Below are 121243 nucleotides of genomic sequence, written 5' to 3'. Positions count from 1 at the left end.
TTTTGACTTGTGTTTAAAAAAGTTAATAAACAATTTCTTATTCTATAACAATTCTTGACTTTAATATTATCAAACACTGAGATTCATTCGAATGTGCCAAGTAGTTACTGGCAAAGGGTATTGAAGAATGGTCTTTCGAATTTCATATTCCTTCCCCTTTGGTCCTCAATGGATGGATTTAAAGACCTAGTAAAGTAAAGATTTTTACTCATCGTACTGCCCAATAACTCATTTGCCAAAATTCAAGAACCCCCTGCTTGACAAACCCAGAAGAATTGCTTGAGACCATTAATACTGCTGCATCAGAAGTTTCAAAGGGGACAACAGTAAGGCCATTGAGTTTTTTAAGTCTAAAAATTTAGGTGCTTAATACTTGGCTTGTGACGAAATTTGTAGTTGGGGAGAGGGGGTGGATGAAGAACTTCAGGACATTACCAGAATTTGTGTAGAGCAGGAACACCTTTTACACTTAGGCCTTGCATATTTCAGTTAAGGTTTGAAGTCATGCACTAAAGATGGTCGCAGTCGTAGACCAGACTAGTCATCCAATTTCTAGCATTTCTGAATGCATCTGCGATATTTTCCGTGTGGAAGAAGACGTAGGAAAATTCATTTGGTTATCTTTTCTATTGTCAGCCATTGGACCAAAGGTCCAGTGGTCATCCCAAGCCTAAGAAGTGCGAGAGGTCAGGGTTCGAACCTTGCCTCCCACAAAATTTGTCACAATATGTGACGGTTTTCATTGACCAGTTTTGATGGAGTTTCTACTCACATCGAGTCCCCTCCCCTTCCCCTCTAGAATATATATATATATATATATCTTTTCTATTGCCAAATCCAGAATACAAATTGTACCAGCAGCATGGCCAAGAACGTATCCTGCAACTAAAAGTGTGAACGACTTGAAAAATTTTTAGTCATTAAATACTCTTCCGCACAGCGATGGCGACCGGGAGGTTTTTATCAGTTTTTTTTTTTTTTTTTGACATTTCATGGATCGACGGAAATTAAAACACTGTCAATAAAAGTCGTGTATTTTTTGTCTTCTTTTAGTAGGTTGCAACTAATGAAAGTCATTTTTCAATCTCTACTCCACAAAAGCACTTAATGCGGTGGCCAACCGTTCAATAGGCTTTAGTTATGAGATTTTTATGAAGGATTAATCTTTCTTACACTAACATTATTATATACATTGTCAGCGGCGTTAGATGAATAACAATTACGTAAATTTTGATTTTAAAATTTAATTTTTACACACATTTCATGAATCAAACGGTGATAATATATATATTATCAGTATATATAAGATTTATTCTTTTATTAGTGCAACTTTCAAGTTCTCTCCCTTTTCCTTTCTATTTTAGTATAAAATTTAAAGTCTCCTTTAAACGAAAATAAAAATAGAGAGTCATTAACGACCATAGACAGATGGATTGAAGTATGGAAGCAGGCAATTTTCAAAAGAGAGACCAGAGTTTCAATAATATGATAGGACTCTGTCCTGACTGGCCTGCCGCAAGGGGCACGGCAACAAAAAGAAGGCAGAAATAAAGATGGGTGCAATTGGATGACTAGAAACTAGAAAATGGGGGTAGTCATCTAGCTTGTCCCCACCCATCCGAACTGTTTGTGGGCCTGTCATTTTGTTATCATGGGCTGAAGGCTCGCCCACCACGTTGGGCTGTATTTGCCAACATCTTAGGGAAATTTACGCTGTGCCCACTACTTTCAAGGACTTTGACGGTCTTGTTAGGAGGAAGAATTATTGTTGGGCTTTTAATGCAACCCAAGCGTAAGGTCTCCACTGGTGAGACTGGAATTGTACGGTACAAAATTTGAATAACGCACGGATGTCTTAAGTCCGCTGTTTGGGGTTGCGGTGTTTTTGATAAAAAAATATATATATATATACTTTTAAGTGGTAAAAAGTACTTTTACAATGTTTGGTGAACATCATCTCACACAATTAGGAGTTGAGTTGAACTTTTTGTGTTAAAAACACTTTTAACAAAAACTCAAATTTGATGCTTTTATAGTGGCTTTTGTGATTTTAAAAAATAAAATATCAAATTTAATCATGTTAGCCTGTATTATGAGCCAAATAAAGAAATAAACACTTTTAAAAATTTTTGAATTGCATATTATTCAATACAATAAAAACTTATTGAATTATGTCTCTAAACTATACAGTTAAAAGCACTTAAACATTTAATAAGTATTTTTATTAAAAAGTTTATTAAAAAAATACTTTTCAATAAACTACTGCAACGCCAAATGGACCCTAACTATGGTCCAAATCGGCTATTTATTTTCTATAAAACTCGTTTACGCACCAAATTATGAGCACAAGGACCAGCGTTGTTTATTGAGATATTTATTATTGTGATTACTTTGTTATAACGGCGTTGATACTTGAAACCAATTTGAATTTGTGCTCGAAGGAGCAACGGCCCAAAATGTCAACTAACACTTGCATCTCCATTTATCGTCACCCCCAATGTTATCTTTCCAGCTAACTTTTGTCCATTTTTTCGAGTCACAATTCTGGTCCCATATGTATATAAATTTGAATGACTTTCCCACATCCGGTAGTCCTTTCACTCCATTGTTCTCAATGACCTCTAACTATGTAAAGTATTCAACTTAATGATGTTAACAAATCTTTCTTAGTGATGGCAAACCTTAAGCTGTAGGGCAATGCGTACTTTAATTTCCAAAAATGACTTCTGACACTCCATGAATTTGGGTCAAAAATTAAACCATACCATTTACACACAATCAAGAGAATTCTGCAGACCTTATGGCCAAATAATAATAAAAGGAAACTTTGTGAACAGCTTCTAAATTATATCCAAACTCTCAAATAATTGTCTTTTGCGCAGTTTTTGCCCCCTCGATTATAAATTGTCACAAATAAACTCTTTAAACAAAGTTTACTTTAAGGATCTTTTTGCCAATTTTGCCCGTTAGAGGTGAAGGAATCTGAGGTCAAAATGACTAAACAAAAAAATGTCAATTCACAAAAATAGCCTAAAAGGTCTCGTTGACTGATTATTTCATCATATTAAGACTAGAAAAGGGGGAAGACGAAGAAACATTAAACTCCATATGTTATTAGTTGACTTAATATAGTTGGTTTTTAAGCAAATTGTGTGTTGGTTTTTCTGTTTGGTCAATTTTGCACCCTAATTCCGTCACATTTAATGCTCAAAATTGATGGAAGTCCTTGAAGACTTAAACTAAGTAGTTTTTTTTATTCAAGGGCTTATTTGCGATAATTTATGATTGAGAGAGGCCAAAACCGTGCAAAGCAAATAGTTTAGGAGCCTATAAGAAAGTTTCCCCTAATACAAATAAAAAGCAGCCGGAGAGAAAAGCAGTAGAAATATATCACTTTTTTTTTTTTTTTTCACGGGACAGGTAATGCGGCTGTAGCAAAATCTAGAGTGCTCAAAGAAAAGGCAAAGGTGTGCGTGCCTGAGTTCAGTGTCGGGTGGCTGTCATAAAATAAAATACAACTGTTCGTTAGTCATTCCCATCCATCCAATACCACTTTCCTTCCTCTTTATTATCTCCTTCACTCTACAGAGTCCAGACTGATTGATTGATTAGGTAAAGCTGAGCTGGGTTGGGTTTGGGAAGGGGCTGTATTGTACACGTACGAGTATCTAGGGATTCTCATTTCCCTCAACAAAACAAAACCCGCATCCAAACAAACCCTCAAAATTCCCAATCCGCATCTCCTCCCAGTCCCAGCTTCCAAAATGGTCTGATTCTCCGTCTCCATTCCTCTTCTCACCCAATCCCCTCCTTCCACCTGTCACTCCCCCGATCTGGTAAGTCCACCTTCCGTCTCTCTCCTTTCTTTACCGTCCAGATCAACTGTCCTACTTCTGCAACTCTTCGAGTAATTTGCGCTCCACTCACTATCCGAGATTTACTGCTTTAGTCTTCTTACTCGAGCTGATTTGTGCTGGTAATCTCGTCGTTTTCCGTTGATTGTGAATCTTGCTTCTTTTTCATTCTTTTTAATTTAAAATTTCTAGTGGGTTTGACTGATCTGAGTTTTTTTCTTCTTTGTTTTTTTTTGGGTCTGTTGTTAACGCGTTTTCCGGGATTTTTCAACATGTTTTCGCGTGGGTATGCGAAATGGTAGTAATTCTTTTATGTGTTCAGTGAGGTCGATTAGTAATTAGCTTCAGTAATGTAGCCAAACAGTTTACTAATTTATGTGCTTATCCACAACATAATAGGTGCTCAAATTTTAGGTAGTTGACCTCTGCCGGAACAGAATCCTCAGTATGTATTCTGTCAGAAATTAACCCACATGTTGCTTGTCCGTCTTATTTTTTGTACCGTCCTCATACAGATATGTCTCTATTTTCATTACCTTTAGTTTTTTTTTCTGTGTTTTGTTTTTTTTTGGGGGGGGGGGGGATATTGTGCGAGTTTTTGAATCACAGGATATGCCTGACTTTTTTTTTTTTTGAGGGTTAAAGTTTTTGAAAGAAATTATTTGTTTTTTTTTTCTTTCTTTAATGAAAATGAGAGGCATAACTTCTTCTTTTTAGTTAGAACCAGAGGCTTACTGCTATATAACTTCACTTTATTTTATGCCCTGATGGTTGAAGCAATTTGTTGATTTTGACCTTCTGAGCCTCCCTTCCCCCACCACAATGACACTCAATTACTACCTGTTTTTCTTGTTACGTGTTAACCATACATGGGGCGTCTTTTCAACAGTGTATGATTTAACATTACAATTTTCAAGGGTTCGGGTGTGAAATCTTGGAAACAGATTTGTTGGTAATCCGTTCATGAGATTTTCATTTTTCAATGAAACAACCAATAGATGGTGTTTTATTCACTCAGGAATTGCTTACAATGATTGGTTGCTTTGCTGAAGATGAAAATTCTGCAGTAACTGGACTTAAAGTTAGCAGTTTTGATTGATATATAACAGATCTGCTAACAACAGGACTGATAGGGTTGTTGTCCTAAGGCTTTAATCCATCATCGAGACAAAGAGAAGTCATTGCTTGTGGTTTCGGGAGACATGTTTGTGATTGTTTACATTTGCTATCTGTGAGAATTGTATTGATTGTTTATCTTCAAGTGGAGGCACTCAGAGTAATAAAGAGTATGGTTTTGTGGAGCAATATTCTTGTCTATACACCATTTCGTACTGATTTTTTGTTCTTGAATCTTCTTGAACTGATAATTTTTAAGCTGCTTTACTATATATTCTTGAAACCTCATTCTGCATAACATGGACATCACATAAAGTACATATGATATTTGGTTGTTGCTACCTGATTTTGCAACCTTAATTAACTCATTATTTTTGGGTGCTTTAAATGTCTTTTATCTGATGGTAAGCTCTATTACTGTAATTTTTTGATGTGAATATCCCTTAATGAATGCTATTATGTTTGTGGTGAACAGCCTTATCTACCATGGAAGATGCTGGTTCAGTTGCTACACTCATGGATTCTACAAGCTCCAAAATACAGCAATTGCAAAAAGCATTTGCTGAGCTTGAGAGTCATCGTGCAATTACCCTCAACTGGAAATGGAAACAACTTGAAGAGCATTTTCATGGGCTTGAGAAGTCTTTGAAGAGGCGTTTCACTGAGTTGGAAGACCAAGAAAGGGAGTTTGAAACAAAAATAGTTGAGTCTAAAGCGATGTTGGAGAGGCGTCAAGCTACTGTTGTGGCCAATGAGCAGGCTTCATTGGCGAGACTCCAGCAGAAGAGAGATGCTGCTGTCTGTGCGATTACTTCTGCTCTGGAGAAGCACAGGAAGTTATCTTCTGATGAACCTGCTTTTGATAATAGCAAGGACCATGGTGGGGCACCAGATAAGGAGGATAAACCTCCTGATGCTATGGCTGCTGAGAGCAACATAAGAGAGTTGACGGCACCTTCTGAAATTGAGAATGCAGCGGTGAAGTTGTATCCAGAGCTTGTCAAGTTGTGTCAGGAGATGGATTCAGAAGGCCTGCACAAATTTATATCAGACAACCGTAAAAACCTTGCTGTTATGAGGGAGGAAATTCCAAATGCACTAAAGGCTGCAAATGATCCAGCCTCGCTGGTTCTGGACTCACTCAATGGTTTCTACAGCATGGAAATGCCTAGCTCAGATGCCAAAAAGGACTCAAACCTCCTAGGCCTTCGTCGAAGCTGTATCATGCTGATGGAATGCCTTAGCACTTCTTTCACAAATTTGGATCAGGAACTCATCTCAGGTATGATCTCATCTGATGTCAAGGAACGGGCAAAAGTTATTGCTGAAGAGTGGAAGCCGAAGTTAGATGAACTTGATGTTGATGCCGGCAGTGGGAACTCCTTAGAGGCTCATGCATTCTTGCAACTTCTAGCTACTTTTGGTATCAATTCTGATTTTGACCAGGAGAGCTTATCCAAGCTAATACCTATGGTTTCTCGTCGTCGCCAGACAGCTGATCTGTGTCGTTCCCTTGGATTGTCTGACAAAATGCCAGGTTGGCTTCTTGTGAACGCTAATTGATAGTTATAAGATTTTTCTGAGTTATGGTTAGCAATTTGATTTGCTTCCAAATGAATATTATTTTGTAGTTCAGTTTATTCTGTTTTCTTTCAGGTGTCATTGATGTTTTGGTGAAAAATGGGAGACAAATTGATGCTGTTAATCTGGCTTTTGCATTTGACCTGACAGAGCAGTTTTCACCTGTTATATTACTGAAATCCTACCTGAGCGACGCAGCAAAATTGTCTTCACCTGGTAAACTGGGAAACACATCACCTTCTGCACAGGTTTGTTTATATCCCTAATCCTCAACACCTACAAGGACTATTGCTTCTGACGTGTATTTCTGTGGCTTGCAAAAGCATTTACTCTGACATATATTCATGTTTGGGTCTTTCCCAGGATGGTGATATTCAAATCAATGAACTTTCTTGTGGTGCATAAATCATCTAAAACTTATTGATCATAGCTTTGTATAAGTATTGGCGTCATTTATTTTGTACTTTCATATGGTCTAGTTTGAAGTTGCTAGTATTTTTTCATGACACTATCTGAACCTATCGTGCGTAAGGCTCAAACTTCCACAAAGATCTTTTTCTGATGAGGGAGTGGAAGTATTCACTTGGATAATGCATTGTCAATTGTTTCAGTGCGATGTCAATGAAAAGGAGCTTTCTGCTCTTAAGGCTGTGATTAAGTGCGTCGAGGAGCACAAGCTTTACGGTCTGGATGGTCTCCAAAAAAGGGTCGTGCAGCTGGAGAAGGCAAAGGCAGATAAGAAAAGAGCCACAGAAGTTGCAAAACCTCAATCCAAAAGGCCTCGTGCTAATGGTGCTGGATATGGGCCACGAGTTGCTAATGTTGCCGCTGACAAGAGCTTCTATGCTAGGATGACTGATAGGTACCCACAGTACATCTATGACAGACCATACTGTTATTCCGGACCAACTGACAACCACGTCGCCCCAGTTCTGGGTACTGCTGCTTACAGCCTCCCTCATAGTCATGGCAACTTCTTTGGAGCTGGATACCAGTACCAGGTGGCTCCGTACCTGCACTAATCAGTAGGAAAGATGAAAACGTTGATCATGATCCTTTTAACTGTTAGTGTTAACCCTTTCTGTCTGTTGTACTGCACCACGTGAGCAAGTTTAATATTGGAAAAAAAAAAAAAAAAAAACTCAACCGGGTTAATTTTAATCTGTTGTAAAATCTGATACTTTAATCCTCTAATATATGCACTACTATTTTCTTATTTGTGTATATATATGCATTAATTAGTCTATTGCTTTTCAATTTTGGTATATTTCTTTCCACCTTGTTGTTCCGGTTTGATGCTTACACAAGGTCTACAGAAGTTGGCGGTTGTTTCCCTTTTCTTAGGGCAGCTCCAATGGGGGTGTAATGGGGAGCCATTACACCGCTCCATGACACGTCATGGAGATTACACGCATCACATGTATGATGCGTGTAATCTATTGAATGTGGGCCCTATGACGACGGTAAAATTCCAGCACAAAGCACATTTAACATTTCCAACGGTTATATCCAACGGCACTATTTTTAGAATTCTATATAAACACACAACACTTTTTGCTAAAACATATTCCAATATTCCACTCTATTATTTCTTTTATTCTCTCACACACTTCTACTCTCTCACTCATTTAATTCATTTTTTGTGATTATGGATGAAAATTGGAGTAGTTTTACAAATATGTTAAATGCTCCAAATATAGAAAATTCATCATCCTCACAAAATCAAAACCCCCAAAATATTATGTTATGGAGTTCAACTAATTACATTCCGAATTATTAATTAAGTATGGATTATTATGATATCTTCGCATTTGAAGTATCAAATATTTGTTTAATTTCCTACATAATTATTTTTTAAAAAATAACAATATATTATTTTTGAAACATAGAAAAAGATATATTATTCAAACTTAAAAATTAATAATATCATTTTTAGAAAATAAAAAAATTCAAAATGTACAAAATTTAACGAAAGTTAGTACTTTATTTTTTAAAAATAACAAAATTAGTTTTAAAAATTACTTTATTTATTTATGGGATATGAGTTATGCATTATTAAAATAAATATTTGATTAATTGTGGACCCATGCTATTACACCTTGTAGAGTGTAATCCATTGTGAGTGAAAGTGTAATAAAAGAGGAGAAAGTGGAATGCTGACGTGGCATGTGGATTACACTCCACAAAGTGTAATAGCATTGTGGACGCTCTTAGGTTGGTTGAATCCTTAGATGATGACCTTGTCTTGTCCTTCTGGTGTTGTTTTACTCCGCTTTCGAACTGATGATATCAAGGACTAGTTGGAAGCTGTCATATGCTACGACGAGCCTTCGACTATTGATTGCAATTTTTGGCTTCTAAATTGCAGAACTATCACAGATCTTGAAACTGTTTCACGAAGAATCGGCTTAGGTTGAATAGAAACCTCGGAAGGGGTACTTGATACTCTCTCGATGACCATTAACTTTATAGTAGTTTCTGGGAAGCTCCGGTTACTCCATAAAATAGGAGGTGTAGACTGTGTAGTTTTACGGTCTTGCTGAATCCTTGTGTTTTTCCCATTCAATAATTCAAGATCCTATTGACCATACCTTGGGCTTGGAATCCAAAATTATAAAAAAGAAGGACTTTGTCCAACTCCAGTGATTAATTGTCATCACTAATCTAGTACTACTGATAAACACCTACTTTATTATTATTATTATTATTATTATTATTATTATTTTTGGGCCTCAATTGGGATTTTCCAAATTCGCGGGTACTCTGCTTACCAGCAACCCCCCCGCCCGGCCCCGCCCCGCCCCGCCCCGCCAAAAACCCAAAATAAATGAATGAAGTTCTGTTCATTCAAATGGTTCATTTTGAATTTCTTCTTTCCCTCCCAAATTTGACCCGAGTAATCAACCAATCATTTGCTGGACTAAAAAAATGAGAATAGCAGAGATCTCCTCGCCGGAGCTCAGACGTAGCCACGATCAAGAGTCCGGACCTCACTCTCACACACTTTCACAAATCGAGTCATCAATTAAACAACTCGAACTCCATTCTCCTTCCACCATCTTACCGGAAGCTCTCTCCTCCGACCTCCGTTATGCCCTGACTCAGCTGACACAGCTCGCGCCCTTCCCCAACTCAGTTTGTCTCAGCATCTGGAAACTCAGCTACCGACTCTGGAATGCCTGCGTCGATCTCTCCAACGCCTTCGCCGCCAGCGGCATCAAATCCTCCGAAGAGCACGCTAAGCTCCGTCAAGTCTCCGCTGACCTCCTCTTCCTCGCCTCTGACGTCGTCGGTATTCCTTCCCCGGCATTCAAGTGCGCCTCCTTCTTCTACAAGACCGGTCGCGTTTGGCACGATCTCAACAAATTCGACCTCGCGAGTAGTTGCTTCGAAAAAGCTACGGATCTCGTATCCAAAGTTGAAATTAGTTCAATTTCAGATAACGATGAGCACAAGCTTGTGTTAAATCTAAATCTAGCTAGATCCCGGACTGCTTGGGAAGTTTCTGATAGGAATTTGTCGATTATGTTACTTAGTCGGTCAAAAAATGCACTGTTTGGAATTTCAGAGAACTACAAAGCATTAGCATCTCAGTATTTGATGTTCGGAAAAGTTATTTTGTCGAAAAATGAAGTTTCTGGAGTGAATGAAGCGTTAAAATTGATGAATGAAGCACTGGAGTTGTGTGAAAAGGGGTTGAGGATTGCGAAGACAACAGAGGAGACTTTAGCACTGAAGGATTTGAGAGCAAAAGCGCTGCGCTTCATAGCCGCTGCTCATTTGCAGAGGGATGAATTTGATAATGTTCTCAAGTGCGTGAGAGTTTTGAGGGATGGTGGCGGGGACCAGCACCCAAGTTTGAGCGTGTTGGCCATGAAGGCGTGGTTGGGATTAGCAAGATATGGGGAAGCAGAGAAGGAGCTGAAAGGCATGGTAATAAATAAGGGGATTCCAGAGGGGGTTTGGGTCTCTGCAGTTGAATCATTCTTTCAGGCAGCTGGCACGGCTGGTGCCGATACCGCAAAAAGCGTGTTTTTGGGGCTATTAGGAAGGTGCCACGTCAGTGCTGGATCAGCTTTTAGAGTGGTAAACAGGGTGGTTGGAGATAGTGGAGGCGGCAGTGGGGAAGGTTCAAGAGTGAGGGCAAAAGTGGTGGTGGAACTGGTGTCTGATGAGAGGGTTGTGGCGCTTTTCGCTGGAGAAGAGGCATCTAAAGAGAGGACTGCGATGCATGCTCTTCTTTGGAACCGGTAAAAATCCATACATTTTTCCAGCTCAATGTTTCCACATTGTAAAGTATGCAAGTTAAGTAGATGTCTAAAGTTTGATACTACTATATGATTGAAATAGCATTTTGATATAACTGCTCTCGTATTGAAGGAACATGCAAGTCCTGCCCTGAGAATTTTTTCCAGTTTTTTTTTTTTTTAATCGAGGCCACTGTGTGCTTACTGAATTGGTGAGGTTTTAAAGACAAATTGATCCTCCCTCCCCACAGCCAGCTTCCTGTTTTTGTTGCTTATCATAAGCTTCATTCATTCATCAATACTCCAATTCTGAAGAACACTCATATTACATGGCACTGCCCAAAGATGGTATGAGTTTTTGTTGTTGCACTTGCACCCATGGCACTTGATGACAGAAGGCAAAGCTTCATTGAACAACTGAACAATTTTGAGATAGTGACAACTTGTGGATTTCACTCTGTCAATTAGATTTTTTAACCTTTTTTTCTTTCTCTTTGCTGAAATTGCTTTGCAGTGCTGCAGAACATTTTCGATCCAAAGATTTTCAGATCAGTGCTGAGCTGTTTGAAAAGTCTATGCTCTATGTCCCTTATGACTTAGAGAATAGAATGCTCAGAGCAAAGGGCTTTAGAGTTCTCTGTCTCTGTCACTTAGGCCTTTCACAACTAGATCAAGCTGAAGAGTACATTACTGAAGCAGAAAAGGTCTATACATATTTGGATATGATTCACCAAATGCTTTGTGTTGTGCAGCTCATTATCCTAACGTCTATCTAATTTTGCAGCTTCAACCTGATATAGCTAGTGCCTTCCTTAAGGTGTGAGATCTCTTCCCTAAAAGAGCAGAAGATTTGGTTAATCTTCTTGTGATGTTAATATTTTCTTACAGCATCCATATGCTTCTCATTTTGCAGTTTAAAATTTACCTGCAAAGGAAGGATCACTGTAATGCAATAGCTCAGGTGCAAGTGATGTCAAGCTGTCTTGACTTCAGTCCTGATTTCCTCTCACTTTCGGCACATGAAGCTGTTGCCTGCCAATCTCTTCCTGTTGCAGTTGCTTCTTTGTCCCATCTCCTAAACTTCTACTCCTTAGGAAAGCCAATGCCAGCCATGGAAGTTGCAGTTTTTCGGACCTTAGTAACAATTCTTACAAAAGAGACTGGCCATGCATCTGATATTCTACAATACATTAAACGTGCTCTTGATAGGGTATCTGAGATTGGAGCTGACTGCTTTTTTGGAAAAGGTGAGGTTGGAAAACGGGAAAAGAATTGGTTTGCAGTGAATGCGTGGAATTTTGGGGTGCAAATGGGGAAAGAAAAAAGTTATGGACTATCAGCACAGTTTTTCAGATTGGCGTCAGAGTTCTATAGCATCAAATTTGATGCAGACATAGAGGATTACAACTTAATGGTCTGTAAATCATTGATATTGTGTGTTTCTGCAATTATTGCTGATGAAAAGCAGACAAATAGCACGCTGCTAGAAACTGAAGTTAAAGCAGCCATTGAACTGTCAGATAGAGCTGGAAAGGTAACCAAACACATAATCAATCATTGTTCATGGCTTCAAATTTACCAGTAAAACTTTAACTTCTGATCAGAGATCATTGTGTTTGCTGTCAAATTAAGTTAAAGTTGGCTCTGGAGGAGCATGGTTGTGAAAAGTTGTATTCACCAGTACCAAATGTTTGATTGTAACGAAGTGTTTATTTGTTAATTGCAGATTTTATTATCAAGCTCTGCAATCTCTTTGCAAGATGAACATAAAGAAACCAGCATAGAGTCTGACTTCATTTTTATGCACGCTTGGAGTGCCTACGATCTATATTCAAGGCTAAGTGACATGGGACAAAAGCAGATGCTTTTGATAAGAAGCTTTGCTAGTTCTAAATCTTGCAATCCTTTGCATCTTCTTCAGATCGGTCTTGATGCCTCACAGGGACCACGATCCAACCCTGAAGTAGCTGGTTTTGCCCTGAATTCTTGCCTTTCTGCTCTCCTTGCTTCCCCTTCTCCTGATTACCAATATGTGGCTTTAATTCTGAGGAAATTAATTTCTGTAAGCACTATTTTTAAGGGTGATACAGATGATGCAGTAATTAGCATATACAAACAAGCAGACCGAATCATGGTGGGTTTGAAGGAAGGGGAGTATCCCACTGAAGAGGCAAAATGGCTTTCCATGACAGCATGGAACCGAGCAGCACTTCCTCTGAGGTTGGGACAGACTGAAGTGGCAGAGAAGTGGATGAATATTGGGTTGGAATTGGCGAAGAAGGTTCCAGGTATGCAAACTTATAGGTCCTGCATGGAAGATTTTGTTTCTGGCTATGAGAAGAGATTCCGTGAACTCGGAAATGGTGAAAACAGGCCAATAATGGTGTCGTGACGTTAGATTTTCTGTGTGGACCGTTGATTAATAGTAACCAATTTAGCCTTTTACTTGTTTACTCGGGTTCCAGCATAGAATAGCTTGCATATAATTCAAATTTTTGTTTATCTCCCTTGCATATTGTTCAGAAATGTACCAGCAATGTCTTCAAGGTTCTTGTTTCTCTATCATAGGATGTGGGCTTGTTTGCTAGTATTTCCATTTGTAGCTGGCATATTTCCCCAGCAAAGCCTTAATTGGTTAGTGAACAACTGGATATATCACTCAACTTTCCATCACCGCATTCTAGTGCATCTGTTGGCAACAGTTTGATTTGATTTAACTTCTACACATCGTTGTCATTATACCATATAATCTCTATAATAATGTTATAAAATTAGGTGGAATTTTTTCCTTTTCTATGATAAGAAGAAAAGATAATTATCAGGAAAAATGCAAACGCCCGTATAATATACTATTGATCATAGAAATTCGAATAATAACATATTTTCTATTCTGTAACACAGTGGCTGCATATAACCAAGATCAAGACTGGGAAAGCGTATCATACCAAGCTGTTTATGTTAATTGTTTAACATTATGAAGACAAGCAACACTCAAAAGATAGCATCAGTAATACAAAAAAAAAAAAAAAATTCCTATTTGGTACTTGTGTTCATAAATTCCATGTTGCACACATACTTCCAAACAGCACTACATGATCATCGAAGTGTCTAGCTTGGCAATTAGGATTCCTTTTCCGATAACTGCCTTCGATCATTCTCTTATCTTGAGAAAACAATTGGTTGCTACTCCGTGACAGTAATAAAATTGAAAAAAATCCAGCAGTAGGCTTCCCTCCATGGATCAAACTAAACTCTGCACTCTCTTCAGAAATTTATGGAATGCGACAAGTTGAAGCAACAGTTCAGAAAAACTACCCAAGCAATGACGAAGTTTCAGCGTTTAAGTCAGTGAGGCTTTGCATCATATTTCTGGCTTTGATGGTGTTGGGGATGATGGTGGTTTCAAATCTGGATACTGGATGCATGTAAACTGTTAGTCACTTACGTGAGAGAAAATGACTAATGCAACAAAACCATGCATGTATAAATAGAAATGACTAATCTGTTGTATCAAAACAACTCAAGTTAAACTCTTAACCTAACAAATCAAAGCTAATTGTATGGCAGAGCCATCATCAAATGGAATCCAAAAGTTAACCAGAAAAGACAAACAAGCTCAAAGAACCTAGCTTTTGGATCAATCTTGAATTCCGTATAAGATGCCTTGACCAAAACGTTACATGCCATTCCACAGAAAGAAGGAAACATATGGGCAGAGTAGGGATGGCTAAAGGAACAAAAAGAAGGTATAAAGACTAACGAGAAAAAGGAAACCAAAAGAGCATGTCTAATATAGACAAAGAAGGGAAGGATGGGGATGAAAAGGATTAAAGAAGGGATGGGCCTTCAACTCATTGTTTGGTTGAAAGGACTAAGAAGGAACTGCAAAGGAGGATAACATTCCTAATCCTTCCATCACAGGATTTTGGAAGCGTTGGAGCTGTCTGACCCACACACCATCAAAGAAATTAATAATTACAAAGGAAAAACATTTGAAATGTTTAAAAACCTCCTTTCTCACCCATAAACAAACCAGGAGACAGAGTAATTCATTCCCAGGTACAAGGATCTGAACAGATTTTAGCTCAAAATTCTAGTTTTCTTGACAATTAATACCAGTTCCTCAAGCCGCAACCCTTTCCTGGCCAGCACAAGAAACAAACCCCAGAAAATAGAATGGCACAAACTGAACAAGTATATGCACTCATACCTGGATTTGCATACCAGCAACGGCATCACAGATAACCAAATAACAGAAGTAGAGGTTGCACACGTTTTCGTGTGCACATACAGAGAGAGAGAGAGAGAGAGAGAGAGAGAGAGTTCGTACATTTGGGTATGGCGATGATGATCTAGGGCCACATTTTGTCCCAGAGGTCAGTTCAGAAGAACTGATTACAGATCCATCGCTGATCTTTTCAGGTTCGTTGGCAAGCAGACCCGTAACAGATGATGAGCTACCTTCAGTTTGGCTGTTTACTCCACCATTACCACTAGGTTGCTGTGAAACTTTGGCCTTCTTCTTGGGGTAGATGTGCACAGATGGAGGGAGCAGAGTTTCTTGTATCTCCTGCAGGAAACTCAACATGTAAACTAGCTATAGAATAATGTTAAACTACTTTTAAGGGCACATCCAATGTGTGTGCAGTTTAGAAATAATTATTAATTTTTATGAATATATTAATCTTGTTTTTACAAAATTAAATTTTATATAAATTCTTCATAAAAATATTGCAATTTTTATTAGCATTTTTTTCTTTAGTGCAGTTATAGTTAATTTGGTAGTTACAATATTTAAGGGAGTATGGGAGATTATATTAGCAAATGTGATTGGGTGGTTATGGTAAAAATTAATATTTTTAAGGGCAAAACTGGAAGTTCAAAAAATGACACAAAATGTTTTCCCCAATTGCCACCTCTCTTCCTTGTATAGATACTTAAATGCAGTTTTCCAAATTCAGAAGCAACATTCAATTTCTAGACCAAAAAGCTGCATATCATGCAGGCTTCCATCTAAGTATTCAGGTAATGCAAGACCAGCCTGAAATCCTTATCCCAACATATAACAAGTAGACTCTAAAAACTACCAATTGAAGTACCATTTCATCACTTCCAACTTTTTCTTCTGTCACTACCACATATACGAGGAATATAACAGGCATTTTTCTCATGTGCTAAATAAGTACATAACAGAATAGTAAGGAACAACCGTTATTGGAATAGTATGCATAATATGGTGGAGCAAAATCACACTTGATCTCATTCAGCATATGTCAAAGTAAGTAGATAATAGTACCTGCCATCCTTTGTTGCCTCTAATTCCACCTCTAATTGCATAAGCTTCCTTAAGTCCATTTTTGGCTAATAACTCAGCCACTTTCATGGAGTTACCATCAAAACTACCTTCCACACAAAAGAGAGTAAAACAGATACTGGTCAAATGCTTTAGCACAACTCTGTATATATTATTATCTGCTAAGTGGCAAGAATAAAACCCATTTACCTAGACTGCAATATTAATTATTCTCGAGGATAATGGAATGTATGAGCAAGGGAAAGGTTGAGCAGGCAATATATATCAGGGTTTGGACTGTCTGGAGTTTCAAATAGAAGCAAAAGAGAAACACGAAGCGGACGTAAGCTATTCTATAACTTGGATAGTGGGTTAACAAATTGAGCAGCACAAAAACAAGGAGAATACAATAAAGAAAGAGGAAAAATGCTTTGTCAAGGGCAATTTTTACCGCTAACCTTTTCTTATCCATTACGAATGCTTTAACTACCTTTGACTAGAAGAACATAACTAGTCGGGATAATTCTCTCCTTTAGTAACACAACTAACTTCAGAAACCCAAGATATGTGCAGAATATGACATTAGTTATTTTTTGTGTCTGCAATTTAGTCGATTTTCATATGATCAAACAATGATATCTCTTAACAGCCTGTAGAGGCATCTTTTTCATCTTTATTCTTCATTGGATTGGGAAAGGGTAAAACGAAGAAGATGGGGCATCTGCTTACATAAATATTCATCATAGAGTATCTCGCTTTTTGTTCTTGGTTGCAAGAAACAGAAAGAACCAAGCTAAGCAAAACAAGATCTTACATATCTCTTCCACTATAGTAGGAGGTTTTAGCCAAACATGCTAAAATCATGACTCGATCAGTTTGTTTGTAAAAAGAAAACTCAACAATTTAGTATTGTCGTAATTGCCGTCTTGAATAAAGCAGCACTGATTCACTACAATACCTCAACACGTCTATGATATTTACGACAAAGATTTCAGATAACACAAGAAGAGCTCCACAGTAAAAGTTGCCAAAACTTACTTGTCCAGAACACAAACAGTGGTTTTATCTGGCTCCTTAAATTTTTCCAAAACTTGCCTCAAAAAACCTTCTTCATCTCCTTCGGAAAAAGCCACCTGCAGCACACTCTTATTTAAAATCTTCAAATTAGGTGAATTCAGGAAATCCAAACTCTTCTCATCCCTGATATCCAACAGCTGATAATTGGGGTCATCCCGGAGTTTCCTGAAAGCATCAATGGCAGAGATAAACTTATACTTCCGAAAGTATTCTTGGCCCAATGGGACTACAACAAGCCAAATAAAGACAACCCCAGCAACAAAGAATGGATTTTTATTGAAGAAATCATCCACTGAAACCACAACAGCTTCCAAGTTAATTTTGTTAGAGACTTCTTGAGTTGTTGGTACAGCAGCTTCAGAAGCAAAACAAGAAAGAGGGAAAAAGAATCCCATTGATAGAAAGGAAACATGGGATTTGAGAAGCATGGCATCCAAATGAAACCTTAACATATCCCCATTACAAAGAGTGGTTAAAGTTTTGGTTAGCTGACTATTCGGAAATTCAGTCTGGGGTGCTTGACGAGGTGCTTTAGTGGGAGGGGAAACAGTTTGCATAAAATGGCGGGACTGAGAAGTTGAACTGGGGATTCGAAGAATGGGTTTGGAAGTAAAAGTTTGGATATTGGGGTAGTTTAATGAAGGTGGAGAAGTTGAGAGTCCTACGGATAAAGTCTCCATTTTGTCAAAAAGCAGCCGAGAGAGGAGGGAGGAAAGACGGTAAGACGATAGAAGGAAGGAGAGAGAGGTACGATGGCGCCTTCTACCTATTTACGCAAAAGCACTTTCATTTTCGAGGACTTCAGAAGCAAATACTAAGAAAATCGATAACGGCGTCGTTTGGAAGGAGCATACTCTCCCAATATAAAAGCCAATTTGGAAGAACCTTCTCGGCAGATTTCTAGCACTTGTCTGATGACGACTTTATCAAATCAGGGAAAAATCGATATATCTTGTTGGGATGGAACTATTTCGCAGCATGAATTCCACACAGCCGCGAGTGCTTTTGCTGAGCGATGGAACAAATTCAACGCTGCCCTTCCCCAGTGTTCATGGGTTGCTCGTCCAAAATCACCTTACCTATCTTCCACCTCTAAGGTCTCACACCAATTCCTGAGCTTTTCTTGTTTTCTTTTTCTTTTTCATTTTTATTTGTGTCCATTACCATGCAAATAATTGTGTATTCTATCCTGAATTCTTGTTTAGGACGAGGGTTACTTATCAGTAGAAAATGTCATTATGTTCCCAACGCCTGCTGCGGTATACTTCGCTTTATTTGCACTTGAGTAAATTTTGATGCTTTTCACAGACTTGTTAAAAGCATTTACTTAATCGTAACAGCACCGGCATTATGTATACTTTCGTTGTTCTTATATTATTCCTCTGGTAGGAGTCTTGTGGCGGAGGAGATGACAAAGAGGGAGAAGAGGAACTTAGTTGCTCCCGCTTCCAAGAGGATGACTTCATTGATGGTGCCACCATGGTATGCACATAGACCTTGTTGGTAAAACTGATTGTTTCTCTGTCTTTTTTTTTTTAATATTTTGGGCTCTGATCTTTTTAGAAAAAAAATGTCTTTGGGTTTAAGTTTTGCTCATAATTCATAATTTCAGAGTGCATTGTTGCTCATAGATAGCATGTTTGTGTTGGATCTTCTATTCCCTTTTTGTTGATTTTTCCAGCTGTAAGCTGTAATGAGGGTGTAAAAGAAGGATGTTCATTGACCTGTTTACAGAGTTTGCTCCACTCAATGCACTATGTAGTCCTTTTAACTCGTTCACTTAATTCTCATTTTAAAAGTAAATATTAGCACTATTTCCAGCTGAATATTGTTATCTCCTCTTGGAGATGATATTTTACAATACTACTTTCCTCATTAACATTCCTCATTAACATTATGCGGTTTTTACATTAGTTATTTTGTGGTATCTTTGGCATTCCGTAACAAATGGTCCAAAAACTTCAGTTACACTCTATAAACTAGGAAGATCTTGTTGTTTGTTCAGTGATTTCAATTTTCGTAGTCATGACTATTCCGTAATTATCAAACATGATGTGGCAAAGGGTTATTTACAATAAATTGCTAGATTTATTCAAATTAAAAATTTTTTGATGCTTTAATTAGGCTTCCATAAGTATAGAAGAAGATTTCAACTTTAGAGTCAATATTTAAGAAGTCGACTTCTCCTTTTGCTTTCGCATTACTTTTCTTCTTCTTCTTTTGCAGCTCACACTAATATGCTCAAACACATCAGACAACATCTGACACAATCTTCCCAAAGCATATGAAGATTCAAGTATGCATCTTGACAGCTGCTTTAACCTTATAAACAATGACAATTGAACCACAACATGCTTTCACTATCTAACACTCGAAAACTTTTCCACCTATAAACATTCTTTTCATCCTTATTCTTGATTTGGATCAGGTGGTATATGGCAATGGCACCTAAAGTATGTTTCTTGTAAATTCAACATATGATCCTAACCTTGTATTCTTCACAACCATCAAATCCAATGAAAGGTCCAAGTTTTCCAAGCTGTTCTAAACAAAATAGAGTGTCAATAATCACTCAGTTATTGGGATTAGTTATCTTGGATTTGTGGTGCACCACATGGATGCAATGTGTGTTTGATTGTGTCTATGAGAGCATTGTGTGAATTGCAAAAGAAGCAGAAGAAATGTAAATAGCGAAGGGGATAAAGGAGAATAGATTTCTTGGAAATCGACATTCGTGGTCAAACTTCAAAGTCAATAAGTCAAATTTTATATTTATGGAAATAGAATAAAATTATCAATTTTTCTTTAATTTGAACTCAAATGGCATTACTGGTGTAAATAACCCATGCAGTAAACGTGCTTCTTTTTTTCATATAGCTTGAGGAATTGGTTTAAGTGTTTCTCAGCTTCATTGAAGGAACAGTGAGGACTGCCACTTCTACAAAAGATGTATCATTTGTGCTGTTCGCATTCATTTACTTTATTGTTTTGTGCGCTAAATTTTTCATTTCAACGTGCTTCTTTTTTACATATAGCTTGAGGTTTAAGTGTTTCTCAGCTTCATTGAAGGAGCAGCGAGGACTGCCACTTCTACAAAAGATGTATCATTTGTGCTGTTTGCATTCATTTACTTTATTGTTTTGTGCACTAAAATTTTCATTTCAACTCCGTCAGTTGCAAAATCATGATGACGCAAGCCATCACTATGACTTCCATGTTGTCTACAATGCTTCATATAGAGTTCCAGTGCTATACTTCCGTGCCTACTGCAGTGGTTAGTTCATTCTTACAAATTTTGAGCTACAAACAAGTTCAGAAACTTTTGAGTTTTTAGGATCTTAAGGATTGTCTTTGGGCATGTAGATGGACGAACACTGGTCTTAGATGATGTTGAGAAGAGCATTCCTGCTATCTCTGCCAAACTCCTAATGCTATCTAAATGGACATTTATTACTCAGGAGGTGATCAATCTTCTTTCTCCAATTCTTGAAGTATGAATAGTTTTATGGGAGACATGTTTTCAAGAATTATGTGTTTTATGCTTTCTAGTTTCATGTACATTCTTGGTATGAGTAGCTTCTCTCCAAACAAAGGTGAATTGATCGGAAAGAGATTCTTAAACAAACTTCATTCTTTTGAAGACTATTCTTATATCTTCTTTGAGGTAGCTGATAATATAAGACTGAGTGCAGGATCACCCTTACTTGAATTGTCCATGGTATACATTACATCCTTGTGGGACCAGCGAGTGGATGAAGATGCTCTTTAGCTATGAACCTGCGGTGGATGATGGTGGAGTTGCAGTTGCAAAGTATCTGGTCTCATGGTTCTCCGTAGCTGGCCAAGTCTTTGGTCTTAAAATACCCTTTGAAATGCTAAGTTCCATTGGTAATTAAACGTTATATGACTAATTATCCTGTATAGCTAATCGTACAGTTTGATCTTCTTAACCAGACTACATTCCCTTTTGTTGCATTTGTTCCTTTCCAACACAAAGGAAATGCCCCAAAATGGATTTCCGCTGATTCAAGTTGTTCCAAAAATGACATGAATGCAGTGGTAGTTACATAGACATCGTCATACAATGATTACACTTCCCATCCTTGGCTTAAATATTGAATCATAGTTTGATGTTGTCCAGCAAAAAATTACCCAATAATAGGAGCATTCAATCTTTTGCCAAGAAAAAGGTAATAAATCGATTTCCAGGGAGACAGGCCAACTGTACTGATATCGCAAAACAATGGGATTTGTCTGCGCGAATGAAGCTGCTTTAAGTGCTCCAAAAGCAGACTCGAATTTGATAATTCTAACAGATATGCTGAACTGCTAGCCCCACAATGAACCATGCATAATATACATCAGAACCAAATACAAGGCCAAAGCACGGGAAAAAATCAACCTATGGGACCTCATGTAATTGCCTATTCCCAGACTTGTTAAGCAAGATGAGGTTGTATTGCGAATGGCAGACCCATACGAAAAATGCAGTCATGCAAGTCAATAAGGCTGAGCCCATTAGACGCTGAGTCCTCGCGTTGCTTCTCTGCTCGAAAGGATCAGAATTTCACCGCGGTTCGACAAAAACAAGCTAAAAATTCTACATTACCTTCCGCACCCTTTAAGGGAGACTCGATCCAACCCTTGCAACTGAAGCCGTAATCTTCCACACCCTTTATGATTTTGTCAAGCACCTGTACAAGATACGACGCAGCAACTCAGAACCAGGGCGATCAACTACTGTATTTGCTCAACAATGAGAACTTGCAAATATGAAGAAATGAAAAAGACTTCAGCCATTATTCAAAAGAAGCTAATAGACAAGTTCACAAAATGGTAGAAGAAATAAAAATAAAGGAAAATTTCAGCTCCAATTTGATTGATTGCATAATTTTATCCCTCAGTTAACACATACCTCTTGATGCACTGCTGGATCTCTCACAATGCCACCACTTCCAACCTGAAGGACAGTTGAATCTCCAAAATCAGAAACAAATACCAAACAAGATAGCCTAGCAAAACATTTGCACAAAGATGGCCGAAACTCAAATAGGGTAGGAATGATGATGCTGGATTTTACATAAATAGAGCTACCAGTAATATATAGGTAAGGGATCAAGAAATAGCAAGGCTGTAAAGTTCCTGGAAAGGGATCACGCTGCCACTGATATGATCACATGAAGCTCAAATGTCTTCCATTTTCATCCAGATTTAAGATAAGAGAGGAAAAATGAACAGGACAACTCCTACCATGCAGAACCACTTCATCAAAGCTCTAGTATATATCATAGACCCCATTCATCAAATTGTGATCTATTTTTTCAATAGACACAAAATTCAATCAACTGATTCAAAAAATAATAATAATAAATAAATACAGAGACATGTATCACACAACATCAAGTAGAAACAAAATCAAGATTCGCATACTTGGGATCTACGAGCTTCAAATTGAGGTTTAATTAGAGTAACTAGAGTAGCTTCTTCCTTCATCACATTGACCACAGCAGGCATCACCTGGAGAAAGGAAACAAAATTATGAATTGAATATGTATCAAACCTGGGAAATCTATACCCAATACACAGTCAAACATCATGATTTAAGTCATGCAGCAATAGAACAAGCTTACCAAGAGTATGGATATAAACGAGAGGTCCAAAGTCACTAAATCAACCTTTTGTGGGAGTTCCGAAAGATATCTTAAATTTGTCCGCTCTATCACAGACACCCGCTCATCCTGGCGGATTTTCTCTGCTACCTAATACAAAAACAACCAACTTCAACCAATCAAACAATCAGCAAAGACACACACCAAAAAAAAAAAAAAAGCTATCGCGGCGTAAAACTAGGAGTCACTAGCTTATGGATAAACCTCAAAAAAGGAGAAATATAGAGGTATTTTGCACAATTTTGCATCACAGTTTACCATTCATTAATGATATTGCTTTGTAATCTTTCTATTCTACTATTCTTTCACAGAACAACAAGCCTTCATCTTGAATGGATTATTGTGATTAAGTGAAAATTGAAACTATCATATACCCACAAATCTCCTCGATTCACCCATCAATGCACAAGTCACTTTATAGTGGACTTCAGGTTTACGTCAGAGCATAACAACATGATGCAAGGAAATTTTATGTATTAGCAATCTATTCAGTAATTTCGTATATATTTTATGCATAAGACCTAGAATAGCAAAAAGTCTGATTTTTAGAAAGAAAACCTGTCCATATCCAACATCTACTCCATAAACATAAGAAGCACCATACTGAAGTAAGCAATCTGTAAACCCTCCAGTAGACAATCCGGAATCAAGAGCTACTTTCCCGCTGACATCAACACCAAGTTGTTCAATGGCAGCCTCTAACTTGTGTCCAGCTCTGAATATCATGGTAAGAAAAGGTAAAATAAGTAATATGGCATTTGAAAAGTTACCACATACTATAGAAGCAAAAAGATGCCTTGTTTGGGAGTAATCACCTACATACATATTTAGGAATTTCTGCCTTGATCACTACAACAGCTTTATCAGGGATGGGAGTTCCAGCTTTATATACAACTTTTCCATCAACAAATACTTTGCCTGTAAATGGCAATAAATCAAGTGTGAGGAATAGTCAGTTTACAAGATCAAAATCTAGGTGTAAAAACGATTGCAAAATTTTGAAAAAAGTCAAATTGAACAAAAGAATATTCATTGAAACCTAAGGAGAACGGAAACAAAATATCACGAGAAGAAAATGCAATTTCATAATTTACAGTAAAGCATAGAAAAGGCAGCTGAAGGAAGCAACAAACCTTGTAGGATCCATGACTGTATGAATGTCCGACTGTATTGTTGAAATCTTTCAAGACATATTTCATCCAATCTCTTTTTCCTGAAAATGGAGAAATGAAGCTATAAAGAAAAGTGTATGAAAAAGATTTTAAGACTCATACATGCATGTTTAGCAAAAATAACTTGGTTTTTCGTTTAGATAATAGTAAACAAAACCCAACACATAAAAAAGGTATTAAGCATGAGCCTTGAGATCATTCAATTTCAGGGAATCAAGGGCATCTGTGAAGCCAAATGTCTAAGGGTGGTCCTGTCTGTTTATTACAATAATTTGTTAAGAGCTACTAGCGGCAGAAAAATCGGGGGGAGGTTTTAAGTATTTAAATTGGAAGACAACCGTATATAGAGAAGTACAAACTAGTTCTTCTTTGATCAACAAGACTTTTCAAGTTAAAACATGATATTGGCAGGATTTTCATAAACAAAGATGATAGGGCGAGAGAGCGAGAGGATACTTTTTCTGTGGTTGAATCTTTCCCGACTTCACAGCAGCAAAGCCTCTGACGCGACAATGCATGTGGGCATTGGACCATTTTACTGATCCAAACAATTAGAGAAGCGCTCAGAACTAAGAGAACAAACTAACTGAAACATGAATTACAGACAACTAAAGCTATCCTCCAGAAGTCCTAGCCCCAATTATAATGTCAAAATGACACGCTATAACGAAACACTAAAATCAAGCCAAGCAGTGCCAAACGGCAGTTGGGATTCCAGAGGAAGGTGTTAACTGCGGTCCGAAACAACTAATAACAGAACACTTCCCTATACTAGTTAAGCATTGCAGAAAAGTTTGAATTTTTAAAACAATTATTGGTAAAAGACGAAATAAGTTGAAGCCGGCTTATCGCTATTGCAGAAAAATCAATAGATATTAGAGCATAGAACATAAATCAGAAATAGCATTATTGAAAAAGACGAAGTGGGGTAGCGCATGAGTGATTGAAAGGGGTTGGGAGGAAAGCATAAAACAAGAAAGTACCGGAGAAATGTGGAAGAGGGCAGAGTAGTTTCGACGAAAAGAAAAGGCTCCTACTTCTTAAACTAATCAAAGAACCAGAATTGAGCGATATGGGCAGCTTCAGAAATTTTTTTTGTGTAAACGGCAGCTTCAGAATATTGTGTGCCATCTTCCTTAGTACTTAGCTGCTTTTGCGGACAACATCACAAAGGTTTTTGCATTTCTTGAGGAGGCGCAGGGGCAGTTGTGGGCCTGCTTGCGGGCGGAGGGAACTTGGAGGAAAAAGGGAAAGGAATAGGGAAGACAAATTCCTCGGATAGGGTCTAGCGGGGCAGCTTAAGACAATTGGCTGCCCTCGCGTTCGGCTGGCGAGTCTTGTTGCTTAGCAACACTGATGTTGCTGGGCTTGGCACGATTTCGGTTCAAACTCAGCTACTAGGAACTACTATATAGTCTATATGGAGAAATTGGCTAAGAGTCGTGAGATTGAAACGATTTCAAGGGAAACAAATGTGCGGCTACACTAGTTTCTTGCTTTCTAATTTGTCTTCTATTTCTTCACCTCTACATTTTTACAGGTACAGTAACTCTGTAATAAAACATATACATCAATTTGCTATGGCATTCTCGAATTAATTGATTATCATTTTTATTGTATGATTTTCACTTATTAGACTGTATAATAAAAAAAGATAGTTGGAGTGTCACAATATTAAAAAAAAAAAAGAGTAAAATGCAACTAACATTTCTCAATTTCAAAATATATCATTTTACTTGAAACTCGAGGAGGCTAACAGTGTAAATAACCATTTTATTAATCCCTTCAATATGACATTACCTAACTATTAGTGAAAAAAAAAAAGATTAAAGATATATCCTGTGAACTAGAGATGGCAAGTAGTTTTTGACAAAGTCCTAGGATGAAACGGTGAAATTAAGCATTCCTTTTTAACTGAGAAAGTTAATAGGGGATGTCAGCATACCACATCTTGGAAAAAAATCATATAAAATTAGTTTACGTCAAGCACCTTTCATTCGCTAATTGTTGATTTTTAGAAGAAATAGATATCAAAATGTACCTTCTTTTTTTTATTGTTAAAAGGTTTTTTAGCCTATTAAGTACGAAGTGCTCAATTGTTAGGTTTCTTTTTTTTTCCTCCCCCCTTTCCATTTTTTCTAAAGATTTTTTTTGGTCTTAAAAAGGGACAAAGGACAAACAAATTATAGGAAAAAAAGAAAGAAAATGAAAAAGAATTGAAAGCTAAGTGAATCAGTGAATGAACACAGCCCACATGCAACCAAGTCAGCTGTTCAATAGTTGAGAATGTGGATAAGGGATAAGGTTCCAAACCCCATTTGTCCAATGAAAATCATCCATGTAAAGCTATTCATCACTTGGAACCACGCATTTGTGAGCAAAAGATATTCAATTCCCAGTCAGAAATTACGAAACCCCTTTTGCTCTGCTCGCTGCTCAGTTATATTCTTGTTCTGGATATAGGGAATCTAAGAAAAGTTCCAAATGGCAACTGCTGCATCCACCACCATGGCCAGCCAGCTGCAGAGCAGCCTTGCTTCATCCCTGACAACTAGGTTGGCTACCCCAAAGGGCATCTCTGCAGCTCCATTCAGAGCCTTACCCTCAATGAGGAAGTCTTGCTTCACCATCAAAGCTATCCAATCGGAGAAGGTAAAGAATCTTCATTTTGTGCTTGGTTTCTTAATTTTAGCCGGCAAACAAATCAATGCGTTAAAATGTTCAGAGAGTATTGTTCGGAGCCCATCAGCAGAAAGTTCATCTTTTGCTCGTTTTTGTTTTTGTTCAATCGTTACTTTATCTATATAGTATCCTTCATTATTCTTAGATAATCTAAGAAAAAGATCCAGCTGGATCTAGGAGAATCGATGGAAACTGAACCACCACCTTTTTACTCGTTAAGATTGCCAAATGGAAAAAATAAGCATAGTAGTAGCATGTCACGTTCTTTATTTTTTATGGTACCAATGATATTGAATTAAAAGCTAATTGTCTAATTACACTTTGCCATTTTGGGCTTTTGCTAATGCCATTAAAAATTCCCATAATCTTTGATTAAAGGATTTTGATTTGACGGTGTCATGTTGAACCTCGTCCAAATATTGCATTGCAGCCAACTTATCAAGTAATTCAGCCCCTGAATGGCGATCCATTCATCGGAAGCCTTGAGACCCCGGTGACATCAAGCCCCATAATCGCTTGGTTCCTCTCCAACCTCCCTGGTTACAGGACAGCGGTGAGCCCTCTTCTCAGGGGAATCGAGGTCGGCCTAGCCCATGGGTACCTCTTGGTTGGCCCGTTCGTGATTACAGGCCCGCTGAGGGACACCGACATCAAAGGTCCAGCTGGTTCACTTGCAGCTGCTGGGCTTGTTATCATCCTCAGCATTTGCTTGACAATGTATGGCATTGCATCCTTCAACGAGGGTGAGCCCTCAACTGCCCCGGGACTGACCTTGACCGGCAGGAAGAAGGAGCCTGACCAGTTGCAGACTGCTGAGGGATGGGCTAAGTTCAGTGGAGGGTTCTTCTTTGGTGGGATCTCTGGTGTCATCTGGGCTTACTTCCTTCTCTATGTCCTTGACCTTCCTTACTATATTAAGTAATTTTTTGATGTTGTAACTATTTTGATTCCTCGATGGAAAATGAAAGTTGTATATTTGTATTAAGGGATTAATCATTTGTACAATTGACATTGATGATGCCTGATGAATTTTGCCGTTCTTGATCTTTTACATCGAGTATAATCTACATGCCAAGATCAACAAGAAAATACACTTTGAGGATTCATAGTTGAAGATCAACCATGGATCGAGATATACTCTTAATATCATATGTTGCTCATAAAGGTATTTATTTACCTTTTGGAAGAAAGTGACATGTCCTTACTAAATTAATCAACTTATGTTGAGTCCTTTGTTGGTATTATTGTTTTACAATGCTATGGAAGTAAATTTATGTATAGTTTGTAGTATGAACTTTCACAAAATTAAGTAGAGTTACGCAAAAGATTTTTTTTTTTTTTTAAATATTTAAGAGATACTCTAAAGCTTACACGGACGGGCAAAACTTACTAGCGGACAACAACAGTTAGGGGAAATATCAACGCATATCATTTTTATATTTGATATGTTCTGATCCGTGATGATAATCGGAACTGAATCCATCCAAATTTCTTCTAAAAAAATATTTATATTTGGCAAACAAGGAAATGTTCATTGTTTTTTCCTTAGACAGAAACGATGTGAGTCATAAACCTTTTATTGTACCATGGAACTCTTTTATGATAAATTTGAATTGATTCTGGCCTTGCATAAGCTAAAGCATCAAAAGGGCAAATGATTGTAATTCAATTTGACAAACTGACTCGATCAACGAATAAACCAAATAATGCTACCCCTCCTGTTGTTTTACAATTACGTTAGGTCTTTCGCCAGTACTATGATGTTGCTGTTTCTAAACAATTGAGAACCAGAAATCTCCTATCTATTAACCAAAAAAAAAAAAGAAGAAGAAGAAGAAGAACCTTCACCATATCCAGTCTTTTTTTTTTTTTTGCTCTTAAAAATAATGGTTTGTATAATTTATTCTAGTCTAATCTAAGGAAAGGAAAGGGGAAACCACAACTAGTGGCCGGTGGGAGACAAGAACTAAACCCTTGACGTTCAACTTCGGCCGAAACTTTAAAGGTGTCTTGATGATCAAAGTCCAAGAGGTTGGTTGGGCTGTTGGCTTCACCATATCCAGTCATACTACCGATTTTTGGCACAGCTTGTAGCAGGCAAAAACTTTGCCCGAAAGATATAACTGACACAGCCGCCAATATTAACTCTGAACTCTGAAGCACTCGCTTCCTATCATTAATCAAATCCCCTACTCTTTAGTAATTTCTTTGCTTGGACTTCTGGAATTTCCCTGCATCTTTTCATGGCTCTGCAGCTCTGCTCTTCTTCTTCTTCTCTGCTTTCTCTCTGCAGCCTGCAACTGCTCCGCCTTTCTCCCATTGCATCCCCTTCAGACCAGTTTCTCAAACCAACAATAATGCCCCAAGGTATCCTCAAGAAGAAGAAGCAGAAGCATTCCCTACTTTTTTGCCGGTCAAGCAATGATGAGAGCAACGAGGTACAGCCGTACAGTACAGCATTTGTCCCGTGCTTCATTTGGCATTTTATTATGCATGGTTCAAGAGTTCCTATTTATTCATTTAGTTTGTTTGTCAATGCTCGTTCAGGATTATTACTTGGATGCTCCTGTTTCAGTAGGAGATGGCTTTTCTTTTAGTGGAGGTAAAATCTAAAATTGACTCTGGATGCATCCCCTCTTTCGTGAATATTAATCAAAAAGCTATAATGAACTAAACTAATGGTTCTAGTAGGAATTGGCTATTGTTTTCTTCTGCATAGGAAAATATTCAGATGAGCCAAGTCCAGCTGATGAATGGTTCGAGCAAGGAAAGATTGTATGCTCTCTTTTAAAGTCAGCATGTTTCTAATCTCTTCTTCCTGTCGGAAATTGGCATAATAATCCCGGCCATCACGTTTAGAGTTAGAATCTTTAGTACCCCTTCAAATTTCAAAACCTGGTAATGCTTGTTGCTGATACAGGTAAAAGCACATCCTGTTGGGGGTACTGGTGACAAGGCCAAGGATCCCATCTTTGGTCTTGCAATGGGAGGTGGTTCACAAACCTCATCTGATCTTTTCAGGTAACTTTGAAAAGTCTCTAGTTTGTACAAAAGTGTGTGGTAAGGAGGCAAAAACAACATGGCTAAGCACTGTAACGGGAATAGCTCTCGATCTTATGCAGAATATTGTTTTATTGGATGGATTGTTTGCAGGGATTACCGATTGAAACATGCTCTCTCTGTATATGATTTTGTACAATAGATGGTTTTGCGTTGACAGCGGAAGTGCTGACAATCATCCCATTGTGTTAATTCATGGTTTTCCTTCACAGGTTAGTGTTCAATTACACTCATTCTGTACACTCTAGAAAACTACAGATCATCCAAATGCTTGTCTTGTACAAGTACTACAGATCATCCAAATGTTATGTAACCTAGATAAGTGCCCCCAAGAATGAGACTGAAGGAAAATGCAAATTCCAGGCCTGAATTTGTTTCTTAACCCACTGCCTCATCTTACTTTATAGGTAAGCAGTTTTCTTGCTATAAACTGTGAAAATATTAGTCGGAGGAATAGTTACCAGTTTCTCTGGAATCAACTTTTTCAGTCAATCCTTGTGTTTTTTGGTGGAAAGAGTTCTCAACTGATGCAATTACTTCCTTATAACAAGTAGATTGATATTAAAATCCTCACGTAAACTTGATGTCCATGCTCACTTTTTTCTGATACAGGCATATTCCTACCGCAAAGTCCTTCCAATACTTTCAAAGAAATATCATGCAATTGCATTTGATTGGCTTGGTAAGCTTCACGTCTTTGCTTTCAATACAAACAGGTTGAGGATTTACTTTCTTGAATTTTGAATATTGTCTTCTTCTAAGCTTCCTGCAGTTGTATTGTTTTTCCCAAATTGGTTTTATATTAGTACTATGATAAATGTTGCATCCTAGTTGAATCAACCGCATTGCCTATTCCAATTCTTTTTTGCTTGCTGAGCCAATAAAGTTATGACAGAATATCTTGATTATGAGCTAAAGTTTGACAAAAATTGTTATGCTCCTTGGACTTGCAGGATTTGGATTTTCTGATAAGCCCCAACCTAGATATGGTTTTGACTACACTCTGGATGGTACTTGCATTCAGAACCCAGGGAGAAAATCACTTATTTTTGTGTTTACAAAAAAATTGAACTCGGTAACATTGAAGATGGATTCTGTCTGCTCAAACTAATATATGCCTTGTATGGTTGCAGAATATACGTCATCCTTGGAATCTATTATAGATGAAACCACCAAGGGTAAGGCCACACTAGTTGTCCAGGTACTTAAGTTTTGAAGAATTTGTATGAACAATGCTCAGCAGAAATTCTATATCAAATTCTGTGCATTTGGTTTGAAATTTTGGTTTATGGACTTCCTTTGTAGGGCTACTTTTCGCCTGTTGTGGTCAAATATGCTAGCAGTCGTCAAGAAAAGATTACTGATCTCATACTTCTCAACCCTCCAGTATGGAAATATTTGCCAATCTACTGTTGATTTCTAATGTTTCCTTCTGTCATTGTGTCCTAAGAACATAAAGAGAATGTGCAATTATGCATCTCTGTCCGTGTATCTCTATGTACAGTAGGATGTCTATAGACCAATCATCATTATTAGTTCATGGATCTTAGCAGGTCTCTCATGAATTCTTGTTTCTGCTTTCTAAAGCTCACAGCCAAGCATGCCAATCTCCCGTCCACATTATCCATATTCAGCAACTTTCTGTTGGGGGAAATTTTTTCTCAGGTATGGATACCACAAAAGTTAGTGAGACTGTTATCATTCCGGCCGAGCCCATGTTACAGTCTATGCAAACATCAGCTTCTTGGTTTCACTTCAGTGACTGCAACTTCTCTGTCAACAGGATCCTCTAAGAGCCAGTGATAAGGCCCTGACAAGCTGTGGCCCATACGTAATAAAAGAAGACGTCGCAATGGTTTATAGGAGACCTTACCTCACGTCTGGTTCTGCAGGATTTGCACTAAATGCAATTAGCAGGGCCATGAAGAAAGAACTTAAGGTGCACTCTTTTTTCTCACAAATTAAACTATGTGGCCAGCAGCTCTTAGTATATGGAAATTTGTTGGGTTTGCTACTTCTCAATGCATGTAACAGTTTATCCACTTCTTGGAATGCATAAATAAAGAGATTTCTATTTCACAATACTAAAAAGCAAGGGATATCTAAATTAAGTGCCTTGAGAATAAACTAGACCATTTCATATTCTCTAGTTCTTGATCTAGGTCATCTGCCATTGTTTATTTTGAGCGCTAACTCCTCTTGATTCCTTCAACAATTATTTGTGATGCAATGACCATTTTGATCGAATTTTGTGTTCCAAAAGTTTTATTTATTTATTTTCATTTGTGCGTCCTAGCCCTACATTGAAGAGATGAGAAGGATACTAATGGACGAAAACTGGCAAGTTAAAACAACAATCATTTGGGGCGAACGAGACCGCTGGCTAAGCTACAACGGAGTCGAGGAATTCTGCATAGAATCGAAGCACCGACTTATAAGACTTCCAATGGTAATTTCATACAATGGACTAGCAACATTACGCCCAAAATTGCAATACTGCTTGGCCAATTAGAGCAGTTCAGAAGAAAGTAAATGGTCTGTTTAAACATGAGCATGTTTAGTTATGATCTCCATGTTCTGTCTCACTCCGGACCGGAAGACTAAAAATGCAGTTACTCCATTGCCTTTGCAGGCAGGGCACCATGTACAGGAGGATAGCGGAGAAGAGGTGGCGCAACTTATTGCTCAAGTTGTTGGCCGGTAAAGTCTTATTTTGCAGGATTTCTGAAGCTGTGTTGTTTAATCTTCCGGGAACTCCATAAGTGATCTGACTCCTGTATCTGGAACCATAAATGTAGATATGTAACTTGATGAAGAATTAATTTGTGAAAATTATTATCCCTGTCTGTCTGCTTCAAAGAGTGCAGAAAAACCCCGTATACGCTTCAAGCCGTGGATGTCAAGATCCAACAAAAACCCCGTGTCTGATTTTCCTATTCGTTCTTTGCGTTTTATTAGTGATGCTATAACGAATAAATAATTTTCCTGTCATCAGTGATGTTATAATCAATACATATAATTTAGGTACAAGCTTATAGTGTTAATTTTCCATGTGTATATTTCCCTTGAACTATCATCATCCATTAGACGAAGTCCCCTGCTCTGCTTTGCAGGCTACTGAAACGGATTACTCCAGCATTTGTCTTCTCTCACTGCCTTTTTCCATCTGTTCTTGAAAATTTCTAACTCGGCATAAGATCGCTTCCGAACCTGCAAAAGTTAGATAAATGGACGTTTATGTACGATGGATACGAATATAGCTTACAGCCAAAAAATTATGACCGAAAATTTAGGGGCAGCACAAGGTGAGGAACTAGCAGAGCTTCTTCTGGAAAGATGTTAAAAGATACTTACTGCGTCTCTATCATCAGAAGGATGAGATCTAGACGGCACCTGAAATATTTGCAGTGCATTTAGGATGTATGAAAGTTTAAGAAAGGTACCACTACCTCTTTCATAAATGTCCACAAACATACCATGGATCCTTTGTCAGGTGAGGTACCATGTTTTGAAGCTTGGCCCTGTACTTCACTTGTCTGCAAATGTTCAAGAACAACTCAATTTTCTCAAGACAAGAGAGACCTGCAGGTAATGATATTACAGTTCCTACAGAGTTTGTTCCCACCACAAATCCGTTCTCCCATACTTCCACTTTATTCAAATCTTGCAAACAAATAATATTTCATAATATCAAACAGAAAAATGCTGGTCCATTTTCTTGCAAAGCACAGTGGCTATGTTCAATTAATTAAAGAATGTCTAAATTCCATAGTATGAGATCAAACTTTGAACCTTTTCCATTTTATACATATTCAATATCCAAAGATAGATGCTTTACCATGAATCGCTAAGTTGCACTGCTGTATGGTTTACATGCCTTGGATTTTTAATTATTACATTGTGATGACAGGTTTGGTTTTATCATTCTTTTACTTTGAGACTAAAAGAGTTGCATTCATGTGCAAAATGTAGGCACTAATAAGCACAGATTTAAGATTAAAAATCTTTTGAAAGAACTAAAAAAATACAAATGACCAGCTATATTGTACCTTATTTACTGCTGAACCCCCTAGGGTAGGAAGACCATAGTGGACAACGTACTCTGAGTCAACAATCCCAATGTTTGCAGTTCGGTTTCCCTACCAAAGGAATAGCTAGCAAGTTTGAGATATCAATGAGTGTGAGACAATAATATGGGAGACCAGAGGAAAAAGAGAGGAAAAGAAGAGGAAGTTATCTGTTATACAGTGACAAACCTGTGCACAGTAACCAAGCTGGAAATCCAACCCCCATGCATGAATTAAGTCGTTCTGTTGAAAACAACAGTAAGAAAAGGTCGTATTTCTATGGCATAACACGATCAGGAACATGCAAGAGTAATTCTGCTAATAATAACTCAAAACTAATCTAGATGGTATAATCAACAAAATTCAATGGTTATGCTGCCACACACTGATTTCTGGATGACTTGATATATCTACAAATGCCATACCTGAATCATGTACCACGCACAACGCCAGGATGCATGTGAAAAAACAGGAGCCATCATTTCCACCCACCTGCCAATGTATAAGAAGTGTTCATATTTCCTCTTTTATAACTAACGGATGTATACGAACATGTTTCAATATCTGAAAATTTTTCAATGATAAATAATACTGCAGAATATCTCTGATGCACTATACCATACCCAGTGCAGGGAGGCTCTGTGCTATTTTCGTAACACCTTCTCCCAGTCCCTCTTAAGTTAATAGCCCTTCTGCTCACAGAATAAAACCAGTGAGCATATGTTGAGTGAAGAAATCCATCACTAGAAAACAGTTGCTCAAAAATATATTCTAGTGAGAACAGAAACATATTAAACAGACAATACCATCTTAGCATTAACAGGAAAGATACATATAATCCAAGCATAGACAAGATACATGCCAGTATGCCACTAAATTCCAATCTAATAACTTTTTAGTACTGAAATGTAGTACCGATGCACTTTTAATCTCTTTTCCCTGGATGTGATTTTGTGATGGACATCCGACTTATCAGGATCAATTGCTGGTTGTGATATTTGAAGCCCTTCTTCTTTAATTATTGATAGATATCTGCATCACATTAGAAGTAACGACTATTCAGTTACAAATATTAATCATAGATTGTTGTCACCATTCTAACAAGTCCAAATACTTATCAGATATTTGCTTTGTTCCTCAGGTACTCTTTGGTAACAATATATCAATAAAGTTCAGTCAGAATCTAGTGGTATGATTTAAATTTGCCAAAAGCTATAGTATCAAACTTACGAAGCAAGTCATACATATCATCTTCAGGCCTATCGATTACTGGATATGTTTGTGTGCTTTGCTATTTATAGAGTTGAAAATAAGATTACCTTCCAACACGAAAATTTTCAACTCCAATATCTTCATCCCACAGAAAGATATATGCATACTCAGAAACAACATCTGGATGAAGGAAACGCTTCGCAAACCACCTGAGGAATGGAGACAAAGAGTAAAAACACCTTGTTGCTTAAAACCAACAATCTATGTATCTTACATGAGGCAAAACTAGCAGGGTTAGTTACATATAAGTGATAACTAATAGTACCATTTAGTTTGGTTAATAGCGGAAACATGAATGGCATGACTACTCCATTCTAAGTCTTTCCAACCATCCACTTTGCCGTCATAATGGAAAAGCATAACAACAAATTGAGCTGGGGGAAACTGCAAATCAGATATAGTTGATGGTAAGACACAAACTAAAACTTGATTTACTTTAACCAGGAAGATTTAGCCTCACCTTCTTAACAATTTGATCTACATTTCCTTTCTGCTTTAGTCCAACTGCAATGGCCAGCAAGTTCATTGGTGACTTTGAATTCTAGAGAGGGATAAAGAGCATTGCAGGGTCAGATAAAGCAAAGCGAAGTAACCTAAACACAGATAAAAACCGAATTCTACAAGTATGATTTGGAACGGTAAAGAAAAGCAAGCTATTCAATACGCAAGGGAAATCCCCACCTTTTTTTTGGAAGGGCCCCATAGCTGCCGCATTTCCAAATCAGAAGTTCTAGTAACAATACCTCTAGGCAATGTCTCACTTCCATCAGGCATGCATTGATTCTATACCGTACATCCACATTCGCAAGAAAACCAATTAAGAAAAAGCAACAAAAAATAATAGTTCCTTTTTCCCTAAGAGGAGCGAAGATTGAGGAGGAAAATTCTTCACAAACCTCACAGGGGGTTTGAAAGGTTGTAGTCTTGACAACACCAATAGTTTGCAATCCAACACGACTCTGCTCAGCGGAAAGCCGCAAAAATTGGTGACTTTCTTGATAAAATCATTCTCATATACCATGAAATACAAATACAGCGAATAATAGTATCAAAAACTGACTTGTTTATGATTATAATTTGTGAGAAGCATTGCACTCCCAACAAGAAGAACTGCAGAAAGAATAAAGGCTGAAGTAAGGCAGCTGCAAATCATTAATGATCTCCGCCTCTTTGTATCCACCATCCTTCCCGCTATCTAATCAAAACCTTGACCAATAACCCAAAAAAAAAGAAAAAAAGAAAAGGGAAATTGTCATGACAAAATCTGTGATTTCAGAACACAGCAAACAACCATGGATAAGACCATACGAGTGATGTGATTAATCACAACAAGTGAATGCAAGAATGAATTACTGACTAGCATAGCATGCTGACGGCTTTGGGTTGAGGAAGATTTGTACAAGTGGTGGTATGCTGCTGCTGCATTTTGCTAGAAACAGAAGGTATAAGTTGTGGAGGTAAGTACGGGTGGAAGTCAATGGATATGAAGGAAGAGATAATGGAAATTTGCTTGAAGAGGTAGAAAAGTTTTGGGCGATGACGGCGAAAGCGATTGCCATTTGATGGATACAGGACTCTCTGCAGAGACGAGTACTGGTAAAATCGGCACCCTTCCCTTGTATTTTATGGTTGCTACTTTTCTACGAGTTACAGCCGGAAGGATGATTTGGTCATTACGTAATTCATGCTTTCCGAACTATACCTTTATCAAAAATTTCATCTTCTAATTTATTTGTCCCCTTTCCCATTTACTCAAGATAGCACGAGTATTACTCTTATTATGGTTCAAATTTGGGAATAAAGGAGAAGTTGCATCCTTTGGGTAATGAGTTGTTTAACGCTGCAAGCGAGCGCGCTAACCTTCCCTGCCCTGCCATACTCAAACACCCTTTCTAATGATTCCCAGGATAATGCCAGTAAGAACATTAGTAGCATATCTTTGTTACGGAAATACAGAACTTTCAAAGAAATTCCTCCAATCCACGCTAATATCCTTAAAAATGGCCACCAGAATGACCCCTTTATCGTATTCGAGCTGCTTCGCATGTGTTCCAAAACCAGTTCAATTAACTATGCTTTCTAGATTTTCCACCATATCAGGGAACCCAACGTCTATCTTTACACTGTCCTCATTGATGGCCTCGTGTTATCTGGATTATATCTTGACAGCATTAGAATTTACTGTCAAATGGTTGAGGATCTTATTTTACCGGACAACTATGTAATCAGTTCCGTACTCAAGGCATGCGGGTTTCAAATGGATTTGAAATTTGGTAGGGAGATTCACGGCCAGGCTACCAAACTTGGGTTGTGCTCAAACCGCTCTGTCAAGTTAAGGTTAATAGAACTTTATGGGAAATGCCGCGAATTTCAAGATGCGAAGCGGGTGTTTGGTGAAATGCCTGAGAGAGATGTGGTCGCCGCGACTGTAATGATTTCGTGTTATAGCGATCATGGATTGGCCGAGAAGGCGGTTGATGTTTTTAATTTGGTGAGGATTAAGGACGCGGTTTGTTGGACTGCAATGATCGATGGATTGGTAAGGAATGGGGAAATGAGCAAGGCTTTGAAGTTTTTCAGGCGTATGCAGAGGGAGGGTGTGAGACCAAATGAAGTTACCTGTGTTTGCATCTTATCTGCATGCGCACAGTTGGGAGCATTAGAACTTGGTAAATGGGTTCATTCTTACCTGGAGATGCATGATATTGATGTTAATCATTTAGTTGGCTCGGCTTTGATCACCATGTATTCACGGTGTGGGGATATTGATGAAGCTGAGAGAATCTTCAATGTTTTGCGAGAAAGAGATGTCACCACTTACAATTCATTGATTATGGGGTTTGCGTTGAATGGGAAGAGTGGAACGGCTGTTGAGATGTTTCAAGGAATGATAACCAAAGGGATCAGACCAACCAACATTACCTTCATTGGTGTTTTGACTGCATGTAGTCATGGTGGTTTGGTGGATTTGGCATTTGACATCTTTGACAGCATGGAAACAAAACATGGAATTGAACCCGAAATTGAGCACTATGGATGCATGGTCGATCTTCTTGGCCGAGTTGGTCATCTCGAGGATGCTTACAAGTTCATCTGGAGTATGAAAATAACCTCAGACCATATAATATGGGGATCACTGTTGAGCGCTTGCAGAATTCATAAGCAGTTCGATATAGGAGAAAGAGTTGCACAAGTTCTAGTTGACATTGGAGATGCCGATTCAGCTACCTTTATTCTTCTCTCCAATTTCTATGCCGCTCAGGGAAAATGGGAAGCGGTGGCACAAGCAAGGGCAAAGTTGAAGGATGGTGGTGTATGAAAGGAACCAGGTTGCAGTTCTATTGAAGTGGAAAATGAGATTCATGAGTTCCTTCTGGGAGACACTAGACACCCGAAAAGGGAAGAAATCTACAAAAAACTTGAGGACTTGAACCAGATGTTGAGGTTAAAGGGTTATTCTCCAGATACAGAGGTGATTTCACAGGATATTGGGGATCAAGAGAAAAAGTGGGCTTTAGCCATACACAGTGAGAGGCTTGCAATATGCTATGGATTGATTTCCACCAAGCCACATACCACAATAAGGGTTGTAAAAAATTTGAGGGTTTGCAGTGACTGCCATTCTGCTATCAAGCTCATTACAGAAATAACTGGGAGAAATATTGTCTTGAGAGATCGCAATAGGTTTCACCATTTTGAAAATGGTATCTGTTCTTGTGGTGATTATTGGTGACAAAAAATGAAAAAGAAAGGAGAGGGAAATTTTCTGGTCACACTTGTAGACTTGGTGGTTGTATCTGTCTCTTTCTGTTTCAGTTAAAACCTTCTAGCCACCCTCTTGGATGATTAGTAGCACATCATTGGCCACGTGACTAGATGTACTTGAGGAGTAATTGAGGATGTGAGGGAGGTGGAAGAAGATGATGCAGTTCCATTACAGCTAATGTAACCTGTCGTAAGAGTTTGGATGCTTATCTGTTTGTTGCTTGGTCCATTAAGCATTCGATTATTGATTTTATGATAATGCATACTGGACCTTTGTTTCCATTTTTAATCTTCCTTTTCCCTTCTTTGCTAATTTTTTTGGGGGTACTATTGCCAGGTATTTTGCTTGTGTTTGGGAGTTGCGAAGATATCTATCCTCTGTCATATGGGCTGCAAACGAGGTGCAGCATGTAGTAAACTGCAAGCTAATAGGTTTGGATATTGGCAATATCACAACCTTTATGCTAGTTAAACAACAAAAATGAATATTTGTTACTCTTGAGTTAGACATGGAAGATTGAGTGATAATACAACACGGAATCTACACCAATACTTGCCTGCCTCGGTAAGCTGCAGTCAATTTTTCATCTATTTTGATGTTATAATTCCAGTTATGCATATATGATATATCATACATGCTCTCTCTCGTCCTCTTCTTCTTCTTCTTCTTTTTTTTTTGTCTTTTCTTTGCTTTTATTTGCCTTTTTCTGTTGCTTGAATCCTATTAATGCCTAACTTGATATTCCCGTGTACAAGTATTTGACATATAAGAAAGAGTTTGTCATATTACATTTGTGTCCTAGAGGCAGAACGAAATATGGGTAGAAATTTCCTTACAGGAGTGCTTAAGCGATTTCACAAAAAATCATTTTTGTTCAGAACCTGTTGTTCCCACGATTTTATTGGTTACAAGGGTTTCAGAGGCACAGACGTGGACATCATCGCATCTTAACTGTTGTTTCTATAACACATCAACCATACTGAATTTTCCAGGGTCAAGGTTTTCCAATATATCTTCACACAAAAACACCCTGCGTCACCAATTCACCCTCTTCCAACTTTCATCACTTAACTTTCAGTCTAGAAACAGATTTAAATGAAGTTCAACAAATCAACAGTAACAAGCACAGCTGCAATGAATTAGTATAGACTTCCCATTTACTTTCCACCAATCAAGAAGCATTAATGAACTCATGGAACCGCGACGGCATTCTGCCTTTCCGTCTTTTGCTGGACAGTTTGTCTTACAGCAGACATACTCACGGTTTAGGATGCTGCTAATGGCCCAGCTGATTCTGTAATATGCTATTAGGCGATTGTTTTCTTGCTTCACGGAAATGATGCAAACAGAGGATCTGCCACCTCTTCCCTTTCATCCTTCAGGTCATCCTGCAGCACCAGCAGCATCCAAGTGACAGCCCTTGATGGCATAATAAATGTCAACTACACCTTCGTGGTTGCAGTGTTGTGCGCTATCTTAGGCCGCCGCCGGCCAGCAGAGTCTTGGGGGGTTCGGCTTGCGATGCCGACGTTGACGTAGATATAGATAAAGTAATCTCCTTCAGCTTCTTCCTCTTCTTCATCCTCGTAGCTCAAGGCCTGAATCTGGCCATGTATCTTCTATACAGCAATGATATAGATGAGCCTTGAGAATCTATATGAACAAGCATGTTTTGAGACATGGGATGTTGGCATCAGCAGTTGGGTCTCTAATCGGGTGCGCTGTGCGGGTTCTTGATGCTCCCTATGGTGGATGTGGCTCGACTGAGGCTAGGATCTTTGTCTTGTCGGAGTCAATTGACAGTTCAAGCAGTGTGCATTTTTCATTACTGTGGTGGTACCTGGGATTTTGGTTTGGGTTTCAATTAGTCAGCAAGTTTTAGCTCTTCACCCTTCAGTATCATTTGAAGATGGAGTAATTAGTTGCCTAAGTTTGTGGACTTCGGCAAATTGTGCGGACTGGAATTAATTGAAACTTCCTTTTTTTTTCTTTTCCCTTGCTTGAAGGCACTAAGTAGTGCTTTAATTGGATCAAATTGTGATAGACGTAAATTTTACCTCGTTTGAAGGGTAACTTCTTTATGTGTTTGGAAATTGTTATTTTTACATGGAATAAGTTTTAAAGCTTTTCCGTTTGAACCACATGCAACTATTAGTTACTTCTAATTTCGGCTCCTCCCTTCCCAACGACTCTAACTTGTTAGTTTCTATTTTTCATTGTAATTTTAGAAATTAGGTAAAACACTACTAATTGTCTTACCAATTCTAACTGATTTTTTTTTTATTTTCCCGGTATTTATTTATCTAAACTAGAACGTCAACATGAACATGAACATGAAACACAAAGAGACATGAGTCATGTCTAAGGCTAGAGAAATTATATTAACTAGACATTCAAAAAGAAAATCTAGAAAACCTAATATCTACTAATCCTTAAGATAAAAATAGAACATCCTTTGAAATAAATTTTCATTTCTTGTACTAAAATTAACACTTTACTCTCTCTTATAGTACTAGTAACTGTTATTACTTATTAGTATTGTCAGTCAAAAAAGTATATATCAAGTATCATTAATATGGTGGGGCGCTGGGCCGAGCTGAAGTGGGATTAGTCGGACCGCTTTTAAGGACTTGACCCAGACACCCACTCCGTCAGTACAAAAAAAAAAAAAAAAAAAAAGTATCATTAATATGCTGAAATGCTGAAATTATTACAGCCTTTACAAGAAAACGTGCTCTTTACGGATAGCTAACGCGAATATGCGCCCAAAACCATAAAAACCAAACGTCGAAAAGAATACAGCAAAGTATCTTTGTCCCCTCAGCTCTCCAGTTCCCTCTGCTACTTTCCCTTCCCCTCCAGGAAACACATTCGCAAAACCGCCAAGCAACTTCAAGAGTAGACCTAACCTCATTCGATACAAACTTTTTATCCTTCATTTGCTCCAGAAGCATCAAGGAGTCCAATACAGCAACTCGATCATGGAAGAGTAATATCCTTCTCGGTTTTCCCCATCATCTTTTTGGCCTTTTTTTTTTTTTGAAAGATCATCTTTTTGCATTCACAAACTACTTTGCTAAATTCGAGTATTGTAGCTTCTGATGTGGTTATAAATTTTAAATTTGGTATCTTTACATGATTTTGACAGATCTGAGACATATCCGAAAGACTATTACTCTCAAGAACCCAGAAGAACCACCTCAGACCCCACCTCCAGCTACTCCTCCTCCTCCACCACCAGTGTCCACGTGACAGCCCTTGATGGCCTAGTCAATGTTAATTCACTCTTCACAATAGCAGTATTTGTGGGGCTATCTTTAACCACCCCACACCAGCACAGCCTTGAAAATTCAGCTTGTGATGCCGGCATCGATGTGGCCAAGAAACTCCTTGTATTTGAGGTCGTGTCCTTTAGTTTCTTCCTCTTCTCATCCCTCATAGCTCAAGGCCTCAAGCTAGCCATCAATCTTTTGAATAGTAAAGATGTTGATGAGGCCTTTAGAGCCCACATCAGTTTGAGGGTCCTGAGATTTGGGATGTTGGGCTCTGCAGTTGGATCAGTAATGGGGTGCTTGTTCTTGATGCTTTCCATGGTGAATGTGATTGAAATAAGGCTGGGGATGTTGTCTTGTGGGAGTAAATCTACAGTTCATGCTGTTACTGCTTTGATTGTTCTGGTGTCGTCTGCTCTGTTGGTTTACATTTCAACTGCTCTGTACGCTTTTCTGCATTAGCTTAAGCTAGTGAGCTGTCTTTTTTTATCTCCAAGTTTATGACTTTATTGTATTTTCTGGTTATTGTGTACTATTCGGATGCTTCAAGGTGTTTAAGCTTGAGGTAATCTGTTATTTCCAGTGCAATTAGAAAAAAGTTTTGTTCTTTCAATGTTTTTGGTAGAGTTGAGGTTAAATCACTTTTCTGTCAAACCATTTAGATTTGGAGCCTAATTATCAAGTTATTATCTTTTCTACATTGTGGATTGCTTTGTTTTGGCCAAATCAAGTTTGTGATTCATACTTTGATTTGCTTGGAGTTCATTGACTTGGGACAGGAATAAATTCGGGAACAAAGAGGAGGATGAGTACTACTTATGAGGTTTAAATTAGTTTTTGTGGAAACTTTAACAGCTCGTGTAAAACTTCAGCATTGTCACAAATTAGGAGTAGACTGCAAATGATAGTTTCCTGTGAGAATTCTTACTCTTTTCTTTTGGTTACATTAGGCTTCGACACAACAGAAAAACAGCATCTTTATCCAACCTGTTAGGTCTTTTGCAAAGGCCGTCTGTTTTATGGTTGAATTTAGATATACCAACAGGCGAGTTTATCATAGCACATGCTGCAGTCTTTGAAGTCAAAGAAAGGTGATTCTTCAGTGAAAGCATGAAGCTTTGGTGCATCTGAACTCAAGTATGTTAAGGGAGAACAAACATAAGCTCTATCCTGTCCTACATTTCAAGAGCAAATGATTGCAGACACTTACGGTTACTTTATGCGAAACAAATCACCTTTATTTAGATGAAATTTTGATCTACTTCAATTGTTTGCTGACGAAGGATTGAGGAGCATTTGAAAATTTAAGCTACCGTAATTTGAAAGAAGGATGGACTGTGATCTGGTTGCTTGACTAATTTTATCTGCAATCTGTCCAATAGATGCAAGAAAGTTGGTGCTTCCTATGAAGATATCCAATGCTTCACCATGTATTTTCCGAATTTATTATTTCTACCTTACTCAATGAGTATTCCTCAGGTGAAATTGGATTCGGATGTCTTACATGAAATTATACATCTGGGGAAGGAATCTACATTATCTGTGACAAATCTCTTTTGATCAGTTATTCTTCCCTTTTTTTTCCCAGGAGCTGGTTGTGATTCACACAGTTGCCTTGCAAGTCTTATAGTAGATTAGAGATCTACTCTAATCTGGCCATATTTAACTTATGAAATACTAAAATCTTGGATGCTGCTTTCTACAACTGTTGTGAACTGTTATCTTCTGATGGTATTGTTGATTGCTTTTTTTTTTTTTTGGGTCAATATTTGCTTCCAATAGTGTGTTGTTTGACATACACGTTTAGTTGCAAGATTGCTGTTTCGCATGTTAACAGTGACTTAACATTGAGATCTTCAACCATCCATCTCTTTTTATTTCTTATGAGCATGAGAGAGAGAAATCTTGAAATGCTTGGTTTTAAGCAATTCGGTAACTGTAACCAGAAAATGCTAAGGTACTCTATACAGACACTTGAAGTCATCCAGGATATGGTATATCTTTAGAGCATGGCGCATCAGCATTCATATGGACATTGTGCGTTAGTTATCATGCTTTGGAAATGAGAAGTATGCTTTTGCTGCTAAAATAAGAAATGGGCTGTTCATGGTTTACGCATTTAAATAAAATGTGGAAAACAAAGTGTGTATCACTGCAAGTTAGAGTATACCTTCATTTGCTGCTGAAATGATGAGCATGCCCTGTTTTTCTTGCATAACACTTTGGGTTTGTAACAACTGGTATAGCATTTCTTAGGGCCTCGACTTGGAGAGCTCCATTTGCCATATAATAATGAATCTACTTGTGACTTCGTGTCGTGCTTTCTTTTGCTGATCCGTCAACCATGCATCAGTATTACTGGCTGGTTTTGGCCTGACAATGCCTTGTTCTTTTGATACCGGTAAGGTTTTGGTCTCATAGCAAAAAGAAAAAAGAGTTTGGGGAGGAGATCTCGGATCCTAAGTCTTACCAGTTACCAGGGCGTGAAATCTCACTATGATGTGATGTGAGCGGATTAGTTAAGTAGTACGTCTTTGTCTTCAGACAACTTTGCAGTCCTATTATTCATTGTTATTTTCTTACTCAATAGGTTCAAGGAGGAGACATCACAATGATTATGAAATCTGGAGTTCCCTTCCGAAGGATGTTGGGATGGTGGAAATTTTCAAGGAAACGAAAGGATTTACAGAAATCAGATAAAAGTCACTTGAAAGCAAACTAAAGAAATTGAAGACAAAATTATCCATTTCCATGAGGAACCATAAAACAATCAAATCCTATACGTTAATGGACAAGATTGCTGATTCGTTGCGATAGATGGTGTTATTGATAGCAAAACAGCAATTTCAATGTTGTAAAACAAAATGAAATAGAAAAGAAACTTGTTACTTTATCATTAAATGATTAAGTAAATTAGAAAAGAAACTTATTACTTTATCATTAAACTTAAATGTCTTTAGTATCGATGTAGTTTGGATAGCTAAATTTTTTCAAATAACATATCACTTGTATCATAAGAATATTTTCTAACCAAATTTTTTATATTCTCAACCGTCTTTTTATCTTGCATACATTACATCACAAAAGGAAGTGTTATAGTAATTATTTTAAATAATATTTTGAAAAATACTCTGTCCAAACACTTACATAGAAATAAAAAATAATAATTACAGAGAAATAAAAAAATAAAAGCATGTACCGTAACTACAGATGAACATCCAATTTTGTACATCGAATTAGTATTAATCCTTCGAGGGTAATCATTTGTCTGCAACACAAGGATTAATTTACTTTTTGAACAAATGTAATCTATATATATATGTGTGTGTGAAAATAACTATTTTAATTAGAGTTGTTTCTCATTCTTACGTGGCATGTCTAATTGAAGAAAAATAATGGGTTTTGGGTCATTCGGATTTTACCCATATTAAATATTATATTATATGTTTAAAAACTATCCCTAATTTTAAAATAACTAATTTTATCTTTTTGATATCTAAAATAACTTTAAAAGATGACTAATCTTAACTTAATGTTTTCTATGAAATTATTACATAGAATTATAGTAAAACCTTTTTCAAATCATAATTATTAAAATCTTATATATTCCATAAATTATTTCCTTTCACCACCGTATCGTTGATTTGTATTCAAATTATTTATCATCTCTTTCCTTAATTTTGAATTAACTTAGTACAAAAAAGAGAATTAACTGTTACATCAACATATTTACCAATATTATTGGAAACTAAATATTTATTTATGAAAAAAACCGGATTGCTCGATCTTTTTTACTTAATTAAATGTGAATATATAGTTCTAGATTTATGGTCATTATAAAAATTTAAATTATCTAAAAGAATATTTATAATAAAAGAATATCTACCGAGTTTTTGATATGAGATACATTATTTGATATATACTATCATATTATTGTGAAAGTATGTAAACAAATTTTAAAAAATTAATAAATAATTGAACATTTAGAATATATTAATCTTTCAAAGTTAACATGAGTGGACACACAGGATTGTTATTAATTTTCATATTTAAATTATTTATATTTGTATAAATTCATAATAAATAAGAAAAGAGACCGTGTTAAGGCACGGGTAAAATTATAATTTATAATTATTGAATCTTTCTAGGTCCTAATATCGTTTGTAGACAAAAAATAATAATAATAATCTTTCTAGGTCCAAATCTTTTTTTTTTTCCAAAATTTGCCCAAATCTTGTAGGTGTTCTTTCTAAGCCCCTGGTTTGCTACCTACTTTGCCCCACAGGCGCAAAAAGATAAAGCCACTGTTGATTACTGTTTGACTCAGTTGTGTCGGGTTAAGGCCGTCGCCGTCATTAATTCCACCTCGGTTTCATTAGTCGGAACCCGTCACCCTTACCCCCCCCACCCTTTCCCCCCCAAAAAAAAGAAAGGAGATCCTTTTTACTCTCCCTGTTCTGAAATTAGGGCTTTGCTCCCCTTTTGCTTCTGGTCATGGACTCTTTGCTAGCGAGCTACGCCTCTTCCGATGAAGAACAAGAAGATAAACCACAGCTCTCAAATCCCAAATCCGCTGGATTCCTCTCCTCGCTGCCGCCCCCAAAATCTTCATCATCTTCTTCTTCGTCATCCATCTCCTTTCCACTTCCCCCACCCCAATCTCACCCCCCAAAGCCCCCTGTCTCGTCGTCTTCCTCAACCCTGAATCCACATAAATCTAATGTACTTCAAGAAGAGGAGGATGGGCAGCAATTGCTAATAACTCCGGAAAGTTCGGGACTTTTGGCATCGCTTCCAAAACCATCGTCATCTTTGTTCGCTTCGCTTCCTCAACCCAAATCATCTTCCACGTCATCTCTTTTCTCTTCTCTTCCGCAGCCCACCAAAACCCTCAATCCTGATGCCCGAGCTCCGCCTCCTGCACAATCTGCTGGAAAGAGGGTGGTTCAATTTAAACCGCCTCCCGTATATTCATCCACTAATGTCGGCAATGAAGATGATGATGAAGACGATGATGACGACGAGGAGCAGGAGCAAAAGAAACAACCGGTAGTCCAGACTGCTTCAGTCAAGTCTTTTCTATCGAGTATCCCCGCGCCCAGAAACTCTGCCACTTTGGGTGCTCTTCCTTCGGCTTCAGGGTCGGGTAGGAGGTCAACCATTGACGCTGACGTGCCGGGCTTGAAGGACTCAAAAGTGGTGAATGCTGCTAGTGGGAGTGAAGCTGGTGTTAGTACTAGCAGTATAGGCTATTATGAGGGCCAATCAAGTAACGATCAGATGTCGATGAGCTCAGGTGGAGATCTTAGTAACTCGTCAGGATATGCAAATGGAGGCGGTGATTATTCGAGTTGGGGTCACGGGAGTGAGAATTATGCCAATCATGCTGGTTATGGTGCCTACGAAAATAATGGTGGTAGTGGTGTTGCAGGTGATTATCAGAACTGGGATGGAGGAAATGGGGATTCCGTGAATTACAGTGGTGATTATGGCAGTTATGCGAATTATGGGCAGTACGAGAATAACTGGGCTGACGTTCCTACTGCAGCTGTTGGGCCAGAGGTGTCTGGATTTGCTGAGAATGCATTGAGAGTGTCTGGTAAGAGAGGCAGGAATAATGCACCCGAGGAAATAGTTGAGGTGAAACAGGATGAGTTGATGAAGAATCGGCCTAGGGAGGACCAGGTCAAATTAACTGGAATTGCTTTTGGGCCAGCTTACCAGGTAAATAGAAGTTGTACTTCTGCACTATAATCAAGTCGTTTGAATAATTTTGTGATTCTGGCTTGTTGACATGTCTCTTCTTTTTCGCCCTTTACAAAGCACACGTAGTGTCTTCTTTAATATGAAATGCATGTAGTGTATAATCGGTCTGTCCATTATAGTGTTTTGGTTGAAAGAGACATGATTTTGTCGCATATTACTTGTGTATAATTGTATGAAGCTGGAGCTAGTAACTTGACTCTACAATTTGTAAGTTCATGTAATACTTGAGAAAAGGTCCCATTCTGATTTTTTGTGTTTTTTTTTCCTTTTTGTTTTTTGGGGGGGGGGGGGTATTATTGATATATTTTCATGAGTGTAACATCCAGAATTATCTCCAAGGTTGTATTGTGAGATTGAGAAGCTACATGTTCTTGTGAAACCAGCTGTAGGAGTCAGAAGCTATTTTCATTTACATTTCCTTTCTTTCTTAGCATCATAGAATCTTCTCTCCGCTTTAATTCTCTATCCTTTGCTGATGCAAGTTGTTTTCTTTGGCTGCAGCCTACTTCAACCAAAGGAAAGCCTTCAAAGCTGCACAAGAGGAAGCATCAGATTGGGTCCTTGTTCTTCGATATGAAGCAGAAAGAGATGGAACTTTCAGAGCGACGTGCCAGAGGCTTCCTCACCAAAGCTCAAACACAGGGAAAGTATGGGTGGTGAGGAAGAAGTGATTTGCTGTGTTCAGTGCACCTGAGCAAGTATTGCTAACCAAGAAAACTTTTCCTTTTCATTCTTCCTCTCTTCTTATACAACCCGCTTAAATACATACGTAAAATAAGGGGGATTTGCGGGCATTTTTGTATCTGGTTTTCTGCTTTATTTGCAGTCATAGCGCTTGTTTGAGCAATGACATTTCTGCATTGTGTAATCTTTTGCAAATCCTCCTCTGGTTAGCATATAAATTCATTCATGTTTCTTGTTTTCTTTGAGGGATTGGGGGGTGTTGCGACTTGTATATTTACCTTAAAGTTTTTTCCTTCAATAGTATTTTCTTGTTTGTTGGCAATTGATTCTTGTATTTTCTTGGAGCAGTACTCTTTTCAAACCCAAATTTACTAAATATCATGCAACAACTAATATTATACTCTGGCATGATTTTTTGATATTCTTGTCATACTTTGGGCTTTCTGTTTTGGCCTGAGTGTAAATCTTTTGAAGGCTGAAAGGCATCTTATATGGGCGACTTGAAGTGATGGATAGAAATTGTCTTCTTGTGGTGTAGTAGATTGCCTTGTGACTACTCTCTAGTATGTCTCTGCAGATTAGAAAGGTGAATTGGTGAGTTTGTTAGCCCATTGGTGGGTTTAACTGAATTGGTAGAACTGGCAGGGAGATATCAGAAACAGCAAATTAAGTCTTATTTCATTGTCACTTTTTCTCCTTTGGTATACGTTCCCTTGCAGGATCTGTTATTGTTATGGATGTGGGGGAACCTATGTATAATCCTCCAAGTGATTGGTTGCAGGTAAGGAAAGAAAGTGAAAATTACTAGGTAAACATTTCAGAGTAAATTCATTCTTCACTATTGATGTATTTGTGTTCGTATCATTTGCCACACCTAGCCAATGCAGCCTTGACGACCAAGAAGAGTGCAACCACAAGACTGAGCTGCCTAGACGTTGATGGATTATGGTTTTCAAAGTTGGTACCTCTTCTCAACGTCTAGTGGACAAGACAATGAAGGTGGATGCTAATATATACCGAGAGATTCAAGGATGGAAGCCAACTATTGAGTAGACGGTTATGGGCTTCAGGCTTTGGGAGCTAGTTAATTTCTATCATTCATGTCATCCAGATTAAGCTGGTGAAACACTCATGCACAAATTCTTGCACCTATGTCAACAGCAGAACGCACAGTAAAGTTGATGCTGATGCCATCACCAATAGCAGCTCCTGATATGTCTGTCCGTTTGTTTTTTTGTTCAGAAATAAGAGCTCTGGATTAAGAAGATGTGTACCTTGTTTAGTACTTACTGAGTTAAGTGTCTGTTGCTCCTTTTTTTTTTTGGTAATATTGAAATAAATGCCGTTCGTCAAACTGTAAAATCACACGGCGTAGCGTGAATTTACTGTTTAGCTTCATGGAACCTATGAAGAATTCAAGAGACTAGGCATTTTTTTTTTGTGATTATTTTTAATCAAATTCCAAATATCACACTAAGTATGATATTCTTTCTTCCTGCTGTTCTGGTACACGTCTTTGAGAGTGAGAAACCGATTTTTTATAATTTAATTTTATATACATTAACAATATATATTATAAGAGGATTAGATGTATAATATATAAGTAAATTTTGAATTTTAAACTTAAATTTAGATAAATTGTCGTACATTCACCTCAATGTATAAATATGATTCATCCATTTTTTATCCTCCTAATGACCAGAAGGATAAAACTGGAAGGCAATACAAGAATGATATCTGGATCAGGTACTTCATTGGTACGTATGGTAATAATAGCGAGTACAAAAAAGCTGAAGGGCTTGCAGTACTATACCGTTCTAAACATGAATCCCAGAGAACAGTTGTTCAGACTAGAGTGTTGGTTAAGTGCAAAATATTCGGCTTCCACAAAACAAATAGTGTCGTACCAAATCAAGCGTAAATCACAGATGATGAAGTTCTGCCTATTTAACCAATGACCAAACCAACGCCAAGACTTTTACGAGGCCCATTAACCAAGACACTCATAAGTTACAGAAAGAAACGAGAGAACGAAGAAACAAATAAGCCAGTGATAACTGAACCCATCAAATGGCTTTCATAAACTGAATGCATTACAGATACTGTCAACTTCATTCAATTTTTTCTGTCATTTTTTGCAAATATCCTTCATGAAGATGTCATTGAATGTCCATCTCAAATGGAATCGATTAAAGATGGTTCAAGATCTAGATGCTTTGAGTTGAAAATTGTCATTCCAACCTTAGCTGGTTTTGGTCTTTTTCAGGTCCTGATCCTTGATTGCTTCACATATCTTCTTCCAACAGTGGACCGATATTGCTGTCGGGATTAAAACCCAAAAGGCATTTGCAAGGACGTAGTATGCATAATAGTAAAACCAGCTTGCAGCAAAATTATCCCCATCCAAGTAGGATGTCAAGAAGTATACAATGGTGCCATACAGCTGCCCCAAAGAAATGGCCAGCTGAATCACATACCTGTACGACTTTTTTGTAGCTATAGCAAACCTGCCAAAATTAAACTATAATGTCACACTGAAACATATAGAGCATTTGTGAAGATGAGACTACCGCAAGCACAAAATAAAAAAATTTAGAAATATAGATAAATGATTGTATCCTCTTGGATGATACTAAGTTAACCCAAGCATACATACAGGGTGAGAAGACAAAAGGGACCCTCCAATACTGCTGTAACTCCTTCAATAGAAACAACTCCAGAATCACGTGCAGCATATCTTGAATCACCTTTGCTGTATTCCTTCCCTGCCATTTTCCATTTTAAAGCAATTACTCTCTTACAATCTCAAAGAAAGGATTCTGATTTGAATAACAGATTAAGCTAAAAACTTACAGACTTCAGCAAGGTAAACTGGGGTTGTCTTCTTGTAAAAGTCTGGAGTAAACACAAAATAACCTTCAAGGACCATGTGGGTTAGCCCCGTGAAGATCCACCAGCACATGAGTATTCTATCAAGCTTTGATATCTTGTGGATCCGTCCTACCATTAATTGAGGATGGTAAAATATTAAAGCAATGATCAATGAACTTCCACGTTGGCAAAGGATAGCTAGGAGTTAGATGTAAAAACCTCCTTATAAGCAGAATCCTAAAACAAGAAAGCCCAGTATGGGTGTGATCCAACAATTCTCCAACAGATTATAACACTCGTGCTCCTTCCTTTCCTACTCTATGGTCAACACAGTACATAAATAACTAAGCCTTTGACTTGTATAGGAAATTGCAATTAGGCAAAGATGACTTTAGCGACTTTAGCAGCTTGGCCGGTTACTCGGGATTCTCGGTTATTTAATTTCCTGATGTTAGCGATGCACAGTGCTCAAATAGGATTATTTTCTTCTCGGGACCTTTTACTTTTTTTCATTATGTGGGAGTTAGAATTAATTCCTGTTTATCTACTTCTATCTATGTGGGAAGGAAAGAAACGTCTGTATTCGGCTACAAAATTTATTTTGTATATGGCCGGGGGTTCTATTTTTCTCTTAATGGGAGTTTTGGGTATCGGTTTATATGGTTCTAATGAACCAACATTAAATTTTGAAACATCAGCCAATCAGTCGTATCCTCTACCCTTGGAAATAATATTCTATATTGGATTTTTTATTGGTTCAACTACATGTTGAATGAAATCATAACAATTTAAAAAATCAGATTTGAGGAGAGTATTTGGTTATTATCCAGACATCAATCAAGCAATCACAATTTATTCAATACGGGTATATATAATAAAGGCAAAGATCTCGGTAACGGCTTACGCCCTGTGCATGTAAGTCGTGCTGTAAAAAATCAAGTGAAAAACAAGGGGATTAGTGATTATTTTGTTTAGTTTCAGAACTCCAGTCTCAAGTGAGTTTTTAATCATTCATAATTGAGTTATACTATAGACCAATCAGGCAAACCCCATACATTCAATGATGGTTTCAATCTCAGAATTCCAATCTCAAATGAATTTCAAGTAATTCATTTACTAAGTCACATTATGGACCACTCAGGCGAAGTCCAATACATTCAAGGATAGTTGGGAACCATGCAAACCCCAAAAAGTCTTTGCAAGGGAGCACATACTGTTGCTGTAGGTGAGCTTATGTCAATGTGTCCCTGCTCACAATTAACATATATAAGACATTGTTGAGAGTGAATTTACATTGATTCACCTTAAGGCTTCCACGAAGAGATTAAAACAATTCATTTACCATATGAATTATGATATAATTCAGGATCTCAGATAAATAAATATTGTGTGGCAAACAGATTAACTGCATTAGATTGGAACAAGCAAGACTTTTCATTGTTGGACTACCCAGGCAAGCAACCTCTTATCAACATGACCACATTTCTACATCCTAACCTACAGAGATCTCACATACATTCTACTGGTGGGCTTGCAGCAACAAGAAATATATGAAGGAATGTAAAAGACTACATCAACTTATCAAAGTTTTGAACTTTGACTTCTAGAAAAGAACTTGTCACATGTTTTCAGCAAATTAAGTCACTTCAGCAATTTTAATTACCAGTCAACAAGTATGCTTGACAAAGCAGACGAAAAAAACAAAAACAGAATAACCCAATACAAGGGGAGATGGATTTAGTACTCATTTTGAATTGTTTAGATGCTTCAGATTCGGATTATCATAAGTTGCTAACTGATCTTAACTTCCGATTTTGCTTCCTGCCCGAATATAACAAGCAATACAAGGCAAACAAGAATACAATCAACTGAATACTAGTTACATGGAAGAAGTAGAACAACTATGCATGAGATACTACTAAAAATCATAGCAACGGCGACTGGTGAGAGAACAATCAATTACCGGAACCGATCCAGACAATGGACACAGCGAGTAGGGAAGCAAGCAGATAAACCCCAACAATAGTGGAAGGGGGGAGGAACGCAGGTACAAAACCAGGCAACTTCAAATCCCTTGGAACATATGGGTGTTCAACTTCTCCCACATTTGCCATCTTCTGTTTTACTTTCCCAAATCAACAAATGCTTTCAGAAATAACTGCAATTGTCACAACAGTAGACTAATACCAGTTAGTGTCAGTAGCTGAGCGAAACAAGAAGTTCCTTCGCCAGTCTTATAAATATGTGCACCTAGTCTTAACAAAATAAATACATGCAAGAAAGAAAGGGAGAAAAGAATACCGTCGGCCTCGGCAACGGCAATATCGAGGGTTGGGTTGAGTTTTAACAGGTCTAGTAGAAATTGGGTTGAGATGAGATTTAATAGAAAGGGTTGACAGGTCAGAGACGAGAAGAAGAGGAGCGTTTGTGGTGGAAGCCTTAAAATATTTCACGTTTTTAAGAATGGATCAAACTTTATGTTTTTTTCATTTTTCCAGCGAGAGATCTACAGCTTCTTTCACCGTATCACCCCTTGCCTTTTTAGTGTAACTGTGTAAGTGGGAGATATTCAATCCAAAAATTCTTAATTATACCCCCTCCTTCATGTCATCTATAGTCCATTTTCCTCTCGCCCCGATTAGTAGAGTTAGTATTTGATTCCGCTACTGTAGATAATTATTATTAATTGATGACAGCCAGTAACAGGCTGTTGCTTGTAAGATCTTTTTCTTTCCTTCACATTTAGGCACATAGATTGGGGGTTGGGAGAGACGAGAAAAAGATGGGCAGGTCATAAAACCCCGAGTTAAGAGGAAATAGTTTGGATTAGTTGTTTTTTAAAGTATTTTTGAAATATTTTAACGTAATAATATATATGAAAAACTTTTATTATGGATGTTTTTAGTGATGGTTTTTAAGGTATTTTTGAGATGTATTTTGAAATATTTTTAAACTTCAAAAATTTTTTAAAAAAAATTAACATCTACCACAGCCACCATCAACTCTATCTCTTTCTTTCTCTTCCCCCTCCTTCATCCTCCCCTTACCCTTTCCTTCCACATCTTGTCCTTCTCCTCCCCTTCCTCGATTTAGTTTAGACCAAATTGAGACCTCTGGTTGCAACTTGGTTGTAAGCCAGATTGGGTAGGGAAGGGAGGGGAAGGGTGGATGTGACGGGAAAGGGGAGAGAAAAGGAAGGGGAGAAGGAAAGAGGGGGAGGGAGGATAGAGAGGGAGGAGGAGGAAGGAGAAGATGGTGGCGGCGATGATGGTCAACGGTGGTGATAGATAGAAGAAAAAATGGTGTAGATTTTTATTTTTTAATTTTTTATATATTTGAAATTATTTTTGATATATTGTATGAATATGATATTTTTTGAAGTTATTTTTGTTATATATTATCGTATCATTGTAAATAAAAAAATTTTTTTTAAAAAAAAATGAAAAATCCAAACAAAGCCTATACTTTTTCTCTGATGTGGTTAGGGAGATTCGTGGAGGAATAGAATGGATAAGAGTTTAATATAACCGACTAATACTAGCAATTAGATGAACAATCGACGCATTTGCCAACCTGTTTTTCTTTCGTGTTTTTTTTTTCTACTTTTAGTTCTAAGGCCTAGTTGGGAATTTTATTAGGAAATAAGCAAAAAGGGTTGTTGGAGGTTAGTTTAAAGATTTGCCCATTTCTTTCCTTTTCAGTTTTCTCTCCCCATCAAACTCTCCAATGAAGGAAGCCTCTATTATTTTCTTTCATTTTCTTCCCTTCGAAATTGGGTAGGTGTTACAAATGGTCCACAGTCTACAGTGTCACTAGTACGTAGCAGTGGTGACTAGTAAAAATTTAGGAGTCAGAATTGGTGATCCAGCAAATGAGATGCAGATCCCGCCCATCCCATGTGCGCTTTAAGGATCTTTATATTCAAACGTGCACCGAAAATGTCAAGAACAAGACAAAAGCACCATTACTCTGATTTTGGAAAATGAACAATATCACTGTAGCACTTGACATCTTGTTATCTTCTTTTTGCTTTTCCTCTTTTTTTTTTACTGGTCATTGACTAATCCAACGACCAATTATTGGTAAAAATGTTACAAATTACTCGTAGGAGAGATGGGCAGTTCTAAAAATTATGGATAAAATTTTTCAAGCAGGATGTCTCTTTCTTTATTGATTAGTTTTTGATTCTGATAGATGGTGATGCGTGTAAGTTATTGATCCTCCAAATAATTATAGGTCTGGTTCTCTACTGATTATTTTAATTGATTCTAATTTTGAATAATTAATTTTTATTGATATTCTTATTTATTTTTTGTCTTTAAATTATATATTTTTTAATAATCAAAAAGCTAAAATTCAAAATCTATTAAAGAGTAACTTTTGTTGATTCTGATTATTCTCCATAATCACTTCTCATAATCAATTTTTTGTGAAATTCAAAAGCAAAACGAGAATAAAACCTACCTACCACCAATTCCAAACCGAGCTTTAAATGAAAATTGCTTTCTAGAATACTTTTATGGATAAATTATTCTTAATTAACCCTATCTTTATTCCTTAGCATTTAGCAATGACTTGTCAGCTACTGATAATGAAATCTACGAGCTAGTATACTATGTTTGGTATGAAATCTTCTGCATTTTTTTTTCAGTAATTGGGAGGATCTCGAATTTGGTATCAAAAGAGAGTGTAAATGAGAGATTTACGCCATCTCTTCGATACCACCCAATCCATCCCGTTGTCTTCGACTCTGTTTGAAGAAGAATAATAGCTCATGCCCCCCTTTTTTTTTCCCTCTCTTCTATTAACGCGTGCTTTGACGTGAACATCCATGATGCCAGAGCATTCGGGGGAACACATTACTACGAAGTTATGAGAAATTTGATACCCATTATGCTGCTAATCTGCCAAAGCAGATTAAAAAGATGCTGGTCAGTCTAGCAAACACCCCTTCAAATTCTGTGGAAAGTACGCAGTATAATTGGAAAGCTGATGAAATTTGGGGCCTGGCAAAGTGTGAGTTAACGTAATTTTGATGAGAGAAGAAATATACGCTTTGGTTTCAGATAAAGGAGAAGTCGATTTTTTGCTAACACTTTTGAAAAATCTACCAAAACCACCAGTATAGGGTCAAAACTATTTGCACTAAACAGTGCCATGCTCCAGAAGAAAACCTGTCAGCAAGGTACTAAACCTTTTGTGCACAAATTGTAATTTATTTACATCAATAAAACTCTCATATTTTATAAACTATTTTTTTTTTCGGTACAAATGATGAATATTAGAGGGAAAAAATAAATAACAGAGAACCCTCCTGACAAAGTCCACGTCTGTTTAAAAATTGCACAGATTATTTTTTGAGAGTGAAAAGAGAATAATGAAAACGGAAAAGGAAGAGGGAAAAAAAAAGCAAAAAAATCCATGACTCACCGAATTTGAGGATTGAATACCGAAAAAGGAAAACGAAAGGCTGATAATGAAGTCAAGATCCACTCGCGGCCCACGGACGTGCAACCAACCTACAGAATGTCATCAACTGTTAGTAGCCAACTCCAATTTCGGACCCATCACCCAGGCCAGCATGAAAGGAGCTCTGGCCGACTGGGCGATTGGCAGCAGGCGCCGAAGGGCCCTTCATAATTATTTGTGATTTTGGAACATTGGACTGGCTTCCCGTTCCCTTTGCTCCCAATCCCTCCAAATCAAATATTCTTCTTTTCTGAAGGATTCCTTAGTAAGTACCGCTAGTACCTCTTTTTTCCTTAATTCTGTGGAGATGTCATGTCCCCTGCGGAACTCATAGCTTATGGTAGACTCCTTTTTTTGCTTGTTTTGCGCTGTTATTTAATCCTATTTATATACGTTGATCGTACGTTTTACTGCTTTCATGACTGTGTCCCTTACTTATTGAGTTGATTTATCCCACAAAAGAGTATCTTTTTTTTTTTTTTGAGTTTTCAATTTCTCTTCTGAAAAAAATATTAGGTAGGCATCTTAGGTTTAGGGATTGAATCAGGTATTAGTATGATCACAGCCTATTCTTTCCAGTTTATAGAGTCAGAGAGAGAGAGAGAGAGAGAGAGAGAGAGAGAGAGAGATTTTTCAACCCAAGAAGAGAGACGAGGGTTCGAACAATTGGGCTTGGATGGGGTAGTTTGCCAATGGTAAAGAGTTAGAGTTTTGTGGAATTCCTAGCAATGCATTTTTTATTCCGGGAATTATTTTCTTCTTCATTTTGAACTTCTAGTTCGGGAGGGGAAAAATTGAAGCACCTGAATGAGAAGTAGAATGGAAAAGGTGAGAATCAATATGAAACGTGGAAAAAAGATCTTCTTAACAACCTGGCTATATTTGATTCTCTATCGAAGTTTGTTTTTTCCTTATTTTGTAACTTTTCGCATGGAGAAAGGATAATTTATATGTTGCAATTTGTCGATAGAGACCATCATATCTTTTGCCCCTTTTCTCCATCTCGCTTTACATATTTTGTAAAGCCATCTCAATTGTGTTGCCTTTTCACTATAACTTATTGATTGTAGCTGTACTCCCACAGACTTTAAAAACTAGATAACTTTGATGCATCCATAACAATGGGGTAATGAGCTGCAGCTGTTTGGCTTTTATGGTTTCGGACTAGATTCGTACTAACTTTCAGGAATATCAGTATACTTTCCAGTGTTTGTCTTCCGCATTTGTGCTTGATAGACTTGTTCCTATATAGAATGACAAGTGCTTTTGTTATCCCTTTCTTACCATGTGTACTGGTTTGACCAATAACAAATGAGGAAGGAAACCTAGCAACTCGATGTAACCTTAATGTGGAGTACAAAGAACCTAGCAGAATGTGTGGGTGACAACACAAAAGCTGGTTGACATTGTATGCTCTCTTAGTATCATATTGTTAATTTATTGATTTTTGGTGGTCTATTTCATATCCAGTGGATTTGGACAAGGAAGATAGGAACAGAGAGGAAGAGAACAACAGTGAAGGGAAAGAAGGGGAAGATGTTGTAGGCGAAGGAAACGCTGAAGAGTTGGATGCAAATGATGTCATGGATGTTGATGGCAACACAGGTCAGTTAAAAGATAGTGAAGTTCTTGAACCTTATGTAGGTATGGAATTTGAATCAGAAGATGCTGCCAGGAAATTTTACATTGACTATGCCAAGAAGGTGGGGTTTGTCGTGCGTATTATGCAGCGTCGTCGCTCAGAAACTGATGGTAGAACTCTTGCTCGTCGTCTTGGATGTAATAAGCAGGGGTTTTCTCCTAATAACCAAGGTTCAGTTGCATCAGGTAAAAGGCCTAGGTGTAGTGCACGTGAAGGTTGCAAGGCTACAATTCTGGTTAAGATGGAGAAGTCAGGAAAATGGGTTGTGACAAGATTTGTGAAGGATCATAACCATCCACTCATCATCAGTGCTCGCGGAGTTAGTAATGGAGTGAGATTTCTTCCAAATGTAACATATTCTTTCTTATTCTCTTTTTTACTCCATTTGTGACATATTGCTTGCCTTTATGGGTTCTTGGTCCTAGGAAGGATAGAATACCTGATGTATTTTTGCCTTTATCCATTTTTGTTTTTCAGTTTTGAAAGATTCTGGAGCTTTTGCTGATTTTAACAAATTTGCATAATTCCTGCGTCTCTGTGTTTGCTACAAGCTACTGCTTGTGCCCAAGTTTTATAGGCATTAGAGTAAGTTTGGTGATAAAACTCTTACCTTTGGAGGCCCATAAGGACTTCTGATATGAGGCATAATTTTTTCTTGAAGAAACTTGAATTGTTCCCTGCAAAGCAAATATGAAGTACCACATGGGATTTGTTTCTCTGGAAGTTATTCTTTCTTCGAGCCCAATGATGATCTTATGTATCTGCAGCATCAACATGAATCGTATATTTGTCACCATGTTACTTCCATTTGGTTTTACTTTTGATCACTGTGTAGCTTTTGATAATAAACAAATGCTTAGCAAGCTGTTTTGTCCATGAAAAAATACGAGAATATGATTAGGATTTTAGAAGTAAGGGATTCTATGTAGTAACTTTTACCAGTGACCTTAGTCCACGGAATATATGCAGAGGATAGAGTTTCAAATTCATTTCTTTTTTGTGCTTCACATGAAATCCATGCTTGCAAATGTAAAGTTAAAAAAGTATTTGTGCGTCTTATGTATGTCTAGGTTGACAAGGATAAGAAGATTGAGCAGCTTACTCTGGAGTTGCAGCGTCAAGACCAGCTTTGTACAGCATACAGAAACAAGTTACTCAACTTTTTGGCCAGTGTTGAGGAGCAAGGTGAGCACCTGTCTTCAAAAATTAATGGTGTTATCGAAAATGTGAAGAAGATTGAAGCTGAGATACAGAAATCATCAGGCCATTGATAGTTTCAGTATTGTTTCGATGTCTTTTGATTCTGTTCCTATGCTATCTGATCAGCTTAAAAGATGATACTAGCTTTGTACAGGATTTCATGTGGTGAGGCCAACAAACACAAGTAGCCTATTATCTTTTTCTTCCTTTTGTAGATCTAGTTTGGTAAATTCCGTCATGTCCTAGATATGATTTGCACATGTTCTTATTGAATGCTAGTAGTGCATGCAACCTGTATCCTGTCTTTCTCTAAGCTTCTCTTTTGATCCGAGAAAAAAAGAGTGAAGGATTGTGAATGTGGATGCTAGTAGCAAAGTTATAACAGCACTTGGAATCGCCTGTTCTCTGCCTGCGCTGCTGGGGATGCAGTATTCCTGTCGGACAAGATGATTGTTGTCCATGCTCTTAAATCTGCATTTAATGCAAATATTGGTTCCGAGTAGTATGTAGACTTCGCACTTGCAGGCTTCTTGTCAGTTTAATTGCTTTCTTATCCGTATACAAAATTTAAAAATAGAAATCACTTTGACAAAATAAATTGGCAAAGCTGTATTAGCTCCAAGAAAAATGAAAATAAAGAAAGGGGTGATTTCTTTTTCAGGGTTCCCTATGCAGATTAAAATCCTCACAATGCAGAGGAAGTCGAGTTATAAAATACTGGAATAGTAAGTTGAAAAAATTCTAGAAAAATTCCAAAGAAGGAAAAAGACTTGGAATTCCTCCAACTTTGGGTAAATGACAACAAATATTTTTCACCAAAAAAAAAAAAAAAAAAACCCACATTGCCACTCAATACTAGTAACTTCAAGGCCATAGAAACAAGCACGGTAATTTCGGGCGCGAGTAAAAGGTGCAGTCACTACAAGATTTGACGCGAAAGGTTTATCAAAGTCCCAAGGCAAAAACTTCAACGGCGACTGACAGATAAAACCATTTCTGGCGGTTGCCCGTTCAGTCGGACATTAAAGCCGGAGAGATCAGCGTTAGTACTAATTGGTACCCGTCTTTACACCGATAGATAACCTGGCAACTGCCAGCGCAGATAGGCGGCCTTGGCTTGGGGGGCTGCCTGACGCCCAACCCCAAACCAGTAAGTTTCTTGCATTCTTTCTTCTGCTCACCACCCACCCTAACAGTTTCTTCTCTCTTTTTTTTTCCCCTTGTTAATTTTGAAATTTGAGCTTGCAACTTTTGTATACTTCACCCCAATTAATTGTTTTAATCTTGGAGAATTTAATTGTCAATCTAGCCACTGCTTTTCTTACAAAAATGCACTGTTCTACTGTTTAAGGCGAAAATACAATTGGGTTTGTAATGCTGTGTAGTATTTAAACCCGAATCTGCATAGAATTCAAAACTTTATACGCTCACAGTTTCTGAGCTCAGATATGATAAAAAAATGCGTTTATGTAACTATCTGATTACGACAATTGGATTTCTATGCCTTGTTTTCGAGGATGTCTTGCGTCGATGTTTTACTACTACATGTTGTTAGTTCAATTCCCCCACCCCCCCTACTTTTATTTGGGTTGAAGTGGGATAATGTGATCGAACTTGAAACGCAGCATAATTTGAATAGCTGGGACAATAAACAACTTCCAGCCATACTGCCCAACTGGTGGAGGCCTGAGAAGGGGGGGTTGAGTTTTGGATTAATGGTGGAAGCTATTGTTTAAGCTGTACGTTTGATTTACCAATTTCCCAGTAATTAAACTGATTTTCCTGCTGGCAGGCTTGGATGCTGGAGCTGCTTCAGTGAACAGTTCCGCAGAAAGGCAGCCTGGTGCAAGCGAAGAGATCTCAGTTCAAGAACCATATGTTGGGATGGAGTTTGATTCTGAAGATGCTGCAAAGGAGTTTTACGATGATTATGCAAGGCATCTAGGGTTTGTCATGCGTATTGATCAGTGCCGGCGTTCAGAGGTTGACAAGAGGATTCTTTCCCGGCGGCTTTCATGTAATAAACAGGGTTACTATGTCAAAATGAAAGACCAATACGGTCCAGTTCGGAAGCCACGCTCCAGCACTAGAGAAGGTTGCAAGGCAATGATGTTGGTAAAGGTTAATAAGTCTGGTAAGTGGGTGGTAACCAGATTTGTGAAGGACCACACTCATCCATTGGTTGCTTCTAGTCGAACTTGTCGAACTGCCATGGTGAGTTCTTGTCTCAGAGAAAGGTAGCAATTGTCACTTTCCCAACTTATTTATTCCAGTGTTTAGTTGACAGAGATGCTGTGCTGAAGCTCTGGCATCTGTTTGACTTCTTTAATGATGAGACATCTCACAGGCATCCACTTAGTTGCAATCCTGAATAGGATTAGGCATGTAACTGGTTCTCTTGGGTTTTAGTCATCGTAGACTATATTTTTCATAGGACTAAATTATGCAAGGAGATGAGAAAGTTGCATCATTCATTCAAAGAAACAACATTACCTGTGGAGTTCTAGAATGTTTTCTACTTAAACTGGTTCATTTGGATTAAACTTCCTGTTATATTTTGAAGATCATCAGCCTTTCTTATTGTAGTTCCTTGTAGAGTTTCAAATGTTGCATTTCATAGTTAGCTGCTTGGTGGTTCTGTTTGTAGGATCACAAGGACAGGAAAATACAGGAACTGACACTGGAGTTGGAGCGCCAGGACAAACTGTGTGATCTTTATCATGAACAGATAATCACATTCTTGCAAAGTGTAGAGGAGGAAACTGGGCTTCTGTCAACCAAGATTGAAGCTGCTGTTAAGAATGTCATGGAAATGGAGGCAGAAGCTAAACAGCAATCAAACCTGCAACAAGCGCATCTTCAGTAGATACGTAATTTACTATTTTCAGAGAGCTCTTCTTTATGTTAGATTAAAGTTGGTTCTTTTGATTTTTCAAGTGTAGTTGGCTGAGTGAAAATTGACTGTTTAGATAATAGTAGTATAATGCGGAGATATCAATTGAAAATTTGTTTTTATGGCATCTTCTCTTCTCTGGAGTGCTAAATTATTTCTTTCATGTATTGCAGCATACTACTTCTGGGAAAAGAAATGCGGCTGTTGGTTGTGGATATTAGGGCATTAAGCAGTATCAAATGTATATGGGCAGAGTTATTGTAAATGAATGGCAGAACAGCCAAGCTATTCAGCAATGTGGGGTGCATCCTTCCCCTATTTGTACAAGAGGAAGGAGGAACAAAGCCTGGTCAGAGGCTTCTTTTGCATGAGTTGGGAATAAGGACCTGGCTTGTGGGCTGGTGTAATAGAAATGTAGATTGGAGAAACAAACTGAAGTCGATTTCTGTTTGTGCGAAATGATCAGATTGGGATTCGCTGGCACAGTACTCATTTGATGCTATAGGTGGGTGAAATTATGTAACCTTCCTCTGTTGAATGCGGTATCATATTTCCAACACCGGATGCCAAACTGTTGTTTGCGCCTTACATGTCCCCCCCCCCCCCCCCCTTTTTTTTTTTTTAAATGTCCCATCTTGTGAAGTCAGGAAGATGATGATCTAAGAACAGACTGGAGGCCTCTTCCACCAGAAAGTGCATTTTTTTTAATTTTTTTTCGGAGCATATGCTAGTAGTAGTAAAGTTTGTAAATTTAGAATGTTGTCTTGAGAGGCAATTGGTAGTTTTGTTGCAAGTGTTGATTTTCAACTAAGAAACGGTCACAATAGTACTGGCTCGAAGCTATAAAAAAAAATTTATATCAAATTCAAGCATTGAAGAAATGTTAAATCGGACTTTATGATTCAGTGTCATTGATTCACAGAAAAATCAAAATCTCCCGAAATTTTTGAGTAGATTGAACTGAAAAGTAAAAAAAAAAATCAAAAAAAAGAGAGAGAGGGAGAGTGGAGTGCGTCGGGAATTAGATATGGTCCGCGACGCAAATAATTAAAAAGCCCAGAGACTGTGTGGTTTAAAAAACCCGTCACGAAGTTGTGACCGGGGGATCTCAACATCGTGTAGGTGAGATCCTTGAGACCTGATAGACCTCTCCGTACGGCGCACTCCTCATTTTTCTCCATTTCCAGAGCTTCCGAAAATAGGCGGCAAATATTTCCAGTTGCCGGCTGGCAAGCGGGAACTGGGAAGTGGCAACATCAAATCAAATCAAATCAAATCCAACCGCAATTCATCTGATTGAGCCGGCTAACGTTTAACCCAAGCTTTCTTTCATAAGTAGTTAGGGTTTCTGTTTTCGGTACGTTCTTCTTCCTCTTTCCTTTCTTTTTAACTGACTTTATTAACTTCTCCTGAATTTGGAATCATTAACCTCATATTACGGAGTTAAAATCCACTAATTAAGACTCTTCAACTGTTTATTCTTCTTAAGTTTCTTTAATCGTTAATTTTTATACGCTTTTTATTTTTGTTTTTAATTCTTAAATTTCTACGGCTTAGTTAATATGATGAATGAAGAAGGTGTCAGTAGTGAGAAGAATGAGAAGCATTATCACTTTGTTGGATCAAAATGGAGTGTGGAGATACTTCAGATACGGTCGAAGGGTTCATTTTTCTGATGTTTTGGAGGGAAAAACCCGCTTTCAATTGAAGCAATTGTCCACAAGCTTCCATTGTTAAGCTTGAATCTGTGAACTTATTCACACGACCTTGTATAAATTAGGCATTGTAAGAGAGGCATTTATACGGGAGATCTTATATGTAGGGAAAAAACCAGTCTGGCGAATGGCAGTAGTAGGTCGGTGTTATAGAGTCCATCCACCGCTGATTTATCCCTGTTGTTACTCCCACAGGAAAAGCACCATTTTATGATTTCACTTAAGAATGACGGAGTATAGTCAGTGTGTCATTTACTGGGGATAATGAGCCTCCATGCATACAAATGGTGTCAAAGAGGATGGACTTTGCTTACTCAATTCCCGCAAATTTATAAGCTGGTGTCTAACCCTTGCTTTCTCGAAACGTTGATTTATTTGTCAAAAATATGTCTCGATCTTATTAATTTTGCAATCTCATTAATAGAATGAGGTTTCTCAATCATGAAAGCAGACCACAGAGAGATTTTCAAGCATCTTGTGACCAATTTTCAGAAAATTTATGTTATACTTTTGCTTTTTTCCTTGGCCACTTGTTGATGGTCATTTCCTCATGCTGCAGCACAACAATGATGGACTTGCAGATTCTATAGGTTTGTGCGCGCTATGGACAACTCAACAAGTCAAGTATTTAATTCTGTTGAAAGAAAAAGCTTTCTGCCTATTGACAGTAATGGCAATGTTTTTCTTGATGACGAGCTCTCAACAAGCATGGAGTTATGCATAGGCGAAGATGATAAATGTGTTGGACAGCTTATAGCTATGCCATTGACTGAGAATGTTGTTGAGCCCCACATAGGCATGGAGTTTAATTCAAGGGATGATGCTCGAGATTTTTATGTTGCTTATGGCAGGCAGACAGGCTTTACTGTCCGCATTCATCATAACCGCCGGTCACGCATCAATAACATGGTTATTGGTCAAGATTTTGTTTGTTCCAAAGAAGGTTTTCGTGAAAAGAAATATGTGCAGAGAAAAGATAGAGTTCTTCCTCCACCGCCTGTCACTCGTGAAGGTTGTCCTGCCATGCTGAGGGTTGCTTTTAAAGATGGAGCTAAGTGGGTAGTCACAAAGTTCGTGAAAGAGCACAATCACAGTTTGATGTCTCCTAATAAAGTTCCTTGGCGAGGTTGTGGAAAGAATTTGATCAACCAGGTACTCTCTCTCTCTCTCTCTCTCTCATGGACGAACTATTGAGTTGGCCTTGTTCTCAGGACTGGATGAAAAGCATCATTATGCCATCAAGATGTGTATTTGCTTATTTAAGCTTAATTAACCTTTGTCTCCAGTAATGGAACTCATGGTTTTGAGGAGAATAGGTTGATGATAGATAGAGTAACATGCAGAGTAGCATAGTCAGATGGGAGATTTCATTTTAAAGTTGATCCATGTATTGCAAATGGGATGATTTAGTATTTGGTTTTTTCAGGATGAAAAAGATCAAAGGATTCGAGAGCTCACACTTGAACTTTACAATGAAAGGCAACGATGTAAACGTCGATGTGCAGTTTACCAGGAACAATTGCAGACATTGTTGAAATATATTGAGGATCATACTGACCACTTATCGAAGAGTGTTCAGGAAGTAGTTGAGCGTGTACAATCTATTGAAAATGAAGAACTAGAAGATTCAGATTAGCTTGGTTTGTTTGTAGAAATTCTTTTGTTCCTTATTCATTTGTTTTTATTTAATTTACCTGATCTAACTTGTAAAAATAGAAATAGTTGGGACGGTCCAGTTGAGTTACTATATTGTCCATTAACATGACCATCTGCATTAATCAACATGTACTTAGACGTGATAAACTCTCTAATCTTTAGGTTTTTCTCAAGTAGTTTTCTGCTTGATGGAAAATGTGAAGTGCAAATTGAGAGGGAAATTTACTCTTTTATCCTTTGTTTCCTCATCTCTTTCCTGCTGTTTAACATCTATAGCCTAAGTTTTCTACTGGTTTCTGGAGATGACTAACCTATGGTTTGCTATCAATTTTCCTGTGACTGGTTAGGAGCGGCCCACCAAATGCGTGATTATGGTGGCTTCATTTGCTACTGGTATACAGCAGAAATCCTTCCCATTAATCAGACTTGGTTGAGGAGCTGCCCAACTCAAAGCCTTGACCTTGGGTTGACATGATAATAGCTCATAGCAGAGAACTATACCTTTGCCTGTGTATTTCTTCTTTTTGCTTTGTGAGACGGTGTTGTGGAACTGAAGCTTGATATGTCTCGGCCTCTGTTGTTTACCGGTTCAGTGTCTTTAAAGCGACGAATGCAACAACATGCACCAGCTAATTGTTGGGAGCTTTGGCCATGTGCACCACTCGAGTTTAGTCATTGATAACTTTTGTTTTTTTAATGTTCTTTGCCGCTGGAGGAGTTTAATTAGCATCATTTAACCTCCTAGAGTACATTCTACGGAAGAAAATGTACCACACACACGTATTGAAGCTAACTAAATCTGATTGTGCGGTTTTACTCGCACAAGCTACAGGGCTCATAGAGAAGGGCTCACCTAATAGTAGAAAAATTCTGGAGGACGAGGGCATAATGAATCTCTATCATCTTATTTTATTCAGGTTGTTTTGCTTATCGCTAGTAGGCTAGGGATGTTATTAGTCTTATCATCTTATTTTAAATTAGGTTGTTTTTGTTAAATCTTCTAGTAGGCTAGAGATAGCATGCGAGCATGAACTAAGCCACAAATGCTAGACGAATTGGAAGTTCTGATTTGTAATGTTCTTGATTTAAATATATTAAACTTTTAGTTTTGTTTCAAAAAGATTAGCTACGAAAAGTGACTGACTAAAAATTTCAATCCCATTCCAGCTACTCGTAATCAGGCAACAACATTTTTGCTGAGATTTTAAAAACCGGAAGTGGGGGAAGGGCACTTGAAGCTAGGACCTCAACCTCACCCGTGAGACCAACACCTCCTCAACCGTCCACTAAGATATGATGGCTTTTAAAGGAAAGAGCACACAACGCTGGCTCTAATTATTGCCCTTTGGTCAGATACATTAGTCACAAAAAATATATAGTCACAGCATATGCATATGACAGTTAATTGCTAATAAAGGTCCAATGCATCCCATTGCCAAGACTAGTTCGCACAAGAAATTATCAAAGCTAAATACAAAATCAGTCATAAAACTTTATATCGATTTAACAAATCGATTGTTAACAAAGCCACTGCAAGAGACCATCCACTTTAAGGAGTTGGCGTAATCTGCCCAAGAATCAGACAAGAAACATAGTCCAAGTGGCCAACTTTAACCTTAGTAAGATTGGCAGCAACAGTTGATGAGCTTCCAACCCGGGATACTATCATCATTCACAACCCTCGGAAAACACAACGTATCAATATATATTGCACCCAGTGGGTCCTATTAGTGTCCAATATGAGAGACCTTCCAATATGAGAAACCTAGTCCACGAGGGTACATAGTGCATTAAAATGGTTCTGCTCAAAAAATCTAGATAAGTGCGTCGTGCATCCGTCTGATCCGGTAATGGTTCAGTTCCTTCTGAGTTATCCTTCTGAGTTATCCTGAAACCTCTTCAAGCCCTCTCTCTTCCCCTAATGTAGGATAATTTATCGTATCCACAAAAAAAAAAAAAAAAAAATAGAGAGCAACCTAGTCCATGAGATTGCATGTCCAACGGCTAGGCAGTACATGACACACTTTGTTAGTGATGATCTTTCGTCTCAAACCAGCCTGCATGTCCCTATCAAAACAATTGCAGTCCCGCTTCTCGCTAAACAAAATGCCTGATGTGTCTGAAGCTTTAGCATTTTTTCTCATGTCTCTGGTGCAATTTGAATTGTCCAAAAGTTTAGGTACTCAGAGGTCTGGAATGCTACGATTTCTTCTTCTGTGTATATTGCATTATCCTCAGAAAATAGCCCAGTCATCATCGTCTCCTCTTGTTCTTCAGAAGTGATGCAGCTTGTATAACCATCTTATCAACCTCATCAAGATCAGGTACATTTACACCCTGACCTGATGATTTCTCTTTTCTTGAGTCAGCCGATATTTGACGCACATGCTCTTCAAAATCTTCTATTTCTACATACCTTTGCGGCGGAAACTTTTCAAACACATCTAGATAGAGATGCTGCTCCGACTTCTCCTCATTCTCTGACTCAGACTCAGTTTCAAATATATCTGATAAAGCATCAGAATCTGAATTCAACCCCGAATCCATCATTGAGTCATCATCCTCATTGAGTTCATCACTTTTAGATATCAACTCTTTCAATCTTTCTGATCCCTCCAATGTTAGGTCTGAGGGCGACGTAGAGTCAACAGTTTCAGCAGTTGTTGATTGATTTTCTGCAGAAGCATCAACCTTGCTTTCTACCTGTGCTTGAAGAAGCTCAAGGTCCTGCTCAAGTCTGGGAATATATCTCCTAACAGCTCTTAATGCATCCCTATATTTGGATTTATCCAAAGCCTGCATCCAGAGGCGAATGAGAGTGGAACAAGGACAGAGAGAAGAGACTGGAGCTGAAAATGAAGAATTGTAAACCAGACCCCCAAACAAAATTTAAAAAAAAAAAAAAAAAAAAAAAGAGGGTCAGAACCACAATAAAAGGAGTACAACCTTCTTCCTAGAGAGAGTGCTCCGGGGAGACATTATCTCTGTTGGCGGCTGAGAGTAGTTTTTTCCCCTATACATAATAATAGTGTTGTCATCCTCAATGTCAAGCACAATCCCACCGCTTAATCGTGCCAGCTCAGCAGCAATCTCCCTGACCTCTTCAGGAGAGAATGTCTTCACTACCACTTTCAAAGTCTGATGCTTTTTCCAATGCAAGTGCATATTTAGGATCACACCCTGGTATATGCCTCGCCTTCCAACAGGCACATAATTCTTACATTTCTGACCCATCTTCAAAAAGTAAAAGTGTTCTTCTGGAGTCAATATCTCGGGATCATGTGTAGTTTCAGATGACTCCTTGGGCTCAATCTTTTGAAGAGATTCAACAAGCCTTTCCTCTTTTTTCCGAGCCTAAGATGGAAGATGCAAAAAAAAAAAGCACAAGAGATTCCGTTCGTGGTTAATGCATCTCACACTAGAGCATGACAAAGTGCATCATGAATGTGTTTATAACTGGTCCACCAGTTCGTATTACATCCTCTTCACAATCAGTTATAGTAAGTACAGCTCTCTGCTACATTGATTAGGCTAGACACAAGCAGATGCAAAAAATATTCAAAGAACCTCCATTGAGAATCTGAGATATATAGAGCTAAACCCTTCTAAATCATATCCATATACACAGGGAATAAAACAGGGGAAAAAAAAAACTTGGGATCTGAATGGCAAGCTGTCGTAAGCAACATATATCCAGTACTGTACTTTATAAGAGTGGCAAAGTCTTTACCATTTTCAATTTGTAAACAATTTTTTCTTCGGCAGTCATTCTCTCATAGTCTTTCTTCTTCTTCCACCTGAAGAACTTCAACCACCTCACCACAGCCCTTTTTCCCTTGAGTTTCTTCCTCTTCTTCTTTACCTCACTGAAACCATCCCCACCATCACCAACATTTCCATTGCTGTCAACAGCTTTATCTGCACTGCTTAAAGATCGACCAGAATGTATCCACGAAATACCTCCAAGATTGCACTTTTGGAATCCATAACCTTGCCCAATTAAGGATTCTCTACCAAAATCCTTGCACAAAACGCCACAGACACTACTATACAATAAGATTCAATATGAACCCAGAAATTGATTATGCGATAAAACAAACCTAATTTGCAAAAATAAAAAATGCAGACTACTAAAATATATATGTGTCATTACCTGGGCTTGGAAATAATGGAATTAGATAAGTAAGGCAAGAAGAACAAATGATTAGACTGATTAGAGAATAGATGTCTAAGTTTTGCTGAAGCAGAATTTAATCTCCTAACCATCATCTTGGAGTCCAACAATTGTAAGGGAACAGAAAGCAGTGAAGAGTATCCGATCTTTCTTTGCGGGAAAAGGGGGGTTTTTTGGCCTTTGCATATGTTTGCGTAGATTGGGCTTCATTCGGAAGTTGGGCTTTCATTCGCCTGAATTTCGAGGTTCAAACGAAAGACAGAAGGAGAAAAAAGAAAAGAAAAGAAAAAACTATTTCTTGGCAATCTTTCCACTTCCTCAACAAATTTTTTGAGATCAGGTGATATTTCTTGTCTATTCATCGCTTTTCTTCTAAACCAGTATTGATTGACTAATATAGACCAAAATTTATCTATTATTGTTTATTCTAACTATGCTGTTCTTCAAGTGTCAATTGATTGGTATATATCTCTAGTAGATTACTGTTGTTTGTTGCTGATAATTGACTCTTTTTTTTTTTTTTTTTTTTGAAATTAGTCTAGGTGTGGGGTCTTGCACCATAGCCTTTTCCTTATAATTGGTGTTCTATTAAAACCGATCTTTTTGCTATCCCTGCTGCAATTACCATCCCAATACATTTTGTACTACCAAGCAGCTCAAAATGTTCCAAGAAGCAACTCCTCAAGACATGCAAGGGAGCCTTGGGACTGTATGATTAAGGCATGAAACTTAGCTGGTTTGAAAGTGCTCTCACCAATTGAAAAGCTTCATCCAAATGAAAATATACAAGCCACGGTCTTCACGGCTATATACAAGACAAGAGTCCACAAATCCTCTCACAAAAGAGAAGATCAAATTACAGAACACAAAAACTAATAATGTTAGTGACTTATTAGGAAAAAAAAAAAAGAAACAGAGAAGAAAATGGCCAGAGAAGATCCATTCCCCAGAAACTAACTAAAAGAAAAATCTAAATCATTACAAGCCCACTATTACATGAAACTTTTGCACATTAGTATTAAAGCCACAAATACGATTCCATCTGCGGAAGTTGGAGAGATGCAATTAGCGCAGCATCACTCATTGGAGGTCTCCTTTATATGATGAAGAAAGGTTGTTCCTCCATGAAATCTCCTTCTACAATAGTTATTAAAGTCAAAGCCAAATTATTAACTTAAATTACGTAATTAATAGTAGTATTTCTCAAGAAACCCTTTTCTCTTCTTTCTATTTTGAAAGAAAAATAATTCTTTTTCCCGGGTCGACCTCAAGTTAAGGCAGCAAATCCACCACCCTTCATCATCTGCCTGAATTCCCTGTAATTTACCATTCCATCTCCATCCACGTCAACTTTCTTGATCATCAACTTGCAGTCTTCCAAGGTTCTCCCTTGTTTCAACCCTAGCGACGACAACACCGATCTCAACTCTTCCACCGTAATAAATCCGTCTCCGTTTTGATCAAAAACGTTGAAAGCTTCCCTCATGTCCTCCTCCTCGTCTCTCTCGTCCATTATTGTTTGGTACAACGACCCAAACTCGTCGATATCTACATATCCGTCTCGGTTAACGTCAATCTTATCGATCATTTGGATGAGATCTTTTTCTGGGATGTAAATTCCCAAGTTCTGTAGCGAGTCATTCAGCTCTTTCTTTGTAATTTTTCCGTCGCCGTTGCGGTCGAACATTTGGAAAACCCGACGGAGCTCTCCCGGATCCATTTCTTAAACCGGCTAATTTTTGTTTATCAACAACACATACCAGATGGCTTTAGGTACGCTGGATGCAGCTTAAAGAGGAACACAAAGAAACAATGACAACAATTTTACATGTTATACAGATAGAGGGAAAAAAAAATCACTAGGAAAAAAAAGGAAGAGATGCTAACAAATTTTGAGGATTATGGGAAAGCCAAAGGGAAGGTCGAAATTCCCGGGGAAAATGGTTGGCAAATTGTGTTAGAGATAGAGATATATATATATATATATACACATATACACGCATGCACAGGGCTTTATGATGAATGTAAAGGGACTTGAGGATACCCACTAAAGTCGTCTAATGACTGGTTAAAAGTTGTGGAATTGAATTGGGGATTTTGGTTTTTGTAGAATGCAATAGAATATGAATACTCGTACCGTACGATAATTGACGCATTCTGGATACATAGGCTGACTGACAGACTGTAACAGTCAAAGTAAACCCATCAGTCTAGACTTTTTCAAAAGCTCCTCAGACCATTGAGGATTTTTTTTTTTTGGTCAAACTTCAACTGCATTATATAGACCATTGAGGATTTGAAGACTAGCATATTGATAAGTTGTCAATCTGCTTATATATTTTGTCGAATTTTACCGTGGTGACATTATAGTAGCGAGAACGAAACCCAAATAATTAGATTTAATTGTTGAGATTCGAACTACGTCTTCGACCTGCGAGTCTGAAGTGTCTTACATTAGTGATGCTGCATCCATCAGAAAAAAAAAAAAAATAGTGATGCAAAAGATAAGAAAAATTGACCCAATATTTTATCAAAAGGCAGCCTGCCAAGTTTTGCACGTCACACCATTTTTTATTTTTAGTCCAGAGGAATTATTCTCAAGTGTTCAATTCGTTGCTTGAGTCAGACATCAATACATTTATCAGCCTAGGAACTTTTTCAGTTCTGTGCAGAATTCACTTATCCATGATTCCACAAGTCATGGTGCACAAGCAATAATCTAATGTGATGGCTATAATTCGAACTGATGAAATGTCGTGAATCATTAATTGCACAAGTTGCTGATACAAGCCAGACCAGTAAGACCATGATCACCTTATTTCAGGGCAAGAAAACTGCCCATCTCAGGACATCTAAACAGCAACAGCTTCTGCTTTTCAAAGACCCACATATATATATATGGTCCAATCTACAGCTAAGCCATTGGAGTCTACCTCATACTTGATAGTGAAAGTCAATATACATATATATTTTAAAAGGTCCAAAATGGTGGATTAATTTCTCTATATATTGGTGGCAAAAAAACTGGTCAATTGTCACTGTCGGAATCTATATGTACTAATACATGCCCACCAAACTGAGTTAGTTCGATGGGTAAAATGATTTTTTTTTTAAATTATCACAACTGGCCATCGTGCTGAGTCAACACGACAGCCATTAAAATTTTTTATTTCATGAATTACGAGCCCGCATTGCCAAAAAAAAAACACGACGACCTCCAAACATTATTAGTCTTTTTGTAGGAAAATCTCTTCATATCGATGGAGTGTCAATTTTTCTCTTAATATCTTTTTTTTGGATAACCTTAAATTATGTAAACCATCTAATTTTAATTATCCATCCAATTATTTTTACTTCTTAATTAAATAAACAGCAAATGTTATTTGACTTCATCACGTAGGCCATGCTCGTGACGTCTACTTCCACGAGATGATGCCCGTGTTTGGCTGGGAAGACGTCCAACTGACCTTTGGTGAGGGATATTGTGCGACATAGAGGCACCACTGTCCTGTCGCTCCGTGGGCTCGAAAATCATGCGATCAAATCGCCGAAGGTACTGCATAGACCCGAATGCTTCATCCGCAATCATCACTAGACTCGGATGAAAACTATGTGTAGGGTCATCATGCTGGAGCCCGTCCAAAGATTGGTGGGCAATGCGATGCATACTATCCATCTGTTTTCATGAATATACACAAACGGTTAGCATTTCGGTGAGAATAGAAAACAACTTTTACAAAATACGCTTCTTCGAATATCAAAATTAACAAGAAAATCACCAGATACTCGAACTGTCCTGAAGCCTCATAGTGCACGTGCCCGGACTGCGGATGCTTGCGAAGTGGAGGTGTAATATACAAGACGGTGTGACGATGATACCAGCTTAGATAGTCGTTTGAAGGACTGAATGTATGCGTCGACTCTCCTGAAACTTCAGCATTAGCACGGTCATTCCAATGACCTATCCAAACACTATGAAATTCAGCCCAATTTCTTCCTGCAAATCCGGCCAAACCAAGTTGATGCAATCCCCCCCGATCAGTGTCAACGCTCTGGGGAATGTTTTGCTTCATTCCGAATTGACGCAAGACTCGATCTGGGAAATAAAACTCAACAATGTGCCAAAATATCAGCGGGACCCTTGCCCTCCATATACGTGCGCCTCGTCTGCAATATTCGGGCAAAGATGCTAGTACATCATCAGGGTATGGCATCCAGATGAACTGTCAAAAGAGTAAACTAGTAAGGAGTTTATGAATTTTATAATTTATAATAGCTAATCGTTAATTGAGTGGAATTGCCAAAATACTTGATCCATCCGTAGCAAAGATAGTTGCTCTCGATAATATGATACGTCCTGACTAGGAGGGTCAACCCCAGTACGCTCGGCTGACCATCTCCCTCCTCTAGGATAATCACCAGTCAATCGTGGAAGAGATACGTCAGGACGAATTGTCGGAATCCGCTCCCACGCCCATAGCTGTTACATTAATAAAATCATGATGCTACGAACACTCTTATGCACATTCCAATAGTACGAAATGATGTATTATGTAATAAGCATGTAATTATTTACCTGTAGTAACAAGTATGGTCCACCAGTGGTATTCTGCCCCACATGCGATGCATGACACATACGTGAGTATAAACAGGCCAGTACTGCACTCCCCCAACTGTACTTACTCATGGCCTCCAAATCACGCACATAATCGAGCCAGTTAAGGCTAACAACATTACCACATGAGTCTGCAAATAGCAACCCGCCTAATAAAATTAGAATGCACATTCGAGCATACTGGCGAACCATCTCATCTGGAGCATCTGGCGGTAATTGTGTTCCTAGTCGTGCATACATAGATGACATCTTTAGCCGCCCTTCCCTGAAACAATTATCCTCTGGCCAAAATCCCAAAACCTCTTGAACTAGATGTTTGCGCTGAAGTGGACTTCGTTTAACATGGATCAAAGTAACCGGCAACCCATCCACGGGCAAGCCCCATAGTACCTCAACATCCTGCAATGTGACAGTCGCCTCACCCATAACAGGAAGATGAAATGTGTGTGTCTCCTGTCTCCAGCGCTCAACTAGCGCGGTGATCAAGCCATGGTTTACCTGAAGATAACCGGCCCTACGTACCCCACCAAAACCAGCTATGTCAATGTAGCGAGATATTCGAGGGTCAGAATGTCTAAAGATATCAAAAAACTTTTTATCACAACGTCTCACATCAAGGACGTCGCCTGCGCCATGAAAGACCGCAGTGGATCTGTGATGCGTCTGCAGATACAAAACGCTCGGATCAATCGGACCGGGATGCGGAGGTGGTGTGCTTCTAGAACGTAGATGTGGTGCTACACTAGGACCCGCATGTTCATGAGTGGTAGCCCCTTCGCCTAAGTTGCCTGCCTGCCCAGATGTATCATATTCATGGTCATTATCACCAAAATCATCAGCCTCTGGTTCTGGTTCAAGTGTGCTTCTAGAACGTAGATGTGGTGCTACACTAGGACTCGCGTGATCATGAGTGGTAGCCCCTTCGCCTGAGTTGCCTGCCTGCCCAGATGTATCATATTCATGGTCATTATCACCAAAATCATCAGCCTCTGGTTCTGGTTCAGAGTCCACATCCACATCTACCAACTCAATATCAGTATTTGTTGCAGCATCAAGCACTGTAGCTGCATTAGTGTTCGAATCACGAGTCTCCAATGTTGGCATGTGACTACTACTGGGACAATCCTTCTCTATACGGTGCTCACTACCTCTTTTTCGTCCTCTTTGAGCCTGTTGGACATCTCTATGTGGACTTGCTATTGGCAAGGTCTGATTATCACATTGTCTCAAACCTAAGAGCTCCTCCACCTCCACATAAATCTCAGTGGCATGCCCACTTTTGGCTTTTAAAAAGTACATTCCATCAACTCCATTATCATCTACCAAAGGCATCGCACCAAACACACCATGTTGCACACAATTTCGAAATATCAAACTAATCTTATGTCGATTCTGGTCTAGACCCATAATGCTGTATACTTTGTCTATCAACTCATTAAAGCCTACCCTTTCTCTAAGGAACATAACCTTTTTCGGCATCGGGGGATCGTAAAACATTGATCCTCCAGCATATATAATTTTGCCTCCCCAATAAAGTTGAATTACCAAGGAATTATCGCTTGACATGTTCCACCTAATCTAGCATAACATTAATTTAATAATCTCATTATCAATTAAAATTACATGTTAAAACTACATTAATTACACCAAGTTAAATCAATAACTACAATAATTACACATATCTAAATAATTAATTAGATTAATTACACTTATTTAAATTATTAACTACATTGATTACACCTATTTGCACTATTAATCAAACATAATTAATTACATTTAAAACTACAGTAATTACCCCTGCATTAATTTTTTCTTACTCCCATATTCTACCAATTCAATTATAACCTAAATAATCTAACTAAGCAGGAGGTCAAATAATTATATTAATTACCAGTTTTAACTACATTAATTACACCTACTTGAAGTCTTAACTGATTAATTACACTTAATTGAATGATTAACTACACTTAATTGATTGCACTTATGTATATTATAAATTTCTTGTAATTAATTTATTTATCTACAAGTCAAAACTATATTAATTACACCTAAATTAATTTATTTATAATCCTGTAGTTAGCCCATTAAATTAGTAACTAATTAAACTAATCACATGGCCAATTAAAAAATTTAATATTATAAAATTACGTTAGTACTACGTTGATTTCATCTATTTATAAAAAAAAAAAAGTACGAATAAAATATTTATACTATATTAATTTGCTCTTCAATATCATATACATTAAATAAATTATGAATTCTAAATTATTTTATTGTTATGAACCATTATTTTAAATTTATTAACTGTTAATTTACATGGTTGGACTAGAACAACATAACATAAAACAATATTACAAAATTTACCATACAATAATATAGAATACATTCTCTGTTTAAAACCAACTACATAAAATTAAATAAGACAATCAAGAAAGTACATACAAATAAGATTAAACAAGTATTCCACTTGCCTCAAGATTTGTTTGCCTTGTGGTGCCTGACACTCGAAAATATGACGGGGTGTTTTGTGGTGACGCGAGAGGAGCAGACGGATTCCCTTTCCAGCTGACCTTACTGAATGTGAATGTGAATGTGAATGAGAGTTCCTTTTTGTTAGAGGGGGAGAGAGTCGAAAGGAGAAAGAGCGTCCCGTCCGGTGCAACGAAGAAGCTCTGTGAGAGAGAGAGAGAGAGAGAGAGAGGAGAAAAAAGGTAATCTTAGAGAGAGAGAGATAGGAAGGTTCTGACTTCTGAGAAATGAGCTTTACAGGGCTAGAAGTGGTACTAATTGATGATCTAGCCGTTGATCAGCGAACAGTACCCAATGGCTATTTTTTAAAATTATTAAAAAAAAATCTGTTAACCCACCCAACATGCCTGGTCTAAGTTTTTTCAAAAAAATAAATATTTTGGTGCCCTGTGCTGACTCAGCACAACCGCGCTTTGTAATTTATTATCTATTACATAGTGGAGTACAATGTATGTATAATACGGATTCGGTAGGTTCACATTCAGTCCATTGCGGCATGACTTCTTCGCGTTTGATTCATCACCGAACAATTAAAAGTTTTGAAATCCCATTTACCGACCGACCTTCTCGTTTGGGGATTGTGGGAAGTGGGAAACATTTGCCATCAAGTTAGCTTTAAGTTGTTTGTTAAGCAGAGCAGCAAAATTCCCATCTTGAAGGAATCCAATCGCAATAACTATTTTGCTCATCTCAGAATGATCAAACAGCGAAACAAATGAATGATTAAGGAAAAGAATGGATAAATGTAATCCAACCATGTGTCCATTGAGATCATAGGATTTGAAGAAAAGATCTAATGGACGAGCTAATTGGAATCACAGAACTCAAATAAGTAAGAGTTCCGCCTTTTTTTTAATTTGGCAAACGAAGAAATTGCCACAAAACACTTGCATACAGTTTTGGGACAGAGTGCGGTTGCCCGAACAAACTACCTACAAGCTTAAGCGCCCCCCCAACCTTTTCCCAGAAAATAGAAGAAAAAGACCAAAAACTCCCAATCCCAATTACTCCTTAGAAAATATTACCAAGCAAAAGAAAAACGCGGAAAAAAAAGGAGAGTAAAAGTAAAGCAGCAGCAGCAGCAGTATGTACCAGTAGAAAAAGGGCCTGAAAAATCAGCTAAGCATCAGATCCAGGCGAGTGATACTGGCGACTTTCTTATCGCAAGATTTTTTTGAAATTAATTGCCTGGCCCGCTTTTTAGCAATCGGATCCAGCCAAGAAGCTGACTTGCTTCTCTTTGTTTTGATGGTTTTTTTTTTAAATGATGAAAAACAGAAGAAAATAAAAACTCTTTTTTTTTTCGTCTTTTTCCCTCGCTAAGACCAGGCAAACACTAGGAATGGTGGTATTTTTCCAGAAAGCAAAACGCATATAACAAACAAGGGAAGGGGAGATGACTACTGATCAGAGAAAAGAGAAAAATAGCTTACGCCTGATGCCGCTCCAGCGGTTCAAAGCTTGGTTCCGGCGAAAGGATATATAGAGGAAGGAGCCCTCACTATCGAATACAGGGGGAATACATTTAACAACCGAAGAACAACGGTGGATATTAGGGTTCTACGTTTCAGATGGGCTTTTTTAGTTCGACCCATTTTTGTTGGGATTAAATTGGCAAGCGGTCGCATGCTTTGGGCTTAGCATAACTGAAGTGGCGACGGCCTTCATTTTTGGACAATCATTGCTTTTGTGCCACTTTTTTCATCCCAATTATTTTGTATGTTTCGAGGAAATCAATTTTTTAAATAGTAATTCAATTGTGATGTTTGTACTTTTCTTTTTAACGTTATCATCATAAATTTAAAATTTAAATTTAAATATGAATAATAACATGTATATAATTAAAAAATGAACTATATCAGAATGTGATAAAAAGTGATTTGACTTTCCCAACACGAGTAGTTTAATATAGTTTCTCTATTATTTGAAATTAAAGTTTGAGATGAACTTTAATTGCTTCCGTCTATTTTTCCATGTTTATTAGTACACAACTATGGCTCTATATGGATTTGAAAATTTGTTTTGCTATGGCTCTATCCGAGAAGTCTTTTGAACAAAATAGATATCTTCAATATAATATGGTATGGTGATTATTAATGAGATCAGCGTCTCTTTATTTCTTTACTAAGGAAAAATACTATTGGAATTTGTCTTCCATTCTTATTGATGAGTCTGTGCGTACCAAACAAAAATCTTTATAATGATTCCCATTGCTTCCGCAAATCAAACACTTGAAAGAAATGGTTTAAACCCATTCCAATTGAGGAACTTTCCATGATGATTGCCATTGCCATTGCCATTGCCATTGCCATTCAAGAGTAGCAACCAACTGGGAGGTTAATAGCTTTGTAGTTAATCTCCTCCTAACTGGAAATTAAGAATCGAGCTGGTAGGGATGTTCACAAATTACCATTTTCACTATTGACATCTTTTTTTGTGATTTTTTAAAGGCAACAGCACTGCTGGTTGGCCATACCATCATCCAAAAAGTTTACTATTTCATTCCATCCCGAAAGTACTAAAGTCGAAACAAAACGAACGGGAAGCAGGAACACCCCGAACATATGCTCTCTCTTGCTGAGTTGAAAGTTGGCAACTGTATTAGCCTTCAATAGATGAGGTTCAAGTGGGACTTAATATTAAACCTATCTCTGCTGGTGTGAACCTATCTAATATCTATACATTAGCCTTCAACCACCCGTCATCTTTAATTTCTATGCTAGCGTGAACATTCGGTCTGGATAGTTGGATAACCGCAGAAGCTCTGCTTCTTGTTTACAAGAGACAATTCGCAAATCACAATGTCAAGGACATCTTTGAAGAGCTGCTCAAAATAAACCACTGCACAAGGAGAAATAGTCACCAAGGGCAAAGGAGAGGAGCAAAATATGTATAAAGAGATAAGGGCGATAAAGAGACAAATAAAAAGGAAAATAAAGATAAAGAGAATTAGTAGCGCTAAAAAGACCACATTCCAACGGATGAGGTGGATGAGACTATCTTTAAGATCAGGAAAGCTCACAAACTAAACACATCTGCTAAACGGAAAGCCTAACTCAATCTCAAATGGCAGCTAGTACTCATATACAACATATGCAACAATGTAACTTGGAGCTTTAAACACAGCAAATATATGCCCACTCATCGATTAGCCTACTAATATTCAGGGTAAAGCTACTTAAATAGAAGACAAAAGAGACAGAGAAGAGGGTGGAAGCAGTAGAGGAAGAGAATTTCGAAAACTTTATAATGCAATTTCATGACAAGCCATCCATACCACAAACAATAGTCAAATACAATGCAGAGAAGTTTCTTCAAAATTCTCCCTAAACCAATTATAAGGATAAATTGCCTCCACCATACTTGTTACAAACATTTTTTAAGAAAATAAAACAAATACTATCTTTAACCACAATCAAGAGTGCATACAAATCCATCCAGGGAAAAAGTAGTGCTTAGAACAAGAGAGACAGAGAGAGAGAAAAGAGCTATTTAACACATAAACTTCTTCCAAAGGCATATGCAGTATAACATACAGCAAATTTAGCTGAAAACCCGCATTCTTGTGACCCGCTACCCAAGTTCCTTACTGGTTCACTGTAATAACACATTGAGGAAAAAGGTTCATCAATTGTCTTTAAACCAAACCCTACTCCATCAAGTTAAAAATGGATGATACATTGGGTGCCAGGTGATTTAACCAGTATAGACATCTCATTGTACCGTTGCAGTAGCCTTAAATAGGAATACTAAGAAAAATGTGTCATGAGAACCCAGATTACAAATGAATACCTAGTGAAAGATAAGATTCTCAGATTGTTATAGAACTTCATTTGGCAAGCAAATAGAGATGGCATACTTTGATCTCCTCTTCCCCCACTCCTTTCTTTTACCAACAATCAACCCACCTAACAACTAAACCCAGATAGAAGAGAAGGAAAGCATCTACAACCAAAAATCAGGAAGAAAAGAAAAAAAGAAACTTATACATAGAATGAATTCCAAAGAAGGTAACCTGCAATTATAATGGCGAACTCTAAAAAAAAAAAAAAAATCTCCCTTTTCACATTCAACTGGCTACTGTAATCAGTGCAACAAAAAGCTGACTGAAACTCGTCAATCACTAGCCCAGAGCACATAGGCATCAAAACTTCTCAGAAGCAGAGCAAACTACAAAAGCTCGACAGCTTCACTACTTTATCTTCTATGGCAAACTCTCCTTTCATTTAACGTCAACAGTGGAAAATGCGGGCCAGATGCAAATCTCTAAAAGATTCTAGATAACATAGGAAGACATACAACTGTGAGTCTGTGATGCAACAGTAAAGAAAAAGTAAACTAAGAGCCACTGAATACTGGAAGTGAAAGAAGAAAACTTCAGAATGAACAATCCAATTGTCAGGACTAAGCGTTCGATAAACATAACTTGAAGTAATTCTCCATACATCAAATTGGAGAAAACTTTTACCCAAATTTGCCAAATCAGTCCAAAACATTCCACCAAAATCTCAGCTTTTAAGTGTCCCCCAATATGCATACACATTATTTCCACAAAGAAAAAAGAAGCATTAGGTTTTCATTTCGTGAATCAACCTTACAGAAAATGCCTTCCATTTGTCAATGTACCAAGAGACCTTTACGGAATATCCCATGGCTTGGGCTCCGGCAAAGCAACGACCATCCCCTGAAGCTCAGGGGTGAGAACCACCTGACATCCAAGCCGAGAGTGTTTGTTCAAAACCCTAACCCGAGAATTCCTCTTCAGCACATACTGCTCGTCATAAGTAGGAGGCGGCAGCTTCTCGAGCCACTCCTGAGCGATGTGGACCTCGCACTCAGCCGAGCAAGCGTCAATCTCCTCAAGCCGGTGGGAAGCCGGGTCGATTAAGCCGTGGTTAGCCAAAGCTTTTAGGAGAGTTTGACCCGAGAGACCGACTACTTCTCGCTTAATGCCGTCCGGATCGACTACGGAAAGCTTGACGATGCGATCCGCAACCTTAGCTGAGGGGGATGAGGAAAGGGAGGCGGAAGAGCGGTTGATTATGGCTCTGGAGCAAAGGGATAAGGAGGGGCTTTTGGAGACCTGAGAAGCGAGTCTCTGCAGAGCTGCGATCGCCATTGTTGCTGTTGGAGGACTGGAAGAAGGTCCGAGGGTTTCATAAAATGGGAAATTTACCTTTGTTAAAAGCGCGCAATTTGATATTCTTCTCTGCGTCGTCTATTACTACGTCGTTTAGATGGTCCTCATAATTGCAGACCGTGCGACATCGTTTTTGCAATCCCAAAATTGTTGAACGTGCGACATCTTTTTTTGGAAACGCTTTGCCACGTTTGGATAGAAGATTATTTGAAATAATTTTTTTAAAAATATACTGTAAAATTTTTTATGTGATATATTTTAGATAAAAAAAAATATATTAACGATATAAGTAAATCAGTGTATGTGAATAAGATATAAATCAAACACAATTTTTTCGAGAAAAAGTCCGATAAGAAAACGTTATTGCGTAAAGACAAGAAAAGCAGGGAGGTGAAAAGTTTTCTTTGCTCTTGTACTCTTTGTAGTATTAAGTTATAGGAGAAGTATTACTGTAAAGGGCAAATTATCCAATTGGTCCTTTAATTATTTGTCTAGGTAAAATTAAGCCCCTCATCTATTTTTTGATGACTTTAAGCCCTTGAACTTGTAAAAGTGGAAAACCGTGGCTCTTTTAGCCAGTTTCTCCGGTTTTGCAATCGGAGGACCAATTCACACGAATGCAAGTGTGCTTCTTCAAAGGGCATTTTTGTCCGCATATTCTAAACAAAAAGGGCACAACTCCTCCCTCCTTTCCATTTTTCGAACCCAACCCAACCCAACTGCTAGTCGAAACTTCACAGCAACAATGGAGTGGCAAGAGAAAATCTTTCCTACATTTTCCTTACCCATTTTCATTTTCCCTTAAGGATCTTTGCGGAGGGAGAAGAGCAAGAGAGAATCAGCACTGTCGGGTTTGGGTATCATCGAGATTGAAGCAACAAGGAGTGGCAAATCAGGCCGGAAAATCATCGATATTGAAGCAAGAGAGAAGTCTGAAAGGAAAAAAAAAAAGGGGGAGAAGGTAAAAGCTTTGTGAAGGGAAGGAAAAAATGCGCAAATATCGCGGCCCTCTGCTTCCTACTTGTCGTTGTGGTAAAGTCACGAAGATGATTACTTCTTGGACTGATAGAAATCCAGGAAGAAGGTACGCCGTTTGCTCAGAAGAAGTTGGTGGCTGCGGGTATTGGAATTGGATTGACGACGAGATGTGCCGTCGTTCTATTGAGCTGATACCAGGCCTTCTAAGGAGGATCAATGCAACAGAAAAGCAAAAAGACGAATTTGAAACTGCAGCCGCGAGATCCGAGGCAAAAGCTGCCAAGTTGAAGGCAAAATTGAGAGAAACAGAGAAGCAGCTGCGGTGGCAAAAATGGTTGAATAAGTTCCTGTAAGGGTTTTTGTGGTAAGTTGGTTGGTTGCTGTAATAATGGTGCTTACAGAGAAAAAAATTGCAGGTGGAGTCTCTCTTGGGATGCTCCAAATTGGGAATAAATGTAATGGGATTATGTAAATTGAAGACGATACATGAAGGGCAGTGTGTAAGTGTAACATATTGCCATCGGTACTGCCAGTTTTGAGGACCATGGATGGAGCAAATGGATCTATAGTGTATGATGCAGATGGTTAGGGAGAAGTATATTGTATTGTTTAGCTTAAACAAGTCTTTGTTGTACCCACAGATTAGTGTAAAAGCGTGGTTGAACCCAATCAATGCTAACTGTAATTTTCGGCAAGTAATGTGATGAGAATTATTTATCCCAATTCGCATGTCATGGGCTTTGTTAGATGTATTTGATTTATCTAGTCAACAAAAACTGCTATACCAAACCATACAAATATAAGATAGTAACTGCATAACATTAGAATATAATTAGCAAAAGGAAATTACAATGATGTTTGCCTGTAAATACAGTCAACAATCACTTTCATAGGAAACAGACAAATACACAAAAAGCACAGTCAACAATCACTTTCATAGGAAACAGACAAATACACAAAAAGCAGTGACCTGTGTCCATATTGCTAGATACCAAGCACAGGCACATGCTTTGATTCCCCACAAAAGCCTATTCAAAAAAATATCATTTATAGTTTCAACATTCTAGTTACATTCATTTACAGTCAACAAAATCACACAAAAATATTTGCAGGTCCAGCAATACTTCAAGAACTTGTTCTAGATGGACCCTTTCCTCTTCCCCTTCCCCTGCCTCTTCCTCTTCCTTCACCTCTTCCCTTGCCAGTTTCCAACATTGAAAGGTGGATCTTTACCCAAATAAGCATAGTTGAGATTAATAAAACCTTTGTCTGCTTCTGTCAGTGGCCTTTTTGATGTACTTCTCTTGTGCCTATGAACTGGTGGTCTTGAGGTGGATTGCTGGGACTGAGGTTGATGTGTTGGTGGCTGCTGAGAAGGCTGGGACTGAGGTTGATGTGTTGGCTGCTGCTGAGTTTTTTGCTGATTTCTTTGTCCCTGATTCTTGCTTACCTACATATTAAAGAAAGCATTTCAGATCACAAAAAAAGGTCACAAACAGGCTGAAAGTTATAATGAAGTGCAAACGCACACGTTGTCTTTTTGTTGGTGCTTCGTGCTGCTGCTGATTACATGGTTGTCCAGTAGGTGGTGGTTGTTGAGAAGGTTGCTGTTCAGTAGATGACTTAGGAGGATTCTTGCAAGTTTTAGCATTATGTCCAATCCCTCCACACTTTCTACAGTGGATTACAACCCTCTTTCGCAACCTTTTGCCATGATCTTTTCCTTCTGTAACATCTCTCTTTCTAGCTTTCTTTAGCTTACCAGGTTGAGTGACACTTGCTGGTGGGTCCAACTCCAGCATGTTTGACTGTGGCCACTGAATATCTCCATTAATAGGCTGCAACACATTATCATAGATGGTAAAAAATACCTCCCTATGATAGCATTTAGCCAACATTTTGTAGGGATCCTTTTTAGCTCTATGTAGAGCAGCAATTGCATGGGAACATGGAATGCCACTCAAGGCCCACAAATTGCAGGTGCACTCATTTTTGTCAAGGTCAACAGCAAATTGGGCTCCCCGTGGCCCTTTTGCTTGATAACCTGAGCCAGAATTCCATGTTATTTCCCATTGTGCTGCACGTTTGACCCTTTCTTCCACAATTTCTCTAATGAGTGGTCCACCATCTAACTTGTATTTTTCCATTGCTGCCCTTCTCTTTTGGATCCTTTCCATCAGGTATTCCCTAATAGCCTCCATCATAGAAATAATAGGCTGGTCCCTAGCCTCTAAAATATGGGCATTAAATGATTCACACAGGTTATTAACCAACATATCACACTGTGTATGTTTGGAAAAAAAGGCCTTACACCAATGTCGAGGGTGTGGTCCCTTCTTCACCCATGCATGTGCTTCTTTGTCATAGGCTTCAAGGTCATCCAAGGCTTGGTTGAAATGTTCAACTGTTGTGGTGCTTGCTATATGCCACAATCGATCCTTTAAACCTAATCCTGGATGTTTCTTCTTGAAATTCCTATACATGTGTTGAACACAGTATCTGTGTTCAGAATTTGGTAGAACCTCTGCGAGTGCTCTGTCCAGTCCCTACAAAAAATATCACAACAGGTATAAGTTAGATATCCAAGCCAAGTGGTGAGTTTGAGGGCAACAAGTATGCTATATTAAAAGTTCAGGGGCTTGTTTTTACCTACACTAAAAGTTAAGGGGCTTAAATTCTGCTATACAAAGTTAATGGGCTTATTTTTACCATAGAATAAAAGTTTTAGAGCTCTCATTAAGCTTTTACCTTCTGCTGGTCAGACATGAAAGTATAATGTCCCTGGTTCTGTATTTCCAGGTCGCCACTCAAGAGGGTTAGGAACCATCTCCATTGCTCCGTGGCCTCCTTTTCAACAGCTGCCCATGCAACTGGCCAAAAGCCATTGTTGGGATCCACTGCAATAGCTGTCAACAGCTGGCCTGGGTATCTACCTTTAATATGACATCCATCCAAACACAAAATAGGTCTGCACCCATCTTTAAAGCCTTTCTTCAGTGGGCCAAGGCAGCAGTACATCCTCATGAACCTTGGATTACATCCAGGTTCTCTAAATGGAGTGAACATAACCTCCATTGTACTGCCAGGATGAGTCCTTTTAATTTCTTCACAATATTGTCATATTTTCTTGTATTGTGACTCAGCTGACCCCTTGATCTTCTCTATAGCTAGTGTCTTGGCCTTAGCTGCAACATGCTTAGATACTTCTGCCTGGTAGTCTTCATGGACTGTTTACCTTAACTCTCTTGTTGGCAGATTGTTATTTGATCTTATCCTCTCTACATACCTGTCAGACAGCCACTTGGCTGTAATATTCTTATTTTTTCATGCATGGCTGCATGTTTTATGGACATCATGCAGAATCTTTACTACCAAGTCCTTTGTGCCCAGAGCCTTTTCTATTGAAGCAAATACAAACTATTTACATGGTTCCCTACACTTGGCCCTCACCCTGGTGGGCTCATTTTTACTGGTCCAAACAGGTTTACCCATCCTAATCCCATACTCAGTCACAGCAGATTTGAATTGTGCTCTTGACTCAAACTTCATCCCAATCTCGAATTTGGGATCCCTGAGGAATTTCTCTAGGACAAAGTCTTTGTATCTCCCTTTGAATTCATCATCTGATGAGTCATTGTCACTGCTCAGGTGATCAGGGATGTAATCTTGTTGGAGTGAATCTATATCCTCTGGTCCCTGGCTAGTTTGTTCTACTGATCTGGTTCTCTTTCTCCTAACTTGTTTCTTTCTCGCACCTTGCTGTTGTGTTTCCAGGTCAGTTTCTGTTTGCCTTCCACAAACATTCTCCTGTTCTGAACATTGCGTCTGGTCAGTTGTTTCATCTCTCTGCTGTTGCTGTGAAGTTTCACCACAGCCATCAGTATTCGAATTCAAAATGTGCAGCATAATCTCTTCACCACCATAGTCATTGGCACCACTAAATCTATCATCTTCTTCCTCTACTTGGGATTCAGATTCATCATCTATGTTTTCACCATCTGCTTCATGTTCACCTTGCTGTTCACCACCATAGTCAGCTTCATGTTCACCCTCTGCTTCATGTTCACCTTCGTGTTCACCACCACCATAGTCAGCTTCATGTTCACCCTTTTCTGTCCCAACATTACTAGTTGCATGAGTGCTTTTTGCTGTTTTTTCACCCCCTACCTTTTCAACCGTATCTACACCTTCTACTGCCCTAACATTACTATCCCTTTGACTATTTTTTGCTCTTTTTTCACCCCCTACATTCCCAACCATACAATCCCTTCTACTACTCTTCTCAGTACCTACATATCTAGTTATGCATTCTTTCTCATCTACTTCCTCTATGACAACTCCAGTTTTCTTTTTTCCCTTGTCTGGTAACTCTATTATTACAGCATTTTTCAGTTCTTCAATTTCTGGGTCTGTCAGATGATGGCAATACACTTCCATCACCTTGAATTTATATGCCCAGTCACAGAATGTCCTAACATGGGTATCACTAGACAATTCTCTCAAACCAGTCCTCATGTCTGCAACTGGTTCAAGGTAATAGTATAAAATGGTTGCATTACGATGACCAACTTTTCCAACCATTTTATTCAACTCATGGATTGACATACGTTCAGCATCACACATATCTATGTAGGCCACTTCTCCATTCTCATAACTGACATAATTTCTCCAATTTATTCTTCCCCCATGGTGTAATCTTATGCTAAATATTTCACATTCTGGATCTGCATATCAATATGAATATATTGTTTCAATACAAGTTGGGCTACAACAAATACAGATAAATATACTATTCAAATTCAAATATAATTAATTAAAATTTCAATTTCTTTTTCACATGCTTTTTAAAAAAGTAACCCTAATGTAATGCTTAAATCGAAGTTAAACAATAAAAAAGTTCCAACTTTTAATGAAATGCTAATTATTCGTAAATTTCTACACTTTTTGAACAACTAAACAACAAACTTAGGTGCCCACCACCATACCCCCACATCTAGGACCACTGGCACGTCACTTTCAGTAACCCCCACCACCAAAATTTTACTCTCTTCACCCATCTGACCACTAAATATGCTATCTATTTCACATTTAAAGGTTCGAACGAATATACATACCATAAGCGAGGACAGGATCAAAATATTCATTTTCCGGCCTGATTTGCCACCCTTCCATTGTTGCTTCAATGTCAATGATACCCAAACCCGACAAGTAGGAATTAACTCTCTTGCTCTTCTCCCTCCGCAAAGATCCTCAAGAGAAGATGAAAATGGGTAAGGCTGTTGCTGTGAAGTTTCGACTAGCAGTTGGGTTGGGTTAGGAAAATGGAGGGAATGTGGAGGAGTTGTGCCATTTTTGTTTAGAATATGCGGACAAAAATGCCCTTTGAAGAAGCACACTTGCATTCGTGTGAATTGGTCCTCCGGTTGCAAAACCGGAGAAACTGGATAAAAGGGCCACGATTTCCCACTTTTACAAGTTCAAGGGCTTAAAGTCATCAAAAAATAGATAAGGGGCTTAATTTTACCTATACAAAGAGTTAAAGGGCCAATTAGATAATTTGCCCTACTGTAAATTATGTACCGCAGAAAAGGGATCCCTACTGGCATACTCATCTACCCGGTTTATGCGGTGCATAATCCGTTCATGCGTCCGCCAATCTATACGCCAAGCATTTTTTGCCAAGTAGAATTACATCCAAGAGTTCCCCAAAGCTCATTCTTATGCATTTTCCTTCAGTTATAAACTGGTTTTCATTCTTGATGATCGTCATCTTGCATTAATACGCGGAAAGCTCACAGTTAAAAGAGCTTAGCATTCTTCATGTCACTCATATTACAAACAAAATGCTGTTCTCCATATGCACAACGCACATCCATAAACCTGGCTATCATTCGATGCTTAGAAGCAAGAATCTCAGTTCTACAGTGTTAAGCACCTATACAACAGAATACAACAAATACCATCATGTTGTATTAGAGGCACATAAGATGGTGCATAACTTGCAGCGTCTACAAGACTGTCAAATATGTCCTGTTCGACTCTATCCAACCTACTAGGCACATATACTTGGAGATACAAGTTACTCCTCTTTTTTTTTTTTTTGGGGCCGCCGGGGGTGGTAGAAGTCAGACATACAAGTGCAACTACACGCAAAATTCAGCTCCACTTGAAGCAATGAGCCAGTGAAATGAAGCAAGAACTTTTCAAGGCCAACCTTCAATACAAGCATCAAGTTTTCAAATCTGGTGATTAAAATAGCAAATGAAAGCGTCCCTCTCCCCATATTCATATTCATGTACAACACCGATCCACAGCATACGGTTTGGGATCAACCTTCCCAGGATTGCCCAACACCATATCAACAATCATTTCAGCAGTCCCTAGAGCCTGAAAAGAAGTATTGGACAGAGACAAGGTCATGTGTTATAACAGTAAAAGAAAGTGAAACAAAAAGAAAAAGATGGAAAGTAGCTTCAGCTGCATCCGACATAGCCCGAATTTACAGGATCCACAAGCCATATTCATATGTTATACTAGATTGTGCTTTTATGCATCACACCAGAAGGAGAGAAGTTGAAAATTACCAATGTTAGTCCTTCACCTTCATGCCCTGCAGCAATATAGAAGTTTGACCATCCAGGAACAGGTCCAATCACTGGTTTCCCATCAGGCACTAGAACACATGATTGATTAGTCCATAATAAAACTCATCTTTCAGTGGGATTCTAATTGTACACATTTACAATAATAAGAATTCTATATTATTTTTTTCTTTGGTACTTACTGTAAGGTCTTAGTCCAACTCTCACTGCTCTATTTTTCTTCAACTCATCCAGAGATTTTTCTGTCAATGCAGGAAAGAACTCTGCAGCCCTCTGCCAAATGCGGTTGATGATGGACTCATCTACGTCCACATTGAACCCTAAAAGCTGCCGGCTGCTTCCTGGGACAACACAAGAGGCAGGGATGTTGTTATATATTTTGGTTGACTTAGGGATGTTCTCTTACTATCAATCAGAATATGCAGCTTTTAAGTATAATCTTTTGGGTGCACCATCAGTAGCATCAATAAACTTACTTTACCTGTAACAAAGACACTCAAAGGAATTCAATGCTCCCATGCAGATGGGCACAGACTGATACAGAGAGAAGGAATCAAGAAGTAGAATGAAGTTGAAGTTGAAAGTACCGAGAATTAGGTTTCCTGAGGTATCCATAGTGGCTGTCATTGAGACAGATGTAGCCTGGGCATCATAGAGGGGTCTTTTATGAGAAGCAGTGGATGGCAGAGATGCAGATTGGTGATTAACATATCCGGCCTCCATGAGACCATGATTTAGTTTGAAGGAATTAAAATTCTCAACCACAAGCAGGTGGCCCTGTCAAACACATTAGAAAGATGTTTGACTTCACAACAGATTCTGGAGGAAAGAAAAAAAAAGAAGCACCAGTACTGCTACATTATATAATCAACTTTGCTAGCAAAATTTGAATTTGCTTTGAAGATCATTCACTGAAAATCTAGTTAATGCACATCTACCACCACTGCTCTTACATTGTGCCTAATTCTACAGCAGAACCTACTTTTAATCACTCAGTTTCCAAGGTTTTAAATCTGCATCACATATCTTATTCTGACCTTTCGAGGCTTTACGGGGATATCCAATTTAATGTTTGTACTCTTAATCAACTCATGCATCAGAGTTCCAGTCCAACAACCAGCTGCCATAACAACAGCCTTCTTGCTGAAAATTGTATTCTTCGAAGTCTGAACAGCATCAACCTCTCCACTGCTGCCAGATCTGTTCAAGTTCCGGTTAACTAAAAACTCATCAGTTAAATCTGGGAGAAAGTTCTGCAAAATAGAGAGTACTCTACCAACAAACCTCAACAAATAGGTTGCAGGCTCATGATAAAATTCAGCATATCTCCCTTCAGTGGCAAAATGCCTGTTCTCCTACGCATAAAACATTAAGTACACAATAAATCCAATGAAGCTGTCTAACCCAAAATAAAAAGGGGGGAAAAACAGAAGCACTGAGTGTGAGAGAAAAAAAGAACCTTCTCAAGGAATGCAACTGCACATCGAGCATCTAATTGGCAGTCATCAGGTAAATAAGCCGCCGTACCTTCCTTTCCGAGCACAAGCGCAGGTTCTTTCAACAGCAAATCTTGGTTGGACAAGAACACTGCCTCCAACCCAGCATCACATAGTTGCTTCACCTTCGCCTTCAACAAGGTAGATTCCTCCTTCGTTTTACCAACCAATAAACTTCCTATCAAACATCAGCAATGTTCTATAGATAATTAGCACTTGAGGATAATTCAAAGAAGCAATATATTTGTTAATGCATAACAAGTTTTTCTTATCCTCCTTTATATTTCATGAAAACTGGTTCATGCATGAGTGAAGACAGGTAATGTTCCCTCTAAGTGTCCAATTCACAAACAATATGATCCAATTAGATTTATGTGCTATGCCACATACGAGGAATGAGCCAAGTGAGCACAGAGAAGCTTCACCTTAGAAATCCAGAAATTAGGGTTGAGTGCAACTAATGCTCACTAAATATAACAACTTATTAGATAGGAGAAATGACCCAAGCGAGCACTAATAAGCTTCACCATAGTAACTCATTAATTTAGAGTTGAACCCTACTAATTCTCATTGGATGGGGCATGCCGGCTAAATGCAGCACATCATTCGATTCAGTTGACGATTCAAAAAGCTAGTCAATTCCACCATCCATAACAAACATTGTTATACCACCTTTCAACTTTTACGCCTATTATGCCGTCAGTGTATTCAGTAATCTCGGAAAAATACAGTAGAAATGGGCAAAAGAGTGAAATCGAGCACAATTAACTTAAAGCAGAAACATTAAAATGTCATAGAAAACACAAAAACAGAAAAGACTTTATAAAGAAAAATGCCTGCAGGCCACCATTGTGGAGTCATTTCCAATGGGGAAGGGAAGGATGGGAGTTAAAATTAGTACCAGTCTTCATCCATCCAAGAATCTGCAAAGGATTCAAGCCCTGATGTTGCAAGCTCTCAGCCAGATTAACCCACAATTGATGGCTTCTAGATGCTAGCTCCCATTTTTCAGCTCCAGGTGTCTTGTTTATCCTCCATATGTACCCCTGCCCTAGAACAACCCCCAACGTTAACATCACCAAAGAGACTGCTAGCTACAACCAATCATCAAGCCGCACCGGAAATAGATACACGACACATGCTCTATCATCTTAAGGAAAAAAAAAAAAGAGGTGTACCAGCTCCAGTGGCACCGGCACAAGGGACGGCAGCATCAAGTATGGCGACGGAGAGATCCGAAAAGAGGAGGAACTGTCGGGCGATGGTCAACCCGATGATTCCGGCGCCAATGATGACGACGTCGAAGGAAAGGGAGGATTGGGACTTAATAGTTTCCCGGTTGGGCGCATTGGTAGCATGGAGCGGAACTTGGGACAGAAATCTACGAGTCCTTCTATTAGCTGAAGCTGAAGTTGACAGAGGTATATTATTCAGCGGCTGGTCCGGAAGACCATAAAAACCTGAATTCGAAGCTAAACGACAAGGGCCATCAAATGTTAGATTTAGAAGACTCGAAACGGAGTTTGAGGCGATTCTTAGAGGCATCGAAGCCATGGGTTTGAAGGCAGCAGAGTGAAGACTGCTACTGATGGGGGTGAGGGAAGCGGAAAGGTATGATGCCGGCTGATGATGGAACATGGAAGGTTACGTACGTTATAAAATCAAAACCGAACTCTCAGCTGGCTGGACCTGGAGCTTTCAAAAGGATCGCGGGAAATGATTGGTTATGTTGCTGGTGGGTTTGGGCTATTACATTTACGGGAGTGCTGCGAAATATTTGATGAGAATTGAAACGGATTATAGGATCAATTGCAAAATAACTATATCCTGTCTGTTAGAACTATACACATTGAATTTATATCTACTAGTTGCACCACCTATCTACCTAATTACAAATTTATTTTTTACATAATAACATACATTCACACTTGCTAGTGAATAAAAACTTTATATATATATATATATAGATTAAGATGGGACAAGATATATTTATTAGAGTGAAATTTTGATGTTAAACTCGTAAAATTTTATAATTTTTACGAAATTACAGTATAACTTGTCGTGAAAAAACATACTTATTGTTTTACATTTTTTCGTATTTGTTACATCTTTGATATTATTTTCTTCATCAAGCTATAAGATTAATGCTTCCACAAAATCAATATGGAGTTTGGAACATCATTTTAACTTTTACAACTAACTGGAAATGGATTGCTTTCCTACTTTTTCCTCCTCTTATCAATCAAAAATTGAGCTCAATTACATCTCCATTTTTTTTTCCTTTTCTAGTTTTAACCCTTTGTAAATATTTCTACATATTTACATACAGTATCAAAGTCATCATCTTACGGAGAAATATCACAAAGGGTTAAGAAGGAGAGAAGAATACAATGAGATGAAAGTGGCAACATCATATACCCCGATCCTTGAGCCCCTGACATTGCAAATATTCCGTACCCTGATATTCTTGTTCGCTAATCTCCACATTTACCACGCCCAAATAAAACAACTCTCCAAAGCAATTTTCTTTTTGATTCGGTCAGCGTAAGCAGCAACATCAGAAATTGTTAGAAACCGGAAAAAAGAAAAAGAGAAAAATTTACTGTGAAGTTGCTAGAACTACATGAAAGACAGGCTAGACAGCAAAATAAAGCAAAGTGGTAAGTTTTCCACAAAAGGGGCATCAAAACGGAGTCAGCATTTTCATTGCAGTTATTGTACCATTCTTGAACTTTTGAACGATTCTTTTCCCCGTATTTCCTTTTATTCTTTTTTCTTTCCTTCTTTGTCTTTTAGCGCAAGTCCTTCGTAGACAGCTATTTTGTGTGTAACTCATAATCGTAGGCCCTTAATCTGGGTAAAAAGCTGCTCGTATTTGATTCTTCTGACGCAGATTTGCTGCTGAGGGAGGAGTACAATGCATTGGTAAAGTCGGTTAGGATTGTCGTGTGGATGTGCAATTAATACATAGCCCCCCGAAATGCTTCAACAACAGAAGGGTACTAAGAGCAGCAGCTGCAGCAGCAAAACCATCAGAGGCACCAGCCAGCAGGGGCAAGCCCCAGATAGATACAAAGAAGTGTTCGAAAGGTTCAAGGACATGGCAGCTTTGGACCAGGCACTGGAGCGTCTAAGGGTCCTTGTTAAGAACAATGTATGGGACTATTGTATTGTCTGGAAATTGGGAGATGACCCTTCAAGGTTAAATGTAAAATTATCGCAATTCGTACTACAATTTTCACTCTTATCCTCGAGAAATTCCAGTTGCCCTCTAAGCTTTTTTCTGTTCTGCTTGAAAAGAAGCCTTCTTGCTTATCGATTTGTGGATCTTTTTATTGATTGCAGTTTCATTGAATGGAGAGGTTGCTGTTGCAGTGGTGGGAATTGGCTCGAGAATGTGAAAGAGGAAAGTGGCAAAGATCAGTATTTGTTTGCTCAATGCAGGGATGGAGATTTTAAGCATCCAATAAGAACCAAGGCTTGTGAAAAACTCGCCAAATTTCCTTTATCAATACCACTGTACTCTGGGTATTTTTTGCAAAGATAAAAACTACTTCTTTCTCATTACTACCTGTTTAGAGCCTAAGATGAACCATTCTTCTAATATGTGGGAATCAAAGCAGGATTCATGGGGAAGTAGTAATGTCAAATCAAGCAAGGTGGCACGTGAATTCCAACAACACTTCTTCGGATGAAGCGTGAGTTTTTTTTTCCTTTTGGCCCTTTAATCTCTTTTCCTCTCTAATGATCGCGGTCTTTTGTTGTAAAAACTAAAAAGCCTGCAGCTCTCTAGGTCTTGCTCTTTAATCGTAGTCAAATGCAACAGAGGATATCACTTCTTTTCCAACATCACCATCATAAAGAATTTTTTTCCCGTTTACCTGGGTATGATTGATGAAAGACAACAGTCGCAATTGGTAAATTTGCTTTCAAGTCAGGGTATCATCTTGGGAGCAATTGGACTTCATGCTTGTGATCTAGACACTCCTTAACTTTTAGAATTCTAACTAAAACAAATTACAAGGCTAATAGGAATTTAAGCATAGTTGTGTCGGCACCGCAGGATTGGAACCCAAGTTTTAGTACCAGTTGCGGGTGGTTTGATTGAACTCTTCAGCACAAACCTGGTAAAAGTTTATCTTGCTTACCATTTCTCAATAACAAACTGAATTCTTCTTTCTAATCTGCAAATTACGTTATTGTGATTCTGTAGGTACAGGAAAATCAACAGATAATTGATTTTATCTTGGCTCAGTACGTTCCTGTTGAACTGGAAACCATGGCTTCTCATCGGCGTACACAATTAAATGCCGCAGAACCACCGCACAAACCGTTTCTTGATGATTGCTTCAATAACTTGCCAGCATCTGTTTGCCACATGATACCTGTCCCTAATCTTCAGTATCCTACCTTTATACCCAATTCGAGCAATCATCCTAGCTTTGAAGGATCTTCCATCAGTTCCGATCTCCCAAAGGATTACCAACTGCTTAATGTATGTTCAGGTTCAGCATCTTGTTCCACTTCACCTGAAAAATCGAGTGGAAGACATCCAGGAAATTTGGATTCAAGAAGAATGAAAGATCCTAGTTGTGGTTTTGGAAGTGCTAAATGGGCTGCTGAGACAAATGAAAATCTGAGAGGCAGAAACAAGACAGAAAGAGACAATTACCACTCCAAGAACCTCATAACAGAGAGGAATAGAAGGCACAGGATAAACCATGGTCTCTTAACTCTTCGTTCATTAGTTCCCAATATTTCCAAGGTTCTGCGGTGATATCCTTTAAACACCAAAAGCAAAGACTTTTTCCTGCTCTACATGTTTTCATAATGATCTTTTTGTTTTACTTAGATGGATAAAGCTTCAACGCTTGCGGATGCATATGATTACATACAAGAGTTGCAGAAAAGTGTGGAAGAGTATCAAGGTAAACTCCGAGATTTGGCAGAGCAGGAGGCCAACATGTACAGTTCAGAACAAGAGGTCCCAAAGCCGTGCAGAGAAATTCAAAGAACTGATTATCAACCAACAATTGAGCAAGGTGACAGCAGACGCCATTCCAGCACCAATGACAAAAAACAAGGGAAGGTGAGAAGGTCCCTGAACATTCAAAGTATAGATGTTGATATCTAAACAGCCAGACATTGTTGTATTTTTTTAGGAATCATAAAAGTTTGAGACTATCATCCCAAGTTTGCTTAAGTTTATCCCTTTCTGCAATTGTTTCGATGAGCGTAGGTGAAAATTGAAGTGAGCCAGATTGGCACAAGGGATTTCTTGGTGAAGATCATATGCACACAAAAAAGAGGTGGCTTTTTGAGGTTAATGCAGGCTATGGATTCTTTTGGACTTCAAGTGACTGATGCCAATGTCACAACTTCTAATGGCTTGGTCTTGAACGTTCTCAAAGCAGAGGTGATACTTTTTGAAATATTGCATCTGTTGCTAAGTTAACTGAATATTAATTTATCATTGGTGATCCAGCCAAACAATTTAACAAAGAAAGGACCCAATTAGTTCGTCCTTCATATCCTTTCATGAGATATATGGAACGGTAACATGTTTAATTTTATATTTTTTTTTCCCCTGAAAGGCTTTCAGCGAGGAAATCCAGCCGACGACTCTGAAGAATTCATTAATGGAGTTGTTTCTTCAAGATGGCCAAGGAAAAATACAGCTGGCCTGAGAATACAGGATACTGAAACTGAAATTTACAGAGCTTCACCATGCTTGTCCTTAATTATTTATGATGCATTACTTTTGTAGCTAAATAACTCCATATACAAGGTAAACTTAGCCAAAATATCAGCCCAAATAAGGGTATTGTAGAAACATTGTTAGTTTAAGGCAATGCTTGAAAATCAGAAGTATTAGCTGTTACTCCAGGTTAATACTTCCTCTAAATATCTGGACCAGTTCTGAAATTTTGTTCCTGCAACCCCACTGGTCAATGGTACATAAATCTTCTGCAAATTTACTTTATACTCTTGATTATGTGTACGAGAACTAACAAATTAATAGCTAAATTTGCGAGATGGGCCTATGATTCATACACAAGTGCAATATGAATATTGGGGAGTGGCTATGCCTGCATACGTATCTGTGCAAGCTAAAACCAGGAAATTCTATTATTCATTCGACATGCAGCCTTATCCATGTATTTTGTTGGTTGTTTCTACTAGCAGCAGGTAACTAAGCAAGTTATTATTGTTACACTAAGAAAAGCAAGGAAGAAAAGGAGCATCACAGACTATGGGCATATTTCATAAAAGAATACATTTCCGGTGTCCTAACCATTGTTCTACCAGTCTTTGTGCCCCCTTGTATCTCTCGTCTCTGACTGTGAGGGGACCATCAATACAAGCTAAACTCATTCTGACCTCGTTGAAGGCAAACTTGGAGTAGCCTAAAACATTCTAATGCACTATTCTTTAGTTTCCCTTCCCTCCTCACATGTTATCGATCAGTCTAAGCTTCAAATTTTCCTCCCATCCAACCACCGAGTATAAAATTCCAGAGCTTCACGTGGCTTGTACTCTGCGACGGTATGTCCAGAACCCTGCATCATCATGAAGAACTAAATAATCTTTTCGTAGAAGACTCAAACACATGAAGAAATATATTCTTTTAGAGACTGATTTAGCGAGTCCAGCAACAATCAGGGCCGAAAAGCTTTTGCTTGTACTAACCTTGATGGTGATAAAAGTGAGATTATAGTCATAACCCTGTAAGAATCTGCAGAGTGCAAAAGAGCAGTTACAGTGAGTTGCACATGGCAGCAGAAATGAAGATGACAAATGTCTGCACTTTGACGATTGACAAATATAACCTTTATGCTAAAAATCAAAGAGAGTAATTTTCTAGTTACTTTGAATTCATTAAGAATCAATTTAATCAGCAAGAACATACCCAGCAACCTGATCATTCACAATCCAAGGCCTCCACTCGTCGACAATCTTATATCCAACTGATCTTGTCCATGCTTGACTCCCGGTAAATGGAACGCACATATCATGATCTCCGCTGCCACAACATAATTTCCATTAATCACTGATGCATTTGTAGACATGGTATGCACATTGATTCCAACATGATAAAAGCAACATCACCATCATCACATTAAGTATATGAAACAAGCCTGAATTATTAGACCTCTTCTAGTCAAGACGGAGTCTTGCAACCATTCAAGCCCAGAATACCATGAGTTTCCAAGCAATTGAGAGAGAGAGAGAGACACGTAACACTTGTTAAGGATTCATTTCTACAAAAGAAATTTATGGATATTATTTGCAACTAATCACCGCTTACAAAATTTTTTCAATCCTGTGACCCATCATATATAGATTTGTACACTGGAAGGTTAGAACCAAGTGTACATTGACATGCTTCAGGATTTGAGCTATTGTTACGGCATTAAGTAATGGCATTTGACCATGTATGCTGATAGCTAGTTGATCAAGCAAGGCTAAAGTACAACAATTATTCTTGAGAAGCTAAAAATACCAGCAACGATACTAGGAGACAGTACTCATGCTTTTATACCTGAATATAAGTGCTCGATACCCCTTGGAGGTTAGGTTCTTGTGATACTTGATCATGCTCCCAGCATCATGATGAAACTGAATTCTGCCTGTGCATAACTCCCAAGTGTCTACCACATTTACCTAAAGCAGCACAAGATCATAAATCTCTGCTTCAAAAGGCATGACGAAGGTAGACAAGAAATCTTACAGATTCAGCATGAATTGCTTGCCGAACTACTTCATTATTTAGCCATGCTGTAGCAACTTCATCGTTCTGCAGTTTCCATTTCAATATCAATCATGTCAATAACTCAAACAAGGCAGCTAGTTGAGGAACAAATGATGCAAGCACCTCAATATATAGGAATTAGAATTTAGGAAGGCTAATTAGGAAATTAAAGAATCAAATTTTGAAAAATGAAGGATGCTATATTCATTTAGAATCTGATAAGCTAGATTCAGGATATCATCCCTCCTCTCCCTCACCCCCAGCATCTCCTCATCCTCCCCCCAACCCCCAAAAACACACACACACAAACACACAAGATTTTGCATTTTTCATCCCTGAAAAGCAAAGGGCAATTGCCATGCCAACTGGTGCCACCATAATTACCTAGATTTACGCAAGTAAATAATCAAATTAGTAGGTTCTTGTCAAGGTTGGATGCCTTCTCTTGTTTATGCTTTTGCAGAAGATGATGGTGCAGGAAACAGATTGAGCTGGACAGTATATGTCCAGACCACCTCCTATTCTTTCAATACTTTCACTGAGTGGAAATTTTAAGCTGATGACTGTAATTGCAAGTCCTAAATATACCACATATTAATGTATCAGAGTTTGCAATTAGAACGACATAAAAGTTCGACCACCTCGCAATTATCGAAGCATTCAATATACCAAATTATCTGTTGGTCAAAAAAAATTTTTAATACACCTAACTCTCTGTTTATAATAGTTAGATGATTGAGAAATTAATAAGCCACGCCTGGAAGGAAGCAGAAAAAGTACTTTGCAAACATGAAGTAGTGGTGGTAAAATACTGAAATATCTAATCTTAGCGGGGTGTAATGTGTCACATTTTGAGATGATATGAATTTCCTGCCAATGTTTATCGGTCCAATAAAAAGCTGCAGCACAAAAAAAGTATAGAGGGAAATACTAGTAGTAAGATTCACTCACGGTGCATAGAACACTCGTGGTTTTGAGAAGCTGGGGCCAAGTTGGGACAAGTCCATCTCTCACTGGAGATCTGAGAGGCCATGCACGGCCAAACATTCTTGTTCTCACAGGAAGAGGCCTTTCAGTCTCACCTAACATCCTGAAGCTCACCGGCAACTTAGTATTGCCATTTATCATTTTAATCGTAGCTGGACCATGATAACATGGTTCCAGAATGTCATATATGTTTAATCCCTCAAGATCCTGATTAAAAAGAAGAATTAGAATCCTCAAAATAAATAAGTACAAACTCTTTATGCAAAATCATAGAAAGTAACTACCCTACTTCATCAACTTTTTCAAGCTTGCTTTCACAACTGTCACTTGCAGGGTTATAATAGTTTCCACGGCACTCAGATATAACTTCCTGCATCAGTAGAAGAAAAAAGTTAATAAAAAAAATACAAAGGAAGACTAAGAAGGACATCATAAGAAAAGCAGAAATAGATTATCACAAACCAGCTAATGATCTTTTTTTTTATCTATTTCCACAGCCTGACATATTTAGTAGGAAAGAAAGATTTCTGCAAGAGTAGGGAATTAAAATGTGCAGTGCTGATACAATTATTTTTTTATTTTTATTTTTTAGCGGGAGAGTGATGGGATTTAAGAAGTGGGGAGGGGAAGGAGGATTTGAACCCAAGATCTCTAAATTCTGGGGCCTCAACTTTAGCCACTAGACAGGCCTTATCGGCACTATTATACTCATATATACCTTATATAGGTCATCTGAGATTAGGCCCATCCCATGCGCAAAAGGAACAAGAGCATTGCCATCAAACTCATCATCTGTAACTCCATTTCCCACCATATAACCCTGCAGGCCGTGCAATTAGTTTACGAAGAATAATAACAGTTTCTTAAGTACGGGGAATGTTGTACCTTAAAATTGAGAACAGGCTTTACACCTTCATCTATTCCTGAAGATTATAATGAATGAGCAAATTAGCCTTCATCCTTGAAATGTATGCAGTTCAGATATCATAAGATATACCTTTTGCAACTTCATAAGACAGAGTTGGCACATATACTCCAGCATATGACTCCCCAACAATATAAAATGGGTTAGAGAGGAACTCCGGATAGAGCTCAAACCACTGGCAATACAGCAACAACTTTTTAAAATATGAAAAATTTAGTGGACCAAAGAATAACTGTATAGCAACAATCGGATAAGACCACAGAGTGAGTATTCAGTGTTGTCAGATAAAGGAATTATTTCAAGTTAATACCTTGAAAAGAAATGTGTGAGAATCAGAAGCAGTCTTTAGGTCTCCTGTTATATAATCAGATTCGTTCCCAGAGTAAGAAAATCCAACACCAGCAGGAGAGTCCAAATACACGATGTTGGAAACCTGAGGAGTAAGACTGATCTTTGTTGATCTCAACTGATAACATGCAAGGAAATGCCTAAAACTTACTCTCTCTCTCTCTCTCTCTCTCTCTATATATATATATATATATATGTATGTATGTATGTATGTATGTGTGTGCGTGTATTCTTCCTTCTAGGAACAAGCATTATCATTTTTATTTGAGTATTTTGGAATTAAACACACTGAATTTCCTATACATGGAGATGTATGCTTCAGAGACATGAATCATAACCTTCGACCAGCTGTATGGATTGAGATGCAAGGTGGGCAGGCTATTGGGCGTCTTTCCTGCCTCAAAATTGAAGGGACCTGGAAGACAATTGAAAATTCTTTATATCAAGTCACGGACATAAGATAAAGATAATGTCATCTTCTCCCCTTTTTCCTTATGTTCGTCTCCTTATTCTTTTTTCTTTTCTTCAGATAGTTAAGATCATAAAAACCAAAAGTATGCAAGGAATATGCAGAACTAAATCGTTACATCACCCATATATACAGTGCCAATTTATGTCACGTTATAACAGATAACCATTACATTCGAAAACTGCAGGGAAGTTCCATTAGCCATCATGGTTACAAACAGGGGAAAAGATAATATGAAAAATCTACACCCCTTTACTTCACCTGGTCAAGAAGCAGAATTAGAGAGCATAAGAATCAACGAATGGAAACAGAAATTAGACCGTAAAATATCATATATGCTTGCCTTCCAATAAAAGTATGTCAAGTTAGAAAAAGAAGTACCATATGAGCATTTTACAAGACATGGCTTATTTGCCAGTGTCAGAATTCATTTCAGTCTTCAATTAACTAACTATCAAAGTAAGTAACTAAGACGTGCTAATCTCAACTCGAAGAAGATATAACAATTCAACCAATACCGTGTTCATAGACGAATCCATCAAAGCTCGAACAACCAGGACCACCATTGAGCCACAGAACTACTGGATCCTGTGACGGATTCCTCTCAGAAACAACAAAGTAATAATACAATTTTCTCCCACGACTCTCATCAACTGTCACATACCTATAAGGAAAAAAAACACCCATTCGAGAAAACCAAGAACCAGCATAATCCCATCAAAGTATTTTCAAGAAACTTACTTTAATAGTTGCAATACAAGAGAAATGTTGAAAAAGAGTCGTACCCTGCATAGTGTTTAGAAGGTAGAGTGCCATTGAAACCAGGAATAGATGTTATGAGTGCACTTTCAGGCGCTGATTGTGTTCTCACAAAGCTAACCGCTACACAGATGAGCAGCAATGTGAAGCAGCGGAAGACGACAGCATTCCCAGCCATATTGATTTCAGGAGCTCGTGGTCTGGTGATCTCCGGGGCACCAGCAAATTGGGTGCTAGTGAGTGCCTTAAATAATTCGTACCAGTGGGTCCAATACTAGTGCATTAAATAACTTGAAACTTTAGAGCCCTTTTTTATTAATTTTTTTATTACAACGCTTTTTTTTTTCTAGGAATAAAAACGTGATTGAGAAATGTAAAAGAAAATATTCCCGAAAATCTAAAATATTGTTGTATCAAAAATGTAATTCAAATAATACCTTTTTGCGATATTTAGAAGGATTTTGATAAAGTATTACCATCTATGAAGATTTTTCTTTTTCTTTTTTAAACTACAAAAATTACGGACGTAGATTTCTAGGAAGAATAAAATAGTTGGAAAACCAGCTGAACTTTTATAAAGTGGTTTGAGTTTTATTTGGCAGTTAAGGCACTCTTAACATTTAAAACCATTTTGCTATTGTTTTGCGCAAAGCGGAGCATGGAGGACAATTAATACAGAATAGCACCTTGACCTTGATATTTAGTATTTACTATTTACCCCCCCAACTTTCTTTCGTTATTATTATTGCGCTTATCTTACATTTTACATCAAAGATGGAAGTAATTGCCTTTTAAGACAGGAAAATGTATATGCCTTGCCTTTCTTTCCCAATTTTAGGGGAAGAATCCTTCTCCAGTCTCCACCACCAACTTGAAGTAAAAGTAAAATTAAAAAGAAAGAGCTGGTTGATGGATGGATCTTTTGAAAATGAAGCAAGGAAGAAAGCTGATAATTAATTAGTAGGCGCGGCGGTAAACAAACAAATACGTCATTTGCGACGAACGAATAGCCTTTTTATTTTAATACTCCTACTCCCACTCTTACAAGTCAGAAAAAAAAACAAATCTGGGGGCAGGGCCCAACTGAATAAGGAGGACGTGTCCAGTACTAGAGGGAGAGAGGGCCCATAGGAGGCTGAATTTGGTCAGCTATCTCCCCTTTATTATTAATATTAATAATATAATATGACAGAGTGACGATGATTGAAGCGGGGGAATGGGCCCAACCCAACCCCCGAGGCAGCAAAAGTTAAAGTTGGCAGCATGTGTATGCCAACGATGCTGGCCGGCCCACTCTCTCCTGCCATCTTACCTTTTGTCCAAGTTGTGATGACTGATGCGCAATCAACGACTGGACCGACCGACGACCGAACCGAACTTCCAGTTCGACATTTTCATGGCGGGTGAAGTAAAAAATAATAATAAGAAGAACAAGGACCGAAGACTGAAGGAAGCAGTAGTTTTAAGTACTTTCTTCTGATAAGTCAATATATGTAAATTACTCAACAGTACTATCAGTAATCAAGACCTTCATATTTCTTCCAGAGTTCCTGAAGATTAATTATCAATTTATCAGCTCTCATTTGCCTTTTCAAAGAAATCAACCTGTGCCATGACACTCAAAACTCATCCCTCATTATGCTCACAGGTAGGTTAGATTATACAAGATATACAAGAAACTGAAAATGTAAATATCATAAAGTCAAAAGAAACTCTTTAAGAAAAAATTGTTAAGAGCACGACTACTCGTGTGATTTCTCCTCTTTTCCCATGAAAGTTAAGTTACAGAATGCATCTGTGCTAGCCATTGTGCTATTGGGCTTGATTTGCTTGCTTCTACTTTGCTGCAAACTTACTACGTGAAGCAGGTACCGAATAGTGCCAAAAAAACTGCAGCCAGAATGGTTTTCATTGCCACAGGACAGCGAGATGCACGAGAGAAGTTGACTCTCTGGGCCTGGTCTCTGCAAAATCCAAATGCAGACGGTGGTACTATTAGAGCAAAATATTTGCCATAAGTTTCTATACCATGCCTGCTCATGTGTTCTCTTGATAAACTGAACTCAGTATTGTTCTTCAAACCTTTGCGCAGCCAGCTCAATATGACTAGGATTCTGATTAGAAGACGGGATGAAGTAAACAAGCAAATTAAAAGGGATGTAATGCATGCACTGTAAGAGTAAACATCTTTTGAGACCAGAACTGAAATCAAGGCTATCCAGTAGCTATATTCTATACCCAAATATACTAGCCTCTAACCTTTCTGAAGATCAGTGGCCCAAAAACAAAAGTGATGGAATTTAAGCAGAGGCAAGGAAAACGTAAAGGTGTTCATCTTACTTCTGTAAAGATGAGAGTGCACCACAATATATTGTATTATCTGGCAAAGGAAGCTCGTTCTTGTCCATATCTGGATTCACCACGCTAAGATAAACTTCCTGACCTAGGTGCCACGAGTCAAGATTCTGTGCACGAAGATTCCAAATACCAGCATTGTCCAAAGAAACTAATATGGCTGTCCAAGCTCCCGGAAAAACCTGTTCCCAAGTCACCCATTTATCAGAATTCCAAGTCATTCAGAAATTGTCATACACCAATATTGGACAGGGAAGATTTTAATTTTAGCCACTTCAACTATATTTATCAAACATATATCCACCAAATAAGGGTGGCAGGGGGGATAGTTCCATACTAAGATTAAAATCTTTTAACCTCTAATTAGTCCAGATGCAAATATGTTGGATATGTATGTCAAGTCTGAGCAGAAATTCTCATGCACTGCCAATGCTAAAAACAAACAAATATATATATATATATATATATATCTTCACATAAGCAAAAGACTTATTAAATCTGCATCAAGGATTTTTTTTTTGGTCCAAATACTACATGGCATGTATAGATACGTGGCATCTTTGGAAGCCCGTTATGCCCATGCCCAGAACCCCCAGTCGCCTAACAACGAAAGTGGGAATTTTCCAGTTCCCTTGTCAAAGACTTCGTTTTCTTTATGCAACAGTAAAACTAAAATCCAGCAGGGGAAAGGCTTTTGAACTTGAGTCTCTAACATACGCCAAGTCATGAAATCTAAGACACTTCAAAGTCAAAATTTTCAGACTAGGAATACCTGGGTAGTGCAGCGAGCTACACCATCCCACTTGTTGTAAGTGCTTCTACTGTTCTCTGTCCACACACCATTATCCATCCTGCAGTTCATGGAAAGACAATACTGCTCAATCTTTAGTATTCTGAAAACTAGAAAAAGTCATATTCATCAAACCTGCATGCTTACCCTACAACAAAGAAAGCATATCCATCCAAGTGGTAACTCTGGACAGTTGTGTCATTGTTCTGGAATATTATTTCCATAAACCCTTTGAAAGTGCCATTGATTACAGATGTGTCAACTTTTGCAGGTCTGTTCATCAGTCTATTTGGGAAGTCGAGCTTGAACACCCCTGGAATGTTAAATTGCTGGGCAAGCTTGAGAGGTGTTGAAGGTGCTAAGTAAGAAATACCATTAAGAGTTGTACGCCACTTTCCATCTATAAGCTCGGGAGGCCTATTAAGGATCACATACACATCAGTCACGGTGATCTGGCCATATTTGAAAGATCCTTGAGGGTTTGGGCGAGCAGCGCCAGCAGAAACATTCCATCTATAAAAGATCGTCAAGATATTGCAAGAACAATAAGACCATAAAACAATGACGAAAGTCAGAGTACCAACATAAGATATAAACAAGAGAATGCCAAGATGGAGAAGGTATGAAGCAGATAAAGTTGGGAGTATAAAAACATTTCCTCTGGATACTGGTTTTAGTAAACATTGCATAAAAGAGCTGCAAAAATGTGCATTGCTGATGATTGTGAAGGGCCTTTCCAATAAACATTGCTGGTTAGTAATTGACTGCAATGTTAAAATGAAGCAGAGTCTCAGAAAAAATTCTAATATCTAAATCCATGTTTCACTACAACCTTATGGATCTTGCTTGATTCATTGAGAAATACGTGTCATATTCATTAGGAGGGTCTGGAAGAGGACCTGATGCAGGTCCAAGTGAATTTGAGTAGTGCAAGATAGCAACCCCAATAGCCTTAGTCCAAGCAGAGGAATTCACAAAACGTGGGCTGGCAACAATGTAGTAATCACTGCTAGCATTTTGATCCATCGTGACCAAGAATGAATATGACTGACCAACATGGATATCCATGTTTGTGTAGTTCTGTTGTACTGTGTATGATCCTTCGGTCTCTACAAGAAGCAAGTTGTGGTTCTGGACTCTGAAATTCAAGCTAGTAGATATACCAATATTGTGTACACGTATACGGTATGTTTTCCCTGTTGCATTGCATGATGAGAATGCACACTTCGTCATAAACTCAATGTAATAAACATAACTCAAAACAAACACAATGTCACTTCTGCAGATGATTAAAAAATCAATATCTTTGTATGTTCTCCATCCTCTCTGGAACTCCTATAGATATCCTTTTATATAAACAAGCCATGGCATGTTGATTCTATAGGTTTTCAGAGAGACTTCGAAGCTTGAATCACCTAGAAGTGAAATGTAAAAGGACTATCATATGGACAACTTCAGGAGTGGACCAGGGCATTGTTGCAACATTGAAATAAATGATTTCAGTTGCATTTTATGCCCATAGATACTGCACAATGCACGTGGCATATGAGGAGGAAACTGTCTAGGTAAGACTAGTCTTCAATGTCCTGCTCTTCAAATGATCCCAGCTCTTCAAATGATTCCATCACAAAATGATTGGTTCGTGACTCGTAAGTAAGGGTGATGCCCTAATTCAAGGTTGTAACTAATGCAAAGCATGTGTCACTGACCATATTATTGCACAACATAGAGATATGAAAAATACCTGGATCCACATAAATTGTCTGGAAAGCAATACCATCTGGGACAACTGCACTATCATAGCGGTACGGACCAAATCCATTAATTAAGATACCGTCAGGTGCACCAAGGCCAACTCCACTTTCAACCTGCTCTCTGAGTTCCTATAGCCCAAAAATACCCCCAAGTAAACAACAAACAGCAAAAGAGCATACCTAATTGTATAGAGAGGCTGAAAAAGATTTAGAAATTTAGCACCAACCTTGTGGCTTTTTATATACCAGTCACTAATAAACAGAGTGATATCTCCATCTGGTGTTTCAAATGGGACTGCAATAACATCTCTATTGTTGATAACAATTCCCCCATATCCACCAGCAGCTCTCTGGAAGTATAGGGAAGGGAAATAAAAGAAACTGCCAATCTGATCTTTGACCTGAAACTGATAAGTCCAATTCCATCCAGCAGGAATGGGACAGTTTGTGCCAGAGACTCCGTCTTGCCAAGCATTTTTCCGCTGTTGAATACCATTCCTGCAGTTAAATTCATTCAGTTGAATCAGAATCACTGTCATTAATTTGATATATATAATAATTTCATGTTATACCATGTGAGAAGCAAAGGTTCGTCAAGATTATTCTTGACATTGACAACAACATTCCAGTTGGTGGTGACATTGAGAATTGGTCCAGGAAACTGTCCCTCGACTCCAATCACCTAAAATTGGGTCTAAATGTTAGTAAAACAATCATCAGATTTGGACAAATAAGAGTGAAAAAAGGAAAGCCAAAAGAAGGCAGTCCCCAAAGATAATGTGTAATAGCAGGGAAACCAAAGTCAGATATCAGTTCAGATCGTTCACTCACTATTTTTTTGCATGAAAGGAAAAAGAAAAATGAGCAAACAACAAATACTTATCTACAGGGTCTTTTTTCCGCATATTTAGGATAACCAACTAGCAAGTATGAATGTGGATAGCAATTCAACTTCATTGGAAGCAAGACTTTGTGCCAATATAGTTAGGGCGAAGTTAATGACATCAACTGATCATCAAAGTACTCTACCGAGAAAAAGCATATTGCAAGTTTTATATTATGCTTAAAGAAGTACAAATTAGATGATTAACACCCAGACTGCATGTTTGTTTACTTTTATTTTCTTCCAAAATAATAAAGAAAAAGAAGAGAAGGAAAAGCTCATGAATTAAGCTTTTATGAGACCTTTCTTGGTTACTCGGATGGATGAATGCTCCACTTAAATATAAACCTAAGGTGTACATTGAAATTCATGGGAACTCAAAACCGATGCCTATTGCTATTGACAGCCCAGCACACCCATGCAACCAGTACCAACATTCAAAGAAAGTTAAAGATGTCCAACCTTATCAGACCAACAATTAATGAACTTCAATTATGAATTTTGAAACCTAATGAAAGATGCCAATCGAACTAACATCCGAAAGCACACCAATTTTCACATCCTGCCCTGAAACAATTCTCTCGTGAGACAAATTTTTCTTAGGATAGTTTAGCTTGATGCCTTGTGTTTAGCTAAGTATTTACTAGCAACTAATTATTGCAGCATGAGCATGAGTGGGCAGTCAAATAGCAAAAAGTTGATTACTTTAACCAGTGTCCAACAATTCATTTAATCTCCTAAAGGGCAACGTTAGCGAATTTCAGCTATATATCTTTCAAACAACACATCCAGAACTCTATTTCTCCACCGAATATAGCAGGGATGATTAAAAACTATAGTGCTACAACTATAAACACAATCTTGATGTTTTCAAGAGGATAAAATTATACAATCTTTTTAATGATCAACGACCAATAAGAAATCGGTACTATGACTCCTGCACCCACACTTTAAGAACCTTTCCAAGTAAGAAAACAAATTACAATGCAAGAAGGAAAAAACAAGGGGGAAAATTTTCCAATTTCCCCAATTGTTGTGCTAAAAAAATAATTAAGTTGAATTCTTGCTAAAACAAGAACTTTAAACTCATTTGCAAAACAAATAATACTACCAACTGCCTTATCTGAAAAACAACTAAAAGAAGATCTGAAACAGTAGTATAAGGGGATAAAGAACCTGTTGTTTAACTCCAAGAGGTGAGGCAGTGACATAAGAGACAGTCCAATCAAAGAAGACATAAGGATCTGTTGCTGAGCTAAAGCTAATCAAGCAGAGAACCCAATTAAACCAAAAGATACAGCAATAGTAGCTGGAGGAGGAGGAAATGTACATGGGAATTGGTTGTCCAAAAGAACAAGAGAAAGACTATAAGAATTTCCCTCTGTTCTTCTTTCTCTGCAGACACTTTTGCAGAGCTGTTCTTTAGACTTCTTTGGCGAATTAGAATGGCTTTTGTTTTAGCGATCCCAAGACAGAATCTTGGTGGGATTTTTGGGAGGTGGCAAAAAGTGGCAAATTGCTGTAGCCGTAGTTTAACGAAGAAATGCAAGGAGCAAATGTCGTAACAAGTAGTAGTACAGTGGAATAGTAGCGAAGTGTGTGTGCCTGTAGTGTGTGCGACTGTGCGGTGGAAAGAAGCACGTGGTGGTGGCGTTCGAGACAGCTTAGCGGGGCCGTCTCTTGGCCTCAGACGCCAGTCCTCACTTCTCAGTTCCGGCCCCCTATCTTGAATTTTGAGCCGTTAGGCTTTGTTCCTTTCTCTGTTTTATGCTGCTCTGCTTTGATTATGCTAGTAGAAATTTTTACCTGCATCACCCTAGTTCAGGAAAGTTTAACGAGGATACGAGCAGAGCTATACTTAAGTCAAGTTGGAACTTTGGAACTTTGAACAGTGCATTGATCGAGTTCAATTTAAGTTAAAATAATATTTTGAATTCGAATTTGAACATGTCGAATCTTTAGCTCGACTTCAATTCATTTTACTTGAATTCTAGTCTAATCAAGAGTAATAGAATATAATCAAGTTCAATTGAGTCTATTTAAACCTAATCAATTTCACCTAATAAAAATTAATGTTTTATGTATAATTTTTAAACAAATGATATAATTGACATTCACACTAACAAATATATATACATACATATATATATATATATTGAAAGCTCGATTAAACCCGTTGAACCTACGAAATTAATAATATATACTCAAACTCGACTCGTGCGTATTATCGTACAACTTGAACTTAACTCGAGCTTTGTTAATGTTGAACTCGAATCGAGTAGTTGATCAAGCTACTCGCAAGTTCGAGTATGCGAGTTTAAGTAGAGTAATTTGGTCAACTTGCAACCCTAAACATCATTGTCATCGAGTATGAAGGAATTAGAAAAGTAGGTGTCAAAATGGTGACCAGAAAGAGAGCCGTGAAAAGATTATATTTTGTAGCATTAAACAAAATAACATTCAAGGTGTGTCTGATAAAATTGAAATTTAAAAACTAAAATTTAAAATTTAAAAATTTGAATTCCTTAAGATACCAAATTGTTAAGTACTAAGTGAATAAGCTATTACTTCTTGCTGAGAGCAAGTTTTTTTTTAGGAAGTTTCATGCTATTTAGTTAATTTAGATGTTATATTTTATATTTTGATCTGAATCCATTAAATTTAATTACTAAATTGCATTATTAAACAAGACCTATTACATTTGTAATGGATCAGCTTGACTTCATTACCTTGTTTAGAGATTTCGCTTCCAACTTTGCGCGGCCCCATTGCAGTGAAAAAGGAGATTTTTAAAGGATTGGGCATGATTTTTTTTTTTCCTTTTAAATTACATGTCGGGGAAGAATAAATTATTCCTTGCAATTTCATATCGGAATTAGCTTAAAAGTTTAAATGAGCCACACAATCCCGATATGGCAAGTGAAAGTTTGGAACTCTGGCCCAATGGACCGCAGAATGATGTCAAAAAATGTGCGACTATCAGGAGGAGTGTTTCTGATCTGGCAGTGAGTTGGGTTTTGGTATCTTTACGAGGTTTGATTGTTGGCAGCCCTGTTGAGGTATCCTCTTCCTCCAATATAGTACTCCCTCCCTTTTTTTATAACTGTCGTTTAAGGAATTTGCTCTTAAGTACTTTTATCTGTCGTTTTACTATCCCCATGCAGCATTTATTATTTTTTTACAATTTTACCCTTTTATCTCTCTTACAGGATTCTTAATTACTACTCCTAGTAATTATTGCTTCTCTCTGCCCTTCCATATTCTTTCTTCTGTTCTCACAGTAAGTTGAACCCCTAGTGAGAGAAAACATGGGTGAATTGAATAATTAATGAGGGTATAAAAGGAAAGTGGTGTATAGATTTAAGCAATGAAAACTTTTCTTAATTGGTGTGCAAAACCTTAAACGACAGTTATAAAAAAAGGGAGGGAGTATATATTTTTTCAGAGCATCTTAATTCTCTTTTTCCATTGTCGTACAAACGGATTATCAAAAACTTTACCATGAATATGCTTTTCTTCTTTTCTTTCTTTTTTCTTAAAAAAATATTTGATAAGTGGAGACTGTGAGTTGAAATTACTTGAAGCAACGTCTTTCACGTTGGAGGGGTGCTTTTTGATGCATCAGATTGGGGACAGCTTGATTCCATTGCTAATTCCATTGAAGCGAGTAGCAAAAACCTCACAAAATCAAATAAAACGTACTAGTTGGTGGGTTAGTTGGCTCTTTTTTCATCTCTTTTGGACTCGGTGACACCCATTAGCGCATTTGTCCTTTCGTCCCAGAATCTGAAAGAAGTCGATCCAATTTTCGCGTAATGCATGAAAATAGTAGAGTATCAGGATTCAATTTCCTGCTACCATGGAAGAAAATTGGTGAAGTCATTTTCCATTTTGCCACCAATAGTACAGCCCTTGACTCCTTTTTATCGTCTAAAAGGCCTTTTTTTTTTCCCTTTATGGGAATGAGAACTTTAACGCATTTGACTCCGTTCATTGTTATAGATTAAAACATGTTTCTCGAGCCATAAGTCGTTTGCAAAAATTCATATCGATCACTCATCAATACAATTGTCACATCGACAGCGATATTTGAATATGAATGTCTAAATAATTTCCATTTCTACCATACTGAACTGACTAATGCTTTGTCATCCGTGGATACGGGTATGCAAACTCTTTGTCCCTTCAATCTTTGTAATAAACAACACAAGATTTCTCTGATCGTGAACACATTGATCATCATGTCAATTCCACTCTCTTTTGTTTGTTTAGTAAAGAGCATCTTAATTCCTCAATCTCTTCCCATAATTGATTTCATTAATTTTGGGGCGTCTCGCCTCTTAGGAAGCTTTGTTATATCAATGGATCACGAATGACGCACATCCGCCAAGGATTATATGATAGAACCGGTAGCCATCAATTTGTTTGAATACTGCATCAATCTTGTATATGTGATTTTTATAGGCAGGAAGAAACTAGCTAGTCTATTGTAGTAATTAAAAGTTCAGGGGATTTCAGTAATGTAACTTTGAATTTTTTTTTTCTTTTTGCACCCAATAAGTAAACTTATCCGTTATAAGTAGCATTGAACTATGTAGCAAACCTTTTTTTGTCTTTGGGTTAAAAAAGAAAAAAAAAAGTGAACATTAATTACCAGATAATTAACTGGATCTATTTCTGGTGGAAACAAACTTAAAGCCATTAATTTGTCTCTTAGGCTCACTAAATTTGATTCGCCTTGTTGAAGAACATCTTGGCACATAAATAAAGGCAAGGCTTTGTTTGGGCCATTTTCAGCTCGTGAATGTCTCAACATTGTTTAATTTACGCAGGAATTTTCTTAAATTGCAAAATTATCTATCAAATTTTTATTCTTTTAACGCTTACATACGAAAGACACCACATTCTCTTTGGGCATTTTAAAAAAGATCTTTCAAGGCCTAGCCTGAAGACACTGATCACTTCTCAAAGGTTTTTGGAGTTTATCACTTGGTAGCTGCTGTCCCCTGTCCGTTATTGGACTGCCACCTTCCCTGCGGCTGAATTTGGAAATTGGTTCACAAAAATTATTTACCACCGACCACCAGAAGGGAAACATAAACACTAGTCAGGCCCAATAACATTCCTCAACTTACTCCAACATCAGCCCTGGTCCATAGAGCAGCAACTAGTTCAGTTCCTTTAGACAAAATTCGAAGTTGGACCATTCATCTGTTGCTTGTCACAGAAAAAAACAAATTCTACCAAAGGTAGAGCTAATAGTGAAATTTGTGACAGTATCAGATGTAATCGTGGTAAATAGATAAGAGTGGTTGTCGTTAGTTAGTTTAATAATTAGTATCGCCAGTTTGGCTTCCGCCAACCTTGCGGAGAGCCTCTGATCGCTGTAAACTCTATTTTTCTATATTAATAAATAATTTTTTTTAAAAAAAAAAGGAGGAGTAGAGGCTTTCACACCCTATACCCTTCTAGGTGTTATACACATGCATTGGCATCTTCATACTTAAAACTGACGCTGGCTGATATATATATATATATATATATATATATGCTTAAGCCAGAATTCTACAAAAAAAAAATAATAATAATAATTTGTACCGAACCCACTTTTGCTTTTACTCTCTGAAGAAGCACGGGACTTCCCTTAACCGAGCTGACCTGGTAAGCTCGGGGTGCTGATGGAAGAGCTCGTCCCAAGCCTGCAAAACAGAAAGAAGTGATCTCACAAAGGGGGCCCCGAGGCGGTCCCCGAGGGCGCTCCGACGGTCAAGTTAGTTGTCCGGTGAGCAGGGAAGGACTAACGGTAAAGCAGTCGGAGTGAGTTGCCAATAGTCAGCGTACCTTGTACAGTAGGTATGTGTTACCATTTATACCTGTTGAGGAGTCCGACCTCCGTACGTTCCGGGACTTGCCGTGGATAGCTCTCAGCCCCGCATTGAGAGGGATTCCTCGCGCCCTCTGCGGGGTAGCCCTAGGGAGCCTCCCGGAGCCCTAGCCGCCGCGCACCCTGGGCTGGCTCCCTGTGGGCCCGGGGTGCAAGCCCAACTCGGGTCGACCTGGGCTGCCACGTGTACAGGCCCATGGGGCCTCTGCACTCTCCTATATATCCTAAGAAATTAGAAATAAATAGTAACTCTGAACTTTATGTATTGGTAAACGAAAGAATAGAAATCACAGCTCATTCAAATGGCCCCACAAAATCCGGTTTTCTTCCTCGTGTGAATGCGAATAGTGGAGTGGATTGAAGCAACTTACGTACGCTGGTCCAGTTTGGATTTGAAGGGGTCAAGATTTAATTTAAGACCCTAAGAGAAAAAGTAGCTGATTGACCGAGTGGTATACTTACTTAGTTGTGGGACTCATGTGAATGGTTAAATTTAATTTATCTCTAATTACATCTTTAGTCTTATCTTATGTTATAAGGAAAAATTATTAAGAAAAGGAAAAATTACGTACGCGTACTACTACAATATTTGTACTCGATCTGGTTGGAAAAATATTTGTAGGTAACTACTCTACAAGACTACAAGATTCAAGACAGAACATGCAATATGCATACAAAACCACTTCTTTTATTTGGAAGGCGTTGACATGCAACAATTTTACCATATCAAAATAAGTCATTGAAACCATGCAATTAATAATACAAATTGTGAGAAACTACTATTCGTTCTCTGAGCTCACGGAAGGCATGAATTGATTGATAGTAGCTTAGAGAATAAAGATGTGTCAATGTGTGAATACAATAAGTATGCAAATTCTAATATGGAAAAGCTGATGCAGACTTTGGTTTAGTAGTAAGTTTTGTGGTATCGTGGACAACAAGATTCAAATAGGAATGGTTTTGTCGGTAAACTTGTGGTGTGGGAAAGTGGAGCACTGTAGAAAAGTTTCATGGGGGTTGTCGCTTCCACTCCACTTACTTCAGTTAGTACACCAATAGAAACCAGAGGAAATAGAATTATTTTCTCAGTTTATACTACTGCCAATGAGCTTTTCTCAGTTTTTTTCAGTGCAAGCATTTTCCTCTTTTTCGTTGGAGTCAAATTTTCTTTCTTTTTGCCAAAGTGAAGGGGTCACACTGAAAAATTTCGTGAACTGATCGTAATTTCCAGTTGCTTCACAGTTTTAGATTCGTTCCAATTTTAATGTCTTTAAATTGGTAATTTTGACTATTCGTTCCACTTTTAATGTCATAGGAATATGCAAGAGATGACGAGAATAGGACATTTTGCAGAAGCATATCGTACGAATTAAACGTTTGATACTTATGTTACACTGATTGCTTCGTCTTTTGAACACAGGATTTATTAAATTAAGGCATCCTTTACTGCTAATCGGGTACCTTAACTTTTGATGATGAAAAGTAAAAGGACATTAAAGGTCGGTGGAACCGAGGAAGGTGTTAGTTATACTACTTAATCAGTGACAGTACTGGGTTATACCCTCTGAATTATTTGTTTGACATCTTACCTATAGTTTTCTATTACGAGTGACAGATACATATCACTTCTTATAATGCATTTTGTTGGCCGGAATTGGAATTTACAGGAGAGAATAGCTGTGTTTCATCGTATACCTCCCCCTCATAATGGTCCAAATTTATCTGAGAGAAGCTGATTAGTTTTCTAAAATGATGGGAAATTGAGAAAAAAAGGTTTTTACCATCACTCTAGATAATACAAGACACAATGATAGAGCGACTGGATTGTTGCAAAATTATTTCCTGTTTGATGATTCTTTCATATGTGAAAGTGAATTTCTGCACGTTGGTTGCGGTGCACATGAATTGAATTGAGTTGTAAAGGTTGAATTGGATGTGATTGATGAAGTAAATTATAAAATTAGGAAAAGGGTAAAGTATATGAAAGGATCTGAAAATAAGATCATAAAGTTTGTAGAATTGGTGAAACAACTCTCTCATTGGAGATAGCTAGGCATATAAAAAATTGATAAATGGAATTCTACCTATATGATCATGGTACTTGAGAGGGCCCTATTCTTTTTTCGATTTCAGGACGTTCATGATGATTACAAGCTGTGACAGTATCAAGTGTAATTGCTGTAAATGGGTAGGAACAGTAGTCGTTGTTAGTTTAATTGTATTGCCGGTTTGGCTTCCGCCAATCTTGCGGAGAGCCTATCACTGCAAGCTCTATATACTCGAGGTACTTAAAGTATAGTTTCAAATCTAAAAGTCATGATTTTAGCCTACAGAAATAAATAAGATGGTATATACGTGTATCGGCATCTTCATACTTAAAACTGACGCTAAAATATAAGCGAGAATTCTACAAAATTACTAATCCGTACCAAACTCACTTTTGCTTTTACTCTCCTAAGAAAGAAATGAATAATGCTAAACTTTATGTTTTGGTAAAAGCAAGAACGGAAATCACAACTCATTGGCATCATATTCCCTGGCTTTGGGTAGCGTGACGCAACTTACGCTGATCCAGTTTGAAGGGATTAAGAGTTAAAGACCCTAAGACGACATAGTTGTAGGACTCGTGTGTATGGTTAAATTTAATTTATCTCTAATCACATATTCAGTCTTATGTTAATTATAATGTTGTAGCTGTTACATTCTCTGACATTTTATACCTTTTGACTTGCTCTTTACTGCAAATAATTTTTTTTTTTTTTTTTTACCGTAGAACTAGTTGTAATTTATCCCATGATATACTTGCAATGACAATTTGAGTGTGTGTTTCTTATAGTATTTTCGTTGAGCGGGCGGCGGCAGAAGACGCAGAAGAACTACTGCATATGACATTAAAATTTTGATACTACTGCATGCTTTAGTTTAGTATATATAAGTATAACCGGGTACAATAGCTTTAATTTGACTGACGAGAAGAACAAGAGGACGATATCAAAGGTGGAAGCCAGGAAGGTGTTATTAAACTCAATTAATCATGCTACTACTTAATTACGTACTGACATGAATTGGTTAAAGAAGAAGAAGATGCGTGGAAGGTGAAAGCCCGTAAGCAGGTTGTGGTTACTTTGATTTTGGTCATGCATGCTCAATATACACATATACATCTGAAAGGAACAGCTTGCTTTGGATTGGAGCCAGTGGTAGACGGGTAATAAGTGCTGTGAAATGCGCGCCCTTTTGTCACTTGTGGCGGACGAGTTCCGCCGCAAGCCCCGCCTTCCTTTCAGTTGGTACGAGAAATCTACCATATATCCATCTTGTACCTAGCTTTTGGTCCTACGTGCTAGGGGACCCACTCCAAAAGTGTTAGAACCCTATATTAGTAGGAGACCTAACTCCACTTTTTTTAACTTTGCTTTTGTAGCCCTTTTTAGCTTTGCAACTTAAATTTTAATTTTAGACATTTTATCTTCTAAGCTCTTAATTTAGACATTTTTTGCATTCTCAATTCTTAAATTTGTCTCATTTTAAGTCCATGAATAATAATGTGCACGTTAGCAACGTTGACGGAATAAATTATAATAAAAATCAACAATAACATGCTTAAAGTGATCAAAGGGAGTAAAGAATTCGCAACTAGAATAAAATGATACGTTATCATAATTTGAATCGTCTTTTATCTCTTTAATTTTGTTAACAATATTCATTATTAATTGGGATAAACTTTTAAGTAGTTTGATCCAGCTACTATCCATTTGCTCATTTTCAACATATTATCATTGATTTGTGTGATCCTTCATTCCTTAATTTTGCTAATGTTGTAATTAACTAGACCTAATTAGAATAATCTTGAGTGTTTAGGATCCAAAGTTTAAAAATTTGACAATTTAGAATACCAAATGTTCAAAATCAAAATTCAGAGCACAAAGTGAAATAAGTTTGCGGCCGGGTACAAAGTAGAGTAACTCCATAGTAGCAAGTAAGAGGGACAATTAAGCGAAAATTTTGCGACCGTAGTACCTACTAAGTACCACCTAACGACCATGCATGTACTTGCTAGTTGGTTCAGCCCCAAAGTCCCCTGTCAGATGCTTGTTTTGCTTCATATTTTACCAGGAGAATTTATCGTACGTACCAGCATTATACCTTGGTAAACTTAAACGACCAAAATCACACACACACACAGAGATCCAAATTTACCAAATCATGCCAATTTAGCAAGCATTAATTAGAAATATATATCCTAATTCAGTTAGTCGAATGGATTATAAAACTTGGCAAAGAATCAAGTTGAAACTAAAAGAACTTTGGATGTACTTGTGGCCCCTGGCTTGCCTGCCGGAGGCAATTTATGTCAATGATCCGGACTCTCAACAAAGAAGAAGATTAAGGGTAGTGCAAGCAGTGGTCCGTCATGCACGAGTACCTCTGTTACTCCCATAATCTTAGCTTCATATATAATACTACCACTAAGCCAAACCAATCAACAATTGGATTCGTCTTGTCTGTATCAGTTAAGCCCGCATTTGCATCTCAAAGCAAGTAATGGTAGTTAGAAGATATGGATAAACAAATGGTTGGGATGACGTTTAAATATATTTGAACCTCGATCACTTTCGTTAAAGGTATATGTAAACAAAGATATGGATGTTTTTCTCCTCTTTTGGGTTAAAGGGACCCTTTTTTTTTTTTTTTCCCCTCCTTCTCTTTTCGTGCTGCTAGATATAAACTTTGCCGTTTTGTTCAGAATCCTGGTCGCCTTAAAGAAACCAAAGAGCACTCAAATAACATCAACTTTGTATTGAGATTGATACATTAACCATATACCAAATATAAAATTATGAGACGTGTATGTCAAAGCTCTAGATATGCCATAGTTTCATCCCACCAAAGTTAGAGGCCACTTTCCTAGTTGAGTATTTTCTTCTCTCTTTTTTTTTTTGGATGGAAATCCCGGTAGACAATAATGAAACAAAGCTACAGACTACAGTGTATATTCTACCATTCTTCTTGAAAAAGCATACTACTAGAGAAAAGCCCACGTTTCTTGTTGTAATTAAAGTAAACAGGCGACTTTAGTGTTTTGATTGCTGCTAATTTCCATCCACTAGCTGCCTGCATTCGCAGGATAGTACAATCTTTACATGTACTGTAACAAACTGCATAAATGGCGTAACATTTGTCCCACCAGACGGCCTTGCGAGCTGAGGTACTTGAGAAAAAATATTTCTGTTTGTGAAAAATCAGAATAGTTAAACTCAAAACTCAAAACAGTTAAATGAAAGAAGACATGGCGTGCCTGTGGATAATCACAATAAACTGCTGAGTGCTGACTCTATAGGTTGCCATTAATCCTCTCTTCATGCCTAAACACATCCGGCAATGCCAATTGAGGATTGGCTTCCCATATGTTCCATTGAGAATTAGAAGAAGAAACTAAGGATATATTATTGGCAAAAATTTTCTGCTAAAATCGTTTGTTATTCATTACAAGTAAATTAGAGTTGTGAATCTAAAGCAACATGAAAACAACAATAACAGAACCCCATAGTCCAATCTATGACAACTTTAAGAAAAGCTTATAAAGCAAAGATCAACTAGATTAAGAGTAGCATATTAAAAAAATGATTATGTCTCATTCCCCACAAAGCTGATGTTTCGTTTCGTGTGTCGTCACAAATTAAAAATACCTCAACAACAAAAGCATTAATTAATTTGTCTTTGGTCATAGTTTACGACTCTAAATAAAATTCCAAGACTGAAATCAAACGTTTGTGGAAAGTTCTTAGGCAGCACTCTTTTATCTTTGAAAGAGCAATTTCTAATCATATTCCCTGCAAAGGCTGTCTAAGATATTTGGCGCACAATTGGCCTCCTTTCCACAGACTAAGAATACAGACGGCGCGTGCTTTACTTATATGAGCGCGTGTGCACTCTTTCTTCGCCCCAAGACCTCTTACCGACCTACTGTACAAGCCGCAACCAACTACCACCAGAAAGATTTTTTTTTTTTTTTTTTTAAAAAAATGGAATAAAGAAAGGAAAAGATAAGAAGAGAAATGAGACTGTAGTAGGATGATTAAATTCCTGTGAAAAACCTTTACCTCCCTTTCTTCCTTTTGTCTATAAAAGCATCAGTGGGGGGCTCTGAAGCTCTAAGTCCAAGCAATTCAAGATCTCTATACTCTCTCCCTCAACCCAGTAATATCCCAATATCTTTTCACACAATACATTTCTGATTTCTCCGCCACCAACCCTTATTCCTAACTTCCATTTTTCTCGTTCATTTGCAGGTTTTCGTACTCCGTTGCTGATTTCACTTCGACGCTTGCTTTGTTCAGGTAATCTTGTATTCCTCCTCCAAGTTTCAACCAATATTTTTTCAACCAATATTGATGATGAACCTGACGAAGACTGTGAAGCAAGTGGCCCTCCAGGAAAGCTACTAGTACTGCTTGAGATCACCTCATCATGCAAGTTATTTTGATCTCCACTCCTAAGCAGCTCAGCATACTGAAGAATATGACGATACTCGTGAGGAGGAGGAAATGATCGATTAGAATGAGAATGAGAAACTTGCTGATCGGCTACAACTCGGGCGTCTTGGCGAGTTGTAAGATAACCATACTCACTTTTCCCTTGAACTCTTACAGGAAAATTGAGCTTTGCTTTGTTTCCCTCGAATCTTAGAGCTGCTTCATCATAAGCAAGAGCTGCAGCTTCGGCAGTTTTGAATGTGCCTAGCCAGACCCTTGCCGGCTTCTTGGGATCACGAATT

The 121243-nt window shown here is 38.0% G+C and overlaps 25 protein-coding genes across 37 annotated transcripts in view; 12 read left to right on the top strand and 13 right to left on the bottom strand.

Moving 5' to 3' along the window:
• The first annotated feature begins 3603 nt into the window (after nucleotides 1-3603).
• On the top strand, nucleotides 3604-7775 carry LOC113781127 (FRIGIDA-like protein 3). 2 transcript variants are annotated; one of them, XM_027326985.1, is made up of 4 exons: nucleotides 3604-3836; nucleotides 5446-6507; nucleotides 6627-6799; nucleotides 7163-7775. In XM_027326985.1, the coding sequence occupies exons 2-4, from the start codon at nucleotides 5457-5459 to the stop codon at nucleotides 7571-7573; spliced, it is 1635 nt and encodes a 544-aa protein (XP_027182786.1). In that variant the 5' UTR covers nucleotides 3604-3836; nucleotides 5446-5456; the 3' UTR covers nucleotides 7574-7775. The 2 variants fall into 2 exon arrangements, with proteins under 2 accessions (XP_027182786.1, XP_027182796.1); XM_027326995.1 differs by having other exon boundaries at nucleotides 3604-3976.
• Nucleotides 7776-9479: 1704 nt separating this feature from the next.
• LOC113783054 (TPR repeat-containing protein ZIP4-like) lies at nucleotides 9480-13461 on the top strand. Its single transcript, XM_027329078.1, has 5 exons — nucleotides 9480-10801; nucleotides 11313-11502; nucleotides 11583-11615; nucleotides 11712-12332; nucleotides 12525-13461. The coding sequence occupies exons 1-5, from the start codon at nucleotides 9480-9482 to the stop codon at nucleotides 13188-13190; spliced, it is 2832 nt and encodes a 943-aa protein (XP_027184879.1). The 3' UTR covers nucleotides 13191-13461.
• Nucleotides 13462-13709: 248 nt separating this feature from the next.
• On the bottom strand, nucleotides 13710-17928 carry LOC113750383 (rhodanese-like domain-containing protein 4A, chloroplastic). Its single transcript, XM_027294387.1, has 4 exons — nucleotides 17130-17928; nucleotides 16095-16197; nucleotides 15129-15368; nucleotides 13710-14213 (listed from the first exon to the last, which is right to left on the bottom strand). The coding sequence occupies exons 1-4, from the start codon at nucleotides 17846-17848 to the stop codon at nucleotides 14160-14162; spliced, it is 1116 nt and encodes a 371-aa protein (XP_027150188.1). The 5' UTR covers nucleotides 17849-17928; the 3' UTR covers nucleotides 13710-14159.
• Nucleotides 17929-17968: 40 nt separating this feature from the next.
• On the top strand, nucleotides 17969-21240 carry LOC113750538 (ubiquitin-like-conjugating enzyme ATG10). 2 transcript variants are annotated; one of them, XM_027294518.1, is made up of 6 exons: nucleotides 17969-18265; nucleotides 18374-18427; nucleotides 18558-18650; nucleotides 20343-20442; nucleotides 20532-20629; nucleotides 20861-21240. In XM_027294518.1, exons 1-6 carry the CDS (start codon nucleotides 18083-18085, stop codon nucleotides 21062-21064), a joined length of 732 nt encoding a protein of 243 aa, XP_027150319.1. In that variant the 5' UTR covers nucleotides 17969-18082; the 3' UTR covers nucleotides 21065-21240. The 2 variants fall into 2 exon arrangements, with proteins under 2 accessions (XP_027150319.1, XP_027150360.1); XM_027294559.1 differs by lacking the exon at nucleotides 18374-18427.
• Nucleotides 21241-21380: 140 nt separating this feature from the next.
• On the bottom strand, nucleotides 21381-25367 carry LOC113750469 (hemolysin A). The gene is made up of 9 exons (XM_027294461.1): nucleotides 24993-25367; nucleotides 24466-24547; nucleotides 23971-24050; nucleotides 23653-23755; nucleotides 23396-23552; nucleotides 22799-22927; nucleotides 22599-22685; nucleotides 22084-22128; nucleotides 21381-21862 (listed from the first exon to the last, which is right to left on the bottom strand). The coding sequence occupies exons 1-9, from the start codon at nucleotides 25138-25140 to the stop codon at nucleotides 21728-21730; spliced, it is 966 nt and encodes a 321-aa protein (XP_027150262.1). The 5' UTR covers nucleotides 25141-25367; the 3' UTR covers nucleotides 21381-21727.
• Nucleotides 25368-26403: 1036 nt separating this feature from the next.
• Nucleotides 26404-27742, top strand: LOC113752322 (photosystem I reaction center subunit XI, chloroplastic). The gene is made up of 2 exons (XM_027296465.1): nucleotides 26404-26661; nucleotides 27122-27742. The coding sequence occupies exons 1-2, from the start codon at nucleotides 26494-26496 to the stop codon at nucleotides 27611-27613; spliced, it is 660 nt and encodes a 219-aa protein (XP_027152266.1). The 5' UTR covers nucleotides 26404-26493; the 3' UTR covers nucleotides 27614-27742.
• A 978-nt stretch (nucleotides 27743-28720) lies between these two features.
• LOC113759548 (haloalkane dehalogenase) lies at nucleotides 28721-32610 on the top strand. 4 transcript variants are annotated; one of them, XM_027302126.1, is made up of 13 exons: nucleotides 28727-29129; nucleotides 29239-29293; nucleotides 29411-29466; nucleotides 29612-29712; nucleotides 29894-29963; nucleotides 30364-30433; nucleotides 30705-30761; nucleotides 30885-30952; nucleotides 31057-31137; nucleotides 31339-31416; nucleotides 31535-31690; nucleotides 32048-32279; nucleotides 32384-32610. In XM_027302126.1, exons 1-12 carry the CDS (start codon nucleotides 28935-28937, stop codon nucleotides 32261-32263), a joined length of 1203 nt encoding a protein of 400 aa, XP_027157927.1. In that variant the 5' UTR covers nucleotides 28727-28934; the 3' UTR covers nucleotides 32264-32279; nucleotides 32384-32610. The 4 variants fall into 4 exon arrangements, with proteins under 4 accessions (XP_027157934.1, XP_027157927.1, XP_027157931.1 ...); XM_027302130.1 differs by having other exon boundaries at nucleotides 32048-32286; nucleotides 32384-32470; XM_027302122.1 differs by having other exon boundaries at nucleotides 28728-29129; nucleotides 32048-32200.
• Nucleotides 32611-32656: 46 nt separating this feature from the next.
• Nucleotides 32657-36604, bottom strand: LOC113759563. Its single transcript, XM_027302141.1, has 15 exons — nucleotides 36448-36604; nucleotides 36151-36296; nucleotides 35987-36049; nucleotides 35772-35873; nucleotides 35551-35631; nucleotides 35356-35474; nucleotides 35138-35239; nucleotides 34734-34850; nucleotides 34442-34510; nucleotides 34244-34310; nucleotides 34008-34061; nucleotides 33801-33890; nucleotides 33228-33287; nucleotides 33106-33144; nucleotides 32657-32961 (listed from the first exon to the last, which is right to left on the bottom strand). Exons 2-15 carry the CDS (start codon nucleotides 36271-36273, stop codon nucleotides 32866-32868), a joined length of 1182 nt encoding a protein of 393 aa, XP_027157942.1. The 5' UTR covers nucleotides 36274-36296; nucleotides 36448-36604; the 3' UTR covers nucleotides 32657-32865.
• A 134-nt stretch (nucleotides 36605-36738) lies between these two features.
• On the top strand, nucleotides 36739-40851 carry LOC113759543 (putative pentatricopeptide repeat-containing protein At5g59200, chloroplastic). The gene is given in 3 exon segments (XM_027302118.1): nucleotides 36739-39045; nucleotides 39193-39420; nucleotides 40168-40851. A coding segment is annotated over 1 exon segment (1908 nt). The 5' UTR covers nucleotides 36739-36915; the 3' UTR covers nucleotides 38824-39045; nucleotides 39193-39420; nucleotides 40168-40851.
• Nucleotides 40852-41641: 790 nt separating this feature from the next.
• LOC113761791 lies at nucleotides 41642-42741 on the top strand. The gene is made up of 2 exons (XM_027304931.1): nucleotides 41642-41845; nucleotides 42005-42741. The coding sequence occupies exons 1-2, from the start codon at nucleotides 41838-41840 to the stop codon at nucleotides 42588-42590; spliced, it is 594 nt and encodes a 197-aa protein (XP_027160732.1). The 5' UTR covers nucleotides 41642-41837; the 3' UTR covers nucleotides 42591-42741.
• Nucleotides 42742-46535: 3794 nt separating this feature from the next.
• On the top strand, nucleotides 46536-49997 carry LOC113764353 (uncharacterized protein DDB_G0271670). Of its 2 annotated transcripts, XR_003467612.1 has the most exons (3): nucleotides 46536-47852; nucleotides 48396-49359; nucleotides 49457-49997. XR_003467612.1 is itself a non-coding variant. In XM_027308313.1 (2 exons), the coding sequence occupies exons 1-2, from the start codon at nucleotides 46623-46625 to the stop codon at nucleotides 48552-48554; spliced, it is 1389 nt and encodes a 462-aa protein (XP_027164114.1). In that variant the 5' UTR covers nucleotides 46536-46622; the 3' UTR covers nucleotides 48555-49997. The 2 variants fall into 2 exon arrangements, 1 of the variants encoding a protein (XP_027164114.1); XM_027308313.1 differs by having other exon boundaries at nucleotides 48396-49997.
• A 422-nt stretch (nucleotides 49998-50419) lies between these two features.
• On the bottom strand, nucleotides 50420-53996 carry LOC113775246 (probable 3-beta-hydroxysteroid-Delta(8),Delta(7)-isomerase). The gene is made up of 5 exons (XM_027320039.1): nucleotides 53751-53996; nucleotides 53413-53607; nucleotides 51432-51578; nucleotides 51235-51343; nucleotides 50420-51085 (listed from the first exon to the last, which is right to left on the bottom strand). Exons 2-5 carry the CDS (start codon nucleotides 53561-53563, stop codon nucleotides 50821-50823), a joined length of 672 nt encoding a protein of 223 aa, XP_027175840.1. The 5' UTR covers nucleotides 53564-53607; nucleotides 53751-53996; the 3' UTR covers nucleotides 50420-50820.
• A 3034-nt stretch (nucleotides 53997-57030) lies between these two features.
• On the top strand, nucleotides 57031-60147 carry LOC113749276 (protein FAR1-RELATED SEQUENCE 5-like). 4 transcript variants are annotated; one of them, XM_027292985.1, is made up of 4 exons: nucleotides 57171-57258; nucleotides 58389-58670; nucleotides 58746-58909; nucleotides 59631-60147. In XM_027292985.1, the coding sequence occupies exons 1-4, from the start codon at nucleotides 57231-57233 to the stop codon at nucleotides 59829-59831; spliced, it is 675 nt and encodes a 224-aa protein (XP_027148786.1). In that variant the 5' UTR covers nucleotides 57171-57230; the 3' UTR covers nucleotides 59832-60147. The 4 variants fall into 4 exon arrangements, with proteins under 4 accessions (XP_027148779.1, XP_027148786.1, XP_027148773.1 ...); XM_027292978.1 differs by having other exon boundaries at nucleotides 57031-57183; nucleotides 58389-58909; XM_027292972.1 differs by having other exon boundaries at nucleotides 58389-58891.
• A 669-nt stretch (nucleotides 60148-60816) lies between these two features.
• On the top strand, nucleotides 60817-63238 carry LOC113774201 (protein FAR1-RELATED SEQUENCE 5-like; the record flags this gene model as incomplete). The annotated part of the gene is made up of 4 exons (XM_027318764.1): nucleotides 60817-60910; nucleotides 61553-61974; nucleotides 62408-62630; nucleotides 62827-63238. Coding segments are annotated over 3 exons (735 nt in total), but the record flags the coding sequence as incomplete, so codon positions are not given.
• Nucleotides 63239-63755: 517 nt separating this feature from the next.
• Nucleotides 63756-66257, top strand: LOC113777471 (protein FAR1-RELATED SEQUENCE 3-like). The gene is made up of 3 exons (XM_027322566.1): nucleotides 63756-64010; nucleotides 64928-65520; nucleotides 65795-66257. Exons 2-3 carry the CDS (start codon nucleotides 64972-64974, stop codon nucleotides 66002-66004), a joined length of 759 nt encoding a protein of 252 aa, XP_027178367.1. The 5' UTR covers nucleotides 63756-64010; nucleotides 64928-64971; the 3' UTR covers nucleotides 66005-66257.
• A 1168-nt stretch (nucleotides 66258-67425) lies between these two features.
• On the bottom strand, nucleotides 67426-70435 carry LOC113778243 (uncharacterized CRM domain-containing protein At3g25440, chloroplastic). 2 transcript variants are annotated; one of them, XM_027323612.1, is made up of 4 exons: nucleotides 70178-70435; nucleotides 69755-70070; nucleotides 68971-69378; nucleotides 67426-68820 (listed from the first exon to the last, which is right to left on the bottom strand). In XM_027323612.1, the coding sequence occupies exons 1-4, from the start codon at nucleotides 70291-70293 to the stop codon at nucleotides 68278-68280; spliced, it is 1383 nt and encodes a 460-aa protein (XP_027179413.1). In that variant the 5' UTR covers nucleotides 70294-70435; the 3' UTR covers nucleotides 67426-68277. The 2 variants fall into 2 exon arrangements, with proteins under 2 accessions (XP_027179413.1, XP_027179493.1); XM_027323692.1 differs by having other exon boundaries at nucleotides 69755-70067.
• A 539-nt stretch (nucleotides 70436-70974) lies between these two features.
• LOC113781084 (calmodulin-like protein 3) lies at nucleotides 70975-72145 on the bottom strand. The gene has a single exon (XM_027326931.1). The coding sequence runs from the start codon at nucleotides 71916-71918 to the stop codon at nucleotides 71466-71468; it is 453 nt and encodes a 150-aa protein (XP_027182732.1). The 5' UTR covers nucleotides 71919-72145; the 3' UTR covers nucleotides 70975-71465.
• Nucleotides 72146-72778: 633 nt separating this feature from the next.
• Nucleotides 72779-78893, bottom strand: LOC113780421 (serine/threonine-protein phosphatase 7 long form homolog). 2 transcript variants are annotated; one of them, XM_027326230.1, is made up of 6 exons: nucleotides 78435-78893; nucleotides 77285-77485; nucleotides 74775-76386; nucleotides 74508-74678; nucleotides 73978-74421; nucleotides 72779-73874 (listed from the first exon to the last, which is right to left on the bottom strand). In XM_027326230.1, the coding sequence occupies exons 3-6, from the start codon at nucleotides 76377-76379 to the stop codon at nucleotides 73578-73580; spliced, it is 2517 nt and encodes an 838-aa protein (XP_027182031.1). In that variant the 5' UTR covers nucleotides 76380-76386; nucleotides 77285-77485; nucleotides 78435-78893; the 3' UTR covers nucleotides 72779-73577. The 2 variants fall into 2 exon arrangements, with proteins under 2 accessions (XP_027182031.1, XP_027182028.1); XM_027326227.1 differs by having other exon boundaries at nucleotides 78776-78893.
• A 2778-nt stretch (nucleotides 78894-81671) lies between these two features.
• LOC113761605 (ferredoxin-2, mitochondrial) lies at nucleotides 81672-82513 on the bottom strand. The gene has a single exon (XM_027304677.1). It carries the CDS (start codon nucleotides 82459-82461, stop codon nucleotides 81979-81981), a length of 483 nt encoding a protein of 160 aa, XP_027160478.1. The 5' UTR covers nucleotides 82462-82513; the 3' UTR covers nucleotides 81672-81978.
• Nucleotides 82514-84646: 2133 nt separating this feature from the next.
• Nucleotides 84647-86535, bottom strand: LOC113774194. Its single transcript, XM_027318758.1, has 3 exons — nucleotides 86209-86535; nucleotides 84990-86006; nucleotides 84647-84910 (listed from the first exon to the last, which is right to left on the bottom strand). The coding sequence occupies exons 1-3, from the start codon at nucleotides 86533-86535 to the stop codon at nucleotides 84647-84649; spliced, it is 1608 nt and encodes a 535-aa protein (XP_027174559.1).
• A 2747-nt stretch (nucleotides 86536-89282) lies between these two features.
• On the bottom strand, nucleotides 89283-93163 carry LOC113783796 (glycine oxidase). Its single transcript, XM_027330017.1, has 9 exons — nucleotides 92737-93163; nucleotides 92460-92609; nucleotides 91522-91736; nucleotides 91347-91417; nucleotides 91100-91262; nucleotides 90650-90839; nucleotides 90245-90403; nucleotides 90045-90133; nucleotides 89283-89847 (listed from the first exon to the last, which is right to left on the bottom strand). Exons 1-9 carry the CDS (start codon nucleotides 93110-93112, stop codon nucleotides 89752-89754), a joined length of 1509 nt encoding a protein of 502 aa, XP_027185818.1. The 5' UTR covers nucleotides 93113-93163; the 3' UTR covers nucleotides 89283-89751.
• A 1224-nt stretch (nucleotides 93164-94387) lies between these two features.
• On the top strand, nucleotides 94388-97532 carry LOC113780498 (transcription factor bHLH90-like). Of its 2 annotated transcripts, none has more exons than XM_027326302.1 (8): nucleotides 94388-94759; nucleotides 94904-95086; nucleotides 95182-95256; nucleotides 95622-95685; nucleotides 95772-96323; nucleotides 96411-96647; nucleotides 96798-96974; nucleotides 97153-97532. In XM_027326302.1, exons 1-8 carry the CDS (start codon nucleotides 94539-94541, stop codon nucleotides 97243-97245), a joined length of 1602 nt encoding a protein of 533 aa, XP_027182103.1. In that variant the 5' UTR covers nucleotides 94388-94538; the 3' UTR covers nucleotides 97246-97532. The 2 variants fall into 2 exon arrangements, with proteins under 2 accessions (XP_027182103.1, XP_027182100.1); XM_027326299.1 differs by having other exon boundaries at nucleotides 95179-95256.
• Nucleotides 97533-97628: 96 nt separating this feature from the next.
• LOC113751425 (serine carboxypeptidase 1) lies at nucleotides 97629-103016 on the bottom strand. The gene is made up of 14 exons (XM_027295443.1): nucleotides 102826-103016; nucleotides 102559-102704; nucleotides 101910-101986; nucleotides 101534-101656; nucleotides 101296-101398; nucleotides 101184-101221; nucleotides 101017-101118; nucleotides 100588-100668; nucleotides 100263-100505; nucleotides 99291-99356; nucleotides 99102-99223; nucleotides 98469-98582; nucleotides 98249-98294; nucleotides 97629-98118 (listed from the first exon to the last, which is right to left on the bottom strand). Exons 1-14 carry the CDS (start codon nucleotides 102975-102977, stop codon nucleotides 98035-98037), a joined length of 1497 nt encoding a protein of 498 aa, XP_027151244.1. The 5' UTR covers nucleotides 102978-103016; the 3' UTR covers nucleotides 97629-98034.
• A 1282-nt stretch (nucleotides 103017-104298) lies between these two features.
• LOC113751414 (monocopper oxidase-like protein SKU5) lies at nucleotides 104299-110293 on the bottom strand. Its single transcript, XM_027295431.1, has 9 exons — nucleotides 109758-110293; nucleotides 108271-108380; nucleotides 107926-108196; nucleotides 107689-107827; nucleotides 106777-107140; nucleotides 106092-106457; nucleotides 105927-106005; nucleotides 105140-105336; nucleotides 104299-104763 (listed from the first exon to the last, which is right to left on the bottom strand). The coding sequence occupies exons 1-9, from the start codon at nucleotides 109911-109913 to the stop codon at nucleotides 104655-104657; spliced, it is 1791 nt and encodes a 596-aa protein (XP_027151232.1). The 5' UTR covers nucleotides 109914-110293; the 3' UTR covers nucleotides 104299-104654.
• Nucleotides 110294-120588: 10295 nt separating this feature from the next.
• The window catches only part of LOC113774185 (ethylene-responsive transcription factor ERF113-like), an 856-nt gene continuing 201 nt past the window's right edge, over nucleotides 120589-121243 (bottom strand). Inside the window, exon 2 of the mRNA XM_027318754.1 lies at nucleotides 120589-121243. This exon is cut by the window's right edge and continues 64 nt beyond it. Coding sequence (XP_027174555.1) covers nucleotides 120589-121243 — 655 coding nt within the window.

Source organism: Coffea eugenioides, chromosome 1 (genome assembly GCF_003713205.1).
Source record: "Coffea eugenioides isolate CCC68of chromosome 1, Ceug_1.0, whole genome shotgun sequence".
In the NCBI taxonomy this organism is placed as follows: domain Eukaryota; kingdom Viridiplantae; phylum Streptophyta; class Magnoliopsida; order Gentianales; family Rubiaceae; genus Coffea; species Coffea eugenioides.
This window is presented reverse-complemented; position numbering and strand designations above follow the sequence as displayed.

Excerpts from the sequence above, each read along its gene's own strand:
- LOC113781127 (XM_027326985.1), top strand. The coding sequence starts at position 5,457 with ATGGAAGATGCTGGTTCAGTTGCTACACTCATGGATTCTACAAGCTCC. Across the intron at positions 6,508-6,626 it reads ATTGTCTGACAAAATGCCAG|GTGTCATTGATGTTTTGGTG; the intron begins GTTGGCTTCTTG and ends GTTTTCTTTCAG. Across the intron at positions 6,800-7,162 it reads ACACATCACCTTCTGCACAG|TGCGATGTCAATGAAAAGGA; the intron begins GTTTGTTTATAT and ends CAATTGTTTCAG.
- LOC113783054 (XM_027329078.1), top strand. The coding sequence starts at position 9,480 with ATGAGAATAGCAGAGATCTCCTCGCCGGAGCTCAGACGTAGCCACGAT. Across the intron at positions 11,503-11,582 it reads ACATTACTGAAGCAGAAAAG|CTTCAACCTGATATAGCTAG; the intron begins GTCTATACATAT and ends CTAATTTTGCAG. Across the intron at positions 12,333-12,524 it reads TGTCAGATAGAGCTGGAAAG|ATTTTATTATCAAGCTCTGC; the intron begins GTAACCAAACAC and ends TGTTAATTGCAG.
- LOC113750383 (XM_027294387.1), bottom strand. The coding sequence starts at position 17,848 with ATGGAGACTTTATCCGTAGGACTCTCAACTTCTCCACCTTCATTAAAC. Across the intron at positions 15,369-16,094 it reads GAGGCAACAAAGGATGGCAG|GAGATACAAGAAACTCTGCT; the intron begins GTACTATTATCT and ends AGTTTCCTGCAG. Across the intron at positions 14,214-15,128 it reads CATCATCGCCATACCCAAAT|TATCCAGATTTGAAACCACC; the intron begins GTACGAACTCTC and ends ACATGCATCCAG.
- LOC113750538 (XM_027294518.1), top strand. The coding sequence starts at position 18,083 with ATGACGACTTTATCAAATCAGGGAAAAATCGATATATCTTGTTGGGAT. Across the intron at positions 18,428-18,557 it reads TGTTCCCAACGCCTGCTGCG|GAGTCTTGTGGCGGAGGAGA; the intron begins GTATACTTCGCT and ends TTCCTCTGGTAG. Across the intron at positions 18,651-20,342 it reads TCATTGATGGTGCCACCATG|TTGCAAAATCATGATGACGC; the intron begins GTATGCACATAG and ends CAACTCCGTCAG.
- LOC113750469 (XM_027294461.1), bottom strand. The coding sequence starts at position 25,140 with ATGGCACACAATATTCTGAAGCTGCCGTTTACACAAAAAAAATTTCTG. Across the intron at positions 22,928-23,395 it reads TAGATGTTGGATATGGACAG|GTAGCAGAGAAAATCCGCCA; the intron begins GTTTTCTTTCTA and ends TTTTTGTATTAG. Across the intron at positions 22,686-22,798 it reads CGTTTATATCCATACTCTTG|GTGATGCCTGCTGTGGTCAA; the intron begins GTAAGCTTGTTC and ends TCCTTTCTCCAG.
- LOC113752322 (XM_027296465.1), top strand. The coding sequence starts at position 26,494 with ATGGCAACTGCTGCATCCACCACCATGGCCAGCCAGCTGCAGAGCAGC. Across the intron at positions 26,662-27,121 it reads AAGCTATCCAATCGGAGAAG|CCAACTTATCAAGTAATTCA; the intron begins GTAAAGAATCTT and ends ATTGCATTGCAG.
- LOC113759548 (XM_027302122.1), top strand. The coding sequence starts at position 28,935 with ATGGCTCTGCAGCTCTGCTCTTCTTCTTCTTCTCTGCTTTCTCTCTGC. Across the intron at positions 29,294-29,410 it reads TGGCTTTTCTTTTAGTGGAG|GAAAATATTCAGATGAGCCA; the intron begins GTAAAATCTAAA and ends TCTTCTGCATAG. Across the intron at positions 29,467-29,611 it reads GGTTCGAGCAAGGAAAGATT|GTAAAAGCACATCCTGTTGG; the intron begins GTATGCTCTCTT and ends TTGCTGATACAG.
- LOC113759563 (XM_027302141.1), bottom strand. The coding sequence starts at position 36,273 with ATGGTGGATACAAAGAGGCGGAGATCATTAATGATTTGCAGCTGCCTT. Across the intron at positions 35,632-35,771 it reads GGGGCCCTTCCAAAAAAAAG|AATTCAAAGTCACCAATGAA; the intron begins GTGGGGATTTCC and ends ATCCCTCTCTAG. Across the intron at positions 35,240-35,355 it reads GCTATTAACCAAACTAAATG|GTGGTTTGCGAAGCGTTTCC; the intron begins GTACTATTAGTT and ends TCCATTCCTCAG.
- LOC113764353 (XM_027308313.1), top strand. The coding sequence starts at position 46,623 with ATGGACTCTTTGCTAGCGAGCTACGCCTCTTCCGATGAAGAACAAGAA. Across the intron at positions 47,853-48,395 it reads CTTTTGGGCCAGCTTACCAG|CCTACTTCAACCAAAGGAAA; the intron begins GTAAATAGAAGT and ends CTTTGGCTGCAG.
- LOC113775246 (XM_027320039.1), bottom strand. The coding sequence starts at position 53,563 with ATGGCAAATGTGGGAGAAGTTGAACACCCATATGTTCCAAGGGATTTG. Across the intron at positions 51,344-51,431 it reads AGTTTACCTTGCTGAAGTCT|GGAAGGAATACAGCAAAGGT; the intron begins GTAAGTTTTTAG and ends GGAAAATGGCAG. Across the intron at positions 51,086-51,234 it reads CCCTTTTGTCTTCTCACCCT|GTTTGCTATAGCTACAAAAA; the intron begins GTATGTATGCTT and ends TAATTTTGGCAG.
- LOC113749276 (XM_027292964.1), top strand. The coding sequence starts at position 57,231 with ATGTCCCCTGCGGAACTCATAGCTTATG. Across the intron at positions 57,259-58,388 it reads TGCGGAACTCATAGCTTATG|TGGATTTGGACAAGGAAGAT; the intron begins GTAGACTCCTTT and ends TTTCATATCCAG. Across the intron at positions 58,910-59,630 it reads GAGTGAGATTTCTTCCAAAT|GTTGACAAGGATAAGAAGAT; the intron begins GTAACATATTCT and ends ATGTATGTCTAG.
- LOC113777471 (XM_027322566.1), top strand. The coding sequence starts at position 64,972 with ATGGACAACTCAACAAGTCAAGTATTTAATTCTGTTGAAAGAAAAAGC. Across the intron at positions 65,521-65,794 it reads GAAAGAATTTGATCAACCAG|GATGAAAAAGATCAAAGGAT; the intron begins GTACTCTCTCTC and ends TGGTTTTTTCAG.
- LOC113778243 (XM_027323612.1), bottom strand. The coding sequence starts at position 70,293 with ATGATGGTTAGGAGATTAAATTCTGCTTCAGCAAAACTTAGACATCTA. Across the intron at positions 69,379-69,754 it reads TTGTTTACAAATTGAAAATG|GCTCGGAAAAAAGAGGAAAG; the intron begins GTAAAGACTTTG and ends CTTCCATCTTAG. Across the intron at positions 68,821-68,970 it reads GCACTCTCTCTAGGAAGAAG|GCTTTGGATAAATCCAAATA; the intron begins GTTGTACTCCTT and ends CTCTGGATGCAG.
- LOC113781084 (XM_027326931.1), bottom strand. The coding sequence starts at position 71,918 with ATGGATCCGGGAGAGCTCCGTCGGGTTTTCCAAATGTTCGACCGCAAC.
- LOC113780421 (XM_027326230.1), bottom strand. The coding sequence starts at position 76,379 with ATGTCAAGCGATAATTCCTTGGTAATTCAACTTTATTGGGGAGGCAAA. Across the intron at positions 74,422-74,507 it reads CTTTGCTACGGATGGATCAA|TTCATCTGGATGCCATACCC; the intron begins GTATTTTGGCAA and ends CTCTTTTGACAG. Across the intron at positions 73,875-73,977 it reads CAGGACAGTTCGAGTATCTG|ATGGATAGTATGCATCGCAT; the intron begins GTGATTTTCTTG and ends TCATGAAAACAG.
- LOC113761605 (XM_027304677.1), bottom strand. The coding sequence starts at position 82,461 with ATGGCGATCGCAGCTCTGCAGAGACTCGCTTCTCAGGTCTCCAAAAGC.
- LOC113774194 (XM_027318758.1), bottom strand. The coding sequence starts at position 86,535 with ATGGAGGTTATGTTCACTCCATTTAGAGAACCTGGATGTAATCCAAGG. Across the intron at positions 86,007-86,208 it reads TCATGTCTGACCAGCAGAAG|GGACTGGACAGAGCACTCGC; the intron begins GTAAAAGCTTAA and ends TATTTTTTGTAG. Across the intron at positions 84,911-84,989 it reads CACCAACAAAAAGACAACGT|GTAAGCAAGAATCAGGGACA; the intron begins GTGCGTTTGCAC and ends TTTAATATGTAG.
- LOC113783796 (XM_027330017.1), bottom strand. The coding sequence starts at position 93,112 with ATGGCTTCGATGCCTCTAAGAATCGCCTCAAACTCCGTTTCGAGTCTT. Across the intron at positions 91,263-91,346 it reads CCTGCAACCTATTTGTTGAG|ATCTGGCAGCAGTGGAGAGG; the intron begins GTTTGTTGGTAG and ends GAACTTGAACAG. Across the intron at positions 90,404-90,649 it reads CTCAGGAAACCTAATTCTCG|GAAGCAGCCGGCAGCTTTTA; the intron begins GTACTTTCAACT and ends GTGTTGTCCCAG.
- LOC113780498 (XM_027326299.1), top strand. The coding sequence starts at position 94,539 with ATGCTTCAACAACAGAAGGGTACTAAGAGCAGCAGCTGCAGCAGCAAA. Across the intron at positions 95,087-95,178 it reads TCAATACCACTGTACTCTGG|CAGGATTCATGGGGAAGTAG; the intron begins GTATTTTTTGCA and ends TGGGAATCAAAG. Across the intron at positions 96,975-97,152 it reads TGAACGTTCTCAAAGCAGAG|GCTTTCAGCGAGGAAATCCA; the intron begins GTGATACTTTTT and ends TTCCCCTGAAAG.
- LOC113751425 (XM_027295443.1), bottom strand. The coding sequence starts at position 102,977 with ATGGCTGGGAATGCTGTCGTCTTCCGCTGCTTCACATTGCTGCTCATC. Across the intron at positions 102,705-102,825 it reads CCTTCTAAACACTATGCAGG|GTATGTGACAGTTGATGAGA; the intron begins GTACGACTCTTT and ends TTTTCCTTATAG. Across the intron at positions 98,119-98,248 it reads TCACTTTTATCACCATCAAG|GGTTCTGGACATACCGTCGC; the intron begins GTTAGTACAAGC and ends ATGATGATGCAG.
- LOC113751414 (XM_027295431.1), bottom strand. The coding sequence starts at position 109,913 with ATGTACATTTCCTCCTCCTCCAGCTACTATTGCTGTATCTTTTGGTTT. Across the intron at positions 108,197-108,270 it reads GAACCTTTGCTTCTCACATG|GAATGGTATTCAACAGCGGA; the intron begins GTATAACATGAA and ends ATTTAACTGCAG. Across the intron at positions 107,828-107,925 it reads GGTATATAAAAAGCCACAAG|GAACTCAGAGAGCAGGTTGA; the intron begins GTTGGTGCTAAA and ends TTTGGGCTATAG.